Genomic DNA, 119,689 nt, shown 5'->3' on the forward strand with positions numbered 1-119,689 from the left:
CTGCTGAAGGACCAGGAGGTCCATCAGCTGGAGAACGACCTGGCTGTGGTGTACTACCAGCTGGGCACTGCGGTGAGAAAACTCTACGACCTCATAAACACAATTTTATGTGCAAGGTTGTGTAATATAGCTGAATAAATGATGCAAAGTCTAGAAAAGAGACTATATAAGCAAGTATTTCATTAGCAATGGTGATAATTTTTTTATATAATTATTTAATGGGTATGCAGATAAAATGAGCAACTGGAACATCATGCCTCAAGTTCTGGGATGTGAACATTTTATCTTTATTCACTGATCCCATGACAGGCAAATAAATAAATACATTAACATAAAACCATACACAGACTGAATAATCCACAATTAAAATCAAAGAAAATTAAAAAAATGCTAAAAAGAAATCCTGCCTGTGCTCTCCTTTTCTACTCAAAACACTTGTCTTACATACACCTATAGTCTAATATATGTGAAGTTTCCAACCTCTGGACCCTATTCTGACTGGAAGCAGTTTTATTTATCAAAACCTGGGCCAAATTTTCAATTGCTAGCTTCACCTTTAGTTCTCTAAGGTGAAATTAATCCTGGGAAGTATCTTCTTATCAAATTGTCTGAAAACAGGGTGAAGGACTTGGAAGCAGTGGTGGATGTAAAACAGTATTATGGCAATAAATTGACATATATAAAGCCTGAAGAGTAAAAATATTTAAAAGTAAAGCACAAAGACTTTTTTCCCCTAAGCTTACACTGGGACTGCATTTGAATTCATCACTGTGAGTGTATTATGTAAAAATATGTGACCAGATGTATGATTAAAGCATCTGCTCATTTCTACTGACTCGTATTAACAGCATTACGCCTTCTATTTTTCTCTTTAATTATTTCCGCGGCTAAGTGTGGCATTTGGTTATGTCATAAGTTTACAGGTATTTGAATTTGGTGCTGGTGGTGGATACGGTGGCAAGGTGGGGTGGTAACAAAAACACAGGGAGCAAATGAATTCATGGAAACGTTTACCCACTGTCATTTTCTGGGTGGCTGGTTATTTTTGGAGTGAACGGATGAGAGATAATGAGACTCTTCATCAGCTAAAAGCTGCCAAATGCGAGCGCAAACACCTAAATTGATAGAAAAGGTGTCGAGTGTGAGAACCGGAAAAGCTTTATGTGTCCTTGTCCAGATTATTTACTAACATTCTTTCATATTAAAGGAAAATGCCATGTTTTTAATTTGACCTGTAGTAAACTGAAGTATAGAGTTTATTATTGCCCAGAACCACTGGATTTTAGATGCACTCCATCTCCTCTTGTTTTAGGTGAGGGCCCAGTCAGACTTCACCAAGAAGGAGACTGAGGTGTTCCTGCAGTACGTGCAGGATTACCGGCTGGAGAGGCAGCTAACAGCACTCTACAATCGTCTAATGGGAGTGTCGGCACTGACAGACCAGCCCCCGCTGCTGGAGGAGGTCATACTGAGCCGAAAGCCCAAGCGCTGGGAGCTGAGCGAGTTCTGCGTCAAGGTTAGTGGATGTGCAATGCTGATTGTGGAAGGGTGGTGCTTGGTGTGGAGGGGTATTTGTGATTAACTCATTTGGCTGCAGGGAGTCGGGGTCATTAAAGTTTCATTTTTTTTCTTTCATTATGCACAGGCATGCAAGCCTGAGGTGATACAGCAATCTTATGCACAAATGCACACACACTTTTTTTTTGGCACATTTATCTTTGTGAGAACCTTCACTGGCAAAATGCATTATTTGGTCCCCTGATCAAACATAAACTTGCTTCGAACCTCACCCCCAAAATACTTCAAACAGCCCATTGAAGGACAGTCTGGAAAAAAAAAGAACTGGTCACTTTTTCAACACGCCCTCAGTTTCAAGGTCTAAAGCAGTTTGGTATCCTGTAAATACCATCCTCCATTCAAGTACAAACCAAGAGAAAGAAAAAAAAATGGCAGAAAATATAATTAAAAACTGGAACTTCATTATATAAGATCCAAAAATGAAGACTCTATGTTAGATGCAGTCACATAAATAACAGCACAAATATATCCAATCCCACTGAGAACAAGTTATGGAAAAAATGCAGGAGAGGAAAATGCAGTGAGAAGCACAGCTGTACAGGATTAACTATTAGTTTTCATAGCAAAAAAGATAAATGTGACAGAAAGGCACTGAGGTCCCGTGGGGAATGAAGCATGCTGCATCTGTCTTCTTCCTATGAAAATAAACTGAATATTTAATCTGCAGTGCTGTGACCTTCTCTTGTCTTTCTCGTGAGCTGAGTCAGCAAATTCCACCTTTGCCTGTGCTGGGAACAAATGTGTTCTGTCGCTTGTTTCGATGGATGAAGAGCTCAGGCTTTAAAGCTAAAATTAAAAAATCATTAGTTGCTTGTAAAGAAACTGAAAGGTTACTGGTTTTATTACCATAAAAGCATTTTCCTCCTTTATGCACAGAATCAAACAGACTTCTTTTTTTCTATTTCTTACATTTAAAAGTGACCTGATGGTCACTGTGGGTCCTTTAGTCCATCTGTCATTCCCCTTGGCAAGACACACAGAGCCAGTCTGCTACATAATGACTGTCCAATTTTACAGGAAATGAATCTCCCAGAAGTCACAGGCTTGTTTGTTATATAAAAGCAGTTAGATGATTATCTTTAAACCATAATTGGCTGCGTGGGGCCAGCACTGACCTCCTTGTTATAAACAAAATGTAAGACGGTGTTAAAGGAAGTGTGCACACTTTGCGCTGCTTGTCCATTTAGAACAGTTGTTTTCTTCAATCATCACCACAGTGAAGAGAAGAGTTTCCATCCAAGAAACTCAAATCAGTCCAGAGTCCACTTATTAAAGGGCTTAAGTGTGGATTAGCCTTAATGCTGAAGCAGTTATTGCTTGTAAACGGTGCCGAACGAGTGATTTGTTTGCACGTTTCTCTTTTCAAGGACTGATTTGCATAAGTGCACTTATATAAAAGCACGGCGAGCTCACTGATGTGAAATGATAGTTGCAAATTTGCCCTCATGCTGTGGTTTAAATAATAAAGTAACATAAACAATAAAAATGAGAAAACGGAGCTTATTTTGCACACAGTGTATACAGCTGCAGGCTTTACTTTGAGAGAAGGACATTTTGAACCAACTATAGTAATCAAAGTCATGGCTGCAAATCATGTGGTCAAGCCTGAAGAGCTCGACCTTGTTAATCAAAGAAACTACAGCCAAGTTTCTTTAACCTTGAAGAACTTATCATAGATAAACATATTTTAGGTGATAACGTAATCTGCTGTGATTATGCTTCTGCTGCTGAAACAAGAACCAAGGCGATGTCATTTTGTCTTAAACCAGACAAAATCTTACATCTACATAACATAATTACCCAAACCTGAAATAATAATGCTTTGATTATTATTAATAAGAACCCTCTGTGTTGTCACTAAAGGAGCCTGACTAACACTGGATATCCACGTAGTGCTTTTTTGGTGTAGGCCTTACTCATAAAGGTCAGGTTTGTTAAAGCCTTGCGAGCAGTGATTTTAATATGATTTACAGCTGTTACTCAGAAAGGTGACTGGGTCACAGGAGAACAGTCAGTTTGTCATGTGCATTGTCATTTTTTTCAACATACAGGGTTAGGGTGAGGGAAAAGGTGTATTTACACCATTTGAAGGCAAAAAGCATGTTTCTTAAAGAGCTGTTTTGTTCCTGTGGGTCCACTTTCTCAGACTAAAATGCTGGCTAAAGGATTTATGGGTCACAGACACTTTCACATGTTCAAGTTCTTTTTCTCCTCTTTCTTCTGACAGATAAATTTTGTCCTGGGCACCGGTCTGCTCTGCCTCTTCACTCAGGCTTCCCTAACAGGAAGAGACCAGGGTCTGCTTATCAAGAGCTGGTCTGACCGTATGGGCGCCCTGTACAGGAAAATGAAGAACACGGGAGGTCGCTGCTTAGGCTACTTCCTGGAGCAGGCGGAAGAGGATATACGGCAGCAGTTGCAGGAGGCCGTCCACAACCGATTGCCCCCAGACGAGGCGGCAGCGAGCATCCTGAAGACCCTGGAGAAGAATTACGATTGGCTGCGCTGGGCGGTGATGCTCCACCCTGCTGTGGGACCCATGGAGGAGGAGGAGAAGGAGGAAGGAGGAGAAAATGAAGGTGAAGCGACAGAACGACAGCCTGGCAATTTGCTCTCCGTGGCATCTGAAGCGCCTATCCCTCATGTGGTGGCGTGCTACCGGGACACACCCACTACACTGGATAAAAGCCGCATCCACCAGCTCATCGTGGATTTGGAATGGAAGATCCCCAACCCACCACCTGACGTGTACGCTTCCATAGAAGAAGACCCAGGCAGGGCTAGGCGCTACCTGGCTTCCCGCATGCTGAAGAAGCTGCAGGAGGGGTTGGGATCTGGTGTGGCCGTCCATGTTGTGCCGGGCAGGATGGAGATGAAATGCAACTTCCCTCAAGCCTCCTACTACCTCTACGAGTACAAACACCGGCTGGCCTCAGGCACCGTGTGTGTGTTTGGATGAAAGAGAGATCATCTGCTGGTCTCATGCACATGTTTCATAATTCTACTACACTATCAGCTTTAGATTTGTTGGTGGATATCTTGTGTACTATTGCCTCTAAATAAATATTATTTTAGAGAAAAACAACATGCACGAGTATTTGCCTTGCTTTATGGCTAAAGTCCAGTTTATTAAAAGTTGGGTCTTATCTACACAGATGAGCTAAAACATTACAACCAATCACAGATGAAATGATTCTCTGAGCTATATTAGACAATAAGTGATCTCACAGTCATTTTGTTGAATGTGGGAGAAAAGTTGCACGTGTAGACCTGAGAGTCTGTGACTAGGACCAGATTTTTATCATGATGGCCAGACAACTGGGTCGGAACACTTTAGTAACAACTTCCCTCAAACCTATTGTCACCAGGTGACAATAGGTTTGAGGGAACGTTTTTGGATTCACGTTGGCGCCGCCTTGCAACTCACAGGACTTTGAGGATCTGCCACAAAGTGCCAGATAACCACAGGGCAGAGCACAGCATATTAGAGAGGTGATCATAATTTTTTAGCTCATCATTTTAAAACATTTAAAGAAAATCTGAGCTGGACTGCATGAAGATTTTTATTAATATGGTCACCTGAGGAGCACAAGACCAAAATTTCTCTTTGTCTAATAGTTTAAAGCCAAATACCTGAGAAACTCAACATTTCAACAACCAAACATTAGTGTTGTTACTGTGCACAGTGCAGAGCTGTTAACATGGCAATAAATGTAGTTGCTGAGATCTGGGAATAAAAAGTTCAAAAAGGTTAAGAACCCAAGAAATCAGACAGTCACAAGTGCATATTCATGATTAGCCATACTACGACTGTTTTGAGGTAAAACATCCATCATGAACAGGAGCACTCACAGGCAGATCAAAGATAAAACAGTTGGTCTAAACCAGTGGTGGGCATTTCATTTTTCCAAGGGACCACATGAGAAACGGACTGTTCCAGATGGCCGCACTAATTATTATTTGTTATTATTGGTGTAGCCCTCCACAACAGTACGTAACTGTGATAACTATTTGAACAAATTGGCAATAATTTTACTGTATGCCTTTTGCATAAATAAGTTCCTCTTACAGCCAAATTACTGTAAAAGTACTGCTCTCCTTATTGCTTACATTTGACCAAATTTTTATTCTTTTGCCACAAATAATATGCACTGACTGAGTATTTTAGTATGTATGTAAAATCCAGTTTATTTCCATAACCTGTCTAAGAACTTACCCCAGTCTAGAGAAATCCTATAATAGCCGGAGTGCCCAGTCTCTTGTTGCTGCTTACTTATACAGCTGACGTAACAGAAACAATTTGCCTAGCAACAAAAGTGTCTAGTTTATAGCGTAAGTGTTGTCTTTCAAAATGAAAAAGATAGTGGAAGGGTGAAAGGCTAGCAGGCACATGTGCATACAGCCTACAGCAAAGATGAATTAATGATAAGTATTTCTTATGACCATAAGGATGTGAATGGCCAGATTTCTCTGTTTTCCATGTAAACACTAAACCAGGATAAGCTTCATTACTGGGATACGGAGAAGAAGGTGGCTGAGGTCAAATCCTTCACCATGTTTACTGTTGTTTATTACTGATAACTGTTGGATCAGCAGACATAATAATTCCTAGATTGAAAGACTTTAAAACGTTCCATAATGTCCTTGAATAAGAGTCCAACTGGCGTCCATGTGAGTGAGTCTCATGGTCCATGACGCAACTACCTAAAATGCCCAAGAAACGCGTCGTCCTTTTCAGTAATACTGTAATTCCAAGTGCTGTTTTTGTTCTTACACGAGTCCACCATCAGAGTTGAGCAGAGCCATTTTTTCCAAGTCCTTCCTGACATCTGGGAAGCCCTCCAGCGCATCCTGAAAGTCGTCCCAGGACAGAGAGAAACACTGGCAGTCGGTCAGTGCTTTCACTGTGGCCAGATGTTTGCCCTTGTTCAGCACACATGTCTCTGTACACACAGAAGGGTCCGTAAGACTGTGGTTAATGAGCAAATAAAATCTCATGACGGGGATGAGATCTGACAATTAATCCTAAATTAAAGCTGAGCTGTCCGAGGGAGGGCTGCTAAGCTTTAAACGTCGCAGAGATCTGCTGCCAAAAAGATCTGGAAGTGTTCACATGTAATGATGGAGAATTAAAGAAGTCAGCCAAATTGGCAAAAAAAGAGAAGATTTAATCACTTTGATTCAACACTGTTCTTCTAAAACACAAATGGCAACAAAAAAACAAATAATAAATATTCTGCAGAGGAAATAATTTGGAAACTTTTCAAATTAAACACATGACACACGCCTAAAATTGAACCCCTAACCATCACAGTCACTCTGATAAATTAATTCAATGTAGTAGTTTATTTTTTTAATTGTTTTGCAAGGCCTGTCTTAGAGCTCATGAATTATTATTAGACACCGGCAACAACTATATTTGAGTAAATCTAACTCACCTCCAAAGAAGTCTCCATCACACAGTTCCCTTTCATAGGAATCGGTCTCCACAAGGACCTGGCCGTGATCGATGAAGAACATGCGGTCGCCCGGGACATTCTGTCGGACGATGATGTCTCCTTCCTGGAAAACCTCGTACTGCAGTTTGAGGAGGACGGTGTTGATAAAGCTTTGATCTCTGTTCTGAAACATCGGCACGTTTCTCAGCAGCCGGCTGCACATCACTGTCACAATTTGCTGAAAAATACACACAAATGAACAAATACAAAGCTTGGTATGACAAATGAAGATAGACGTGAGCTGAGAAACAACAAATCACACTCAGTTCAGGCAAGATTAAAGAATGAATGAAAAACAGATATTTATGTACACTGAGTGAATGTGACCAAGATACACAAAAGCATAACTGTGAATCTGTATGTATGAGGATGACATCTCATATAGATATCAATATGAGATCAACCAAAACAAATCAATCTCAGCCAGTTTGGAGATTAGCAATAAGCTCATCTATACCTCTTTGAGTGCTGAGGACACGGTGTCCATGACGTCCTTCTCATCAAACCACTTCCCTCCATAGCGAGCCTGGTAGTAGTTGTTGATGCGAAGCTGCAACTCTGGAGGGAGCTTCATGAAGGTCATGTAGTGCTCCAAACGGCTCATCTGTTGAAGATAGATAGAATATATTACATTAGATTACCATGTATAGATTATATCATAAGTTTTAAATATATGACTTGAACAATTGAATTCAGAATAACGATAAGTGATTACTGGTCAATAAAAGTTCAATCTAACTACAAAAATTCTAAATTAATAGGGAAAAAAATTCATTAAAAAAATTACATATATTGAAAGGAACTCATCAATATATTTTCACTACTGCTAATTTCTATTATTTCCGATAGAATTCAGGTAGAATTGACAGAAAGTAGAGGAATGACAAAGGTTTGGTGAGCCAGGAACTAAATCATGGTTTTAGTTGCTTAGGGCATCTTAGCCAAGCAGAAAGTATATACTGTGCAGTGCTTCCCCCCCTGTTTTTAGTCGGTTTAACCTGTTTATTTCTACACTGTACTTGCTGTTTAAGGAGTATAAGTGTCACCCATGAAGACCTTGCTCTTGTACTCCTTGGCCGCTGGGTCAAGGTTGGCGATCATGGCTGTCGCATTGGCCACGAGGACGGTGTACATCAGACATCCGGACACCATGCTGACCATGACGATCCACATTTCAACATAATCTAGAGAACAAAACAAAGACATGCCAGTGCAGTTGAGTGTTCACATCTGAGGGAGAATATAGATCATATTTGCTTTTTAAAGTGGCAGAGAAAGAAAACTTAAACTCCTAACTTGTTGGAGCGTCCATAGAGCCATAAGAGAGAGCAATCATCTGGGAGAGAGCTCGGAAAACACCCCATGAGTACTTAACGATGACCGTGGCATTCTGAAAGGAAAGGTTCAATCATTATTGTCTATTATTTATCATCGTAAGACAGGCTTCTAGGTTAACATTGTTAATTTTTTTTCTCTTTTTCTCATTATTGCATTTTTACAGTCCTTAATTGTCTACATTGTAGACAAAGTGAAAGCTACAAAACACCTCAGTAAGCACTAAAGTGTGAAATGAGCTTCACCATCAGGTTTTCTTTGCGGACCCAGCAATCGTTGGGAAACTCCTCCAGCATAGGCACAAAATACTGGATGCATCCGTTCCAGTGGCACAGCAGGAAAATCATAGTGAAGAGAGACATGATGCGGATGAACAGGCGAACCACCTCCAGGTTTGCATTTGACACCTGTCAGGAAAAGGGTACACGACACTTGGTCAGCAGGTAATACACAGCATTACACTGTACTGATAGAGTGTTTGACCGAGTGGACATCTTTACAGCAGCAAACAGGGTGTACACTTGTTTTAGGGTCAGCCAGCTCTTTCTACTGTATTAAGGATTCATATGAATGTTGTTGTTTTGGGGTGTGGAACAGCCATGATTTAGTTATTTATTGGGCAAGCTTGAAGGATCAATTTGACCTTTTTATCGTTCTGGTTTATTAGAACCCAGGTCTTACTTTAATAGTTTTGCACATTGTTGAAATATACAACATTGCACGATCACTTCAATACAGCAAGGTCAGATGGTACGAGAAACATGAGGAACTAAGCTCCAGCAGTGAGCCAGCAGTTTAGTCAGATTATCTTAACCACCTCATTTGTTAGCCCTGTGATGGGTCTGGCGACCTAACTAAGGTGTACCTTGCTTCTCACCCTATCACAGCTGGCCCCAACCCTACACAAGTGGAGAGTAAAATATATGTAATGGACTTTATTTGCAAGTAAAATAATGGTAATTGCAAAGGAAGGCTGAGAGAACACGACTGCTGTAAGAAGACATGCTCAAAGTTGGAGTGGGACGTTGATGTGTGAACTATGAGGAACATGTGGGCTAATGGTTTAATCATTTTCTTGTGCAAATGTACATGTTTGATCATTCAACTGCTTGTATTTCTAGCTTAATGTGACTTCAGAAAAAAAGATAATGGTTTTTAATAAACTCAAAATATGCTCTAAGGACAGATTTCTTGATCCAAACCTAATTTACCAGTCAGTTAAAAGCACACTACCCACAGATATTTATGCCACAAACTGCCACAACGGACAAGAGAATAGACGAAAAGCTTACTGCAACAAGAACACCTCCAAAATGCGAGCGATGTGTTGATAAAACACTACATTAACCCTCAGCCTGCCATTCTAACATGATCTGATTCCTGAACAGAGACCAGATTTTTGGCTGCAAGATCTGGTAGCAATGAGACAGGCAGCTTTCATCAAAAGAAAAAGACAGCTAAAGGACAGCATAAAGTTTCCAGGATTTATGGGAGCCCCCAACAAAACACACACTACAAACCATTTATTATTGCAACTACCAGTTTATAAACAAACATAGATTAATGCAATAAAAACGCCTTGCCGGAGAGATAAAAGTGTTGTTCTATATGAAACTGTCATTATATTGACCATTTGTTACGTAAACCCATGTTGATTGAGCCCAGTGTTTCTGTATTTACTGTTTACTAAACACCGCTAGGCAAATTCACTTAGAAAATAAGCATATTGCCCATCAGTGCACGAGCATGACATTGCTAAGTGTCAGATTTGTCACTAGAGCCCGGTGTCGTAAAGTATCAGCAGCAGGGAGGAGAAAGGCTGATTGAATTTCAGAGGTGAGCTTTGACGACTATCTGGCATTTAAACTTACTTTCTCCACTTCGTTGAAGAACCGGACCAGCCTGGAGACTCGAGCCAGCCTGATTAAACTGAGGATCCGCACAAACATCAGTATCCTCATCATCTTGTTGGTCTTGGAGGGGTTGTCATCGTTGTGGTAATGTAGTCCCTGACATTGTACATTAAAAATGCTGCAATTAGGATCTTAATCCACCTCATTTGCTCATTTACAACTTTGCTTAATTAATAAGTGTCAGTAAGGCTTTCTTGCTTTCCTATGTGCTAACATGTACAGTACAGAAGAAGTACAGTGTTGGCTTTTCCTGCCTCTTCCTCTTTATTATTACCGCAAACAGCAGTATGTAGCCAATTGGGAAAGCTGCAATAACGTCTGGAATGAACCATGTCCTCAGGTAGCTGACTCGGATCCGCTTGATATCCAGAATTGCTTCCTGTAAAACAGAACAGAGCAGCAGAGTGAGCAGATAGATGAAGACGCCGTTCACCATGTGTTACAATCGCATGTATAATTTAACACTCGAACTAAAACAATATTTGGAGAGGTAATCCAAAACTCAGAGTGAGTGTGATGTCAGACGAGCTTGGCAGGGTTCTGAAAATGTTACAGAGGCACATGCATCAATATTTCAAGCAGACCGAGAGTAAATCTGGCAAAACCAGATGTGCGGTCGAGAATAAACACAGGAAAAACATCACAGATGGGCCATTAGGAAGACAGAAGTCACGAAACACGAGCCAGCGAAAACAAACAGGATATATTGCACATAATACTTAATTTGAAATGTTATACTTCTCATTCATCCACAACATCATAATCCCCGTTATAAAATCAAACAGCAGTTGCCGTTTTCGCCCGTGTCCAGGAGTTAAGGGGGATGCCGTTAATCTAGCCTTTCGTGTATCGAGCAGATTACAGATGGTGCAGAGATGGAATGTATGTGCTCGTCTGCACCCGGATTATAGACTTCCAGATTGTGTCTGAAAATAGAATATAGCCACTCTCACCTCTGCGTCCTCGGTTATGATCCCCGTCCGGAAATTCAGTGCCACATCTATTAGGAACAAAGTGTCTGAAAACACGTTAAAGCCTTCCCATGCCAGCCCGCTGTTTCCGTCCAGAAAGGCTATCTCCATGGGAATCCCAATCAGGTTCAGAAATGTGATGACCATCATGATCAAGATGTAGTAACTCCTAGGGGAGGAATGACCACAAAAACATATGTGTGACTTTCCAGTAACTCTTATTTTCCATGTCACAGTGTAGTGGAAAGTCTCACATCATTTGCTAGAAGAACTCATTAGACAGCCGGTAAGGCAAGCCGATTCATGCACACTAAATACTCTGATAATGTAAGTGTACATCTCCTCAGCCAGGGTACGATTGCCAGGCTCAAATAACTCTGCTCTCTGATCTCAATTGTTTCATTCCCTCTCTAATTTCCCTCCATCTGATCATCTTACAGACTAATATTAGCAATCCTGCATATATAATACAAAACCAGCTCTCTGTGAAAACGCTTTCCTTAAAGAAGTCATTTGATAGGTCCGTATTTTTCTTCTAACTCAGTTATTTCTTATAAACCTTGGATCGTTCTTTTAGGTTTCTTGCGTCACTTCAAAATGTACTTGTTTCCTTTTATCCTAAAAATAATGCATCTTATTGTCGGCTTTATTTCTAAGGCTTTCTCTATTGTGATATCAGAAGAAAATCATTCTCAATGCCAATTAATGACTGGATGAATAAATACTGTTTAGCATTTAAACAACTCTAGTCCTTAAACACACTAGAAAAAAACACTTTAAAAGTTTAAACTAGAGGACCCAAGAGGAATTCCTCTTCTGTCTCATCCAACAATGGTGTGAACGGTGTGATTTATGGAATATGGTAAACTTATGGTACTCAGTAAATCTACTGGATACAGTAAATCTATACGCAGTATCTATATTTGTTTTCATTAATGCACTTATTCTAATGATAGGAACAAGTTAATGCATTGCACCTTTGTATTTCCAGTAAATACTCCAAAAACTGAACTATAAAATGTATAATTATTCATTTAATGTAAGGGAGAAATTAAGTAATCGGTTAACTATAAAAACTTACAGAGACAGACCAAAGAAACAGTGGAAGTGATATGCATGACTGACCTCAATCTATCAGATATATTAAATACCTCATGAGGCTGAAAGGGTGAATGACAAAGACTCCACTCTCCAGCTGTCGGATACACTCCTTCTCCACGGCCACCTCGCTGCCGTACACGTACAGGGACTGTCTGTTCAGTTGCGGGAGAAGCAGGGCTCTCCATCCACAGTTGGCTTTGGTGCATGCTACGTTGGGACCTTTCAATTTCTCCATGGCCAACTTTAGTTCCCTGTGATCAGCCGAATGCCATCCTCCCCTCTGCTACTGCTGCTTCTGCCTCTTCTGAGGATAAGTAGAGCCTGACTCTACCAGCTCTGACCTCTCCTATTGGTCACAAGGTAATATTCTAACAAGGCTCCCAACCTCAGGGCTTATTGAAGCTGTGCGGAGCGAGGCGAGTGGATACCCGCCTTTCTGCTCGATCCCTCCCTCCCTCCCTCCGCACCCTCTCCGTCTGCCTCTCTCTATTTCTGCCCCACTCCACCCCTACACTTCTTTTCTTTTTCACCCAGCTCATCAACTATTCAGTATCTGTGTCTCATCCCCACATAAATCAAGCCGTGTCAAGAGGGCAAGGTCCAGCTCACATTAATACCAAAGACAATGATGGGTGTGTGCATGTACAGGGGATGGGAAGGGATCGCAATTATTGTCATGTGAAATAGACATCTGGCAACATGTACAGGGACAAGTTCAACCTGGGCCACCTCTAACTAGGGATGTAATTAAACCCTGTACTGTGTTACCTGATGCTGTACATATGCACGCAGCTTTGAGCCAGCTCCCATGTTGTTTGTTTGCACATATCACATCAGTAACAGAAAACAAAACAAAGGCTGAAATATTTATTTCCCTGGATGACAAAGTGGAAAATTTGGAGATGATTTACCTGGATCTTTTTTGAACTCTGTTGGGTGGGTGGGATTCATTGCAAACTTGTTACTTTAACAAACGAAAAATAAAATTGATATTAGAGGTTGTGCCAGCACAGTGGGATTAACTTAGAGACCGTGTCAGTAAGGTGAATTACTGGCAGCTTAGGCCATGGGATGTGTCTAATAATGTGAGCTACATTTTATGCGATGAAATCTTTTTTAATAACTTTGTACAACTGTCCCTGTGGAGAAGGGTACAGGAAACAATAAAAGTGGTTGTGTATAAGAAAATTCTCTCTGTTAGAGTCCAGACTTTGCAGATTTGCAAGGGAAATGCTGTTGACGTGATTGATGTGTGTGTGTGTGTGTGTGTGTGTGTGTGTGTGTGTGTGTGTGTGTTAGACCTGTGCCAACCTGTCCAGGTGCACAGTGTCTTTCCCTCAGTGTGTGTCCTAAAATAGGCTTCAGTCCTTTGTGACCTCAAATGTAAAAAAAGACTTTTACGAGATTATTGGATGTCATACTGATGTAGTTTTCACTTTCACTGACATGTAAGTATTAAGCACTAAATTCAGGCTACATGTCTTCAAATAATAAAGCAATGTCTGGCAGAGATCTAGTTGAGTGACGGTGACGTGTAGGTTTGCTGAAATGATTACTGAAACCAAAAACTAATAAATTAATAAAGGTGAGGAAGGAATTTAGTTTTTACGACATTCCAAAAACAACATAAATTGCTTTTCCAGTGATTTTCTATGACTAAGAATGTATTATATTTTTTTCTTGGTGTATTTGGCTATGGTTAATTTAGTAAAGTTAAGTAAAACAATATTAATATAGGATACAAACACGGATTTAACACATTCCACACTCTGTAAGCCAAACCATTTACCTCAACTTCCAGTTCTGGCATTAAAACATACACAACACATTCAGGACATCTGTAGTTCAGGAGGTACATTTGGTTGTCTGCTAATCAGAAACTCGGCCGGTTCATTCTTTTTCAAGATACTGAACCTCAGATTGTCCCCGATGCATGCTTTGGATGACTGCATGGTTGTTAGAAAGCCATGACAAAAACAGCTCAGTGAGTAACCCAACCTGCAGTTTAGTTGCAACTGCCCTTCTTTGTTTTCAGTGTATGTCCCAAGTTCTCTGTTTCAAATACTAATCAAACAATAGTAAAATAGGAGGCCTACATTTGTCTTTCAACAGAAGCTACTGGAAGTTTTCTGCCAAGTGGACATGAAGGCATCGGGCGATCAGGACTCAAACTGTGGCTCTCCACCCGTCTTCCATTTGTGAACACCAAAACAGTATTTGCATCAAATTGAGCATAAATTGCAGACATCATATGCATTTATATATGTGTTATATACACAGTAATACTGTGGAAAGCACAGCAAAGACTGCAGAAAATGGAAGTGCATGTATCACAGTACAGAACAATATGCTTACTTGCTTATTTATCTAGCACACAGCTGGCCCTCAAACTAGAATAAGTGACTCAGTGCCTCTGCTTACGCATTGCTTTGTTGTGCTGACGCACAATAGGCCCAGTAGACATGTTGAAGCACACACATACCTTTCAGTACTGCAAGTCCGAAAATGAACATTTTTCATATTCCAAAACTCCCGAGGCAACATTGTGTATATTGCGCCCACCAGCAGCAACTGCGTCTTACATAACAGAATATCTTACAGAGTTGTGTAGAAAAATAAAATCTGTGCAGTGCTGATGTTAATTTTCTGCGTGTACACGTTCTTGATCATTACTAAAGTGTAAGTTTTATAGGTAAACTAATCAATAAATAATCAGCACATAAGTTAATGCTTGAATATTCAGCACTGAGAATAATTTCAGCATGCATCTAACAAGTTTACCATACATTCACATACTGTACCTGTCTGCCTGGTAGTAATACAGTACTACAGTTTCTATATTTCTCTTCGCCTTTGTTTCTAAGTACTACATTTCCCAAAAGTCTCTAACACCGCACATGACATAATCACGTGACTTTGACACGCGACCACGTGTTTCCCGCATGTTAGTTTCATATTGAAGGTGAAGCGTCTGTGTACCAGCGGCAGTGTCGGCCTCCTCATACAAGTAAGAGAGCGTTACACAGTATAGCTTAGCTACGTTAATAACGAGCAGGCGGCTTAATTGCTACATTACGGCTTGAGTAGGTTTGGGCGAAACGTTTGTCTGCCATGTTGTATGTTGTGTGTATGTTATTAGTTATGTCACCACTGTTAGCCACCGTGAGCTAACTTTGTTAGCTGACAGTAACATTACGCAACAAGGCTTAGATAAAGCTAGTAAACCACAACACTGAGGCAAACAGAGGGTTTGTGGTTTTTTTTTTTTTGTTGTTGTTTGTTTGTTTTAAATTATTATGAGCACCTCTGTGAAGGCTCGGATGCTTCAGAGTCATGTGTTGTGTGTTGCATGTGGTGACTTTGCCGGTTGACCTAATCATAACTACATAACTACCTTATCATTGCATCAGCTCAGCGCCCTTCAGCAGCAGCATAAATGTAATGGTAGGACGTTTCACTAGTTGATTAGCAGTTTTATGAAACGTCATAATGAAGCGACACCAAAAAAATATAAAATAGTGGCTTACTTTGGCGAATCCTCACACTTTTCTTTTATTTAACTGTATTTTGTATCATTATGAGCTTTTTGGTTGGACCGTGAGTGTTTGGAGTATTTTAGTGGCATTGCTTTCCTCATCCTGTGTTCTAGTCCTCAAATATCAATTTGTCCTTTGTCGAATATTAAAACAAAGCTAAAGCAATTCATGGGATCACAGTCGGTTCACACCTCTTTATTTGACATGTGAAGAAAAATTCCTGTTGCATATTCCAGCATCCCTGTGAAAAGTGTTTGTCAGCTGATAAAGACTTGTGTAAATCTAAACGAAGCCTGAGTGAAAATACACGCATATACTCAGTGGTTAAAGTTTGCCAGTCCTCAAACCTCATTTCATTTCCTTGTTTCAGTCAGAAGATGTCAGCCCTGTCTGCTGCCAGCGTCGAGTCTGCAGCTGTGACTGAGAGCACACAGCAGAAGAAGCCACTGAAGCCATGCTGCGCATGTCCAGAAACAAAAAAAGTCAGGGATGCTTGGTGAGGAGCTGGCCAGAGAAATTGAAATGGTCTTCTTGTTTTAAGTGAGAATGTTTATTCATCCATCATGTTTGTTTCCACCAGCATCATTGAAAAGGGAGAGGAAAACTGCAGGGACCTTATTGAGGCACACAAAGACTGCATGAGGGCACTTGGATTCAAGGTCTAACTAGTTCTTCTGTGCGTGCTTGTGTGGTAAGTATTGAATAAAACCACTTCAAACAGTCCCAGTGTTTTAATTTTTCTAGAGAACTAGAGTCATTTGTAGCATTAAATACCACACTAGAACATGAGTGCACCAACTTGCACAATGTTACTGTCAGCTTTAATATAAATATAGAATTGCAAGAACTTTGAGTGACACACATTTATCATTATTATTATTGATACTGTTGAAATGAAACTTGCATGTGATGGGTGCACACTGAGTTTACATGCCACTAGTTGAATGTGCTTTGACAGCCTGAATATATGTTTGAATAGAGTCAGTGTGGCGTGAAAGTGGGCACCTGACCTTTCTGTGAACCATGAAAAAGCCAGACCTTACTGTAGTATCAGCGTTATTTGTTTATACTGGGTTTAACGGCTTTCCCCTTTTGCCAGGGCAGCTCTTTTTAGGGCAGCTCAATTTAAATAAAATATCTTCCAGATTTTCACTTGCATACAGTGTCAGGTGTGATGTAGTAGTCATGTGAATTGCTGATTGTGTGCATTTTGGTCTCTTGCAGTGTGTTGCTGTGTGTGGAAGGTGACCCTGGGTATTTGTTTCTTCGCTCCCCCCCCCCTTGCACTCCTTATTTATACCTTTTGTTGGATTAACTGTGCGAAACTATTTTTTCAAGTCTGCAAAATCTGAGAAATTCTGATGTGAAATTGAATAAAAATCCTATGCAATAAACTTGTTGTGAAGGTTTTTTATTAGTCGTGCACTCATCTTAAGGTTTGCATTGAAGATCTGTTCTGCCAAGGGAAACGGTTGCTTGCCACAGTTGCTGTTCCTGGTATGCACTTACAGTTAAAAATAACTCTTGCCCCTGCAAAGTCAATACTTGGCATATCTGCATTCTTTTTCCACAGTGTGTCACTGTCACTGAAGTGTGCTTGGCTGTAGACGTTATTTTCACACTTTGAAAAAACACTTAAAAGGAATGCGATAGTGTATTGGAAAACACTCCTAATTCACTTCATATTATGCCCACACTGAAGGGAATATATACATACATAATTATGTATATGTATATCATTACATATATAGGACCACTTTAAACATAGTAAATGTCCCTCAGTAGTCATGTAGGAAGTGTTTCTCACATCTCTGTAGGCTGACAAGTGTAAAGTAAAATTATTAATATAAAAGATTCAATACCGTACACAGGCTGTATAAACAAACTTTCCTATTAACATAAGTTATGTTACAATTTACGTTTTCTAATTTAATGTGTTTTATAATTTTGTAGTTTGAAACTATTATGTTATGTATATGTTGCCAGTCAGCAGTTTAAAAGTCACCTCAAATCATGTCAGATTTTTAATTCAGTGCATGCTTATACTAACTTAAAATGAGAGATTATCTGTTCACTTAGCTAACATTCATAATTTTATGTCTGCAACAAATTAGAGAAATCTTACACAGAAGGGTGCTCATGGAGAATGCAAAAACCAAAGCTCTGTTTCTCAAATTAAAAATGAAGCAATTGAGAAATTCGCCTACATTTATTGCTTTCTTCTTTTGCACATGATCCACCTCTCCGTCAGGTTACATGAAATTTGGCCGAGTTCTTTTTATGTTATCTGGCTGACAAACAGACAAATTGCACTGAAAACACACCCTCCACCTTAATGGGAGGAAAAAGCACATCTGGCTGTAACTTTTATTGCACCGAATTTAAAATCCTTTTTTTGATTACACTATCTCTGAACATTTGGTACTGCAAACAGTGTGTCTCCTTATTGCCAATATTGATGTTTGGCTGATATATTGGTTCATCACTTACAGTACCCTAAAGGAAATCATAGACATAAGAAGCCCATCTAGCTTTCATCTGCTTTTATTCACTAGGATTCAGATTACTGTCCTCCTGTCAACCAGAGACAACTGGCAGGGCAACAGCGACACAAACAGCCAAACAGAGAGAAAGAAAAATCTGTCAAAAACTGGAAGCACTGTTCCTGAATATATGGAGTTCTGTATTCTTGTACCTTGAAAATCAACACTTTGCTCATTTTCCATTGCAGTTTTAATTTTAAAATAGCATTCATTCTTATTTTCACTAAGCAATATTCTTATAGACTGATATTTAGTCCCTGTGAGCTGTCCACACACTGAGAGCCGGATATGTGAGGCGATGTTGGTGTGTGTTTATACCTGAAATCTGACCTGAGCTGCCATCCTACTTATTACAGTGTCTCTAAATATGCACCAGTAGAGCCACACTTCCTGCGAGCAAACTGGACTCAGTGAAGCCTGTGTGAAACTCTGAACCCCCTTGGAGGAACTTCTTTGTCGGATAAAAAAAAAGTGGGTGACACTTTGTGAGTCTCTCTGAGATACTACTTGTTATAGTCCCTCTTCTCCCTCCTGTTTCCTGCCTCCCTCTCCCCTCTCTGTCTCTCTTGTGCTCTCTTTCTCTCTTTCTGTTATGTTAAGTAGCAGGCCTGCTTTCTGTCTGCCACTCTGTCCTCCTTGGGTTTCAATTCCAAACATGGTTATCCTTCTAGGGCCCTATCGACTCCCCCCCCCTCGCCTCCCTTATCCCTTTCTCTTCCAGCTGTTGGCTCTACAGTGCAGGCCAGAGGGTGAGAAAAAGAGACAGAAAAGCACAGCAAGAAAGACTACGGGAAAACTTGGAAGGGAAAGACGGGGCGAGAAGCCAGAGGAGAGAGGAAGGGACGCATGATGAGAGGAGAAGAAACAGAGGAAACCCATTCCAGCTGTGTTTCTGCAACAAATAGAGTCGTGATAACATCTTCACGGTGAAGAATTTTCTGCCGCTGCACGCCAAGGGAACAAACAATTACCTCTGACATTTTTGGTCAGTATCAGGCTGTTTATTTTTAATCAAGCTGTAATCCAAACAGATGATCTAGTAATAGGACAGAAACAGCACTGAGTTTGAGTGGAAAACAAGTCTTATTGGTCCCTTCTTAAAAAAACCCCACAAAACAAACAAACTTTGCTTTGTGCACCAAGAGCCTTTCCAGAACTTATTCGAAAAGATTTAAACATGAGTGCAGACAACTCTAGCCTGCTGGACAGCCTGCTCTTTCCCCCTCTCTGCGATGGCTGGAGCAACAACACAGAGGGAGCCATCTACCAGCTGGGCAACACCATCCTGTTTCTGGGCTACATGGGAGGAAGCGGGGCTTATGGGTGCCTCTTCATCTTCGGCTTCCTTTGTCCCGGTTTCCTGTGTCTTCTTCTGTGGGGATTGCTTACAGTGTGTGGCCTGGATGTCTTCACCTGGAACCTGCTTCTACTGCTGGTCTGCTTGCTTCAGCTCTGTCACCTCCTTTACCGGCTGCACCAGGAGGGCATACGAGGTGAGGAGCTGGCCTCCCTCTACCAGGCGGTCTACCTGCCCCTGGGCGTGCCTGTCCAGGTGTTCAAGGAGATTGCAAAGGCTTTTGAGAGCAAGGTGCTGGAGCTGAAAGCAGGAGAGACTTATGCTGTGGAGGGAAAGACCCCCATTGACCAGCTCTCCTTTCTGCTTTCTGGAAGGTGAGTGAGTGGGCAATGTGTTTGTGTGTGTGTGTCTGTGTGCGCAGACGATTACACTTTGACACACATCTCCAAGATGGCACGCACTCTCAAGTGTGGCCATAAAACACATGTAAAACACATGTAGCACTACATTTTATTATATCGTCTTGTGATGCACCACTTTGAGTTGCCAAGATCCCTGCTTTATGACTCCTGGTGGGGGCGTTTTACAGAAAAATCAGGCTAATGAAGTGGCAAACAGCAGGAAAAAGCTAATCAGAGAGCTAATAACAAGAACTGACACAATAATATTCATACATAAAAATACAAACACAACCTATCTCAAAATGTTGTGAATACACACATAGCTACTGCTTTTACTTTTTTTTTGGTGGTATTCATATCTTCGATTTTGGATAGCTGTAGTAGTGTTGTAGAGTGATTGTTATCATGGATTGTATCTTACTGTATCGCATCGAGGGTTCTGTGAATCCCAAAACACCTGCATGATAAAAGAAAAATACTTGTAGGTAAAGCACTTTTTTAAAGTAGAAATAAGCTGCAAACACCAAATCTGTATCACCTTTGAGGGTGTTATAGGGAACATGTTGGAGACTGTGAGTCTTACCAAAACTACCATAGCTGTGTGCAATGAACTTGCAGTCTCATTGTCTTTGAAACGGTTGCTCTAAAGACGGTGGCCACCTGCATTTAGCTGAAACCAGTTGCAAATCAAGCAATATACCAATAAAATGGCAATTGGGCAGTCGTTCTGTGATAATATGGCGATTAAATATGAAGAATCAGCAAAAATCCCAAAATGATATAGGGTCTCAGTGGTCTTTTTTAATATATTGGAACATAATTGCAATATAACCAGTTGGCAACCAGTTGATTCAGCCTTTCTATTTAAAACATTACTGGTGCAAGCTGACTCAGACTAATTGCAAACTGTTGGCAGTTTGTCTGCATTTATAAATTAGAAGGCAACAATTTGCAAACCTTCTCTAATGAATCTGAGTGACTGCAGTCAGTCAGAGCTGGACTGTAGCTGTGTTGAGACAGGTTGCCTTCCACCAGGGTGACCTGTCTATTCACCTTGCAATCAAAAATGGTTGACCATTTGGTCTGTGCAACTACTTGCAATCAGTCTCTTTAGTGTAATCAAAGGGCAGCTACCAATTTCCAGTTGCATTGAGGTTGCTGTTCTATTTTTAATCCAGTGTGACTGAGCCTTTGCCCAGATACAGAGCCACTTGGCATGGAACAACAATAACATTCATTAGAATTCAATTTTCACTATTTTTCAAGCTCTGATTTCTTTTCCTTTTTCTCTGTTTTTTTAATTTGGAATTTATCTGCTTAAAGGTCCTCGCTGGTTAGTAAAAAATGATGAAAATGAGGGCAATGATAATAAAACAATACAGTAGTTTTGTCTGTTAATTAAAAACACAGAGCACCCTAACCAACAGTGATGCTAAAAACAAAAACTTTGCACCTTTATTATTGGGCCTATATGCACATGCAGGCTAACAATTGCAAAGATGCTGTAGTATTCTTTATTTTCGATGTAGAAACTCAAATGCATGCAGACACAATCTGCATGAGTGCTTTGCATTGTTGTGCAGACATTCTGTCCACATACTGCCACAGCTCCTGTGTGTTGAGATATTAATGTCACTTTAGTAGGCAAAGTTAATAAGAGTGCTGTAACAGACCGAATTAATGAAGCAGAAGGTGCTTAAAGTATGTCAATTTATACCGCAGGCTTACATTTTTCCAATACTGGGAAAAAAACCCCCATAACATCACATAAATATTTAAAAGTAAACTTAATTAATGACTCTGAGACTGTTGGCAGTACATAACCGTCAAAGGAACTCTGTCCTCTTCCTCCAAACATCCTCAAAGCAGAGCTGCATTAGATCTCACAGTCCTGGAAGCTACACAAGAGAAATGTTGTAAACAGAGTATTTTTGTCTGTGACTCACCGGTGTGCCGTCCCCCTGCTCACTGCCAGCTGGTTAAATCATATCTTTGTGCTCCCGACAGGAGAGTGACACTGACTGCTCCTCTTACCTTAAATTAAATGTTGGCCACGGTGCTGACAGCTCTGAGTCTACAAGCCAAATTTGGAACTACGAGCAAATGAGCTAAACGTTTCCTTTCTTACGCTGTGACTTCTTGGCAAAGATTTCCGTTTTATTTTTCTATTCATCTGCATCTTCTGATTTGCCAGAAACAGATATTATTACTGTTGTGTTGGAAAGCCTTTCCTTTGCGTGCAATTCATGAGTAATTTTCAAAGCCAGATGCTTGATATGGTTGTATTCCACAGCCAAACACATATGGCTGCATAATTACGGAATTATTGTGACCTCTTATTTAAAAACAGTGGACATTAATCTGCATCTTTTGGGAAGATTTGGAAAGGTTTAGCAAGTTGTAGGAACCTGGTTTTATGTATTTGCTCCCCTTCAGGAACAACAACATTTGTGGAAGTTAATCAAATTAAATCGGGGAAACAGAACTCTGGAGTAAGCCTGTGTCCACAAAATGTGGACCATATAGTACATACGCCAAAGTGCCAGCAGTGCACTGACACTTTTAGAATGGGATTCCCCAATTGAAATACCTTTGGTTGTGCCTTGAGGGTAATTAATGCAACAACACTCTAGCAAATAGCTTGTAATTAACACCTATTGTTTTGAAGTGTCTAAATAAATGCTTCTAGCAGTTTTAGCACACAGTAATAGGCTCTAGAGAGAAATCCATTAATATAATAACAGTGATACAGCTTTTTCCAATACAAATGTCTTTGTAATCTGGGCTTGCCTTAGCTTGCCCTCATCAGGTTGTAGTGACTTTAGATTTGACTTTAGATTTAGTCAGCTGACCGAATATACAAGATAGTCCCATCATTGATATGAACACGTTCAGCCTACAGTGAATGAAGAACAAAACAAACTTTTCAAGTAACACAATAAAGTTGTCGTGCATAGAGAAATAATTGGTCATTGAAATTGTGTTAATTTTTAAAAAAACAAACAAACAAAGTAGTAGTGGTGCCGCAGCACATGTGTGAATGACTTGAATTAAAATCTTTTGCAAGAAACCTCAGGACAAAAAATCCCTGCACACGATTGTTTATTAAAGCTGCTAATTCTAAGTAATAGGTCCCGTTTCTCAACCTATTTGAAAACTTACTTCATTTGATTAGCAATAACATACTTAACCTCTGTCCACTAAAGTCCTGTAGCTTCTCTGCGACAGGTATTTCTGCCCATATCCACCTCCAGCGTCTTAGACCTGCTGTGACCTCCAACTCTCTCTGCTGTCATTATCACTTCTTAATCCCGTTTCCCTTTTTAACCTTGTATCTCTCGCTCTCTGTCTCAGGATCAACGTGTCTTTGGAGGGCCAGTTTCTGCATTACATCCACCGACACCAGTTCCTCGACTCTCCCGAGTGGGAGTCTCTTAGACCAAACGAGGAGGGAAAGTTCCAGGTACGGTGTCTTTATGCATGCTCAATCATCCAGGTAAGGAAATCCCAAAAATCTGATTCTGTTCACCTGGACTTGGCATTTTTTAGCGGGTGAAACGTTTCGTCATTCATCCAGGTGACTTCTTCAGTCTCATCTGACTGCAGGTTTCCCCAGCTGTACATTTGCATAATGACCAACACTAGCATCACTGACCAACAATGGGCTGTGAGGTCAGTTTCTTGATGCTAATTGCACAAATTGTCATGACCATTGATCAACAACCAAATACAGGACACTGATGCAGTTTCTGCTTAATACAGTAAATCTCAGGCGTGGAAGTAAAATCAACTTGAAAAGCTGTCACTGAATGAGCTTGAATGAGGAACCAGAAGTGGATATCAAGTTGTGTTTTGTTGCCAGCTATCACACTCAGCATCTGACTGATAAGCTGAACAGGGAAAAGCAGTTGTCCTCTTGTCTTTCACATATCCTGTTGCATTTGATTGGTTCAGTTAAAGTAGAAACAAGGCCTCGAAATCTTGTTGGACATTTAGGTGGTGCTTTAGTTTTAAGTGGCTTTCAGACAGGGAGGGTGTGCCATCTGATGAGGTGGACTAATACAAGCAGAGATGTATGGGCTGCTTTCATTCTCATTTAATTAGCAGTTTATTTTTATTTATTTATTGTGTTTAAAATGTTACAAAACAGTAAAACATAATAAATGTCACCCTGAGGACATTATTTCATTAGATCAACAGTTTAAAACCAAAAGATATTTAATTTACTATTATATTTAAAAGTATCAGCAAGTACACTGATCATTTTAATCCACCATAAAACAATTATAATGGCACTTGTAATAAATAGTTATATTTTACGAATTACATCTAGTAGCTTTTTTTTTTAAACCTTCAAGGTTACATTACAAACCCAACTGTCAATGAATGAAGTAGAGTGGCAAGGGAGATCTTATTCGCAGCTCATCAGATACAGGAGCTTGGTGAGGAACTCTCAGTGTGACATTTTAACACAATTACCCATTTAGCAGGCTCAGAGTAGTCCATAAACTCAATATAATTCACAAAGTGACCAGCTGTGCAGGCAGTAGTTATTATAAGATAGTCAGTGTGACTGTTGATTTATGCATTAGATTTTGATAAATATTGGCTTGTTTTTTTGTTTCGTTCTTTAAATCACAAGTCATAAGATCGGGGTGGCGCTGACCGAGGAACCCAGGAATACTCACATCCAACGAGTTAGCCACAAATGAAGTATACCTATTAATTATTCTACTTTAAATGTGACATTAGTTTACAAAATGTAGAAAATGTTATACAATAAACAAATGACTGAGACGATTAACCCCTAAAAAAATTGAAGTCACAAAGCTACGGTGACTCTGAAAGATCAAACGCACTGCAATCGAAGAAAACGCCATCAAATATAAAAACACTCCAAATGCACACAAAACACAAAGGAAGCTAGATTAAAAAAAAAAGTTGAATTAATCACAGCATCAGTGACAGAGCAGGCTAACACTAAACGACTAATAGCAAAGATGTTTCTGCAGTATTACTTCTCTTGTGTTTTATGTGCTTTGGTAGCGTTTTTCTGTTTGCTGGTGTTTTCTTAGGTTGCAGTGTGTTTGACCTCTCAGGCCCACCAAACAAATCTGAAACACGTCCATTTTCTTACAGACACCTATGCAACTGGACTCTCTTTGCAACTAGGTGTCGCCCCCTGATGGTCATTAAAAAGAATTGAGTTTTCAGGCACTTACACTTTTTCTTTTCTTTTCTTTCTTTTTCTTTTTTTACATTTATTTTACCCGGAAGCTTTGTGAGTGCTTTGCTTCTAAGCAAATGGCAGTATGTGGTGCTTTGGGAATGAGAATATGTCGGTGAGGCTATTGCTCCAGTGCTTGCAAGCAAAACCAGAGCGAGCTTCTAATAACATTGTTCCATGCTGCTAATAGTGGTCAAAGGTTCTAAAGTGCCTCTTTTATACACTGATAGTATGGTGTGTCATTCATTCTGCCCAGGTGACCCTGACAGCAGAGGAAGATTCCCGTTACATCTCATGGCGTCGCCGCCGTCTCTACATGCTTATATCAAAGGATCGCTACATCGCCCGTCTCTTCTCTGTAATGCTGGGACACGACATTGCTGAAAAGCTCTACAACCTTAACAACAAGCTCTACATCAAAAGTGGCGTGTTGTTGGACATCCGCCTGCCCAGCCTCTACCACGTGCTAGCTCCTGCCTCGCAGGGCAGTGAGGGTGGCAGCGGCAGTGATGGAGGCCCTGCCAGGGAGCAACAAACTGAACAGCAGTGCCAAGACCCAGAGCTCACCTACCAGATGCCTGACAGACCTAAACCTCAGCCTCTCCAGCCCAAACCTCAGGGACCAATGAAGACAGCCGTGGATGAACCCTTGCATGACCCTTATCACCCTTCCTGGGCGTCTGACCCGGAGCTGCCCATTGGTGAGGACTCCACCAGCCTGGTCCTGGAGGACTTTGCTGATGTGGCGGGCTCCTTAACGGATTATGGCAGTGAGAGGGAATATTTGAGGTAGAGAGGGAGGGTGCTGGAGCTAACACACGGGGGCACCACTTAAGCTACATGTAAGTACCGCACCTGGGCGAAGAGTTGCATGGGGTGGTGTGTGTGCATGGAAGGCTTGTGGTGCACATTTCTTACTAACCCGGCTTTGTGTTGCAATATAATCATATTAATCATTATCATAATGATAATGACTGATATGATAATTAATATAATCATTATTTTATTCAACATTAGTGGACCTATTACTCTTACTCCTCATTTTTGTCATATATATGTTGGTAGATGGCGGATGCTCTTATTAAACAAGTTTCAAATGATAAAGTCATCAAGTAATCCTTGTGAGTCAAAAGTTGAGGGCAAGAAGTTTTACCCATCGTGGATCTTTATGATGTCAAAAAGAGAACATATTAATAATATGGTTATTGTAGTCCCACCCATGTGCTGTTTAAACCTTCTGTTTGTGAGGAGTAGCCAGTCAGGCACTAAAACAACTTGTTTCAGAGCGTGGATGAACTCAGGGGCTGCACGAAGGCCCAGTGAAAGATACAAGGATATAGATGTATTTGTATTTTTGTAGGGTCTTTACCTTTCAAGATAAAGCGCCTTGAGATGACTGCTGTTGTGATTTGGTTCCATATAAAAATAAAACGTAACTGAATTCTAAAGTTTATATCCAGGCGTCATGGGCATGGTAATTTTGGGCTTGATTTTTTTTTTTAAAGTTTTCTTTTTCCAGGGTGGAATGATTGTACAGCACACATCTTTAATGACGATAAAAAACGAGAATTGGGTGCACAACTTTGAGTTTTGGACTTTTGGATACATACAACCCATTGACAAGCTTCTGGCACAGTTCTGGTTGGGTATTAGACCACCTTTCTGGCCGACTTTAAATTGCTTAATATCCTGACATGCATCTGACCATTAAGCATAGTTCACAAATTTTCAACAGAGTTGAGGTTGAGAACTTGAGAAACCCATTCCAGAATCTTAATGTTAGCCTGATTTATCCCTTCCAAAAGCTGATTTGAGGTGAAGTTGAAGAATCTGGAGTTACTCTTCCTTGTTCATTATTCCATCCACTTTGTGCAATGTACCCGCAAAACAGCCACGGAACATGATAGTCCAACCATCATGGTTGACAGTTGGTATAGTGTTTTTAGGTTTGAAAACCTTGCGACTCCTGTAAACATACCTCATCATTGTGGAAAAATTGTTCAATCTTTGTCTCGTCTGAATATAAAACTTTGCAGCTTCTCACATAAACAAGCCAAATTTCAGTCAAGCTGATTTTGGAGCAGTGCTTCTTTTTGGTCATGACCCTTACCTTGAGATGAGAGGAAGTTGGTTAACAGTTTGCGGTTTACTTCCAGAGCTTGGCAACATGATGACACATTGAATAAATGGTCTGGTTCTTATATATTGCTTCCACTTTCACTTGAGCACTCAAAGTGCTCTGTAACGTGAAAAAGGGGAACAGCTTGTACTTTGGTACTGTTCTTTGAACTGATGATCCTGGAATCTGCAGTTGTTTAGAAATTGCTCCATTAAGTTTCTGGAATGGCTTTCCCAAAGCCTTGACCTCAACCTTTTTGAAATTTGTTGAATACACTTAAAAACTGGGTCTGTGCCAAGACACCAACCAATTTCAATGAACTCTACCAAGTCTGACAAGAAGAGTGGTCACATATCCACATAGTTATATGCAAGAAGCTTGTTGATGGCTACCAAAAGCATCTGGTTTAGATTAAACTTTTAACATTTAACCAAATATTAGTAAACGGTGCATGTATACTTTTAACCATATGTTGATTAGAGAAAAAAACAAAAACAATCCATCCAATTCTTGTTTTGTAAAGACATTAAAGAGCTATTCTACCCTGGGAAAATAACAGTTCACATCTGCCTCGACATCATGCCCATGTTGAATGTATATAAACTTCTGATCACAACTATAAATATGAATTTTTTTGAAGTGTAAACAAGGAAAATCTACTCTAGTAGAGTCTCAGAATAAAAATATGAGTCCATTTGAGTGTTTGTTTTGGTTGTACATTCATTTTAAGTATATCCATTCCCACTGCATTTAACAAGAATTAATGTGGTTTTAATGTTACCTTATTTACATTATGACAGATCAAAGAACGGCTCAAATGACGCAAAAACATACGTATTAAAAGGTTAATTATATAAAATCTGACAAGTCTCAGCTATCTAATATTCTGCCTAGACGTTCACGGATTAATAACAATAAATTATAATATTATTGTTAATAATTATATCATTAACACACTGAAGGGAAGGGAATATTTAATACTTTCACTTTGAAAGTGCATAAAAGTTTTACATGTAAAGTTATACATATAAGAGTTTGTATTATATATATATTCTTTCGTATTAAAGTACATACGTGAAAAGTATGTGTATATATGACCTAAGAATATCCTAAAAAGAAAATCACATTTATGAGGTTCAAAGTTCATTTTTTTGACCTCAGAAACAGAAGCTTGGAAATTCAAGTGAAGGTGTTTCTACTTAAACTTAAAAAAATCAAATCAAAGGTCTGTAATTCCTTGACAACTGGACAAGTTTTTCTATTATTAAATAGATACATGTGCATTATTAGCAAATGTGCTAAGATTAGGTCAAATTGAAGGCTTATTATTTAGAAAAAAAATTAAATTACAGCTAGCACACAGTTAATAGTTTGGATCACTTAATTTAGCCAACGCACCATCACATCATCCAGCACTAGCAAAACAGGTGATTTAAAAGGTCATTTTGCTCTAAAGTTGACTCTTTTCCCCTTATTTCATTTATCTTGAGAGAAATGCTTTTGCATTTAAAACATACAATAAATCTGACTATATATTGCACTTGTAATTTTTTTGTTAAAAACTTCCTAACTAGTTCAAGCTCATGGTAGATTGCCATTAAATGGTGGCTGGAATTCTTTTCTGCTGGCCTCTTCAGCTTGAGGGTTATCTGGATTATTATCCTATTTTCAAACCATGCTTTAAAATCAGAAATCCCTCCATGCCAGCTGCTCTGCATTAGTGTGCTTTGGCCACGCTGCTCACATGCTTACAGTTATGTTTGGCACAGTTAGCAGAGTTAAACTTGTTCTCTGTAAATAGTGAAAACACTTTAACAAATGAACATAGAGTGGGCCCACTGTGGTTGTAGACAGTCGATCGGGCCCTGTGGGTGTATTTTCTGTGTGTGTGTGTCTGTGGGGAATTGTTTCTTTCCTGCCTCATCTGTCTCATTACATGATGATGAGGCTTTGTTGAGGTTGGGCAGGCACCAGCTGTGTCCTTATCTGACGAGGATTAGAGCTTGTAAATTTAGGGGATGTTCAGAAAATTCAGTGTCATGCTATTAATCCAGTGTCCCCACCCTTTGGCTTTCTGTCTGCTTATCTGTTCACCCCTCCCCTCCATCTCTGTCTGCCCTGCCCAATCACAGGTGGAGGATCACATTTCACAGCTGGACAGTGGAGTCAGTGTCAGGCTTGGGTTGCACAGCAGCTGTGAAGCAGGAGGTCAAATCTCTCATAGCTGCAGCATACCTCTCAGTTCAGATTGGAGTCAATGACTTCAAAGCGGGGTGGACAAGCAATCATATGCTCACAAAATTTCACAAATCAGGACACTACAAGAAAAGAAATCCTCTTCTTGCACGCAAATGTATCATAGTCATCGCATATGTGGGTTTGTGTGTGACTGGATGAGCAACCGTAAACTCTGAAATGGAACTGAAGAAAAACATAAGCAGTCTGCTCCTCTGAATCACAGCAGGCAGTGACCAGCATTCAACACTCACATTCATGACATTAATAATATGAACACAGAACAAGTATACTGCAGATATTTGCCGTGTAGTGTCTGGCTATTTACAGGCAAGCACAGTAGTGGCTTGAGAGTGTCAATGCTAAACATCCACTCAAGTATTCAAGAGGGAAAAGGGTCAACAACCTTTTGAACAGGGGTCTCGAACTCCAGACCTCGAGGGCCGGTGTCCTGCAGGTTTTACATGTGTCCTTGATCAGGCCTCTGGAGAACTTCAAGACATGTTGAGAAGGTAATTTATCCATTTAAATCAGCTGTGATGGATCAAGGACACATCTAAAACCTGCAGGGACACCGGCCCTCGTGGACTGGGATTGGGAACCCCTGGTTTAATGGATGCCCATTATTTTGTTTTATAACCTACATGATAAGGGCATCAAGGCAGCTAGTGCAGTGACCATAGGGTGCACATAGTCAATTCTATATAGTTAAGTTAATAAGCATTTAATGAAATTATGACCAACCTAGGAAATCTCAGTTTGGTTCTTCTGGTATTATTTGCACCCGTGACTTCTTGCAGCAGTGTTAGGGAACTCCAGGCATCAAGGGCCGATGTCCCTGCAGGTTTAAGATATAACCCTGGGTCAACACACCTGAATCAAATGATTAGTTCATTACCAGGCCTCTGGAGAACTTCAAGACATGTTGAGGAGGTAATTTAGCCATTTAATTCAGCTGTGTTGGATCAAGGACACATCTAAAACCTGCAGGACACTGGCCCTTGAGGCCTAGAGTTCCCCACACCTGACTTAGTGCCACAGTGTCTCTTTGTACTGCAAAACTGTAGCACTGGATTGGACGACCTTGGGTATCACAGAAAAGAAACACTTGGGGCATCATTAACAAAGATTGTGATCTGAAAACCTCAATCAAATATTGACAATTTTTCTTGCAATTAATGAGAAAATTTAAAATATAAATTGGAGGTGGGTAAGAGTCAGTGACAAGGAAGCTGTTGAACCTATAAAAAGAAGGGGGGGGGGGGGGGGGGTGTAATTCAATGAATGTGTCATCCTTGATAATCCTTGAAAACTGCACCGGCTGCATTAAAAAAACAAACAAACAACAACAACAACGAAAAAAAAAAACATGGCCAGGACCCAGCACAGAGGGGCCCACCTTGTCTGGACGAAGTTAAACTTGGAAATATGTTCTCATATCCTACAAGTAACAAACTGCTGACTATCAGTAAAACTCCAGTTTAAATGAGTGTTTCCTGAGGACACTATACAAGGAACTACAAAGGTAGCTTTGAGTATTTTGGCACACACTGAGACAGATTTCATCTCATCTGTGCAAGAACTGTTACATCTGTGTAGCTTACATCAAAACGAAGGCCAAAGGTGGCAATTGCTGGGTGTTATTGCCTTTAGAGTTTTATGACAGAAAGGCTTCCTAACAGCTGGTTAACATCATGAAAAGGTCCTAGTGGTTTTGGTGCCTAAATCTAACCACAATTTAACTGAGAAAAAAAAAAAGCCAACCACGTCTAAAATAGAAATAAGACCGACATTTAGTTTCACTAAGGAAACAACACTGCTGCAAAAATCTAGTGCTTGTCAAGGGATCCACTACAACCAAATGCACTCTGTCTACTAGTAAGGCTTTTTTGGCAGTCATCCCTTAAACTTCTCTCAGCAGCCAGTTGGTATCCAAGAACCTGACATCATGCCAGGTGTGATCCTGTTACAAGAGTATCTCTAGTTTGCTACTTATTACTGTTTCACTTTATAGGAGCGCAACATGTTTTCCTCATCTGTAATGCAATCAGGAAGTTGGTGTGGACACGAGTTTGCTGCAAAATCGCATCCATCTTAACTTAATGGAACTAAATTTAAGCTTTGATGTTGGCTTTGCAGGAGGTGATGGGAATCTACCACCTCGATTCCAGAGGGTCAGAGCGCCGCTGGCTCCCACTGAAACCCCTAAACTGTGAGACGTCTCTCCTGGAAACACTATGTTAACACTATGAATGTGTCGCAAGTCACTGTGACACCATCTCCTCTTTCTCTGTTCCTGTTCTTCAGTCCTGAGTATGAAAAATATAAATTCTTAACATTTAACTATTTGAATTAAAATTTAAGTCATACAACAAACCTTACTGACATCTTTTAACAGTTTGACATATTATTTAGGAGTGTTAACATTTTCCTTGTTACCATTTAGTCTTTAGGCCTTTAGGCCATGCTGACAAAATATCCCAAAATACAGTGACCCTGAGAGCGTAAATGACCTACAACCTAAGACAACACTGGCAAATACAAAAATGCTGCAAAAAGCATAGAACCCCCCCACAAAAGTTGAATAAAACGTGAAGGAAGTGAATAAAACTCAACAGATATTAAAGTAGAAAAAAACAAAATCTCACAACATAAGTGTTTTTTGGGAGACAATAATTTGTGAAAGTGACAGAAACCTAAACATGAAGGATTGCACTGAGACTCGTTTAAAAGAAGCGGAAAATTTATTTGTGTTGTGAGGGAGAAAAGTTGGAAGGTAATGGGTTTTTAAACGCATGCTTCATACAGTACTGTAGATACATGTTTGCTATTAGCCATATATCAGCAGAAGTCAGGTTCAGTGTACGCCGGTTATTTTGTTGTAGAATTTTGCAGTGATCCTACGGCCACAGTACACGGTGCATATGGTCAATTGTGTATGTGGAACAGCCAAAATTATGCTTCGCAATTAATATTTTTAAGCTAATTAGCATGTAATGCAATTATAGCTAAGCTAGTGAAGCTCAATTTGGGCCTTCTGGTATTATTTTGCTTGCGATGTTACTGACCCCATTGAAAAATGTTTCAGTGGTAAATCTCTTCAGCGAACAAAAATTTATTTCTGTTGTGAGGGAGAAAATGATCCAGGTAATGTGTGTTTTAATTGCATGATTCATGTAATACTGTAGCGACATGTTTGCTATTAGCCGTTGACTGTTAGCTTGGCACTTTCGCAGCTATTCTGTCACTTTAATGTCTTCCAAAAAACAGTATTTTGTGAGGGTATTTTTTGTTGTTGTTTTGGGAAGCTTTTGCGGTGTTTGTCCACTTTATTTTTTTCTGTTTTGCTAATGCTAATTAGCGCTTCCATTGTGTTTTTTGTGCTTTTGCTACATTTTTCCATTTGCTGGTGTTTTCTTCAGATGCAGTGCATTTGATCTTTCATGGCCTCTCTACCAAGAGTCTGAAATCTGCCTTTAACATTTTAAATACAGTAGACTATAAAATCAAATGTTTAACAAATTAAAAGACTCAGAGAAACATCTCTCCAGTAGACATGCTATCTTGCTGATATTTTATCAACATGTCCTCATCTATGAATTAGGCCCCAAATAAAATCATATTTACACTATCATATTGATTGGCACTGTAGAACTGAGGACAGGCAGCCTTCACTTTGTTACCTACCAGCACATTTAATGTCTAAAATGTCATTTCATATTTTGTGACTAAATTTGCTTACATTTCAGATTGGAACTGTTTTTTATTCAGATTTGATTTTCACGTGATTTAATGTTACATTTCACTTTTGAAATTTGCTTCACAAATAAATAATAGTAATTATTTTAATGAATGTTGATGTAATGTAGGAAGGTTGCTGCACATTTTCTGGGTCTGATTTTAAATAGCTTTGACAAAACATGATTTAAGTTATGAAACAGCTTAACATTGGCAGATGTACATTACAATCAAATCTTCCTTCAAGCTCTGGAAAGCATTTGGCTTTGTATCCTTGATCTTTTCAGACCTGTCTGGAACATTTTATGTACAAAACCTGCCAACTGGTTCTGTTGTCTTCTACCATTTCACTGCAATGTTTTGATGTGTCATGTTTAGATTAGTGATCAGATTACCAAAGTCATCCTTTTACATGTTCTCTGGTGATATATATTAGAAGCCTGATTTTTTAAAAATGTTTTTAAACATTGGTGTGTTTAATACACGGGCATAATGTGAATCACGGTATTTGTGTGTTATTGAATTCAAAAGATGAGTGATGAGACTAAAATGAAGTCTAAGTATTTAGAAAACATTCTTTCATGGGGCCAAAATTTCTCCAGATGATTTAAGTTGTTTATTTTCTGACTGTTAGCTTCCTGTCATATCTGTCCCAACTGCACTATGTAGCACTGTGATAATGCTCAAAATGATTCATGTTCCACCCCAAAAAAGTCAAAGTACACACAGATTCACCTCAGTGCAAAAGGACAAATCCTTTTAGCCCTGAAATCAGGAGAAAAGAAAGACATGGTTAAGAGTTTGTTGCTGCATTTAATGCTAAAAGAACAAAAAACAAGGGATTAGGATGTGAAACCAGACTGTTTGGTTTCATAAACACTTCAACGCTTTAGTGAGTATAGGCAAACTCTGAATGACAAAAAAGAAAGATAATTATAATATTAATAATATTGTACCGGAAATTCTGATAATGTAAATAACCTTTTTTCCCCCCAGTTTTAGTCATGATGTTAGAAAATCTAAGGATTAGCAAAAGTGCCTGAACAGCATTATGTCACTTAGAAGTTCAGGGAAAGGCTGCTTCTTCTGAATTAAATGTGAGTCTTTGGCTCCGCCCCCTGAGGTTGAACTCCAATGATATTTTCTCAAAATTAAACAAGGTATAAAAATGTGAAACCATCTCTGTGTTAGTATCTTCATAGGCCACATTGCTGCACACTATGCACTTTTCAATTGTTGTCGAGGAGATTTTTCTCTTTAGAAGTCACACAACTGCACAAGGTCGTGGGACCACGGAGCTCCCCGTCTGATGTTGATGTTGTTCACACACACAGGATCTTTGCGCCTGAAAGAATAAAAACAAAAACACCCACACTTGTGCAAAACAGACTTTAGTCCGAATGAATATATGTAGCATATTCATTGTAAGAATCCAGTAACTGTTTAGGAATCCCTGACATTTTTATATGCAGTGCCCATTTTCTGAGGCTCAAAAGTAACTGGACAGTTGATAAACTGTTTTTATGGCCAAATGAGCCCTGTTCCCTATAATTCCATGACAAATTAAGCAGATCCTGGAGACTATCCCAGCATACCAGCTGTCACAGGGAGAGAAGTGAGGTGCACCCTGGACAGCTCACCAGTCTAGCATTTGAAAATTTGAAGAAGAAAGAAAACTTTTTAGAAATGACCTTAAACAAATAAAGGAGGACTTTACTGCCCAATCAGCAGTACCAGCAAAAGACCATGGAAGACAGAAGAAGTAGATGACTGGAAAATTATTATCAAGGTAAAGAAAAACATCTGAGTCAAGAACACTCTCAGGGAGTTGGACACATAACCAGGGGTGCACAAAAGTGGTCCGCAGGTGCGCATGCGCTGTCAAAATAAAAGACGCGCACCACATAAGAAGTTGCAACACGCGTTTGCGTACATAAGATTTTCTGGAGGAGGACAGACATTTCCTCCTCTCTTAAACTCTCTTAACTCTTAAAGATGTCGAAGAAGCAAGCTCCTTTAAAGCAGTTACTTTGACGGTCCTCCACCTCCAAAGAAATGTCAGAAGGAGTCCAAACCGCAAAAGAAGCGCGTATTCTCGGAAAAGTGGTTGCAGGAGGTGAGCTGGCTTCAAACAAATGATGAACGCACAGAGATGTGGTGCAGAATATGCCGTGAAAATCCCACTCTAGCGCACAAAAACAGTGCCTTTTATATGTACGCAAACACGCGTTGCAGTTTCTTTTATTTTTTTTTTGACAGCGCATGCGCACCTGCGGACCACTTATGTGCACCCCTGCACATAACTGTCAAAGTCGACCTTCATGAATGGAAATACAAAAAAGGTGCAAACCACTGATTATACTCAGGAACAGTAAGGCCAGATTAGACCGATTAGAAAAACATCTGAAAGAGTCTGCACAGTTCTGTAGACTCTGTAGCATGACCAGATCATGCTTTTCAGTTACTGAAGATAAAACTAAATGCAAAGACACTCACAAAGAAGCAGCATCTGAAGGCAGCTGTAGGCAGGAAAACAGCTTTGGTAATGTCCATGAGTCCTACACTTTAGGCAGTCATTGACTGCAAAGTATTTTCATAGAGTATTAAAACCAGTCCTTATATTTAAAATTATGTTAGTTTGTCCAATTACTTTTCAGCTTCTGAAAATGGCTGTAAGTCTTCAACACTCTGCACTACAATCATATCTTGATTGATTTAAAGTCCCTTGTGGTGGTGTACAGAGGCAAAATTACAAACATGGTGTCAGTGTCCAAATATTGATTTTTAGGATGATTAATGTTGGCCTGTTAGCCTTTTTTGTTCATAGAAAGAGAGGCGAGATAAACAGGAAACACTGGGGCGAGAGACGAGATGGCGCAATCATGAATCATGTGGTCAGCTCTCTACACTCCCCGAAGTGAAATAAAGAACTATTTAAGCAACTTTAAGCACATTTTTGATACTGGCCAAATTCACACTTTCTGCAAAAGGTTAGATTTGATCTGAAGCTCAAGTAACTCAAATTCCAGCTACTGATCACAAAGAGAAGGCCGCCCACTAGTGATCTCTGAGGAACAGTAATGCTCTGTAAACTACTCTAAAAGGGTCATTTCAGGTTTATGCCAACCTAAGGGTGGGACAAAAAGCACAGAATGAATGGATTTTACATTTTGGACAACACTGTGTGTTACTGGCACGGTCTGGTTTCAACTCTCTCTCATATCATGACATAACCTTTCAGCAGACTGCAGGACTGGCACATTAAACAGCTGACAGACCTGATACTATTCTCTAGTATGTCCGTTTACCCTGTTTCTTAATTACCTAAAGAGAGAACACCATCGCTGGCATTTCTGTAGAGCAATTTGCTGTAAGGCTTTGGGTGACAAAACAACAACATGTATTGCTGAAAACTATACCTTCATTGACTCATTGCAGCAACGTTTGCTTCTGTTTGTCCAAAGTACTGTAACAGGAAACTGCAATAACAACAAACTGAAGCTGTGTGTTTACATATTTTGGCAAATTTATCATCCAAAGACAGCAGGGATAGACTCCAGACTCCAATAAGAAGTTAAGAAAATGGAAAGGATGGATGGAATAAGCAATTGTAGCATATATGGAGCATACAGGTGTTTGCCTGTAAATCTTGCCTTGTTAAAATTCATTGGTAAATGTTGTGTTTGACTTTTTATGTGCTACAGAACATATTAAAAAAAGCACTCCAGTATTTGTTTCAATGAGAATAGGACCCGGTGGCTGAACTGAACTGTATTTATGTGCATGTTGTGTCTGCGTCCTACCTGAGAGAGGGAAACTCAGTCACACAGACAGACTTGACGTGGATCTCTGCCTGTCTGTAGAAGCGAGCTCCTGTGTTTGTCAGCCTGATGGAGTTGATTTCACACTGGGGGGTAGAGTGAGCCATCACCGTCCTGTACACTGTTGTATCTGTCTGACTGTAATACACACATGTAGTGCATGTGAAAATAATAAACCACACAAGATGAGACAGGCGCTTTCACACAATCACATTTATCATACTGGGAAGTCACAGCTAAAACAAACGTGGTGCCATTCTTCAGATTTAATAAAAAAAAAAAGACTAAACTCACTAAACTTGTGCTCTGAAAACATGTTTTCCCAAAACTTTTCCCATCTGAACTTTTCTGGCACAGTACTCTGCATCTAGCAGAGCCTTTACACATACAGTACATCTGCTAAAATAAAAACTGAACACTCAACTTTTCTGGTTAAAAAAAAAATACACAAAAATTGCTTACAAAGAATGACTTGTAATACATTCCTATTGAATTTAATTTACCTGCAAACTGGTATGAAAATACTACTAATATTCATCACTGTCTTTTAGTCTCTGTAAACATAGGAACAACTATCTTTATCATGTGGTCTTTTTCCTCATCCTTGCTTTTTTCCCTCTTATTCAGCAGTCACTGAAATCTCAGCTCACCTTCCTTTACTGTATGTCTTCAATCAACTATTTAGGCACTTTGAGCCTCTTGATACCAAATAAGCAGTACTACAACCATAAGCCTACATGTGCATCATCATATAGCCCCAACTTATCATCTTCTAATGGTAGCTTCCAGTAGGATAATGCTAAACATCACAAATCAAAAAGCTGCTTTCTCAAACAGGTCTCATGAAAGTGACGTGCTCATGAAACCATAACCTGCTCTGAATTCAGAAGGACACTTTGGGATGTAACAGAAGTGGAGATCTGCAGCAAGGATGCACAGGTACAAAACCTACATGATGCAGTCACCTCATGTGGGATCCGCAACATCAAGAACAGATGCTTTTTTGGGAACGCCGAAACTGTTGATGTACTTTACCAAATAAAGTGCATGTTCAGGGATTCAGATCCTGAATGCAGACATTTTTAAAGTCAGATTTTTCTGCTAGCGATGAGTTTTGGTCATTCCTAATTTTTTAATTTGTTCTTTTTAGGCATGGAACTGAATACAGTACATCCAACTGTACATATTGTACTATTCATTAACTTTAAAGAGTAAGTTCATTAGGATCTAGGCAATGTGAGATGCATATGATATTTGTGATACTTACAGCCTGAGGATCTGCTTTGTTTCCAGGGTTTCAGCTGTCAGAGTCACTTCAATCTCAGCGCTCTTATCCAGTTTAGAAACTTCCAACTCCACCAAGATGTGGTGAGCTGATCAGGGGAACAGTGGGAAAAATTTCATTTTAAAGTACGGTAAAACAGGAATTGTTAAACCGTGCTAGTTAAGTAGAAAGAGGAAATCTTGCTATTGGTGGGTTGGTAGGGAAGAATCAGAGTGCATAACCGATTAACCAATTTCTTAAGTTAGCTGCCTTCTATGTGTAGTGACGAGAGGTTAAGTCTGATGAACGTCATTCAAACTACTCAGAGTTTTAAATTTTTCTTAACAGGAGATACAAGAAGATAACATTTCTTTTTAAGAAAAAATGAAAAATTCCCCGGTCTCACAAATACACTGCAACACTCACCACAATATGGCTGTGAAGAAGTCGTGAGGAGGAATAGCTTCTGCTCTTTGGGAATGGGAGATATAGATATCCCACTGTTTTCTGATAAACCTGGAACACACATAATCAAAAGGAATGAATCAAAAGTAATTTCACGTGCAAGTATATTAAGCTGAAACAATAAGAAGCTGTCAAAAGCTGACATGTGACGGTGTCGGCTCCACTGGAGGTGGAAGCAAAAAAGAACCTATCCAGTTCACTTTAAGTGAGATGCCATAACAACTTTATAAATACTTAAGATTTACTTTATAGTTAATAGACTGTATTGTTGGAACAAGTGTTTTGCAATAGCATGGAAGAACCACTGACAGCAGCAAGTCTTGTAAAAATAATGAGGCAGCACTATAGGCTGCAGGACTATTAATATAACTTATAACTCAGTGTCATATTAATCTCGAGGTGAGAAACGTTTTTATTGTAGAGAGACAAATGACACTCCCAAAATATGCACTCACAGCTTTTCACAGTAAGACACAGGATAGTTAGAAACTAACAGCTGATAAAAGGGAGCAGCAGCAGTCTGTGTGCTGCAGGTGGTCACCCACGTGTTATTACCTATTACTGGACATTTCCCTCTGAAGTTGTCGCAGTCCATACAGCGTCCCTTCAGGAAGTCCTCATAGTTGGAGCACGGGATCCCCATTAACGGGCACGAGCCGTTCAGCGCGCTCATGTAGACGTCCAGCGCCCTCATGTGGTCACATATCACATAACTGTACACTAAAAAATACAAGAAAACTGACAAAATATAGAACTACTAAGGGAGACAGATGTCCAGAGACTCTCATTAAAGTAATGGGAAAAAATGTCCAGACGAAAAACTGGCTCTGCTCAAAATCTACTCATCTGTAACTGGAATTTCATTTATAACTTCCGAGGGCAAAAAAACAAGGGCGAAAGACACCAATGTGAAAACAACAAAAAAAGAGCTCCTTTCCTTCTAGTTCCCCCCTCTCTTTTTGTTTTTGTTTTAGTGGGTCTTGAACTTACTTGAGTCAAACCTGGAACGTGCACATCCAATCTGGTCCTTCCCTCCATTCAGAAAGAAGTCCACATGGCCAACAGGGATGGAGATGCCAAAATCTGATACAGAAGAAAACTGTCAGCAATTTGTTGCTACATTGCACTGCAAACAAAATTTCAGGTATAAACACAATGTGATTTTATCAGCTGTAATACAAGTGTTAATAAATACAAAAGACTTCCAATGAACTAATAATACAGCTGTTAGCTACTGTTAGTCTCTGTTAGCTGTTATTAGTGAAACTTTCTTTGAAGTGAATGAAACACTGTTGGACATGGACACATGAGCGAACAAAGTCTCATAGGATGCGAGAATGTAATCAAACTGTTTATCAGAGGTAAAGTGTGATTTTTAGGAAACTCAAACCTAGCTTAGCTAGTATACTTAGCTAAACTCAGCTGTTAGCTGGTGTTGTGCCAAAAAGTGATTTCTAACTGTGTGTGTGTGTGTGTGTGTATACATGTTTACACCTAATATCTTTGTTTATATTCATAAATAGTTTGCAGTCAACAGAATTTACAAAAGGGGTTATATATAAAGTAAAGAAATTATCTGTTTTGCAATTATCTTTATGACTGTGTTATTGTACATACTGTGTTGGGGAGTAACGGAATACATGTACCGCCGTTATGTATTTAAAATACAAAATATGAGTAACTGTATTCCGTTACAGTTACCGTTTAAAAAGGTGGTATTTAGAATACAGTTACTTTGTTGAAATAAATGGATTACACGGCGGTACTTTCCTGTTTCATGTTGTGGCGGGTCAGGACTGTTTGGGTTTTGTTTGACAGCTATGTTATGTTGTTCCAGGCGGCAGCGTTACGGTTGCCATGGTTACAGGGTGACGCTCTCTCTCTGCGTGTTTCCTTGGTGAGAGAGCGCCTTTTTGTTGTTGTTGTTGTTGTTGTTGTGCTAAGCTAATTGACTATGTGCACCGCATGTTAGCATATGCTACTTCCGGTGCGGAAACTCCTGTGGGGAGCTTTGTTTCCGGTGTCCTATTCGCGCCCTGTTTACGGTCCAAAACAAGTTAAGTAAATGAATGAATCAAGCAGCGATTTACATTTCTATAGATGTCTTGGGCATTTACCCAATATATCTGTAAATGATGTTCATCGACTTGTCGATATTTTTCCCCCGCGCCTCTCTTTTTCTCAAAAGAGAAAAGGGATTCAAATGTTATATTTCTCAGTATCTGTAAACAGCGGTCCCTCGTTTATCGCGGGTGTTATGTTCTAAAAATAACCAGCGATAGGTGAAATCAAGTAGCCAATTTTATTTTTTGACTGTGCAAAACGTTTCGTGGACATACAGTACTGCACTTCAGAGTCACACTGCTAGCGATCGATGCAGCGATTCTGTACTGTACAGGAGAGACGTCACGGAGGAGATCGTCTGCAGCGATCAGGACGCAGGACACAATGTGATGTAAAAAAAAAAGCATGCAAACTTGCACTAAAAAATCTGCGAAACAGCGAGGTGAAAGGTGAACCGCGTTATAGCGAGGGACCACTGTAATTTTGAAGGTAAGTCACAACATACCCTTCGTAAATACTAATGTATAGAAACCCTTACCAGCAATCATTCATTTTTTGTGTGGCTTTTTTTCACGGTTTGTTAACATGCTGTGTAGGTGTGTACTTGACTAGCTGATATCGACATAACGGGGAAACATCTGGTTTGACTATTGTTCACCTGTAGTTTGAATGCTGAACATTTGCCTGTTTAAATCATAAGACCAGTCACTATACAGAGATGTGCTTCTGAATGTGGACGATGTGTCTTCTGATTCTGTAATGCAGTTCTGCTTGTGTTGAGTGATGTAAACAACCGATGGATCTAAACTCTTTAAACGTCAAAATTGATCATTAGATTTTTTTATGACACAACAGTGGTGAGTGTTGCCACCTTCTGCTCTTTGTAACTTAACGCGATCTTTCCGTTTTCGAGTTTTGGACATGATTTTGGAGTATATCTTCGCAGTAGCGATTGACCGCAAAGTAAAGCTACCGGAAATGTACAACCCCACATCCGGTCTCAAACCAGGAAGTTAGCATTTTCTCGTGCACAGGGTCAATAGGCAGAATGCTACAGCTATAGTTCTAAAGAATGTAGCATCATGGGCAGTGTAGTCCGTGCTGCAGGGAGAATGGACTGCCATACCCGTTATGTGTCTGTGAGCGCGAGGAGGGAGAAAAAGGCGAGTGGAAAAGTACGAGTTGTCATCGGGCAAAAACGGGAGCTGGAAGCATGTAAATATAATAATAACCACTGCAGCCAAGAAGAGTGCCTGACGAGCACAGTTGTAAGTACGCTATTAAGACTCGACTGTACGCTGTGTTCGTGTTTTCCTCCGAAACAATAAGTTCCGTTGGAGCAGCCTTTCAACGCCTCTCTTTGTCTCTCGCAAGCAAAGTTGACCCAGACAACAAAGTAAAGCTATTTTTCGGCTACGAGCCCGACACGGAACCCGCCGTATTAGCCAGAGGTCCCTTTACTATGGTTCGGAGCCGCGGACCTTCAGTAACAGTAATAAATCACAGCAATAGTACATTCACGTAGTTGTAAAAAGCATGATAATATATTAAGTAATCCAAAGTATTCAGAATACGTTACTCTCATTGAGTAACGTAACGGAATACATTACAGAATACATTTTGGGGCATGTATTCTGTAATCTGTAATGGAATACATTTTAAAAGTAACCTTCCCAACACTGCTTATAACCAGTCCAGTCTTTTTTGGCAACTTAAAATATCTTTATAGCTGTTATATTTGTTGCCGTTTCTGCTGCCCTCTTGGCCTGATCTCTCTTGAAAATCATATTTTTAATATCAATGAGAATTTTACATATATTTTATTTATGAATGTTAAAGTTGCTTCACCAAAAACTGACTGTAGCTTCTACCTGATGACAAAATGTTCTTTCTGGCTTAAAATGGCTGTTAATTGAGATCATTCATGAGAGATATGTTTGATATGTTCGATATGTCTGGCAGTAAGTAGTTGCAACAATGCTGGGGATAAATAAGCATGTTTATGCATGCATCTCTGTGTTAAGACCATTACACAACAATGTATATGGTAAATGGTAAATGGCCTGTATTTATATAGCGCTTTACTAGTCCCTAAGGACCCCAAAGCGCTTTACATATCCAGTCATCCACCCATTCACGCACACATTCACACACTGGTGATGGCAAGCTACATTGTAGCCACAGCCACCCTGGGGCGCACTGACAGAGGCGAGGCTGCCGGACACTGGCGCCACCGGGCCCTCTGACCACCACCAGTAGGCAACGGGTGAAGTGTCTTGCTCAAGGACACAACGACCGAGACTGTCCAAGCCGGGGCTCGAACCGGCAACCTTCCGATTACAAGGCGAACTCCCAACTCTTGAGCCACGATCGCCCCTATTGTGAAAAAACAATGTGAAATTCAGATTTTTTTGCGTAATGCACACACACACACACACACACACACACACACACACACACACACACACACACACACACACACACACACAGAGAATGGGTTTTGTTTTTGCAGAAAATCCACCCTTAAAAAAAATCCATTGTGACAAAAAAATAAAGTCAATATCAAGCCATGATGAGACATTCTGGGTTCATCCAGAATCCAGTTCCCAAAGCAGCAGCAGGGTTGGATAGTTTTTGTACATGTTTCATGTTGGCCAGTTTGAATTCGTGCTGGCAGAACTGGGACCACATCTGAGGAGGCAGAGAAATAATCTCAGAGCTGGCAGACCTGGAGCAGTGTCTAGCTGCGTGTCTGAAGTAAAATAGTATTATTTTACTATTTGGATATTCAGTACCAGTGTGCACTTTGAGTTACAGCACACTTGTTGACAAATGCAGTGTTCTGATTGGTCTGATTGATTTTTTTAGAGCTACAAAAAAAAAAAAAAAAAATCAAGCTTGGTTTGAAAAAACTAAATGGCGCAAATTTCATGTATATTTGGACACTGATACAAGTTCTGTTTTTTTTTTTACCTGTTTACTGAAACATGGACATGAATGTAATATGTATACTCTAAGCCTTTATTTGAGGGTATCCGCATTCAAACGGGATTGAGAGTTTCAGCTCCCCCTTGTGTTGTCCTTGGGTCAAAAATGACCCGTAGGTGAATGGCAAACAAGTATATGGGAATCCTGAGGACAACACAAGAGTTAACATGTGGCACTCTCTTTTTAAAGAGACCAAAGTAATTTGAACAATTGACTCAAAGGCTATTTCATGGGCAGGTTTAGGCAGTTCCTTCGTTATGTCATTATCAGTTAAGCAGATAAAACGATAAAAGGCCTGGAGTTGATTTGATGTGTGGTGCTTGCATTTGGAAGATTTTGCTGTGAACAGCAACACAAAGAAAGCACTGGTGACCTCAGCAATTCACCCGGGTAGTGTTAGAACCAGTGGACAGAAATACACACACACACACACACACACACACACACACACACACACACACACACACACACACACACACACACAAATCACATCTTATCTATCATTGTGTGGTTCCTTCTCTGCTGATCCTTTCAAGGCTCCATAGTCTTACCTAGAACATTCTGATACTGGTCCAAAGTTGTCGAGAGAATAATTTAATGCGTATCTCATATTATTTAATTGTAATACCTGTTACAAAAGTGGCGAGCCAGCCAGGAGCCTAGTTAAGTGTCAGCAGTGAAACATATCTCAAACATATCTCGCAGCCAGCAAGTAGTGATCCCACCCGAGTCCAACACATTGGCGGAACTCAAACAGCAGGTGGCATCTCTTCAGAGCCAGCTTACCGCACTGATGTCAAAGAAACCCCAAAAGTCCTCGAAACCCAAGGGGAGCGCTGAGCACCCATCCAGCCGACCAGTACCACCTAAACTTAACCCTAGAGCACCAAGCTGGAAGCCATCCAACCCAAAACAGAATGCTAGGCCAAAAGCCTGGTATTGTTTCAAGTGTGGTCAGGATGGCCATATTTCCTCAACTTGCACTAACGAACCAAACCCCACTCTCGTTGATGAAAAAAGAAGTCAGTTAAGAGAAAAGCAGCGTCTTTGGGATGCAACAGACCATCTAACTCCCAATGAAAATTTTTAGATGTAGCCTCAGTTGTAGGGCAAGCTGAGGCTGAAGCAGCTCACCAGCGCCCTGTTAATAAAGACGCTACACCTAAATTAAGTGCTGCTTTGAACCAGTGTAATGTCAGGAAACACCTTTCGAAGGTTTCCCCAAAACTGATAGGTACAAAGAGTACATGCCAAGTGATGATCCAAGACAAAAACAGTTTAACTGTCTGATTGACACAGGTTCACAAGTGACTACGGTTACCAAGTCCTTCTTTGATCAGCATCTGTTTGAAACACAGATAGAGCCACTGTATGATCTATTGGAAGTTGAAGGTGCCAATGGGTTACCCGTGCCTTATTTGGGCTACATTAAAATCACCATCACCTTCCCAGAACAATTCCTGGGGAAGGAGTGTGATGTCCCAACCTTGGCCTTAGTGGTCCCAGACAGTGGAACATCTGGCTTTCATGTACTGATTGGTACTAACACCCTTGATGTTGCATATAACATGCACAAAGAGAAAGGTCCAGTGATCCACCACACTTCAGCAGATGGCTACAAGACTGTGCTGAAAGTATTACAACTGCGAGATGAACAATGTCACGACAGTAACATTGGAGTGGTGAGGATGCATGGGAAAGAAAAGAAGGTTGTTCCGGCTGGAGAAACTGTTGTTTTAGAGGGAACAGTAGCAGTCAAGGGATTCCAGTCGGAGAAGTGTGTCATCGTGGAGTACCCTACATCATCTCTGCCTGGAGGACTTCTAGTAAAGACCTGCCTCCTCAACATACCGACCAGATCCCCATGCAGGCTACCAGTTGTGATTTCTAATGCGTCTGAGCACGACATAACTATTCCGGCCAAGAGCGTGATTGCTGAGCTCAATGCAATCTAGGCTATTCTACCGCACAAACAGAGTGCGACGGAGGGTCAGGAGCCAATCAAGCTACCTGGATCCAAGTCCCCTGATCAACCTAAGCTGGTCTTTGACTTTGGGGAATCTCAAATTTCTCCAGAGTGGAGAGACAGAATTGTGAAAAGGCTGAATGGCATGCCTGAAGTCTTTGCCATGAATGATATTGACTTTGGGAGGACAGATAAAGTAAAGCATCACATCAAGCTGTCTGACCAAACACCATTCAAGCACAGGGCCCGGCCGATCCACCCAAACGATGTGGAAGCCGTCAGAAAACATCTTCAAGAACTTCTTGATGCTGGAGTGATTCGTGAGAGCGAGTCTCCATTTTCATCTCCCATTGTTGTGGTCAGGAAGAAGAATGGTCCAGTTCGCCTCTGTATTGATTACAGGAAGTTGAACCTGCAGACAGTGAAGGACGCATACGCACTCCCAAGGATGGATGACACTTTCGCAGCACTATCTGGTTCCAGGTGGTTCAGTGTTCTCGACCTCAAGTCTGGTTATTACCAGATTGAGGTTGATGAAGCTGATAAGCCCAAGACTGCCTTTGTCTGCCCGCTTGGTTTCTGGGAGTTTAATCGCATGCCTCAAGGAGTGACGAACGCCCCAAGTACCTTCCAGAGGCTGATGGAAAAGTGCATGGACGACATGAACCTGAAGGAGGTTGTAGTTTTTCTGGATGACCTGATAGTCTTTTCGAGGACTTTAGAAGAACACGAAGCCAGACTCATCAAGGTTCTCAACCAGTTGAAGGAGTACGGGCTGAAGCTGTCTCCAGAAAAATGCAAGTTCTTCCAGTCTTTGGTTCGTTATCTGGGACATGTGGTGTCAGAGCGGGGAGTGGAAGCAGACCCGGAGAAGATAGCAGCGTTAAAGACCTGACCAGTTCCTCAACGCCTAAAAGAGCTGAGAGCCTTCTTGGGATTCTGCGGGTACTATAGGAAGTTCATCAAAGGCTATTCAAACATAGTAAAGCCTCTGAATGATCTGACATCAGGGTACCCACCTGTTCAGAAGCATTCCAAGTCAAGAGACAAGAGTGGGCAGTACTACCACCCAAAAGAACCATTTCTGGACCGTTGGACACCTGCCTGCCAGCAGGCCTTTGAAATGATTATAGACAAACTGACAACATCCCCAGTTCTAGCCTTTGCAGATCCCGCGTTGCCCTACATCCTACACACGGATGCAAGCTCCACTGGCCTCGGAGTGGCCTTGTATCAGGAGCAGGAGGGGCAGCTGCGTGTTGTTGCCTACGCTAGCAGAGGGTTATCACGTAGTGAATCCCGCTACCCTGCTCACAAGCTCGAGTTCCTGGCATTGAAGTGGTCTGTGACGGAGAAGTTCAGTGACTATCTGTATGGCAATCAGTTTACAGTGGTCACTGACAGCAATCCTCTCACTTACATACTTACTTCTGCCAAGCTCGATGCGACCAGCTATAGGTGGCTGGCTGCACTCTCCACCTTCTCTTTTAAGCTCGAGTACCACCCTGGGAAACAAAATGGAGATGCTGACGCATTGTCGCGACGCCCTCACAGCAATCTGCGTGACGACCTACCATCTCAGAAAGAGTGGGACAGGATACATCGTTTCACTCAACATCACCTATCTGACCCAGGAGACATTGAAGTGGTTAATCCAGAGGTCATTCAAGCCATTTGTGAGAGACAACTTATCTATTGTGCCGACAATGCAATGGACTGTGATGGTAGTATCTCCCTGGTTGAGAGCCTGGCCATTTCTGCAGATGCGGTGCCTGACAGCTTTGGTCATGAGGACGGGCTTGGAGGACTACCCATCATCCCAAACCTTTCAGAAGAGGACCTCAGAGACAAGCAACGAGCTGATCAGTGCATTAAGCATGTCATTTCCCAGATTGAGCACGGAGTGAAACCACCACCTAGTCTAAGAACCGAGCTTCCAGATCTGCCTCTCTTGTTGAGAGAATTGAACAAGTTTGAGCTCCGAAATGGCATCCTCTATAGAACACGCCTAGAAGAGGGACACCCACAACATCAGTTAGTCTTGCCTGAGAAACTTCGGGACGTGGTTCTGAGAAGCCTGCACGACGACATGGGTCACACAGGAAAGGAACGCACAGTGGATCTAGTCAGAGCTAGATTCTACTGGCCAAGAATGGCTTCGGACATAGAGAAGAAAATAAGGACGTGTACCAGGTGTGTGTGCAGGAAAACTCTACCAGAGAGAGCTGCACCTCTGGTGAGTATAATGACGACGCGACCACTCGAATTAGTATGCGTGGACTTTTTGTCTGTTGAACCGGACAGAAGCAACACAAAGGACATCCTCGTGATCATTGATCACTTCACCAAGTATGCCGTAGCTGGACCGACACAAAATCAAAAGGCTCGAACAGTTGCAAAGTGGTTGTGGGACAATTTCATCGTCCATTATGGATTCCCAGAGAAACTGCACAGCGACCAAGGTCCTGATTTTGAGTCGTGGTTGATCAAGGAACTCTGTCAGATTGCGGGCATCCGTAAAACGCGAACAACACCATACCACCCAAGGGGCAACCCGGTGGAGCGCTTCAACCGCACTCTATTGGACATGCTTGGCACTCTGGGAAGTCAAGAAAAATCCCACTGGAAGGACTTTGTAAAGCCGTTGGTCCACGCGTACAACTGTACCAGGAGTGAGGTGACTGGGTTCACACCATATGAACTAATGTTTAGACGCCAGCCGAGGTTGCCTGTCGACCTCGCATTTGGCTTACCGGTGAAAGAACAGCAACACAAGTCACATTCCCAATTCATACAGGACCTTAAATCTCGTCTTGAGCAGAGCTATGAAGTTGCCACAAGGACAGCTGCCAAGGTAGCTGAGAGGAATAAGACTCGGTTTGATAAGCGAGTGAGTCCTTCTGCTTTAGGCGTTGCCGATAGAGTACTCGTCAGGAAAGTGCGTATTCGAGGAAAGCACAAGCTCGCTGATAAGTGGGAGTCCACAGTCCATGTGGTAGTAAAGAAAGCTGGAGACCTCCCAGTCTATACAGTTAGACCAGAGAACGGCAAGGGTCCCAAGCGCACGCTGCATCGCGACCTCTTACTCCCATGCGGATTTCTTGCTGCACCGACGGAGGAGCGTGCTCAGCCCAAACGAGCTAAAAAACCTAGGATGCGTCAGAATACTCCAAACAGCAAAACGGAGCTTAACCAGTCTTCAGATGAGGAGGACATTGTTCCCGTTGCCTGGTTCGAAACACAACTAGTCTCTGAGAGGACTGGGTGTGCTGCAACGCAAAATGCCCCAAGAGACCTAGGTTCCAGTCACGCCAAGAATAATCTGACCTCAATCTCTGCCGAGTCGACGGAAGTTCCGGAAGGTGCCAATGTTATGCCTGATGTCACATCAATTTACCATGAAACACTAGATCAATGTGGCGATGAGCAGACTCTAGTTGATGGTCAGACCTCATCTCCTGCTGTGGACGTACCAGCACCTGAATCCCATGAATTTGTGGGAGAAGCAAAGATGATTGATAATGCATCAACTGAATCTGAGGGACAAAGGACGTAGCTGGATGGCAGTTCAGGGGAAGAGGAGTTGCTTAACGAGGTCAAGGACTTAAGTGAGGACCAACCTAAAGAGATTCCAGTCCTCCCAGACAGGTTGGAGAATGTGACGAATAATCCTGGAACTGAAGGACAGGAGGAGAGTGGTGAAGTAGAGGAACGAGCTGACACTGATGTCCATATCAGGAGGTCTGAGCGGGATCGTCAACCACCAATGAGGCTCGACTACACTGAATTGGGGAAACCAATTGTCACCGTGGTAAAGTCTTTCTTCTAAGGGTTGACCGCTGCATGGAATGACATGGTAAATGAAGGTGAAGCACCTGCTTCTTCTCTTGCCTTTCCCCCCAAGAAACATTTGTGTGAACCTTGTCATGCACAGGGACGTGCATGAGTTCAGGAGGGGAGAGTGTAACCCACATCAGGTTTGTGGGTTCTGCTGCTGAATAAGGTTGGAGGTGTAATTTCCCTCCCCGCCACTAGGAGGCGAGTATGCCTTGAGATGACTTTCTGTTAGTCAACATTTCCTGTTGTGAAAGCCATTACTCATGAAGCAACTGCCAAATTAGCTGAAAGATCCTGGATCTGAAATCTGTGAAATGCGGCCGTGGGAAGCTGCGTCAGCCGGGCGAGCTATCTTCACCACGAGCTCCGATTGGTTTTTGACCAGGACTGGATCGTTCAAGATCTGAACCCTGTGGGTTCAGTGGCGAGCCAACCCCAAGCGAGTGACTGTAGACGGACCAGAGTACGGTGTGGCCAGCCGTGGGATCCATCTTCAGCGAACCTCAGGACTATCACTACATCCCTTGACACAGATAAGACTAACACTTTAAAAATCCACCCGGGTAGTGTTAGAACCAGTGGACAGAAACACACACACACACACACACACACACACACACACACACACACACACACACACACACACACACACACAAGGAACTGTAATTTCTCTTTCCAAAGAGAAGTGGACTGAGCAACAGGAGTGGAAGCTCTTTAATTGAAACTCTTTGGAGAATTTCCTTAAAGAGGATGTTTGGTTTTGATTTTATTTTTGGGCCCTTTAATGTGCGTTTGTGCACTGTAGGAAGCCGGCTTTAGACAGGCAGGGTTTGTAAACTTTACAACTTTCAATACGGTTTCTATTCAAATCACATCTTATCCATTATTGTGTGGTTCCTTCTCTGCTGATCCTTTCAAGGCTCCATAGTCTTACCTAGAACTTTCTGATACTGGTCCAAAGTTGCCGAGACAATAATTTAATGCGTATCTCATATTATTTAATTGTAATACCTGTTACACTGGACTTTGCTAAAAAACAAAATCTTAAAAAAGCCAGCACAGTTCTGGAAAAATATTCTTTGGAAAGATGAAACCAAGTTCAACTTCTATTAGAATGATGTCAAGATAAAAGTATGGAGAAGGCGCGGAACAGCTCATGATCCAAAAAACCCACAACATCTGTAAAACACGGCGGCGGCAGTGTGATGACTAGGGCGTGCATGTCTGCCAGTGGCACTGGGACGCTAGTGTTATTTGAAAGAGGAGGTTTGATTGTTCTTGAGAACATTAGTCTTTCAAAGCTTTGATGACTTTAGGCATTTTGAATAATTTGCACATCCAATGTGTTTTATCACACCTCAAACTCAAACAAAAGCACATTTATATCTTTGTGTGCCTTAGTAAAGCGTAATGTTACAGTTCCACAGTTGCTCTTTGTTCATAATTTCCAGTAATGAGAAAAAAACAGAAGTCATCAGCCTGGCTGATCTGTCGATGATGCTTTCTAAGGGGTTTCATGTAGTTACAACAACAGTAAGTGGTCTAAGCCATGTTAGTGATGGAAATAAACTTGCAGGTTAAGTTAACGTTTTCTCACAGTCAGAGTCTGTGTGGATGGCATCCACAAACTGAGCGTCAGAAGGGTCCAACCGGCTATAGGTGTCCGCTCCTTTAAACATGGGTCCAGCAGGGTCCAGGCCTGTTTGAAAGTTAAATATCTTTGAGATTAAGCACATGCCATGCAATTTTATATTACTAGAAACAACAAAAAGAGTCATTTTTCTCCAGTAATCTCATAATGAAAGAACTTCATCTCTAGGGAAACTATGGTCAGTGTAGTACACATTGGTTCATTGTCCTGTTTTGTGTTTAAAATGTCAAACAGTGTCCCCATGCCCTGGGAACACAACTAGTCTTTTTATATGAGGTTTTTAGTTGGATTTTATGGTTGTAGTTTATTCTCTAAATATTCAGTGACCGTTTGTAAGGCAGAGGTTTGGCAGGACTGAAGAGCAAAAAAAATGGGAACAGTAGGAGAGAGGAAGCAAGAGAAAGTACATATTCAATTAAATGTTCAGTAAACAGTGAGTTTAGCTGCAAACAGCATTGCAAAAAAATAAGTAAATAAAAAATGTCCTCACTTTCTCCAGCATAGCTATTTTTTTTTTTTTTTAGAAATCTTGTTGTGTGTCTGCCTTTTGTCTTAACCCAGACACAAAAATCCCCTATCACCTCATCTTAATTTGCCTTTCTTTGTCTGGGGATAAACAAATGTATTGGTTCAAAGCTTTAAAGTTGCTGAACTCTACCAGTCACAAAAACCAATAACAAAATCCAAACAACCGTCCTGATTAACTGACCATCAAACCAACAAGCAAGTCAAACAACCATTGTGCCTGCCAACCAACCAACTAACCAACCAACCTATCCTGTGGACCACCCATTCAATCAACAATAAGCTAAGGGAACATTTAGAGAAAGCTTTTGAATTTCTTTATTCATCAGCTTGGTGTCATTTTCAAATTTTATTCTTGTTGGGATCAGTCAAGCCTCTGATTTAACCCCGCACAAGTCTGTGTCATCAGACAAAAAGACCTGATATTATCAACTGAACAGTGGTGTATTGTGCTGGTGGTGCTCTGCTGAAAGGGACTGAGCCTTGTCAAAAAACTTCACAGTGTCTCTTTTCAATGTACTGTTGTTCTTTGAAGAGCCCTGCTAATTTTTCAGGGTCACACTGAGATCTGTGAGAGCCTGTGCTGTGAAAACCTTCATTGTCTTCACTCCTGTTGTCTCCTCATTTCTGTAAACCTAATACCAGCTACCAGCAACCTAAACTTTATTTCCACCACAAGGAGGATTATTCTGAGGTGGAGCACATGTGCAATGACTTTTTAAGTGTGCAGCTGTGTTTCCAATTCAGTTTTACATTGCAAGAGATAATATGTATGTAAGGTGTCTGAACTCACCTGTGATTCTTCCTATTTTCCCTTCGAACAAAGTTCCCACAAAACCAGCGACATGTGCCCCGAGACTGACCCCGATAAAGTGGAAGGATTCGAGTCTGCAGCCATGATTCTGTTGGAGAAGACAATCGCAAGAATAGACTCTGTATTCAATATAAGCAACCACAAACATATTTTTGTCATTTGTAGAATGAAAAAAAAAAAAAACTCTTGCAGACTTTTTTTCATAGACTACATAATATCTAGAAAATACTTCTGTTAATTGTGCTGAATTACATTTACATTGCTCAGGGTCGTAATGTGGCTAACGAGCATTTGAACAGCTTCGCACCTGCAGCTGATTGATGAGGACAGAAATCTGTATGGCCACCTCTCTGTGGATCTCTACCACCAGGTTGTAGGCAAAGGACGCACTGCGGACCCAGTCCACCACCACCACATTCACATCTTGAGATCTTAAAAGCGCCTGGCCTAACCTCTTCACCCAGGAGGGCTTACTCCCCCGGGCCCTGCAAGGATGGGTTGCGGTCAGAAGGCCATTAATAGCATATTAATATTAAAAGTCTAGTTAATAACTACTAAATTCTCTTTATAAACTACACTAAGCTGGTGAGCGTAAAATGTCAATACTGAACAATTTTGATAAAGTCTAGATAACATTTTTAGTTGGTAATACTTGTGGTTAAGTTAAATGTAAATAAGTTAACACTCTTTTTGTTAATACAACTCAAAATTTATAACTAAAAAACCATTAAATAAGCAGAGAATCTCCATTACTTTTGCCTATTAAATCTTCCAAGGAGACAGTTTTAATGTCTTTTCATATTGAGCAGAACAAGTCATTACGCTTGGCAACACTTCAGTTGAAATAAACCATTTATCACATTCGAGTGACAATGAATGGAAAACATCAACTGTGGCTGTTATTCTAACATAACTGGTGCACAGAATAGCAATAGCACTGATCCGTCCAAAACTATTACATTTGTTTCATTTGAAGATTCAGAGGCTCGTACTCTGAAACTAAATAAGGATCTCACCTGTACCCGTGGATGATAACCTTTGTAGGACGCGAGGGGTTGAAGTAGGAGTTCTCCATGGTGAGGGACGTCTCATTGAATGCTTGTGGACAGTCCATGTTTTTCCTGGTCAGCAGCAGATACTGGACGTTCAGTCTGACTCTTTGCTGCTGGTATTCCCGCCATGTGATGTTGTTGAGATCAGCACAGTGATTATCTTGCTGCCTTTCATCTGAAGCTGGTAGAAGTAGAAGGGCATAATACATACTATGTAGTTGTTGTTTTAGCCTCACTGTATCATGAAATAAAACTTGCGGGTTTTGTATTTGACAGCATTGTGATTACCACTCTTCTACTACAAAGCCATGCTGTTGTAATAGATGCAGTATGTGTTTTACCATTGGCTTGCTAAAATATGCACAGCGTGGATGGGTGTATGTGCTGCTCTAAAACCTATAGACACATTTAAGGATTAATGGCGCTTTTCCAGATGTGTAAGCTGCCAGTTCCACAGACACTAATGCACCCCTCTACCATCAGACTTGCAGGTTTTTGAACTAAACGCTGATGACAAGTTGCATGGTCCTTTTCCTCTTTATGGAAGGAAGAGTCCATGTTTTTTCAAAAGGAATTTCAATTTTTGATTAGTAAATGATTTATCTCAGTTTAAACATTTGATGTTATTGTGAAATGTGGGTTCATGTGATTCACAAATCACTGGATTGTGTTTTTATTTACATGCTGCACAGCATCCTAACCTTTTCAAAACTGGAAAACCAGTAGTCTTCCCCTTTACTTCAAACATCACATAACAATTAGTGTGGCAGTCCTGTGCAGCTTTAAGACTTTGGCTTTACTATATTTGGAAGTAATTATTTAAAAATTTTCTCTACTACGTTTATCTGACCCCTAACGTCACCAGTAATTTACAACACACATTTAACCAACATTTCTCAGTCTTTCAAGCTTGTGACGTTTTACTATGAAGCAGTGCCTAATCGGGACTTCTTGACACGTTTTATAGGTCTATGCATATTTAATGATCAGATGATTAACAATCTAATAATGTCAGCCATAGTACTATATTGGTCACTTCAGGCATTTTTCTGCTAGGACAATAGCTTCACTTTTGACAGCCATCTTTAGGACATTTTACTGGTAATACATTAAGTATTACCAGTAAAATGTGAAATTAGCATTTTCTTCTTTGATTCTTACAAAGACACTTGGAAGGCAGATAGCAGAAAAAAGAATCCCACTTTACTGTGGAGGACAAGTTCCTCGTTTTATATATGGTGCTATGTGTTACGTAATCACTGACTTGCGACAAAAACTCACATAACACGGTCCCTGTTCTGTCTTTCAACCCTCTTTGCATACATATTTGGAATAACTGTATGGAAAAATGATGCAGCAGAGCAAATCTCCTTCATTGGCACAGTACTTACCCACCACCACTGATGTGATGTAGACCGACAAAACACAGAAGAGGAAGGTTTTGCGCTCCCAAAGCATTTCTGTGGTGTCAGTGAAGTGAATGTTGAAAGTAGCTGCCAGGAGCTTGTTAGTTCTTAACGGTGCTCAGCTACTCTCTTTAGCTCCCAGCTTGGTGATCAGCTTTTGGCTTGACTAAATCCCAGCTCTGTGCAGTGCTGTAACACTGAAACAGAAACTCAGAGTTTATCTGGCAAACATCAGGGGTGAAGCAATGCTGGAATCCATATAAAACAGGCCAAATTAGTCCAGAATATAAAGACCCGGGTTCACTGTTTCTTTTCCTCTAACGTTCCACTTTTAAACTGAACGTATCCACAACAAACCTCTCGGTGTCATTTTCTTTTTGTTCATCGGATTCAATTAGGGGGCGAGTTTTCTTTTTTATTCCTTTCCCAGTCAGGGTTTGCTCTAAAAAAGTGGTTGAAAGTCTTTGCCTGGTGGTGAATCCATGACCTCATTTGTATTCAATGGCTGTTTGTTTAAAAGGCTGGACTCTGGCCTGGCTGCCCACTAGTTTGTGTGTGTGTTTGTGTGCGTTTGAGAGAGAGAGAGACCTTCATTGCGTAGGTGGGTTTGTGTGGTTCTGCTTGAGAGAGAGGGCATCTGACAGTGACCGGAGAAATCTGGAAATCAGTAATCAACAGACTGATTTTTGAGTCTTAATTCTTTTTTTTTTTACATAATCAAGCAATTCATGTGAGTCCATCACACACTATTCAGTCTCTATGACAACATTCATTTCCTGGAAACCTAACCTATACTTAATCCAAGTGTTCACCACAAACTGCATGACTTACACCGTGAGGAGTTGCTTTTTGTTGTTAAAAAGAGAGGCAGGTTTCCACAGTCTGACCGTATGTCACACTAGTAACACTGATACGCACATGCATTCATGCACACACAAATGTAATCCTTTGCATTTTATTTGTGTTAATGTGATTTAAAGCCGTATGTGCAACGTGGACTCTCCACTTAAGTATGGTGAGTTTATTTTTTATCAAATGGCAAAGTTTGCAATGTCACTGAAGTTCAAGATGATGAGCTCAGAATAAATGAACATCTAAAAAACATCAGTAAAAATACAATGAGAATGGGAATTTTTTTTCTCACAAAGACTTTATTAGTATGCGTAAGACAGAAACAGCAGGTCATGCAGTAGTTTTTTAATTGAGCACTTATCCTCTGTGTCATTTTGGGATAAATGGCTAGCAGTACAGATTCACAGCTCCTGCTCTAAGACAGTGTGTCTTTAGTGGCTGTGTTGTCAGTCGAACAAAAACATATGACAAAGTTATCATAGTGTACTTTGAAAAACTTTCACAAACATGCCATTTGAAAGAAATGTCAACACTCATGCTCTGTTTTCACATGCTATACATTTCTGCTTACTGTCACAGGAAAACTATAAGTCTATAGGTGTACATGTTGTAGGTATTAAAGCTTGAAGCCAATGTGGAAATGATAAAGCTGTAGTTTCGTTAATGCTCACTTGAGGCTGGCTCTACATGTATGTCAGTCCCCCTAGACTCTCCTTAATATGCTTGCTAGTCTTAGTTCAAAGGTTAGCACTTAACCCTGTTTTCTGTGAATGCAGGTATGTGTAGCACTCTTTATCAAACTTCCCATGTGGGTTAATGACGTTTATTATCTTATCTTAGAAAGTTAAGCCTTAAAAACAGGACTTCACAATTCCATGGTTAATTTCAAATTATGTCTATATGTTTAACAGTTTCACAAAAAATGCTAATGACTTTTGGTCATTTTTCATCTATTTAGACAAGATTCTTTCTCTCTCTGCTGGCAACTGGGAGGCGAGCCATTCAGTGGTGCATTTGCGTGCTTCCTCCCAGCTGTATTTGGGGACATATCCCAGATCCCTCTTGGCTTTCTCATAGGAAAAACTGAATGGCGTGTTCAACATGGTGAGGAGTTGACGGTTCAGTGGTGGGACGATGCGTATGAAAGGCCGTAGGATCCAGGCTACTGTCTCCATAAGGAAAGTTAGTAAGTAGAAGAGGGTGAGTGGCAACATGGGTTTCTCTTGAATACTGAAACCCAGAGGAGACATCACGGTGTGGTTGAAGTCTGAATAACTCACAGGTGGTGTGTCATCAGAAACGAAGTAAAACTTCCCTCCAACAGCATTTCTTTTCTGCGGATCTTTGAGGCTGCGGGCTGCTTGGAGATGAGCGGCAGCCACGTTGCCCACATAGACAGGCTTCACAAGGGCCTCGGGGAGTGACATACGAAGCAGAACATTTCGGTTTTTTATCCCATCGGCCATGTGGCCTAGGAGGAAGCGGCAGCCCTCTCCATAGATATACGCGGGTCTGAGTGCACAGGTGGCTAGCTGGCCTCCGTTCTGGAGCACCTCACCGTGGGCCTTCAGGGTTTTCTCCTCAGCCTCACTTTTGGTCTTGCTGTAGTTGATGTCCAAAGTGATGTCATAGACGGTGTCCTCACTGCCATTGATTATGGGTTCTCCCTTGGAGTTTGGCCCTATAACTTCAATGGTGCTGGTGTATATGAAGGACGCTACGTTCTCCCGAATACATGCCTCCAAAAGCAGCTGGGTTCCTATGAGGCAAAGATGCTGCTGAGTTAATATAACTAACAATAAACACTGCATATCTCAGAGCAGCACAAAACTTTTATGTTATCAGAGCAACAAGAGAATACAAAAAAGACAAAGAGATTAATTCTAATTTGGGCAATTAATTAATGCATTCATGTATTCCTTTACTAGAAAAGTTGCTGCCAAATCATAACAGAAATATTTCTAAGTTTTAAAAAGCCTTTGTGTAACAGCAAGTTGGTCTTCAGTACATGTGCCGAGTGACAAACTGAATAAAGTTCAAATGGAAACATCAAAAGAAATTGCAGTAGCTGGTAGAAACATAAGTTTAAAGTGTAAATAAATATCTGCAATTATATTATGTCATCTCTGATTATGGATTTTCCCTTCATTATTTAACTGCTGTTTGTCTGTTTAGGTTATTCTCATGTCAGGTTGCCAGTTTTGCTATGTATCTGCTTTAAGATACATTATATATAATGAAACCTGGCGCTTGTGCTGTGGTGCTGAACATGGTAAAATCCAAAATGAACACTTGAATCACACACTGGATCTTGATGAATAAAATATTCAGTGGAAAATGTGCTCCCCCTAGTGATCTTCTTCCACTTATTCAAATCAGGGTCACAGGTGGGTGGGTAAGGTACACCCCAAACAGGTCTGTCGCAAGCTAACGCACAGATAAAAACATGTTTGCAACTATTCACACAGTCAGTTGACCTAAAACCCATGCATGTCTTTGGACTGTGGGAGGAAGCTTGAGAACCCACGCAGACACGGGGAGAAAATACAAACTTCAGACAGTACTAACCAGCACACCACCGTACCACCCTGTGAATCACTCAAGTATAAAAAAGGCACCTACAGTTATGGTTAGGAGTTTACATCCACTCATCATGGAGGTGAATATTATGGTAATTTTGAGGTTTTAGTTATTTATTCAAACTCTTCTTTTTTCCACAGAGGAATGATTGTACAGCAAAATCTTTAAAGACTTAAACAAACAAGAACTGGGTACACAAGCTTGTATACACACACACATATATATATATATATATATATATATATATATATATTAGGGGTGCAACGATACTCGTATCGATATTGAACCGTTCGATACAGTGCGTTCGGTTCGGTACGCATGTGTATCGAACAATACAAAATTTTTAATTTATTTTATCAACTTTTCTTCTGACGATGCTGTCTGTGTTGAGAGCTCAGTGGATCTGCGTTCGACTACTCCGCCTAGGCTGCACTGTCAAGCGCAGATCCACTGAGCGCAGCGCAAGCTAGCAAGACAGAAGCTTAGCTCGTTGCAGCATGGCAAATTGAACCTCCCCCACCCTCATTCAGATCTGGCCTTTGGAACTATTTTGGTCTTCATGTGAAGTATGACCCTGAAGGTAAGCGCATCATGGACAAAAGTAAAACAGTATGTCGGATGTGCCACGCAATGCTCAATTACATGGGTGGGAACTAGTGCGTTAGCGCAGTTTGCTCGTTAACGTGTTGACACCGTCCAGCCCCACGCACGGGGCGATCCGCGGTAGCTCGTTAACGGAGATTTGCCGTGTTGTGGCGTTAACGTCATTTCAGATTAACGCTGACAGCACTAGTGGGAACACAACGAATATGACTGCACATTTACTCCGACATCATCCTAGTGCAAAGACAAGTGGAAGCAGACAAAAACAACAAGCACGCATGCTACAAACTTTACCCGTGTCATTTAGACAGCCGTTAGCACATGATTCTCCTTATGGGGACCTGATATGTTTAATATGCTGCTGAGAATATACCCCAGAAGAAGCGTATAGTATAGCTTTTATTTTGGAAAGAGCCATTTCTCTGTAATAAACTCTCTTTTCCAAAGATGAGGGATTTCTCCATCAGATAGATTTATTTTTTATTACTTTGTTGTTTCAGCAACATTAAATTTAAAAACTGTGCTTTTGAGTTAAAATATATTTATAATTTTAATAAATGACAAATTAAAAAAGCATGAACATTTTTTTGTATCGAAAAAATATCGAACCGTGACACCAAAGTATCGAACCGAACCGAACCGTGAATTTTGTGTATCGTTGCACCCCTAATATATATATATACACATATATATGTGTGTGTGTGTGTGTGCGTACATATATACACTCAACTTTAATAACTGGTCCTGAAGGTTTCACAATGACTTTTAACTTGACAAGGCCAAAGCCTATTAACCTCTTGTATGTCAATTTCTGACCACAACTTTAACTCAATTGATGGTTCAGTATTGCATCTAGACATAACACACAACTTAGTAAAGAACCAATTTTAAAATGTGTTTTTAGGCACTTTGTTACTAGCAGTCCTTCACACGTTCCCATTTCTTTCACTGAATCTACAGCAAACACAGTTTGAAAGGAATAATTTATATTATCCAACCAACAAGGTGAGCTTTTTTAAAAGCTATTAGCTATATTTCAGTATGATGTGCGGTTTGGTGAAAGAAGAAGTGTCATGCCTAAAAAAACGACACCACGAACAGGATCTGAAATTCAGGTCCTGAAGGAATATGAAGCATCTTCAGAGTATGGTTTCAATGGATGTATGGCATTTTTAACGCAAGGAAACAGGGAGAGCTTTGCAAATTATTACTAGTAATAAACGACCAAAAATGACAGTGATCTGACACACACCGCTGATGCTGTAAAAGTATACCTATACAGACAAACACACAATTTAATATTATCAGTTGTGGCATTCCCAGAGTTGGACCTCAACATTACTGAAATAGTGTGAAAGAGCTTTGAATGTCCTTCAAGAGGCCTGGAACACTTATCTTGAAGGCTACTTAAAAAAACAAGGAAGCTTGAATTAAAGAGTTCGGGCTGTGTTGAAGAATAAAGGTGGTCATACAAAACAATGACTTTCAAGCTTGTTAGAATTGCACAGGCTGTTTTTGCCTCATATGCTGTAAAGAAATGAGGAACGGCTCAACACTGTTGCACAGTACTTTAGCTGCACTACAGGAAGGAAAACTATGTCATTTGATTTGCTGGTGAACAGTATTTAAAATGCAGTGGACAGTTGTAGGTTTAACTAAAATAAAGCAGCAGGAATATTCATATGACATGCAAGTGCTTTAAGGAGTGTAAAGTAAGTGTGAACTGCAGGAAGTAGAAGTAAGCACTGGGCTGTAATAGTGAAAGCAGATCAAAGGCCAGTTAACACAAGTAATGAAAGTAGTTTTAAATGTCAGTGGTACAAAAACAAAAAACTTTCAACTGTAAATAATTCTGCTTCTTTGTTTTATGTATGTGATTTGATAAATGTATCTGTTAATAAATTAATCTATACTTAAGTCACATGAATTAGGTAAGCCTTCGGTGGATTTGTGACAGCCTTACCTTTGACATTCACTCCGTAAATCTCACTGTACTCCACTGAATCTTTGATGTCAATGATGGATGCGATGTGGAAGACGATCGATGCCCCACGGCAGCATTTGATCAGGAAATCACTGTCCCTCATGTCCCCTTCGAAAGCTCGCAGCTTTGTCTCACCTTTGCAGTCTGACACAAAACAAACCAGTCACCGGGACAAAGCAGCAAGACACAAGTTATTTAGTTTAAGCTAAAGCAAATATTTGGTTTTCAATCTACTGTACTGGAGACATTAAAAACACTCCTGCCCATTTCATATCAATTCATGAATTTTAATCTGGAAAAGGGGATGTTTTGTAGAAAAGAACGGTTTACCCTCCAAACTCTGCAAATACTGCAGCTGTATCTGTTTGTCCAGAAGTCGAATCTCAGCCATTTTCTCTTCTTCCAGCAGCAGCCTCACCAGCCTCTTTCCCAAGAATCCACAGGCCCCCGTCACCACGCACACATCACCTCGCAGAGACATTGCAGGTCTCTTTGTATAAAATAAAGGCCCGTTAACAGTCAAAAACAGTTGTTTTCTCTCTGATGCAGAGCCTTCTCAAAAACAGCGGCTAAAAATGAAGAAAAACACGAATACAGAATTGGTGTTGGATGTTTCGTGATCTGTCTGTGAGGGACGGACAACACCCTCTGTTCTCTCCACCTCAGCCCTTTTTGTAAGCCCAGAAAGTTACTAGAAAAAAAAAAAAACTTCTTTTCTCCAAGGCAGTATTGAAAAAGGGGATGGGCTCAGCTACTCCAGGATGGAATGTGATGCTTTCTGGGGCTGGACAAAAAAGCGGCTGGAAGGGCTTACGCCGTATGCCAAGGACATTTGCTTTTGGAAAATGTAATCTTTTGCTTAATTAGAAAGAGTATTTCATTAGAAGAGGCAGGGAGACTCAGCATGTGACATGGAGGGAAACAAAGCAGGAGCTGAGGGTTCTTTGCTGCTTTTGGCTTTCACAAAATGAACAATTCTACACGGAAAGGCACGTACCCCGGCCTAAGAAGCACTCAACAAACACAGAATCAGAATAAAAAATCTATTACAAGTAAAGTGTTTAAAATCCCATTAAAGTACAGAAGAACTACTGCTGAGTAGTCTAATGTGTAACAATAAACCTACATATATAAAACATAAGCAGGTTTTTCCCACTGAAATGTACTAGTTAAATAAAAGATCATGAAGTGAGACTTCCTCTGTCAAATAACCTATTTACCTGCCGCAAAGCACTTCAATATCTTTTACTTTGTTACATTCCACTGTGGCTTTTCAGCTCTTTGGTAATGCATTTTGTGTGTCTTTTATTGTATTTAAGGGTGCGCCTACAATACTCATACACCTTTTAATCACACTGTACTACGGAGGAGCATACACACAAAGGCATCCGATAGCATGGTAAATATTAAATTCATGGCAGTGCAATTACAGAAAAACACTGAACTGGTATTGTTCAGTCTTTAATAGCACTGTGATGACAAGTCACACATGATAAGATCCCCACCTCACCACTAGTTTGCTTTACTTTAGTTTACTTTGCAGTCAATACTTTAAATATATTTTACTTATTGTCCAATATATTGTTTCTTTATTAAAATTAGTTTACTTTTTCCATCACACCTTACAATGTTTAAATTTCTGTTTTATGATATATTAATACATCTTTCTTGTTTGAGTCTACCCGGGGGTTTGGATTCTCCTTCCTGGTTGGCAAAAGGTGTGGCAAAGGGCTGGGGGTCTGAAGTACTGCTGACAGCCTTATTGGACTAAACCACACGCTACATTGCCTGGGGGGGTGTTTGGAGTTTAATTGTCTTGTGTTAGTTGGTTATATGGCATGCATTTTGTTTTCCCCTTGTGTCTGAGGTTTTGCTAGTTGCTATTTTGAGTTTCGTTTATTGAGGTGACCTTTTTATTGGCCAAGTTTTTGGTTTTGTTAATTATCTTTCATATTTTTGTGTCAATCAAACCCCATTTTTTTTTATTAAACACTTGTGCCCTCTATGCCTTACTGCTTGGTCCCTGACAAGCACAAACACCTCATACCAACTGAAGCACGGTGGTGGTGGCGTGATGATTGTGCTTGTTTTGCAACCACGGGGCTGTGTACCACTGTATTCTAGAGTCAAATGCGGGGCCATCTGTGTGACAGCTAAAGCTTGACTGAAATTAGGTCATGCAATCCCCAGCACAACAGCAAATAACTGAAACAGAATTACTTAAAAATAAATAACCAAGGGGCTGTAATGGTCCAATGAAAGTCACGTTTTCAAGCTGAAATACTGTGATTGGACCTTAAGAGAGCTGTGCAAGAAAGATCTGACTGGGAAACCACACACTTACTAGGAAACAACCTGTAACTGAGAAGTTAGTTACTGAGAACCATGGCTAACCATGCTTTCTGACCATAAGAATGACTATGATTTTCTGCTCAGTATGACCTGAATCTAGCTGTCAAGGCTAGAAAGTCATCAGATAAGTGTTTGCTGAGATCACAGAGAGAGCAAACCGAGGTCGATTTTCCTGGACTTCAATACAACTTCTATGCTTGCTTCACTTTTCAGACTTGGAAGCTACATCTATCTTTTATACTGTCTATGTTCAGCACTGACCTCACAGTTTAATTCTGCAGGATGTCAATTTGGATTAAGTCACTTTTAGCTAACTTCTAGTGGCCATTTTAAGAAATGCAGTTTTAGGCACTTCCACATTGGCTTTACTGCTTGATTGGCTGCTAGCTAACATTTTTCTCTAACTATTTATGCCTGCAGACTATGGAGTACTTCTTCAACTACTATGTAAAACTCAGTTAGATTACTATGGTTGAATATTAGAAAAAAACCTTTTTAATGTTACCGTCCAGGCATACCGATATAAACAAGTCTACTTCAGACTTGTTTTTCTGCTTTGAGATTTTCAAAGGAGAGGTTTTATAGGGATTTTTTAAGGGGAAACACGAGTAGATGAGATGTGCACTCTACTAACAATGATTAAGTATCAAAGTTTGTCTAGAAAGGTGCAAGGCTACATGAGCCAAACAAAACAACAGTCGACATTTCAAGGTAACATATGTCTGCCAGATGGGCAACTTTGTTTTTACATATACATGGATTAAATAAAGTCGGCCATTGTTTATTCAGCAGTGGGTACACTGGATCACTGGGGTGGAAACTCCTGGGTGTTACAGGGTTTTAATGGTTGCACCACAATCAACATATATAGAGCTGATACTTTCCTTGGAACTGACCTATAACTGACAATGACACTGTTTCCGGCATCATATCCTATTACACATAGGCTAATTGTGTATTCTGATGTAGAATCTTTATTGTTTTTTACACTAAGTTCGCAACAGTTTAATAAAATTAGGTCAATATACTGAAAACGAGTGCTAACAGTGAAGTGCAGCGCTAGCTCTCGCTTAGAGCAACTTTGGCTGACTTTTTAAACACACACGCACATAAAAAGGAACTGCAACAGTTCATCCACGCACACTCCTGCACTGCATGGTACCGTCTCTATTTGGAAGACCTTGGCAAAGCAGCCGATAAGACAGCTGTGTGCTGAGGAGGTGAAGGATAAAATCTCAAGGGCAGTTTCATCGTCATTTGCTGACATCAAACACCAGAGAGTGAATGTGTGTGAGCTATTTTGTATCTATGGAACAACAGTCTGATGTGTTAATGGCTGAGAGGACTGTGTGTACAGCGAATAATGTGATTCTGTGTTGCAGCATGAAGATAAACCTTTTATTTGATGTTTAAACAATGCACATTAGACACACATGAAATGTGAACTGCAATGACTTTTCCATGTCTTTTTAGGTTTTTTGCTTAAATTTAATGGAAAGCATTAACAGATATCTTTGCTCATTACATTGTGTTTAAAAGTGTTTTATAAGCAGAAACAAACCTCGTGAAAGCATGACTGTCTGTGTTGGATACAGGCTTGGTTAATAGGAAGTTCCACACCCAAAATGTTGTCTTTGTAGCTACAGTCTAGCTGAAATCTTATGACTCTGTGCCATAAAAACTTCTTTATTTTCCAATGTTTGCCCAAAACCCTGTGGTGTTTTAATCACCAAATCCATCAAGCGTCATCATGATACAAATGATTCAGCTAATTCCTTTTGGTTTAGAGATGGAAAAAAATAAATAGATCAAAAAAGCCTACAGAATTACAAACTATACAAAAGTAGCATTCGAAATAATGTCGATTTTCTCTCTTAATTCAATTTTTCAGTGTAATTTATATGAATAGATGATTTTGCCTCTAATTCTGACTTGCTTGCCTTCAGTGTCCAGTGAATCAATGTCCAGTCAAACTGATCAGGAAGGTGAGTTTGAGCTTTCATTTAGGCATTATGTACATTATGCATATTCATTACATAATCAACAGATTAGCTGGGGTGCCACATAGCTGGCAGTAAATGAAAGGACAGGAAACGATACTAACAAGAGCACAGTGTTTGTAAGTACGAGTAAAGTCTTCAAACTAGCGAATGCTAATGTAAGCTAGCCTGCTTTGCTTGCACATGCAACTTGTGTTTGCAACCCACACTACTTCCTGTTTTGCCTTCTTTTCGCCACAGCGTGCAGGTAAATTTCATCATGTCAGTTGTGGTCTCACAGCAGCAACAGCCGGAAACCCCCTCGTCTGCGGCTATGAGCTCTTAGCTGTGGGAAGTGGGCAATCTTGTATCTGAGCCTCATCTACTGACCCCTCTGGCAGATGAACTGTCATTGTGCAGGCACGGATCCCCCCCAGAGGCTCCAGCACGTTGAACACCCTGTCCCACACGTCCTTGTCTGGGTCATATCGCTGCACGATGTCGACCATGCATCTGCTGTTCCAGGAATATCCTCCCACCACGTAGATCTGTCCATTGAACACAGTCACACCTACGTCGCTCTGGCCCCGAGGCATTGGTGACACCACCGTCCACTGGTCTGTGTCAGGGCTGTAGTATTCACAGCCCAGGACGTCGTCATAGTCGCTGCAGCCTCGGAAATGATTTCCGCCCATGACATAGAGTCTGTCTTCCACAGTGCACATGCAGTGCAGGCCACGGAGCTCCGTCATGTCGGCCCGTCGACTCCACGTGTCAGCGACTGGGTCGTAACACCAAAGCTCCTTCTGGAAGGTGTCACGGGTGATGCCGCCTGTTTGGCACAAGAACAGGATTGGTATACAGATATTTAATTCAAGTAAAAGCATAAATACCACTGCTTCAAAATACTCCAATAAAAATCCTACTTATTCATTGTCCAGTAAGATGTTCCCTTTGACTGATATGATGTGACTCCAGATATTATTTGTACTAATACAAGTTGGTACAGTCATGCTAAAAAAATCTTTTCCGCAGAACTGTATGAAATCCTGTGAAAAAGTACCTAAACTTCATGATTTAACAGCATTTAGAACCATCTTTAGTTTAGCCTAATTTTTTTCTGTAAGCCTATCAGTCTCTGATAACATTTAGAGACAACATTTGCTTCAGTTCACTGAGGTTTGTCTGTATTTGTTAACGTACAGTTTTTTTTAAGTGCTGTGCATAGTCTGGACTTTGACAGAGCCATTGCAAAACCTTGATTCTTCTCTTTTTTAGCCATTCTGCTGTAGATTTGCAGGGTGATTGGGATCATTTTCTTGTTAAATGACCCAACGTGGTGCAAGCTTTAGCTGCAAATAAATTGCCTCACATTTGACTCTAGAATACTTTGATATACAGAGGAGGTCATGGTCTAGTTAGTGCAAGTTACCCAGGTCCTGTGGCTGCAAAACAAACCCAGATCATGCTATTTATTTATTTTGTTATATGTATAAAAAGTAAATATTATAAATCCATGTTTGTCATTGCTTAACTTTCAAATAAATGTTGTAAGCTATTATATGTCGTATAATATTGCACTGTGAAATTTAGTATGGTTAAAGAATAACGTAAATACTAGAGTAAACTGCAAGAATTTTTATGCTTTATTGAGTACTGAAGTAAAGTGACCTAGTTACTTTCTATCTCTAATTACTTCTAATTTCTAGTATTTCTAGATATATTTTTAATGAAAATTTTACATGTACTAAAATGTGTTCATCAAAAAGAATACAGAGTTGGTGAAATAGCAGATGTTGTTTATAAGATCGATAGGTATGTGAATGTCTGCAGGAGAGTATGAGATAATGGACACATTGCTTCCTGTGGCCGAACATTAAAAACAGATGTGAGTAACATCCTTCCTTTCACACCATGAATGCAATGCCAGTGTTCTTTCTTAGATCGTTTTCTTATTATTTATAAATGCCAAGGTGTTTGTCATCCAGAGCAACGGCTGTTTTGTCATTAGGTGAAGGTTTGTCTTGTTTATTTTAGAGTTCAAATTATCCATTAGTTATTCATTTATCGGAGTCAGAAAATTAACACTTGCCCTCTTGAAAAGGGAAAATAACCCTATGTCCTTGTACACCTAACGACTAATTCAATAATTGAGAAATCAGGTTATTTTAATTACAACAAGCGAACAACTGAACTACAGTGAACAGTGAAAGTTTATGTTTTACTATAAGAAATGGTGAATGCTTTGTTTAGCGTTTACAAGTTTAATACTTCGGTAACCTTTTGTTGAAGCAGTGGTTTGTAATCGTACACCAAATTACATGCATTACCACTGTGGGCTTCTTGATGACATGCATACTGTCTAACTCAAAGAACCTCAGGTAAAAAGAGATGTAAGTACGATGTGGTGTGTCCAAGTAAAGTATGTGCTGTTGTCTTCAAACTGCTATAATGCAGATGTATGTTGTAACTTCAGAAGACTGTGGGTTTGAACTTTGTTGCAAAGCGATGTGGTCCACTTCAACTACAGGTTTCCTGATTCACGAGTGAAACTCGTGTTTCTGCTCTCAACTCTAAAAGCCGTTTTCCTGTCCAAGGTTGCTAAGAAACAGGCCTGAGAACTGGGTGAGAGCCGCTCATGAGACTGTGCATCTCAACAGGAAGTGGTTTCAAATAGGTCAGCCGTGAAGCATTATCTAATGCATCTTGTCAGGGTGGGTTTTCTTGTTCTCTCCAGACAGCCCTTTTAAAACTTTGACAAAACATCTCGACGTGCAAAAAATAAAAATATATTAAAACAGATAATAATCGTCGTTGTGCGGTCATTATTCTGCTCAGCTGCTAATTTGAACCTGAAGAAGAACCAATTCAAAGCGCATGGTTCAAACACAAATTTGACCTGTTACTGATGACTCTCAGTAAAAAAGGGAGAAGTCAAGTATCATTGTTATACAACTGTAGACAGTCACTCTATAAAGCTTTCTTGCTAACTGTTTCATTTGCAACCTCTTGCCTAAGTGTCAGTTCCTCATTTTTTCTTTAACGACAAGAGGAATCTTCCTCTAACTCTGACCATGGCATTGATCGCTCTCTCTTATAGAAAATCTATAATTGAAATGAAACTGAAACAACAGTTCTCGAAATGGTTATGTGGTCATTTGTCATTTGCATTGCAAACATAATGACAAATAGACTCCATTCAGTGGTATTTAACACTCTTCTGTGCAGCAGTGTTTAACCTTTTGAAATCTGCTTTGAATTGTTACATTTTACTTTTTAGTTTGCTAGCATGCTCTCATATATCTACATTTTAACAACAGAAGTGAACTAAACAGTAACATTTATGATATAAAAAGTCAGTCAGATGTTCAAATCGTACAAACTGAGAAAATCAAACATTCACAAGAGCTGAAAATGTAACAGGATGAGAAAAAATGCTTTTACTCACCCAATTTATAGATATGAAGATAATTTGAATCAAATAATAATAATAATAATAGGTGAATACAGTTAAATAATAAAGGGAGCGCAAATAAACAAAGTTTCGCAAACCTTTTCACTAGCTGGGATTCTGAAAACATGGTGAAATATTAAATATATGTAAAAAGTTTTGGCAATTTCCTGTTAAAATACACAAAGCTTACCTTTACACTATAAGTACTATCAAATCTTGCTGTAAGACATGAGCTTTAATTGGCAGGAGAGTGCTGTTAGTACCAAGTTTTGACTAAAAGTCTGATTGGGGCCTGTGTTTTTCCTCAACAGGTGAAGTGAACACACCTGTATTTGAAGCTCCTTTAAGATTTTAAATTAGATTTAAGACAGATTTCATAAGCTTTGCTTCTGCTACAGTAGAACTCCTCCAGCGTGACCACTTGGCCTTTCATAATTTTACAAAATTATAAATGAATCTATGTAAAATTAAATAAGTTCATTTTTTCAGTGAAGCTGGAAAAATCTGTAAATGCTAGGAATTACTTTATAATCCTATACTGCAGGATTTGTTTTAACAGGGTTAATTATTGCTGTCTTACCCGAAATGTACATGAGGCCTTCATGGACTGTTCCAGCATGTCCATAGTGGGGCTCCACCATACTGTTCACAAAGGTCCACTCATTTTTCTTCAGATTGTAGCACTCCACCGTATCTGAGCAAAATCACAGAGGGATGTTTATGCAATTTATTCAGCATATACTTTTTTAAATGGCAGTAAAGAATCCTAATAGGGAGAGCTATAACAGATCAGTGATAGCAGCAGTGTCCAAAAACATCTTTTGAACAATTCAAACGTTACTTTTTAGTAGAAAAAGAACTGAATGGTAAAAAGGAAGAGGTTATCAGCTCACACTGGAAAAGAAATTTGTTACAGCTCACCAATTTCTCCTGAGGCATTCCTTCCTCCCACTGCAAACAGCTTCCCATTCAGGGCACTGAGATGGAAGAAAGTCCTCTTCTCATTGAGTGAAGCAATCTGTAACCACTTGTCAAATCGTGGATCATAGCGGTAGGCGCTGTCTATGGCTGTCTTGCCCTTTGTGTCATAAGTACTCTGACCTGAGAAGTCAAGAAGATTCAGTGTTACCTTGGTGATTGCAACAAAAGGTCAATTACAACGTAGATCATTTAGTCATGCTTAGTTTTGATGATGCTTGAACTAAAAATGCTGGCTTATTCAAAATTAAATACTCATGTTAGAGTAACACATGGCTTGAATTGGCTGTTTGAATGTTTATGTGTGTCCTCTGCTCTGACCTCCAACAATGAAGAGAAAGCCGCCTAGAAGAGCCACACCATGCTGATAGCGTGGCACCTCCATGGGCTTCAGGGCCCTCCAGTGGCCGGTCTTCTCATCATACAGCCTTAACTCCCGGCTCACCACCAGCTGTTGTCGCATTACACCACCCAGGACCAGAATATGAGTTGCGTCTGACCGTATCTGTGTCCTCTCTGTTTGCAGGGCTGGCTGCATGTAAGGCATCATCTGGTAGTTACTGGCCTCCAGCAGGAGGTTCACACAGGCTGTCTCAGAGCGCATCAGAGAGTCGCCTTCTTCTTCATCATCCTGAGAGATCTGAATCAGCTCACTGGGGCTCATCAGTGGGAAGCGAATGTGCCGCATCAAGGCATAAACAGAAGTTCGGCGTTTGGCAGGCTCGTGGTCCAGCCATCCTCTTGCGATATGATAGAGCTCCAGTTCCGAGAAACCTTTCAGCGAATTGCTGGCAAGAGCGTTGGCCATGCTGGTCTCAGAGAGCTCAAGGTAGCGGCCACACTCCACTAACTCTGAGAGGTTCTGACTCACAAACTCACCTGATGTGATACAGATAATCAACAATCAATGAAAATTACCAAGTTTATTAGAGTTTTAGATATAGTTTTCTATTGATCAATGAGGGGCCACATACAATGAGGATGATATAAGGATAGATATGCTTATTTCAGGTAGTGCTGATGACTGGAAACATTTAATAACCATTAAATAATAACCACTGATAATCAAAGATCTGTGGTAATCACACATAAGTACTTAGTATCCACAGACATATCATATCACTTACCTATATTCTGCTGAACATCCTCTAGAAGCAAGTCTGTGGCTATGCGCTCAACTTCCACACAGTTATCAATAGTGATCTGCAATGAACAACACAGAAAATAGAGTCATCAAACAGATAGAGTAAATACTCTTTGCTCTATACTGCATTGTCATTCATTGCCATGGCTCCCTTCCAATGTCATATTATGTTCTGATCCTGAGAAAGAGTGGATGTGAAGGACAAAGAAGCAATCAGAGGGATTTGGCAGCTTATAAGCTAGGCCTCCAGTGTACTTGAATATAATTAGCAGAATCCTGAACGAATGTGACCTTAAACTGAAAGAAGAAGTGCTCACCTCACTGCTCAGAAGCTGATTGCAAAACCGCAGGACTGGCATGACCTGCAAGAAGTTTGCGGCCTCCAGTGTGTCCTGAAGATTGCCCATGTCGAGGCTCACTTTGGATGTGTAAATGAAGTCTATAATGTTCTTTAAGCCCAACTTAGTGACCCCATGCAGCTTGATCTCTCTCATCTCCTGCTCCCTCATGCCTCCTGAACAAGAATAAGCAAGGACCAAAAAGAGACAGAAAGCATGTATTTGCATTGCTTTAGAAGATTTGTCTTGTGTAGGCATGATGCACAGTCAGCAAGATGCAAAGATGTAACAACGCACAACATGAAATTTATGTAAATAGTTAATTATGTATTCAGATGTAAATATCTTCTGTGAAAATCTCATCTCAAAGGAAGCTGTGAGCAAAGAGGAGCCAGAATCTCTAAACAGACTTCCTTTTGGGGTTTTTTAAGATGCTTGCTAATGTTTATCCATCTAAAGAGTAAGTTTGAGTTAAGCAGAAAACCTTTTCTGTCTGCTGCACTGCGTTACAAACATACATACTTCCTTCCTACAAAACTGCACTTGTATGATGACTACAATGTCACTGTTACCTTTCTTTCTCAATGCAGTGCCTCAACGATAGAAAGGGGGCCACAAACCTGTGAACATCGCTTTAAAGTAGTCGCTGGATGAAGCCATGATGACTCTGTGGACGGGAAACTTTTCCTTGCTATCTCCAGGAACTAAGACAACATCACAGAGCGTCTCATCTCCCCGAAAACTATCAAAGCCCTTTGGGGAAAATAATTCGATGGGTTAGTTGTTAAAATTAACCCTCAAAATAATTTCATAACAAAAAGCTGTTCAGACAGTAATAAAGACCTTTAACACATCCTCTCCATGTTCAGTGCTACTGAACACCTTGGACAGGGGCCGGGGAGGAAGCTTGGGCTTTGTTGATTTGTCGGGGCGTTTAGGTGGTATTTCCATGGGTGGTGGGAGAACAAAAACTGGTGCTGGAGCTGGAGCAGGAGCAGGAGGCACAACAAGTGCTGGTGGAGCTGGCCTGTCATCTATGGAGGGGAAACGAATTTCACCGAATTTGAGAGGTGAGAGAAGCCGATACTCCTGCTGATGCTGCAGGTACGCTGAGCTACAGCTAAGAACAAATAATGGATTTCTGCTGCAGTGGAAACATGAAAGATTTAGCATCAAAATCTACTCAGAAAAGCCAAAGTAAGCACATATTAAGCAGAAAAAGCCCACTGTAAAAGATAAGATTTAACATTATTAAACACAAAATGTTGACATTTGATAGTTCTGTGTCACCATGGACACTCACCTTGTTGAACAGGAGGAGGAGGAGCTCTTTCTGGCTGAGCCGGGTGTCTCTGATCCCTGGATTGATGCCTGCTGCCTAGACGAGACAGTCTGCGGCTCAGCCTACCTGCCCCGCTGTCGTCTCCATTCGCCCTGCACAGGAAGGATTCACAGTAAAAGAACAGGTCTGTCATTCGCTGTCGAAGTGATGTTCAGATTCAAACAAAGTTGCAGAATTACGGATTTGGTTTTTTTAAACTTATCATGTGCACTAGTGCAAACAAGGTCACAAATTAAACATCTGGTGAGTTTATTTTAGGTTTCAGCTACGCTGTTTTTAATTGGTAGAAATATTCATTGTGTTTTGCCTCTTGGCACTTCCTCTTAGAAGCGTGTAAAAATGCTGCTTTCTTCAGCGGACTCTCTCTACCGCTCAAAGCATCTCAGATCTGAAACATTTGATTAATGATGCTTTTTTCTTGGGAGAAGGCCTAATTTGCAAAAGTCCCTTATCTGTTTTGTAGTGCGTGTCCTGTGGCCTGAAAAAGAGGAAGCAGTGGACTGTTTTTTTAAAAGTGCACTATGTCTCCTCTTAAAACGGTTTCCTGCTGTGGGTCTTACACTCAGGTGAAAAGGCATCTACATGACATGTTAGTTCCGTCGACAAGAGGAAGACATGGCCTCACATATAGAATAAAATCCAAATCTACGACCCATCAACAATCTACAGAGCACTGCTCAAAAACATGTTCCCATGTTTTTCCAGTGTGACTATAGACAAGCAGATAATTACACGTGTGATGAGATGCAATATGTTACAAGTTATGAGTAATCTTTCAGTGAAACTGCACTACAAGTGACTTCTCAGAACACACTCATCTTTTAAACTCAACCTCCACTCTGCAGCTTTGTGATTGCAACTCTCTCAGCTGTTGACAAAATCTGTCTTCATACAGATATAAACATGAAAACACCTGCAGAAGAGCTCAAAACTACTTTTTTGGGTGGGTGTTCCTGCTGCAGCAGGTGTCTCCACAACCACATTTTCCCATAAGACACACAAACACACACTGAGTGAAAACGTCAGCCTCGCTGTTGTGGCTGGTAAAAACATCTCTAAAGAATTTTCTTCTGCTCCTTCTTCTGAAACCTTCACCTAAAAAAAATATATCCTGAACTCATTTCTATTGTATGTTTCACAAAAGTGTTGAATATTGATTAACCAGATGAGAAATGATGAAATCTAATGTAATGATGAAAACCTTCCTTACCCCATGTCATTGGCCTCTTGGGGTTGAGGACTGTTGTTTCGCTGATGAGACTTCCTACATGAAGAAATAAAAAAAAAAGTAACAATGTATTTGTGTTGCATACAATGCTTTTCTAAGTTAGGCAAAGATTTGTACTTGTGTGAGTATGGATTTGACTTAGACACAGAAATAACACTTCTCTGTTAGACTGTTTTGTTGGTGCGTCTCGCACGATAATTTAGTCAGATGTGCTTCAAAGTTTCCTTTTGCAGCATTCTTGTTTTTTCACAGCATATTTGATGTGGCCTCACATGATGGCAGACAACACAACCTTCACTGAACTTCACTTCAAATGTTCTCGTCATCATTCCCATCACAACTCTCGCATTTCCTCGTGAAGAAAACCTCAAATGTGCATGCTGAAACTGATGTACAGTCTGTGAAAAATTCTGCAATATTTTATCTTGTTATACACAAAACCCAATCCAACATCACGGCTCCCGTTCAGCAATCTGAAAATATGGTTAGCATGCTCGTCAGCAGATAAGATCAGCTGTGTGACAAACGCTTTGGTTTTGCTTTTTGAAAGGTTGATACTGTTGCGTTCGACCTTTATTGACCTCGTACATAAAGCTCATTGTCAACGATTGTGCGCACACTTGCACTTTACCTCGACTCTTAATAATAATGAGAAGACAAATCACTTTAATACCAATAATATCTAGGTAACTGGTTATAAATAAGTGAAACGCTACACTTCTGTAGTATCCTTGTACAGCTGAAATATACACACATGACTTGGTGGCACTTTGCTGTGTGCTGTGCAGCTGCCTTACCTGCACTTGTGTAAAAGTACAAAAAAGGGACATTTGTGGGTGACCTACCTGGAAGAAGAAAGCTTCCTCAGCAGACTGGACCCGAGCCCTCCCTCCAGCCTGGCAGTTGATCCAAAACAAACTCTAAAAAGAAAGACTGAGCAGAAAATGTCTGCTCCACTGTGCCAGCTGGTTGAAGAGTTGAAGCGTCTGAGTGAGCTTCACCGTTTTAGCTTAACCAAGACCTCAGTTACTTCCTGTGCTACTTCTCTTTCTCACTTTAGGTTTCTTTCCGCATTTTGATACTCTCCACCCGACAGTGTCACACTTGAGATCATGTCAGCGAAATAAGAAAAGTTGTTTCAGAAGCTGTTTTTGTTTTTTAGGTTTTTAATGAAACATGTTGACACACACAGGGCCTTTAGTGACCTTGTGTGCTTGCATGATTTTGCAAATGGAGGAACTGCACTGTTCAAATTAGGGTTTTAACTTGATGGCATTTTAAAGTCTATAGTTAAAAGATGAATGGAAGCCAGAAATATGCAATGTACTGAAGAAGACATAACACAGTGACAACAGACAACATGAACTTTTCAATTTAGAACTTCACTGGTTCTGATGAGAACCTGACCTGCAGCTAATCCACTTTCGAAGAAGTTCAAACATTAATTTTCATATAGATCAGATACTACACTTCAGTTATCACATGAAATTAATAAATCCAGAAAAGAGCAACAGATATTTGCCACATGCTAGAGTTTATTCAGCCATAAGAACTGGCAGCATTTCAAACCAAAGTGCACTCATGTTGATTCGTTACAGCAGAATAGAAAAAAAAAGGTTCCATGGTAAGTGCCTCCATCCTTTCCTTTCCTCCCTTCACGAGCTAAAACAGCTTGATAAACCTTGAACTGACTCTCAGCTTTCTAAAACACTCACTCATGTAGTCTGGCATGAATATATATCAGAAGTCCCACAATTTATTCCTGACCTATGAAAGTTGTTTGCATGTACTGCGTGAGGTAAATTTGTTTCTGTTTTTTGTTTTTTTGTTATAATGAATTCTCAGGCTCTTTGTTTAAGTCTCAGTCTGGTTTAGTGGGATAATTGTCCTCAGTGCTGCCCTCTGCTGGCGGTCACAGCTTGGAAAACTGAATGAGGTTCCTGTTGATTTCAGCTACATTCCTGCAACCTGGATAAGTAAATATATATAATATATAAATATAAAACAGTAATAAAAATAATGCTGAAATGTTCCCTAAAGCCTGTTTATATATTAGCATGATTACAGCCATGTCCTTCAAGTTTGCATCAGACTCACCTGATAGAGCCATAGACAGACGGAACTCATCGTTTAAGATTTGCAGTACTTCCCTCACTCCTTCTTCTCCCTAAAAGATCACACAGGGCATATTTAAATTAAAAGCAAATTGAATTCTGTAATCTGAAATGCGTACTTGGTGTTAACTAAATAATTACTACATTCAACGAAAACAAACACCTCAATGTGTTGTCATAATCGTACCTTGTATGCAAGGCCCCACACTGCTGGACGGCCAATGAAAACACACTTGGCCCCCAAGGCCAGCGCTTTCAGTACATCACTTCCTGTTCTGATTCCTCCGTCAACATAGACCTCAATTCTGCCTTGTACAGTGTCCACAATCTCTGGCAGTGCATCAATCTGTTATAACAGAGACAGAGATAACCTTACTGCACCATTAAACAGTCTGATATGTATCTGAGTAAGCTACTATAGGTCAATAAGCAAGCAAACAAAAAGAAAAAACGTGCTGAAATTAGATTATAGCAACCCCGTACTTTCTGCAGCTCAAGGTTATTGCTATGAAATGTTACTGCTGTGAAGCGGTAACATAATTAAGCTTAATTAGTGATGAAAAATGCTGTGAAATAGACTGAAAATCTGTTTTGTGAAGAGATAAACAAAAAGACTAATAATCCCAGACATTCACTGGTTATCTATTGTACATCTGAATGAATGTGGACAGCGAGTACCGAGGCTGGGCCTCCGTCCAGCTGTCTGCCCCCGTGGTTTGACACGATGATGCCCTGGACACCATGTTCCACGGCCAGCTCAGCATCCTCCTTGGTCAGGATACCCTTGATGATGATAGGGAGGCGTGTGATGGACTGCAGCCAGTAGACGTCCTTCCAGCTGATTGAGGGGTCCAGGGTGTTAGCTGGTATCCCATACTCCTCTGGGCCTGCTGTCTCCTGCTTACAGTGCATGTTTGTGATTGTACAACTCTTCTTAAGTGTCCACTTTGGTTTACAAATGTGCTGTTGTTTACTGAAAACGCAATAATGGGACAACTCTGACACTGCTGGTGCATTTAAGTAACATTAGAATTTGAATATCTTGTACATATAAGTTGAAGTCCACCTTCCTGATGGACAAATACTGTACTCCAGACTGTAAGGTAATAGATTCTTAGAAATTAGCATTGAAATTATTGCCAGGGGGCAACGATTGCATCTGTGCCATTTATGACGGTATAAAATAAACATCAAAAACACAGTTGAATATGAGTACAGTCTTTGTCTTAGCTCATTTTGTGTTCTTAGCTAAGTACTTGCATTTTTTGGAGTACAATGAATATAGAGATAACTGTTGGCTGTTACCTGAAATACTCCATCAAAGTTCTTTACTTTGAGATGTGGTGGAAGTTTGAACTGGTTGCGAATGTCATTGCGGCGCTTTCCAGTATAGGGGACGTCGACAGTGAGGACCAATGCCTTGTACCCGAGCGCCTCTACGCGGTGCACCATTTGTTCCGACAGCTTCCTGTCTCGGTACACATACAGCTGGAACCAGCGGTAACCGTTGGGTGCTGCCGCCACGATCTCCTCCACTGAACATGTGGAATATGTGCTGGTGATGTAGCAGGTGTTGAGCGCCTCGGTGGCTGTGAGATGAAGGCTGGGGTGTTACTATGACTCCCGCATTTAAATGCCCAACTTTACAGCAAAAACATACTTACAGCCTCATGTAAAAAGTGTTTTTGGTGTCCACAGCAGATGTGGGTGAGATTCTCAATAACACATCTCAAGGTTTAAGGTTATGAAATATTAGGCTTGAAGCCTCATAATATTTTTTTAGTGTTTAGTGTGTTTAATTCAAACTCTCGTTCATTTTCCCCCTTAGTGTGTTTACCTTGTGCAGGTGTCAACACGGTAATCATACTCAGGTGTGGACCAAAACAACTCCAACAACCACACCAAGAGCTTTTCGAGGATTTTGTCTCAGTCGGGTTCCAAACGAACTCCAGAGCGGTTAGTTTATGGTGTGAACGAGAGCCAACCAAAGTCTAACTCTGATCCAACGCAACTACCAGAAGCACATTCCAAGTTTGGGCTAAACACCTTTCACTAGCCATGTATGCTTTGCATGCTAGGATGTAGCAGGGTACCATAGATGCCAACTAGCAGTGAAATTAATATAACTTCTCCACAGTCTCCAATAGTCCATAACATGGCACTTTTTCTCTTGTATTCACTTTTGTTGCTCTTGATCCAGACACATCTAGCCTATAAGCTCAGTGAATGTTCTCACTTTGTGTATAATGATGCATTTTAGTTCGCTTGGAGTTCACTTGAATTTTTCTCTGTGTAACAATCTAACCATGGGAAAAAGCTACAAATTTACAAAGCGAGCAACTGATTCAGACCACAGGAAACAAACTACAGGTGTAAAAACGCCCTTAGACAGTTAATTTGCCAATGAAATTCTCTGACAAATAACGGCTTGTTCTAAGGCTCACGCCATCTGCACTCCAGCTTTAGTCAATTAAATTCTACTATTTTATTAGCTGCTACTAAGCACTAATTAGCAAGGACTTAACTCTGTGTGAAACACTCTTAGACTTTAAAATACACAGACAAACAGAAAGATTGATTCATATAGATATGAAAACCATTCACCGACCCACATAATCTTGACACAAAAGTCCTTACCCCGAGCTGTGGCCACCTCTCCTTCATGCCAGGCCAGGCAGTGAAAGGCAGTAGGTGCGATACCGACAGGAAAGCTGATTTCCGTCCCCTGCACAGTGGTCCGTGTGTCGCTCATTGACACGTCCCGCAGGATACGAGGCCTCAGACGGATCCTGAGCGTGAAGCACAGTCGAACATGTAACTAATAAGATCACATGCTACGAGACAATCTTTGTGCTATTTTACTGTATTGTGTATATTCATTCAGCAGAAGCTTCACTTTAAAAACAATGTGTGTCAGGATCATAACCGTATCATGATAACACATCAGTAAGTTAATGTATACAGTGTACAATTTAAATTATGGGATTAAACCAAGATAGAAGCATGGTGTACGGCTTTACTAATGAAGCAACTGGACTTCTTTAAGTTTCCTGAAGACGTTTTAACGCTCATCCGAGAAGCTTCTTCAGTTCTAAGACCAAATGGTGGAGGGTCCCAGGTATTTAAAGCTCTAGTGGGAGTTGTCCCTAAGACGGTTGCTGACCCACTACTGATCATGTGCCTCATTACATGAGCCAAGGTGTGAAAAAGGGAAAGTGAAAAGTGAAAAATGACACAAACCCTTTTTTACACCTTGGCTCATGTGATAAGTCTAGCTTAGCTGCTTTTCTTTCCAAGTTCCTTGGATTATTATGACCTGGATGATTGAGAACCTACACAGACACTTTCCTAATGAAGTTATATTCCTCTGAATGTGAAGAGGCAGAAGACTTGGGGATTCTGTTTTCCCCAAAGCTATTACTGGTGATATATTAAAGAAACAATCCAATGTGATCATTTCTCAAAGGGACAAAAGTTATCAGCAAAATGGTAACAGACTCGTGGCAAAAACATACACTGTGACTTTACAAAAAAGGCACTTTATCAGTCTTCATGGAGACATTAGGAAAGCTGAGAGGAATGCAGAAGGAGACACGGGAGAAAACATCCTCACAAAAAAAATCTTTATCCCAGCAGTAGTGCAACTTTCCAAACTGTTCACCACAGGAGGTTGGAGGAACGGTGCAGCGTCAACACTGAGTAAAACCTAAAACAGCCTGTTACTGATTATTTGGTATCACAGCAACAAAAACTGTACTACAGAAATCAGTTACAGCCATCCAAAGTCCACAGAAACAGGCCTGTGCCCTCTCATGATCTTTGGCTCGGTAGCGAAAGTGTTTTTCAGTTGTGTTTGCTCCTATTCCATTCATAATGTAGAGATTATTTCTTTAGTGTGTTGAAGCTGCGCCACTGCAGTGCTGCCTGCATGTCTGTGGTCACAATGAACGTCAAAAAAAATGTTTCTCCTTTGTGCTGCCTTTAGATAGACGGTCTGACAAACATTGTAAAAAAAAAAAAAAAAAAGAAAAAAATCACTATGGAAACACGTGCATTATGCTAGTGCAATAATGTCTGGATCAACTTTATTTTGCTCACTGTACCTTTTGTAAGCCAGCAGATTGTCGTCCCTGGTGCAGCATTCATCTGCTCCAGCTGCATAATAATCCCAGGTGGCCTTTGAGAGATGCTCCTTAGCATACTCCTCAAAGTCTGTCAGGCATACCATCTGCATCTCTCCACAACAAACTCCCTCTCTGTGTAGGAGCAGAATTTTTCAGGTTTCAGTGTAATCTTGGCAACAAAGCAGCAGAAAATACAATCAACCATTGATATGTGTACTCTTAGATCTGTGCATATCATTTTAAATGAAAGCATTTCAACATGCTATATAACCAGTGACTGACTGAAAATAAAGATTTCTAGTATTTAAAATTACTGCTGGTCAATGCCAAGCACTGCTGACTTTATCACAGCTTAATCTTATCTGTTCACTCAACCGGCTAAACAGAATTTTCTGCATTGCATGCGAGACAAACAGCCCCAGTCACTCTGCATGTGTAAAGTTACAGCTTCAAGACTTACCACAAGTTACTGATATTCCAACAACAAAATTCCCCTACTCTAAAAGGACACAGCCTCTGAAGCACTAACTATTGCGACATCGCTGCTCAAACTGAAATGCCCCTCCTATCAGTGAATGCCGTGCAATCGATGACCCGCCAGTTAAAGTTCTGCACATCTGAGTGAGAAACATAAACTGGTTTAGTTTTCCTTTTTCCTCTAGTTTGTGTCCCAGTTCTTGTTTTCCTACCTTTGCTTTTGTCTCAATCAGAATCAAACTTTCATTGCGGCATTATGAGAGCCGCTGACAGTGTAAGTGACCAGCGGGTGACCCCTGGCCTTATTGTGTTTACACAAGCTGGAAATGTGCTGATGATGACTGGGACTATAGTGAGGACGAGAGGCATCTGACAGTGTCGTGTGGTCCAGATAGAACATACAGCATATGGGCATACATATTTACTCACTGTTTACCCAGGATCCTACATGCTAATGTATATACAACAGGGCCTTTTGTCAGGTGGGAGCTCGTTTTGTTACATGTTCTTAATAGTCAGCATGAAATTATGAGGGTATGCTCAATATACTTATGCTGAAAAAAAGTTTAGATGCGCCTGTCCAACTGCTTCTTGATGAAAATGTCTTTAATCAGTCAATCACATAGCAGCAACTCGTTTAGACATGTAGACATGAGATGACCTGCTCAACCTGAGCGTCAGAATGGAGAAGAAAGGTGATTTTAAACATGGCAGGCTTGTTAGTGCTACATGGGTTGGTGTGAGTATTTCAGAGACTACTGATCTACTGGGATTTTCCAGCACCACCATCTCTTATTTTTACAGGGAATTGGCTAAAAAAAATAAAATATCCCGCAAGCAGCAGTTCTCTGGAAGAAAATGCCTTGTTGATACCAGAGGTCAGAGGTGAATAACCAGAATCTTTTGTCCTGACAGGTATACAATTGTAACTCAAATAACTACCCATTACAACTAAGATATCTAGAAGAGCAGCTGTGAATACATGAATTCATCTTGGAATATTTTCTTAGAACACTTTGGGCACCTTAGTACCAATTGAGCATTGATTAAATGCCTCGGCCTATCTGTTAATAACCATGTCTGTCCATTTATGACCACAGGATAGACCCTTTGAGTCTTCACGTGAATGTCGCTTAAATTTAGCCAATATGAAGGCTAAGCTGTAATTGTGACATGATCATGGGCCTACCAGGTACAGGTGCCCGTTTTCCCCCTTTCTCGGTGTGCTGATACAAGCATGTTAGCAGGTGGGACAGTTGTGAAAGAAGCGCTGAATGACGTTGTTAGCTCTTAGCATTAAACCCGAACCCAACCTGTGACTCATCTCAAAATATTGGGGCGTGCCTATTGAATTTTAGGCTCCCTTAAAAACAAATTTTATCGACATTTTTAGCAACTTTAAAATATTTTTTTAATAATTAAAGTGTGTTTGAATGTTTTAATTGGGTCAAACATACAAATTAAAAACCAAAGACACTTCTCTGTATGTTTATATTTGTCTTGAAGTCTGACTGGTACAGACTAGTGATGTGCGGATCGATACTGAAATATCGATTCCTTCTATACCAGTCATTTATGTTCTAGAATCAATTCTCACATTAAAATATCGATATTTTAGTAATTTAGGGTAAATTTGTAGTTTATCATTAACTGGAACACAGTGGAAAGAAACTATATCATTCGGATTGTCTACATTGGAAGGAACTAGTTCCTCTTCCGCCTTTCATAGTCATGTGCGAAATACGGCTGTATAAATGTGTTGCAGCCCCTTGGCGTGCGCACTCACAACAATGGCTGAGCGTAATTGGAGTTATGTGCGGACGTATTTTACCTCCACAAACAGCCAAGACGTGGTTTGCGATACATGTGGCAAAAAAAGTGAGGTGTTGTGGCAACACCACTAACCTTGTCAAACACCTCAGAGTAAATCATATCACAGAATATGATGAGTGTATGTTCAGGCGAACTGAAGAGGAGGAGTGGAGAGGGACAGGTGCTGCTAGGGCCAGACAGACGTCTCTCACAGAGCCCTTTAGTGCTGCAGGCAGGCAAGGTGTTCAAATAGCGTACAACTTCAGTTTTTTTTTATTTCTCTATGATGAATTCTGCATTATTAAGTGGTAAGAACAAGTAATCTGATGTCCTGTAATCGTTATGATGCTATAATTTGAGATACAATAAAAGATACAATAAATAAAATAAGTTTTTGTACAAAGTATCGGCATCGGATCAGTATCGTCGATACCACCCTGAATTTTACTTGGTATCGGATCGGAAAGGAAATCAGTGGTATCACACATCACTAATACAGACAGAACCCCCCCACACACTATTTGTTTTTGGTTCGTTCCAGCTGGAGAGGTGTTGCTAATTGAACATAAATATAAGTAAAAGTATAGGTTAATTAAGTAAATAAATAAACAAATGTCATCCTCAACTCACGGTATGAAATATGTTTTATCTTAATAAATGTATAAAATATAAAGAATTTCCCTGTTTAAAGTGACAGCACTGAAAAAATATCTGACAAAACAGGACGACAAGCTAGCTGATAAATTGTTATAAGAAAAGCAACAAAATGTTTTGAAAATGAACTAATTACCTCTTTTACCCATGACAGTGATTAACACTATACCTAAATTTTAGATATAGAAAACCTGCATGCTCTGTCTTTATTAACTTATTAACGTGACCATAAAAATTTAATCAACGTTAAAACTGTTTTCTTATGTTACTTTTTATGAAAACACCATGGAGTTGTAAAACTGCTAAGAAAGCCTTGATGACATTCAAGACCATTTCACTATCCAAAGCTTGAACAAAACTGGAATCCAGAGGCTGTTTGCTGAATGGCCGACATGTGCAGAAAACTAATGTTTTTACAATCCCTGCTCATTTATATTCTCAGCCCTGTCAAGACTTGACAAAAACTTTCTGGCAGTGCATTCAATGAATCAGGAGACAGAAAGCATAAAACGGATGTTAAATTTGTATCGATTACTCACCGATTACAATTGTTCATTCTGTTAGCAGAGCTTCTTTCCTGACACATTCATAACCTGTAAACAGACCACAACCAAAATGTGAACACAACATGGTTATTGGCAATACTGCTACTACAACTACTACTGCTACCATTACTGCCAATTATGTGACCCACATTGCTTTTAGTTCCACAGCACTACTAACACTAGTACTATGCCAGTGGTGCTTTTAATACTGCTTCTTTTGCTACATTTTAGTAGTATTACAAGTATTACAACTACAACCACCAGAAAACTGACATTGCAGCTCTTTCTTACTCATAATACTGCTACGATTACAGCTAATAGTACTGATACTTTTTCTGACTTCTGCTCATGTACTAGCACTTCAAGTCCATACATATAAAATAACAACACTGCTTTTATTCTTTTTATGCCAGTTACAACAATTGATCTGTAATTACTAGTTAAGGAGTTCACCTAATCAGTTAATTTAAGTGTTATTTCCCATGTCTGTTGGGAAATAACACTTTCTGACATCCGCTGTCAGAAAAAAAGGTGCATTAAAAAGTATTATTGCTGTTTGCTATATAGTAACTGTGCCGTTATACTTACGTCTACTAGCATTTGAGATATAAAAGCTGTGCCTACTTTTTAAAGAATTGGTTGTTTTAGATTTTCCACCAAAGTTAAGACAAAGTTTGTGAATTTAAATTGTATCCAGAGATAAGGCGGCATCTGTTTTTAGTTAATCCACTGATCTTCTGTGTTAAGTATTATTTAATAGTAACCTACAAAAAACCTTTTAGAACAGAAAACCTTTCAGAATAGCTTTCAGCTATGAACACTTGAGGGCAGTCTAATACTGAATGAAGGTCCTTTCTTAAAGCTCCAGTCAACATCTGCAAACCAGGTAAAGAGCTTGTATTTAATGTCTGTCATCCGTGAACACTAAACATCTAGAACTACAACACAACACGGCATAAACCTTGTTCAACCCTGCGCTCAGAGGTCTGTTAAACTTGTATGTATTAATATGAATTATGTATTATTTTAACCCTTGTAATAAAAATACTTGAATACAAATGGGATAATTTCCTCAGTTAGATTTTTCTTATCTCCTTTGTAAAAAAAATGTTCACTAAAAATTTTGTAAAACAGAAAAATAAGTTGCTTTTACTGCACTGTTTATTTTACAGCTCGGCAGGACTGCTATGATTTATTACTCTTTTTACTGAGATATTATGTTTATTTTTAGGTTCAGTTTTTTAAGTGTGGCTGAATGTTTGTGATGAATGTGAGTCTCTGTCCTGTGTAGACTGTGAAAGGTGTCAGTTATTTAGCTCCATTGAATGGCGGCTGTGAGCACATTGTCCAGGTAGATTTCTAGAATACCTGGTGTTTGGTTTGTAAGATACAAAACAATTTGAAGGTTTAATGAGCTACTGTTATACAGCAGGTTGGTGTATGGTACACTGGCTTTAGTAATGCTGCTCACCAGCAAGTAGAACCAACACAACCTGACACTTTGCTGTTTTTAATTTATTTGGCGGATAAATCCTGAGATTCTACATTTAGATGACTCACCTACAAAGCAGAATCCAATAACGGGAAGGCAGTGTAAGTAGATAGTTGCTGAAGTGTATAATTCAGTGTCTTACCTTAACCTGTGCTCTTTGGCAGGCCTACAGTAGGTGTTGGTTCCCTTCTCATGTGACAAGGTCGTGTCAAAGGGCAGTGCAGCCCTCAAATCCTACCTCCCCCACCACAAGCCCTCTCGCAGTGTGAGGCTCCGCCCACAGTGGGTCAACAACAGCTAAGCCTCTCGTCAGCACTCTTTTTCCTGGTCTTTCTTTGTGCCAAAACCCACCAAAAGCTTGATGAGGTCAGTTCTATTGATCCATCACTCATAAATATACCAAACTCACAATACTGATTAGACATCTGTGTTTTACATGTAGAAATACTTAGAACACTTGGAGCAACAAACACACACACTGAGTGAAAACGTCAGCCTCGCTGTTGTGGCTGGTAAAAACATCTCTAAAGAATTTTCTTCTGCTCCTTCTTCTGAAACCTTCACCTAAAAAAAATATCCTGAACTCATTTCTATTGTATGTTTCACAAAAGTGTTGAATATTGATTAACCAGATGAGAAATGATGAAATCTAATGTAATGATGAAAACCTTCCTTACCCCATGTCATTGGCCTCTTGGGGTTGAGGACTGTTGTTTCGCTGATGAGACTTCCTACATGAAGAAATAAAAAAAAAGTAACAATGTATTTGTGTTGCATACAATGCTTTTCTAAGTTAGGCAAAGATTTGTACTTGTGTGAGTATGGATTTGACTTAGACACAGAAATAACACTTCTCTGTTAGACTGTTTTGTTGGTGCGTCTCGCACGATAATTTAGTCAGATGTGCTTCAAAGTTTCCTTTTGCAGCATTCTTGTTTTTTCACAGCATATTTGATGTGGCCTCACATGATGGCAGACAACACAACCTTCACTGAACTTCACTTCAAATGTTCTCGTCATCATTCCCATCACAACTCTCGCATTTCCTCGTGAAGAAAACCTCAAATGTGCATGCTGAAACTGATGTACAGTCTGTGAAAAATTCTGTAATATTTGATCTTGTTATGCACAAAACCCAATCCAACTTCACGGCTCCCGTTCAGCAATCTGAAAATATGGTTAGCATGCTCGTCAGCAGATAAGATCAGCTGTGTGACAAACGCTTTGGTTTTGCTTTTTGAAAGGTTGATATTGTTGCGTTCGACCTTTATTGACCTCGTACATAAAGCTCATTGTCAACGATTGTGCGCACACTTGCACTTTACCTCGACTCTTAATAATAATGAGAAGACAAATCACTTTAATACCAATAATATCTAGGTAACTGGTTATAAATAAGTGAAACGCTACACTTCTGTAGTATCCTTGTACAGCTGAAATATACACACATGACTTGGTGGCACTTTGCTGTGTGCTGTGCAGCTGCCTTACCTGCACTTGTGTAAAAGTACAAAAAAGGGACATTTGTGGGTGACCTACCTGGAAGAAGAAAGCTTCCTCAGCAGACTGGACCCGAGCCCTCCCTCCAGCCTGGCAGTTGATCCAAAACAAACTCTAAAAAGAAAGACTGAGCAGAAAATGTCTGCTCCACTGTGCCAGCTGGTTGAAGAGTTGAAGCGTCTGAGTGAGCTTCACCGTTTTAGCTTAACCAAGACCTCAGTGTCATGGTCCCTGTGCCTCACCAGCTGATCCTGTTTTAGGCAACGTGTGTTTTTTTTTTTTTTTTCTCTCTCTCTCTCTCTCACCTGCCGGGGCGGTGCTCATTATGGGCTCCCGCCCCTGGCCCATGCACCTGCTGCCTATCGGGGTGATCGCAAGGCTTATTTAAGACGGCAGCGCTGTGCCACTCGTCGCTGGATTGTTGAGCTATCAGCGTCAGTCACTCTACCTTTTGTGAGTTAGACTCTGAAAAGTTATTTCCGTCTGTTCGCCGTTAACTCTAGTTTCTGTGTACAGATCTTCCCCGGACCTTTCCCTGCCTGCCTGTTATCGTGTGGACGAGTGAGTGGATTTGTGTTGCCCCGTTGTGGAGAGAGAAGAGAGAGCCATTGGAGTGTGCCTGATTCCCGTCCTTCCCCTCACGTGCCCCGGAGCCCTGGACCCCCCTCCCCTCCTTCCAGCACGTTGTAAATAGTATCACCTGGTGTCGTTTGTACTAATAAACTGTCAACTCTGCTAGGATTCCTGGTCTGCGCCTGAGTCCATTAACTAAAATGTGACACTTAGTTACTTCCTGTGCTACTTCTCTTTCTCACTTTAGGTTTCTTTCCGCATTTTGATACTCTCCACCCGACAGTGTCACACTTGAGATCATGTCAGCGAAATAAGAAAAGTTGTTTCAGAAGCTGTTTTTGTTTTTTAGGTTTTTAATGAAACATGTTGACACACACAGGGCCTTTAGTGACCTTGTGTGCTTGCATGATTTTGCAAATGGAGGAACTGCACTGTTCAAATTACAGTTTTAACTTGATGACATTTTAAAGTCTATAGTTAAAAGATGAATGGAAGCCAGAAATATGCAATGTACTGAAGAAGACATAACGCGGTGACAACAGACAACATGAACTTTTCAATTTAGAACTTCACTGGTTCTGATGAGAACCTGACCTGCAGCTAATCCACTTTCGAAGAAGTTCAAACATTAATTTTCATATAGATCAGATACTACACTTCAGTTATCACAGGAAAATTAATAAATCCAGAAAAGAGCAACAGATATTTGCCACATGCTAGAGTTTATTCAGCCATAAGAACTGGCAGCATTTCAAACCAAAGTGCACTCATGTTGATTCGTTACAGCAGAATAGAAAAAAAAAGGTTCCATGGTAAGTGCCTCCATCCTTTCCTTTCCTCCCTTCACGAGCTAAAACAGCTTGATAAACCTTGAACTGACTCTCAGCTTTCTAAAACACTCACTCATGTAGTCTGGCATGAATATATATCAGAAGTCCCGCAATTTATTCCTGACCTATGAAAGTTGTTTGCATGTACTGCGTGAGGTAAATTTGTTTCTGTTTTTTGTTTTTTTGTTATAATGAATTCTCAGGCTCTTTGTTTAAGTCTCAGTCTGGTTTAGTGGGATAATTGTCCTCAGTGCTGCCCTCTGCTGGCGGTCACAGCTTGGAAAACTGAATGAGGTTCCTGTTGATTTCAGCTACATTCCTGCAACCTGGATAAGTAAATATATATAATATATAAATATAAAACAGTAATAAAAATAATGCTGAAATGTTCCCTAAAGCCTGTTTATATATTAGCATGATTACAGCCATGTCCTTCAAGTTTGCATCAGACTCACCTGATAGAGCCATAGACAGACGGAACTCATCGTTTAAGATTTGCAGTACTTCCCTCACTCCTTCTTCTCCCTAAAAGATCACACAGGGCATATTTAAATTAAAAGCAAATTGAATTCTGTAATCTGAAATGCGTACTTGGTGTTAACTAAATAATTACTACATTCAACGAAAACAAACACCTCAATGTGCTGTCATAATCGTACCTTGTATGCAAGGCCCCACACTGCTGGACGGCCAATGAAAACACACTTGGCCCCCAAGGCCAGCGCTTTCAGTACATCACTTCCTGTTCTGATTCCTCCGTCAACATAGACCTCAATTCTGCCTTGTACAGTGTCCACAATCTCTGGCAGTGCATCAATCTGTTATAACAGAGACAGAGATAACCTTACTGCACCATTAAACAGTCTGATATGTATCTGAGTAAGCTACTATAGGTCAATAAGCAAGCAAACAAAAAGAAAAAATGTGCTGAAATTAGATTATAGCAACCCCGTACTTTCTGCAGCTCAAGGTTATTGCTATGAAATTTTACTGCTGTGAAGCGGTAACATAATTAATCTTAATTAGTGATGAAAAATGCTGTGAAATAGACTGAAAATCTGTTTTGTGAAGAGATAAACAAAAAAGACTAATAATCCCAGACATTCACTGGTTATCTATCATATATTTTATGAATATGATCTTAAATGAAAAGAATGTAGCGATGAATGGGGACAGCGAGTACCGAGGCTGGGCCTCCGTCCAGCTGTCTGCCCCCGTGGTTTGACACGATGATGCCCTGGACGCCATGCTCCACGGCCAGCTCAGCATCCTCCTTGGTCAGGATACCCTTGATGATGATAGGGAGGCGTGTGATGGACTGTAGCCAGTAGACGTCCTTCCAGCTGATTGAGGGGTCCAGGGTGTTAGCTGGTATCCCATACTCCTCTGGGCCTGCTGTCTCCTGCTTACAGTGCATGTTTGTGATTGTACAACTCTTCTTAAGTGTCCACTTTGGTTTACAAATGTGCTGTTGTTTACTGAAAACGCAATAATGGGACAACTCTGACACTGCTGGTGCATTTAAGTAACATTAGAATTTGAATATCTTGTACATATAAGTTGAAGTCCACCTTCCTGATGGACAAATACTGTACTCCAGACTGTAAGGTAATAGATTCTTAGAAATTAGCATTGAAATTATTGCCAGGGGGCAACGATTACATCTGTGCCATTTATGACGGTATAAAATAAACATCAAAAACACAGTTGAATATGAGTACAGTCTTTGTCTTAGCTCATTTTGTGTTCTTAGCTAAGTACTTGCATTTTTTGGAGTACAATGAATATAGAGATAACTGTTGGCTGTTACCTGAAATACTCCATCAAAGTTCTTTACTTTGAGATGTGGTGGAAGTTTGAACTGGTTGCGAATGTCATTGCGGCGCTTTCCAGTATAGGGGTCGTCGACAGTGAGGACCAATGCCTTGTACCCGAGCGCCTCTACGCGGTGCACCATTTGTTCCGACAGCTTCCTGTCTCGGTACACATACAGCTGGAACCAGCGGTAACCGTTGGGTGCTGCCGCCACGATCTCCTCCACTGAACATGTGGAAAATGTGCTGGTGATGTAGCAGGTGTTGAGCGCCTCGGTGGCTGTGAGATAAAGGCTGGGGTGTTACTATGACTCCCGCATTTAAATGCCCAACTTTACAGCAAAAACATACTTACAGCCTCATGTAAAAAGTGTTTTTGGTGTCCACAGCAGATGTGGGTGAGATTCTCAATAACACATCTCAAGGTTTAAGGTTATGAAATATTAGGCTCACCGCTCCGAGCTGGCAGCCAGTATCAGCAGCTCCGACCTGACTGAGTCCCTTTTTCTCTTTAATATATGTTTCTCTGTTGTTTTTGTGTTTTTTGTTTTTGTTTTTCTATTGTGGAGTGCTGTCCCCCACAATGGAGCTCAGAATTCTATGGACAATGGTGTTCTTTATCACATTTTTTACGGCATCTTTGTCCGGAGAGCGCGTGGAGGTCCGACCTCCCATTGTTTACAGCAGGGATCAGCTGTTAGCCCTCGGAGCCTCCGCTGCCATGCCTACCGCCGAGCAAGCTAACATCCCCCGCGAAGTGAGGAGGAAGAGACGCGGTACTCGGGCCGGGATCGGGCGTCGCAGTAAAGTTAGGAGGTACCGGCCAGCGATTCCATCTATTATTATGGGGAATGTGAGATCTCTCCCCAATAAAGTAGACGAACTGGCAGCCCTTACCCGACATCAGAGGAGCTACAGGGAGTGCAGCCTGATGTGCTTCACAGAGTCGTGGCTAACTGCGCTAACTCCGGACTCACACGTAAACATGGATGGTTTTCATCTGATCCGGGCCGACAGAACAACGGAGAGTGGTAAGAAGAGAGGAGGGGGTCTGGCTGTGTTTGTGAACGATAGATGGTGTAACTCTGGACATTTATCTATCAAAGAGACGCTATGCTGTAAGGACATTGAGCTGCTAGCGGTTAGCATGAGACCGTACTATCTACCGCGAGAGTTTAAACACGTGATTATGATAGCTGTGTATGTCCCGCCCTCTGCTAGCGCTGCAGCAGCCTGTGAGGTCCTGCACACTGTAACCAGCAGACTCCAAACACAGCACCCTCAGGCCCTTTTCCTGATCTCTGGGGACTTTAATCACATCTCCCTGTCCTCCACTCTCCCCACCTTCACCCAGTATGTTACCTGCCACACCAGAGACAATAAAACATTGGACTTATTGTATGCCAACACCAAGGAGGCATACAGCTCATCACCTCTCCCTCCCCTGGGGGGCTCAGATCACAATCTGGTTCATCTCCAGCCTGTGTATAAACCTCTAGTACACAGAGAACCAGTAGTGAAACGCACAGTAAGGAAATGGTCGGCAGAGACTGAAGAGGTCCTGAGGGACTGTTTCCGTTCTGCTGTGTGGGACAACCTCTGCAGCCCCCTGGAGGATGACCTCAACAGCATCACAGACTGCATTACGGATTACATGAACTTCTGTGTGGACAACACCGTACCCATCAAAAAGGTACGGTGTTTTTCTAACAACAAGCCATGGATAAATCCTGAAATTAAGGCTCTCCTCAAGGAGAAGAAGAGAGTCTTTAGATCTGGAGACAAACAGAAGCTGAGAGTTGTTCAGAAGAAGCTGAAATGGTAGATAAGGCAAGGAAAGGAAAACTACAGGAGGAAGACGGAAGAGCAGCTGCAACAAGACAACATCAGAGGGGTTTGGAACAGCCTGAAGACAATCTCAGGACAAAAACCAACCCCCCAGGCTGCAGGAGACTTGGGGTGGGTGAATGACCTAAATAAATATTTTAATAGGTTTGATCAACCACCCACCCCTCCCACAGCATCGTCCCCCCTGCTGCAATCTCCTTCATCTTCAGGGACTGCCTGTCCTTCATCTCAGGACTTCACACCTCTCAGCTTCACACCTCCCAGCTCCCAGTCATTACACCCACCCCCGGCTTCTGTGGACTCCAACATACACACCCCTCCCCCAAAACCCCCTCTCTCCATCTCAGCACTTCAAGTGAGGAACGAGCTTCGCAAGATCAAGGTGCGTAAGGCTGCAGGTCCAGATGGCGTCAGCTCCAGACTCCTGAGGTGCTGCGCAGATGAACTGTGTGGCATCCTAGGTTATCTGTTCAACCTGAGCCTGTCACTGGGGAAAGTACCACAGCTGTGGAAGACCTCCTGTGTGGTACCGGTACCAAAGACCTCCCATCCCAAGGACCTCAGCAGCTACAGGCCGGTAGCCCTGACATCGCATCTGATGAAGACCCTCGAGAGGTTGGTTCTAAACCATCTGCGCCCCCTGGTGAGGTCTTCATTGGATCCGCTGCAGTTTGCTTACCAGCCTGGCATTGGGGTGGAGGACGCCATCATCTACCTCCTGCACCGAGCTCTGACTCACCTGGAGAAGCCTGGAAGCACTGTGAGGATCATGTTCTTTGATTTCTCCAGTGCTTTCAACACCATCCAGCCACGACTTCTGAGGGACAAGCTGGAGCTATCGGGAGTGGACCACCACATGTCCCAGTGGATACTGGACTACCTCACAGAACGTCCACAGTATGTGAGGTCACAGGGCTGTGTCTCTGACACGCTGATCTGCAGTACGGGGGCCCCACAGGGAACTGTGCTGGCACCGTTCCTCTTCACCCTCTACACTGCAGACTTCTCCATCAACTCCCCACGCTGCCACCTACAGAAGTTCTCTGACGACTCTGCCATAGTCGGCCTCATCACAGGTGAGGACGACTCAGAGAACAGACAGAGGACTCTGGACTTTGTGGACTGGTGTCAGCAGAACCACCTGCTGATCAACGCCGGAAAAACCAAGGAGTTGGTGGTGGACTTCTGGAGACACAGACCCACCACACTGACACCGGTGAACATCCAGGGAGTGGACATTGAGATAGTGGACTCTTATAGGTACCTGGGTGTTCACCTGAATAATAAACTGGACTGGAGCCACAACACTGATGCTCTTTACAGGAAGGGTCAGAGCAGACTCTACCTGCTGAGGCGGCTGAGGTCATTTGGAGTACAGGGAGCGCTTTTAAAGACCTTCTATGACTCTGTGGTGGCATCCGTCATTTTTTACAGTGTGGTATGTTGGAGCAGCGGTTTATCGGCAGCTGAGAGGAAGAGGTTGGATAAACTCATCAGGAAGGCCAGCTCTGTTCTGGGATGCACCCTGGACCCAGTGCAGGTGGTGGGAGACAGAAGGACTCTGGCCAAAATAACATCTCTGATGGACAGAGTCTCCCACCCCATGCATGTAAATGTTGCTGAACTGCAGAGCTGCTTCAGTGACAGACTGCTGCATCCTAGATGCATGAAGGAGCGTTTCCGCCGGTCCTTCCTCCCTGCAGCTGTCAGACTGTACAATCAGAACTGCTCCCAACAAACACAGATGTCTACATCAGCGCTGTAACAACTTCTACTGTTATAACTTGCACATTACTTTTCTCAGCTTATATATACACTAACTTATTGGAAGTTACATGTCTACTTTTTAATGCACAGGTACAATAAACAATCTGCACTTTTCTAATTATTCTATATATTCTTAACTATTTAAACATCTTTCAGTATCCTGCTCCGTTTGCACACTATGTGTACGCTAATTTAAACAACTGTACAGTACTCTGCTCTGGTAACTATTGTCCATGATGTAAATATGTAAAAATTGTGCTTCTGTTCTGTGTCCTGCTCTGTTTGTATATGTGTGTTTTTGCTGCTGATACAACCAAATTTCCCCTTGTGGGACAATTAAAGGATTATTCTATTCTATTCTATTCTATTCTATTCTATCTAAGCCTCATAATGTTTTTTTTAGTGTTTAGTGTGTTTAATTCAAACTCTCGTTCATTTCCCCCCTTAGTGTGTTTACCTTGTGCAGGTGTCAACACGGTAATCATACTCAGGTGTGGACCAAAACAACTCCAACAACCACACCAAGAGCTTTTCAAGGAGTTTGTCTCAGTCGGGTTCCAAACAAACTCCAGAGCGGTTAGTTTATGGTGTGAACGAGAGCCAACCAAAGTCTAACTCTGATCCAACGCAACTACCAGAAGCACATTCCAAGTTTGGGCTAAACACCTTTCACTAGCCATGTATGCTTTGCATGCTAGGATGTAGCAGGGTACCATAGATGCCAACTAGCAGTGAAATTAATATAACTTCTCCACAGTCTCCAATAGTCCATAACATGGCACTTTTTCTCTTGTATTCACTTTTGTTGCTCTTGATCCAGACACATCTAGCCTATAAGCTCAGTGAATGTTCTCACTTTGTGTATAATGATGCATTTTAGTTCGCTTGGAGTTCACTTGAATTTTTCTCAGTGTAACAATCTAACCATGGGAAAAAGCTACAAATTTACAAAGCGAGCAACTGATTCAGACCACAGGAAACAAACTACAGGTGTAAAAAAGCCCTTAGACAGTTAATTTGCCAATGAAATTCTCTGACAAATAACGGCTTGTTCTAAGGCTCACGCCATCTGCACTCCAGCTTTAGTCAATTAAATTCTACTATTTTATTAGCTGCTACTAAGCACTAATTAGCAAGGATTTAACTCTGTGTGAAACACTCTTAGACTTTAAAATAATCTAGTAAGTAAAAAAAGCACACAGACAAACAGAAAGACTGATTCATATAGATATGAAAACTAGGGCTGCCACGATTAGTCGACTAGTCACGATTACGTCGACTATCAAAATCGTCGACGACTGATTTAATAGTCGACGCGTCGTTTGAAGCTTTGTAAGATCCCAAAAGACGCAGAAATAAGTAGTAGGATTTAAGAGTGTAATAACGGACTGAAACAGAAGATGGCAGCACTGCATGTACAAGGATGCCAGCTGCCGTTAAACCCCGAAGAAGAAGTAGCTCTGTCCCAGAATTCATAGCGCAGCCCAGCTCAGTTTCCAACAATGGCGGCAGCTAGTTAGTTTTAATATTACTCTTATTATTCTTTCTGGGTCATAAAATAAACGTTTAACATATTTTCAGGCGAGAATGTAGCTGTGCAAACCTCAAATATCTGCTCAGTTTATCAAGACACCACATATTTTCAAAAGCGCTCCGACGTTTTCGGAGACGTCTGTTACCCACTAGCTCGATAGCTAGCCGGGGGCAAGGCTCACTAGAGCCCGTGAGAACACCGGACTCCCGGCAAATCGTTTTCAAACCCACCACCGTCTTTCGCTACTCAGGTTAAACATATATAAGTCACTTAGATAACTTAAAATGTTCTTGTTTGGCTTTTTTTAGTATTTTATTTGTTCCTGAGTAAATCGGTTTGGCTGAGATTAAAGTTATAGTTTTTACACAGCTGAATAAACATCATGCAGACAACTGATTATCAGAAGTGTGAGATGCTCGAGAATATACTCCGATGTCCCGTTATATTTTAGATAGCAAGGAGCAGACGGCTGAGTTTATTAAACTTCACCGAAACAATCTGCAAATTTCATTAAAATTTAATAAACTATCATCTTGTTTTTATTTTTAGTTAGCACATACCTTAAACACTTGTAAGCTAATGATAGTTATATAAGAGCAGATGCTGCTGGTGCAATAAGCTGTACGTTTTACGTCCAATGGATGCATGATCTGATTAGTTGACTAATCGCAAAAATAATCGGTGACTAGTCGACTATCAAAATAATCGTTTGTGGCAGCCCTAATGAAAACCATTCACCGACCCACATAATCTTGACACAAAAGTCCTTACCCCGAGCTGTGGCCACCTCTCCTTCATGCCAGGCCAGGCAGTGAAAGGCAGTAGGTGCAATACCGACAGGAAAGCTGATTTCCGTCCCCTGCACAGTGGTCCGTGTGTCGCTCACTGACACGTCCCGCAGGATACGAGGCCTCAGACGGATCCTGAGCGTGAAGCACAGTCGAACATGTAACTAATAAGATCACATGCTACGAGACAATCTTTGTGTTATTTTACTGTATTGTGTATATTCATTCAGCAGAAGCTTCACTTTAAAAAGAATGTGTCTCAGGGTCAAAACCCTGTCATGATAACACATCAGTAAGGAAGCAACTGGACTTCTTTAAGTTTCCTGAAGACGTTTAAACGCTCATCCGAGAAGCTTCTTCAGTTCTAAGACCAAATGGTGGAGGGTCCCAGGTATTTAAAGCTCTAGTGGGAGTTGTCCCTAAGACGGTTGCTGACCCACTACTGATCATGTGCCTCATTACATGAGCCAAGGTGTGAAAAAGGGAAAGTGAAAAGTGAAAAATGACACAAACCCTTTTTTACACCTTGGCTCATGTGATAAGTCTAGCTTAGCTGCTTTTCTTTCCAAGTTCCTTGGATTATTATGACCTGGATGATTGAGAACCTACACAGACACTTTCCTAATGAAGTTATATTCCTCTGAATGTGAAGAGGCAGAAGACTTGGGGATTCTGTTTTCCCCAAAGCTATTACTGGTGATATATTAAAGAAACAATCCAATGTGATCATTTCTCAAAGGGACAAAAGTTATCAGCAAAATGGTAACAGACTCGTGGCAAAAACATACACTGTGACTTTACAAAAAAGGCACTTTATCAGTCTTCATGGAGACATTAGGAAAGCTGAGAGGAATGCAGAAGGAGACACGGGAGAAAACATCCTCACAAAAAAAATCTTTATCCCAGCAGTAGTGCAACTTTCCAAACTGTTCACCACAGGAGGTTGGAGGAACGGTGCAGCGTCAACACTGAGTAAAACCTAAAACAGCCTGTTACTGATTATTTGGTATCACAGCAACAAAAACTGTACTACAGAAATCAGTTACAGCCATCCAAAGTCCACAGAAACAGGCCTGTGCCCTCTCATGATCTTTGGCTCGGTAGCGAAAGTGTTTTTCAGTTGTGTTTGCTCCTATTCCATTCATAATGTAGAGATTATTTCTTTAGTGTGTTGAAGCTGCGCCACTGCAGTGCTGCCTGCATGTCTGTGGTCACAATGAACGTCAAAAAAATGTTTCTCCTTTGTGCTGCCTTTAGATAGATGGTCTGGTAAACATTGCAAAAAAAAAAATCACTATGGAAACACGTGCATTATGCTAGTGCAATAATGTCTGGATCAACTTTATTTTGCTCACTGTACCTTTTGTAAGCCAGCAGATTGCCGTCCCTGGTGCAGCATTCATCTGCTCCAGCTGCATAATAATCCCAGGTGGCCTTTGAGAGATGCTCCTTAGCATACTCCTCAAAGTCTGTCAGGCATACCATCTGCATCTCTCCACAACAAACTCCCTCTCTGTGTAGGAGCAGAATTTTTCAGGTTTCAGTGTAATCTTGGCAACAAAGCAGCAGAAAATACAATCAACCATTGATATGTGTACTCTTAGATCTGTGCATATCATTTTAAATGAAAGCATGCTATATAACCAGTGACTGACTGAAAATAAAGATTTCTAGTATTTAAAATTACTGCTGGTCAATGCCAAGCACTGCTGACTTTATCACAGCTTAATCTTATCTGTTCACTCAACCAGCTAAACAGAATTTTCTGCATTGCATGCGAGACAAACAGCCCCAGTCACTGCATGTGTAAAGTTACAGCTTCAAGACTTACCACAAGTTACTGATATTCCAACAACAAAATTCCCCTACTCTAAAAGGACACAGCCTCTGTGAAGCACTAACTATTGCGACATCGCTGCTCAAACTGAAATGCCCCTCCTATCAGTGAATGCCGTGCAATCGATGACCCGCCAGTTAAAGTTCTGCACATCTGAGTGAGAAACATAAACTGGTTTAGTTTTCCTTTTTCCTCTAGTTTGTGTCCCAGTTCTTGTTTTCCTACCTTTGCTTTTGTCTCAATCAGAATCAAACTTTCATTGCGGCATTATGAGAGCCGCTGACAGTGTAAGTGACCAGCGGGTGACCCCTGGCCTTATTGTGTTTACACAAGCTGGAAATGTGCTGATGATGACTGGGACTACAGGTCCTTCTCAAAAAATTAGCACATTGTGATAAAGTTCATTATTTCCTGTAATGTACTGATAAACATTAGACTTTCCTATATTTTAGATTCATTACACACAACTGAAGTAGTTCAAGCCTTTCGTTGTTTTAATATTGATGATTTTGGCATACATAACTCATGAAAACCCAAAATTCCTATCTCAAAAAATTAGCATATCATGAAAAGGTTCTCTAAACGAGCTATTAACCTAACCATCTGAATCAACGAATTAACTCTAAACACCTGCAAAAGATTCCTGAGGCTTTTAAAAACTCCCAGCCTGGTTGATTACTCAAAACCGCAATCATGGGTAAGACTGCCAACCTGACTGCTGTCCAGAAGACCATCATTGACACCCTCAAGCAAGAGGGTAAGACACAGAAAGAAATTTCTGAATGAATAGGCTGTTCCCAGAGTGCTGTATCAAGGCACCTCAGTGGGAAGTCTGTGGGAAGGAAAAAGTGTGGCAGAAAATGCTGCACAACGAGAAGAGGTGACTGGACCCTGAGGAAGATTGTGGAGAAGAACCGATTCCAGACCTTGGGGGACCTGCGGAAGAAGTGGACTGAGTTTGGAGTAGAAACATCCAGAGCCACCGTGTACAGGCGTGTGCAGGAAATGGGCTACAGGTGCCGCATTCCCCAGGTCAAGCCACTTTTGAACCACAAACAGCGGCAGAAGCGCCTGACCTGGGCTACAGAGAAGCAGCACTGGACTGTTGCTCAGTGGTCCAAAGTACTTTTTTCGGATGAAAGCAACTTTTGCATGTCATTCGGAAATCAAGGTGCCAGAGTCTGGAGGAAGACTGGGGAGAGGGAAATGCCAAAATGCCTGAAGTCCAGTGTCAAGTACCCACAGTCAGTGATGGTCTGGGGTGCCATGTCAGCTGCCGGTGTTGGTCCACTGCGTTTTATCAAGGGCAGGGTCAATGCAGCTAGCTATCAGGAGATTTTGGAGCACTTCATGCTGCCATCTGCTGAAAAGCTTTATGGAGATGAAGATTTCATTTTTCAGCACGACCTGGCACCTGCTCACAGTGCCAAAACCACTGGTAAATGGTTTACTGACCATGGTATTACTGTGCTCAATTGGCCTGCCAACTCTCCTGACCTGAACCCCATAGAGAATCTGTGGGATATTGTGAAGAGAAAGTTCAGAGACACAAGACCCAACACTCTGGATGAGCTTAAGGCCGCTATCGAAGCATCCTGGGCCTCCATAACACCTCAGCAGTAGGGCTGGGTATCGTCACTGATTTCTAGAATCGATTCGTTTCCGATTCACAAGGTCCCGAATCGATTCGATCCACGATTCGATTCGATTTCATTCGATTCGATTCAATTCGATTCAATTCGATTTGAATCTGGGAAATTTTGACAGTCAGAAATATTATAATTCAGATCAGTACATTTACATATTTTTGTATCTATAAAAAGGAAGCTGACACACGCAAGACTTTATCAAAGGTGTGAGCGTCACAGCAGATGCCTTTGTGTCAAAGTAGCTGAAGATAAAACACAGAAAAACATGAAGGTGGTTTTCCTGGCCTGGGATTTTATAAAAATATTCTGCAGTACATCAAAAACGAAAGAAAACCATTAATCAACATATGAACGTTACCTCTGAAGTTACAGTGGTTTTATTAGAGACACGGCTAAGCTTTTTGCATCATTTTAAAAAGTTTAAATTTGTTCAGTATTGAACGGCAGAAATTAGGTTTTCTTTTCGGAAGTATGTAAAACGAAAAAAAAAAACAGCAGCCGACAGCGCTGTAAACAACGGTAGACTTGTGCGTAATAGGCAAGCGAATAGTGCAGAAAACAGATTTTTAGACGGGAAACTGTTCTTGAAGTACAGAGAGAGAGAGAGAGAGAGAGCTGTGCATGAAGTGTGATTTTATCGTGGTGGAAGCAAAGCATCAAAAGTCAGAGAGAATTCATGATGATGTTTATGTGAAGAGTAGTTTGGATCTTCTTTTGCTGCTGGTTCGGTCAATATTGTTTGGAGAGAGATAAAACTAACAGCTTTAGAATCAGCGCAAAAAGGGCGTGAACACAAAGCACGGACCCGCCGACAGATCAGAATCAGCGAGCTGTCGGCTTTCAGCCCCGACGGTGTCCGTGCCGTCGGGTGAGAAAGGCGACATCTCACTGATTCTGATCCGCAGGTCTGCGCTTTGTGTTTACGTCTCTGTGCAGAATCCGTGTTCCTGCTCTCATTTACTGTCTTAGCTGTTTGGTGGTTGTTGAAATTTTGTGAGGTTTCACCTGAGATTCTGGCATTTCGGGCAAAATAAATTTATATTAAAAAAATCGATTCAGGATTTTAATGAATCGATTTCACGTTATCCAAGCCAGAATCGATTTTAATCGATAAATCGATTATAAAAACCCACCCCTACTCAGCAGTGCCACAGGCTGATTGCCTCCATGCCACGCCGCATTGAAGCAGTCATTTCTGCAAAAGGATTCCCTACCAAGTATTGAGTGCATAACTGAACATAATTATTTGAAGGTTGACTTTTTTTTTGTAATAAAAACACTTTTCTTTAATTGGTCGGATGAAATATGCTAATTTTTTGAGATAGGAATTTTGGGTTTTCATGAGTTATGTATGCCAAAATCATCGATATTAAAACAATGAAAGGCTTGAACTACTTCAGTTGTGTGTAATGAATCTAAAATATATGAAAGTCTAATGTTTATCAGTACATTACAGGAAATAATGAACTTTATCACAATATGCTAATTTTTTGAGAAGGACCTGTATAGTGAGGATGAGAGGCATCTGACAGTGTCGTGTGGTCCAGATGGAACATACAGCATATGGGCATACATATTTACTCACTGTTTACCCAGGATCCTACATGCTAATGTATATACAACAGGGCCTTTTGTCAGGTGGGAGCTCGTTTTGTTACATGTTCTTAATAGTCAGCATGAAATTATGAGGGTATGCTCAATATACTTATGCTGAAAAAAGGTTTAGGTGCGCCTGTCCAACTGCTTCTTGATGAAAATGTCTTTAATCAGTCAATCACATAGCAGCAACTCGTTTAGACATGTAGACATGAGATGACCTGCTCAACCTGAGCGTCAGAATGGAGAAGAAAGGTGATTTTAAACATGGCAGGCTTGTTAGTGCTACATGGGTTGGTGTGAGTATTTCAGAGACTACTGATCTACTGGGATTTTCCAGCACCACCATCTCTTATTTTTACAGGGAATTGGCTAAAAAAAATAAAATATCCCGCAAGCAGCAGTTCTCTGGAAGAAAATGCCTTGTTGATACCAGAGGTCAGAGGTGAATAACCAGAATCTTTTATCCTGACAGGAATGCAATTGTAACTCAAATAACTACCCATTACAACTAAGATATCTAGAAGAGCAGCTGTGAATACATGAATTCATCTTGGAATATTTTCTTAGAACACTTTGGGCACCTTAGTACCAATTGAGCATTGATTAAATGCCTCGGCCTATCTGTTAATAACCATGTCTGTCCATTTATGACCACAGGATAGACCCTTTGAGTCTTCACGTGAATGTCGCTTAAATTTAGCCAATATGAAGGCTAAGCTGTAATTGTGACATGAACATGGGCCTACCAGGTACAGGTGCCCGTTTTCCCCCTTTCTCGGTGTGCTGATACAAGCATGTTAGCAGGTGGGACAGTTGTGAAAGAAGCGCTGAATGACGTTGTTAGCTCTTAGCATTAAACCCGAACCCAACCTGTGACTCATCTCAAAATATTGGGGCGTGCCTATTGAATTTTAGGCTCTCTTAAAAAAATGTTTATCGACATTTTTAGCAACTTTAAAATATTTTCTTTAATAATTAAAGTGTGTTTGACTGTTTTAATTGGGTCTAAAATACAAATTAAAAACCAAAGACACTTCTCTGTATGTTTATATTTGTCTTGAAGTCTGACTGGTACAGACAGAACCCCCCCACACACTATTTGTTTTTGGTTCGTTCCAGCTGGAGAGGCGTTACTAATGAACATAAATGTAAGTAAAAGTTAATTAAGTAAATAAATAAACAAATGTCATTCTCAACTCACGCTACGAAATATGTTTTATCTTAATAAATGTATAAAATATAAAGAATTTCTCTGTTTAAAGTGACAGCACCGAAAAAAGGTCTGTAGTAACAGGACGACAAGCTAGCTGATAAATTGTTATAAGAAAAGCAACAAAATGTTTTGAAAATGAACTAATTACCTCTTTTACCCATGACAGTGATTAACACTATACCTAAATTTTAGATATAGAAAACCTGCATGCTCTGTCTTTATTAACTTATTAACGTGACCATAAAAATTTAATCAACGTTAAAACTGTTTTCTTATGTTACTTTTTATGAAAACACCATGGAGTTGTAAAACTGCTAAGAAAGCCTTGATGACATTCAAGACCATTTCACTATCCAAAGCTTGAACAAAACTGGAATCCAGAGGCTGTTTGCTGAATGGCCGACATGTGCAGAAAACTAATGTGTTTACAATACCTGCTCATTTATATTCTCAGCCCTGTCAAGACTTGACAAAAACTTTCTGGCAGTGCATTCAATGAATCAGGAGACAGAAAGCATAAAACGGATGTTAAATTTGTATCGATTACTCACCGATTACAATTGTTCATTCTGTTAGCAGAGCTTCTTTCCTGACACATTCATAACCTGTAAACAGACCACAACCAAAATGTGAACACATTTTAGTAGTATTACAAGTATTACAACTACAACCACCAGAAAACTGACATTGCAGCTCTTTCTTACTCATAATACTGCTACGATTACAGCTAATAGTACTGATACTTTTTCTGACTTCTGCTCATGTACTAGCACTTCAAGTCCATACATATAAAATAACAACACTGCTTTTATTCTTTTTATGCCAGTTACAACAATTGATCTGTAATTACTAGTTAAGGAGTTCACCTAATCAGTTAATTTAAGTGTTATTTCCCATGTCTGTTGGGAAATAACACTTTCTGACATCCGCTGTCAGAAAAAAAGGTGCATTAAAAAAGTATTATTGCTGTGTTTGCTATATAGTAACTATGCTGTTATACTTACGTCTACTAGCATTTGAGATATAAAAGCTGTGCCTACTATTTTTTAAAGAATTGGTTGTTTTAGATTTTCCACCAAAGTTAAGACAAAGTTTGTGAATTTAAATTGTATCCAGAGATAAGGCGGCATCTGTTTTTAGTTAATCCACTGATCTTCTGTGTTAAGTATTATTTAATAGTAACCTACAAAAAACCTTTTAGAACAGAAAACCTTTCAGAATAGCTTTCAGCTATGAACACTTGAGGGCAGTCTAATACTGAATGAAGGTCCTTTCTTAAAGCTCCAGTCAACATCTGCAAACCAGGTAAAGAGCTTGTATTTAATGTCTGTCATCCGTGAACACTATACATCTAGAACTACAACACAACACGGCATAAACCTTGTTCAACCCTGCGCTCAGAGGTCTGTTAAACTTGTATGTATTAATATGAATTATGTATTATTTTAACCCTTGTAATAAAAATACTTGAATACAAATGGGATAATTTCCTCAGTTAGATTTTTCTTATCTCCTTTGTAAAAAAAATGTTCACTAAAAATTTTGTAAAACAGAAAAATAAGTTGCTTTTACTGCACTGTTTATTTTACAGCTCGGCAGGACTGCTATGATTTATTACTCTTTTTACTGAGATATTATGTTTATTTTTAGGTTCAGTTTTTTAAGTGTGGCTGAATGTTTGTGATGAATGTGAGCCTCTGTCCTGTGTAGACTGTGAAAGGTGTCAGTTATTTAGCTCCATTGAATGGCGGCTGTGAGCACATTGTCCAGGTAGATTTCTAGAATACCTGGTGTTTGGTTTGTAAGATACAAAACAATTTGAAGGTTTAATGAGCTACTGTTATACAGCAGGTTGGTGTATGGTACACTGGCTTTAGTAATGCTGCTCACCAGCAAGTAGAACCAACACAACCTGACACTTTGCTGTTTTTAATTTATTTGGCGGATAAATCCTGAGATTCTACATTTAAATGACTCGCCTACAAAGCAGAATCCAATAACGGGAAGGCAGTGTAAGTAGATAGTTGCTGAAGTGTATAATTCAGTGTCTTACCTTAACCTGTGCTCTTTGGCAGGCCTACAGTAGGTGTTGGTTCCCTTCTCATGTGACAAGGTCGTGTCAAAGGGCAGTGCAGCCCTCAAATCCTACCTCCCCCACCACAAGCCCTCTCGCAGTGTGAGGCTCCGCCCACAGTGGGTCAACAACAGCTAAGCCTCTCGTCAGCACTCTTTTTCCTGGTCTTTCTTTGTGCCAAAACCCACCAAAAGCTTGGTGAGGTCAGTTCTATTGATCCATCACTCATAAATATACCAAACTCACAATATCGATTAGACATCTGTGTTTTACATGTAGAAATACTTAGAACACTTGGAGCAACAAACATCTCCTCTTCTTCTTTTGTTTTTAAGCTGTGGCAAATAAGTCTCAGCAAGTTTTCATGTTTAACGGTTCATTAACAGAGAAACGTGGGCACAGCAGAAGAATATGACTAGTTGCACAATGAGACAGAATCTCTTTATACTTGTATGAAAGCTTCCTTCTATCTTTGAAAAATCCCCAGAATCACTGCTGCATGAAAAATCCCTTAACTGTCTATGCCATTTAGCCATCCTGTCTCTTCAGCAATGGCATGACTATTCTCAGACATCCCTCAAAAATCCGAAAATAAAAAACAAATAGAAAAATGAATAAAAACACAGTCATACTTAAATCACATGATTGCACATCTAATGTATTGAGTTAAATCACATAAGCAAGTTGTAAGGGTAAAAAAGGTTATACCACTTGTATATTGTGAATTACTCACACTTTATTATTTTTGATTTTTATTTGAAGCTTATTTCATCCTCCGTAACGCCCTTACAACTTTCCTACTTTTCTCCCTCACATGCGCTCTTTAACCCTCCTTCCTATCTTCATATCTCCTTCCATTCCTTCCTTTCGTTTTTCCTCCCCATAAACACTCCTTCCTTTTCTTTTGCCTTTAAAGCATTTCCTCTTTCCTTCTATTCCTCCAGTTTCCCCTTTCTTGCTTATTTTCTCCTCTTGAGGACCATTCCTTCTTGTGTTTTGAATATTTTGTGAGAGTCAACAATTATGTGACTGTGTGTGTGTGTGTGCCTCTGAAAAGCTGTTAAGCAAAGTTAAACGATGACCCTTCCATATTGAATCTTCATTGCACAAGAAAGGAGAATAGCTTTGTAATAGCTAGTTGCATTGTTAAACAAGAGTGTATAGTAATAGATTTGATCCAAATAACATCAAATTTAAGAAAAAAAAGCATTGTGAGATAAGAGACTCTTCCTGGAACTGTCAAACTGTTGAGTAGAGTGGGGACACTATGACAGGTGTTTTAAGAATCTTTATATATAAAACACAGATGTCCCAACCTTTGACATAATAAGCTTGTTATGTTTAGGTCCCCACCCGTGAGTGATGGCTTGATGGAAAGATATGAAAGAAAATTGTATGAATGCCACAGTGTCTCAGCTCATTCAGGACGTAACAAAATGCCTCAAAAAGTTGTTCAAGCATTTTAAAACAGCAGTGGGGTGCAGCAATGCTAAATTAGATTCTCTCGCTCCAATTACGCTTCAGCATTTGAATTGAATTTGCTCTTTGTAAATACAATATCTTCAGTAACAAGACCTGGCTTCCTGAGAGAAGTCTGTCTTTCTGTGTATGGTATGTCCCTGAAATGTTCTCTTTTTAAAATTTCATTTTAGCTTTAACATAAAGACCATGAAGGTAAACCCAAGGGCTAAATCTGACGAGTTGGACCTGCACGGGGAGGTGTGGCTGTGCACCGAGAGGAGGTGCAAATTGTGTTAATCCACAGCTGGCTTCGATGCTTAATACCACAGAGTTAGGTCTGGCTCCAGGGCCTGCGTATTGGAGGTACTGGACGTTCAGCTGAGTGGAAAACCTCTTCCACATGCTGGTTGAGGCTCTGCCCCAAGGCTGTGGCCCAGCATGCTGCGGCACATGTGTGTTGAATTGCCAAGGTGTTATCATGCCCTGGCGAGGCTCCGAGTTCCTCCACCTCTGTCTCTCTCAGGTTTATTATCAGACTAAATACAGTCCACAAATAGGCCTGCAAATCCATGCAGCCCTTCATTTGTCTCTGCAGCAAAACTGTGCATCATGGTTTTAAGATCTGACACACATGCTAGCTAGGGAGACAATCAAGACCACTTTTAAAAGAAAAAAGTTTAAAAAAAAAAGAGGCATTTTTATGTGCAAAAATGACTTGAAATGGCTGAAATGTAATTATGAATGTTTAAAAGTATAGTTATAATTTTGAGTCAAATTGCAAAAGAGTTATTTTTTTATATTGCAGTTCATTTTTAAATATAAAATTTGTCCCTTTTCTGTATTTTTTGGGATAACTTTTGTGTCTCTTTGTTTCAGTGGAAAGTATTGTTTTGAGTATCAAAGTAAAGGCAGAGTAGCGAACACATCAGTGGCTATAAATGTCATGTAGCGGCTGAGTGACGGATGTCCAGAGCATTTGATGTCTAGGAGAGATCTGAGTATAACTCACAGTGTGCAGTCATGCCATTTCAGACTTATGATTTAATCCATACACACTGGCAGCAGATTTGTTCACTTTTATCAAGGGGCAGTAGTGTTTTGTGTTAAACTTGGGTGCTCAGTTTTCCCCTTAAAGGAGAGAAGCACATGGCTTGATTTGTTTGAAAGACTCATTCAAGCGGGCTTTAAGTTATAAAAAGTCGAATGAGATGACCATGAATTCTTCTGTGGGTTTTAGCTAAAGCATTAACATCCACTTAGGTTTGCCATGCTGCTAATAAACATCATTTTTCTTATCCAGTTCTTTTTGTAGTCTCTTTAAGTTTTACTTTTTGTGGTAAATGCCACATGCTAATGTTTGACATTATTTATAAGGTATATGACGTCTTGAAATGTAAATGCATGCTTAATGCACAAGTCAGAGTTCGAGTCTGTCTTCAGGAGAGGGTTCGTTTGACATGACATTAAAACTGGAAGTTAACTGGTTTTTGAAAGCTAAGCATGAGGAAAACGTGATGACAGGAGAGTTTTAACTTTTGTTTTTGCGACTTTTATTTAATGTTAATTTCTTGACAAGTTGTTCCTCTTTAACCACAGTCAGAAACCAGTTGTTGACTTTAGTTGTTACCATCCATAACACAGTTGCCGTTACTGTTTGCTCCTCATGTGTTTATGGTAAAATGTGATCCTGGAGACACAATAACGGGATCTACCGCAAACCTGATTTGGCATGTGTGTCTTTAGACAGAGTTTGTGTTAGAGTCACAGCAGACATGAACCTTCAGCTGTAAGAATAAATTGAATGCACAGTTACAGGTTACAAGGACAGGTGTGGTCTAGTGCTTGACCAGTGAGTATGATGAGCATGTTGTTCCCTGTCCTAAAGTCAGTTTAATTTTTCATGTATTAATAACTCCCGAATTTGACATACTTGACATATATATTTGTCGTATAAGTATAAATGTAGTACTACTTACTGTCTGCAAAAGTTAGTAATGCCAGAAGATGATAATCCGCATGTCTGATTTGTCCTTGTGGGATTGTTGGGTTTAAACAGGCAGAGCAACTAATGTGCATTTTGAAATACCACACATATTTTTTAGTGTTACAAAAGGACGAATTTAATATTTGTCAATAAAAGCTTGTCTATGCACTTCTCATTAAGTTTTAGGTAAACTACATGACCAAGACCACATTTCTTGACGTCGTACATTGAGTCATACTATCATACTTATACTTATCATACTGAAGCATGATAAGGCATTTTATCTAACAACCTATCATACCACATATCAGTTAATAAGGATCCTCATTCTGCATTCCTTTAATTTCCTTTATTCTGTGTTATATCACACAGTTTAATTACATAGTTTTAATTGACAGCAGGCGTGTAATGGTGTAGGTTCAGGAGTCTGTATGAATGTGTCTTTTGTTTAGAGGTCAGCATTGCTTTGTAGGATTTTTTTTTACAACAAAGAAAAAAAAGCATGACATTACTTTCTTGTAGTTTATATTGAAAATTGTAAACCTCAACCTTGACTCACTAATCAAAATAGAATTATTTCTGTAACGTTTAAACCACTTTGTTTCAAGTAAATTACAGATAAGGGGAAAAAAAAGACAAAAATATGCAACATATTAAATTTCTTAAAAGAGCAATGAAAGATTCCAGTACAATTACAACTCTAGATCTATAAATGGTAATCCAGCCTTTCTCTTTTTAGCCAGTACTGAAAACACTGCCATCTTCTTTGAATAGACTTTCCTGCAGCAAAACTGACAAGAAGATTGATGCTTACTCTCACAGAGAGGCTTGTAAGGTGACCATTATAGGGCAGAAGTTGCAGGTACTGGTTGTGCAAAATAGGAAGAAAAATGTATTGTAAGCCTACGCATTTTATGAAATGAATACAAATTGCAGTCTCTTCCAACATTTAGAGCCCTAAATTACTACCATGCAATAGCAAATAAACTGGGGTACTGCAAAAAACTCTATTGGCCTAGATGTCGAATAAGGCTACGTTCACACTGCAGGTCTTAATGCTCAATTCCGATTTTTTGATCAAATCCAATTTTTTTGTCTGCTTGTTCACACTACAAATAAAATGTGACAGCAAACGCGCTCTAGTGTGAACCCTCAAAGCGGCCTGCATGCGCAAAAGAAGACGTCACACATAACACGCTCTGTTTAGACCCAGACCAAACAGTATTGTTTGACTGAGGGCCCTTAAAATAAAGACTTGTTTTGGACTTTACGTTTCCCAATTTTGCTTTAAGTTGTAAAGTTATTTTGTTATTTACATATGGCCCAATAATTATCCTTATTGCTGTTTTAGAGAGGAGCGGTGCTTCAAAGGATAGTTGCAGATATCGGTCAGAATCTGCAGATTATACAGTACAAATGAAATGTTCACGTTTCTCCAACGTTGTCTTCCCAGCAGTTTCACTGACATCTACACCGGATGGCCAGGAAGGGTTCACGATGTCTTCTGGTTTGTCTTCTCCAGCGATGATAATTGGCGTCTGTCTTGTGTCAGTGACGTAAAAGACGGATTTAATGCGACATGACCATTCAAACAGCAGTCGCTTTCTAAAACATCAGATATGTATCAGATTCAGTACCATATACAAAAGTGACCCAGGTCGGATTTGAATATCGGATTTGTGCTGTTCATACTATCATACCATGATCGGATATGGGTCGCATAGGGTCAAAAAAGTCGGATTTGATGCGCTTTCGCCTGCAGTGTGAACGTAGCCTATGTCGTGGCTGTGTGCAGGCAGGCAGGGAAAAAGGACCCAAAATGCAGGACTCATGGAGGCAAAGGTAAACACGGATGCGAATTGGCTGGCTGGCAGGCAAACGGAACACACCGGAGAGTATGAGGGTACGACGCGACGCTGAACACTGGAGGACACACACTATAAATACACATGAGGGAACGAGGAATAGGTGGGAACACAGTGGGGAGAAATTAGACCTAACAAGACAGAGGAAGCAAAACTACAAACACTGACATAAGACATAAACCTTCAAAATAAAACAGGGAACAATTCCCAAAGACACAGACTTGACACTGAACTAAACCTATACTAAACACGAGGGCACAAGAACAAAACCTAAGAACTAAACCCTTAACCAGAATAAACTGAAACATAGATTTATAATAATAATGAAAAGAGCACAACAAGGGAATCCGAATGTAACCCATAATACAAAATTAAACCAAAACATAAGAACTCAAAATGCTGGGTCAAAATTACCCAGAACTGTGACTGAATAAATGGATTATTTTGCGTCATTGTTTGAATCACAGAATGAACCGTACCAAGGAATTGGTATTACTGAACTGAACGTCTTGTACCAAACGGTTTGACACGATTGCACACATTGTTACATTTGCGGTTTGAAGAGGAGCAGAGTTTTGACAGGCTTGACATCGAGTTTGGGAATCTTTGTCGAGAGGCAGCCATGACAGTTGGCAGTTCTTTATGTTGTTTTAGCTCAGCCCTGTGTTTTTATAGTTTACTGTCATCTCTCATAACAATAGATTGCATCACATTTGTCATCTATTGCTACTCTGTATATTGCATCAAAACATTCTGAAATGGTTCGAGGCAGAGTGTGTGCTCACCACAGCCACAGCTGGTTGTATTGAGCAGCTCCACCACATCTTCAGTGTCTTGCTTGACTCACATGATATGGGAACATTTTCTCACCATTTTTGCTTCAGTACTTTAATTAAGTGTCTCCATTGCTATGTTGTCTAGAACACTAATACAACAGAAAAATTTTCATAATCGTACAACCGGAACATATCCGCTACATTACATAAACAGTCATGAAAAAGAAGGTTAAAGGACATAAACACATTTTTCTAACAACTATGGCAATATGCTAATAATCTGAGTGAAAGAACTATAAATTCTAAAATAATGAGGTCTGGCTGGCTGATACATGTTAGCCACTTTTTTAATGGCCGAGCCTTTGTAATAATCAAAATGGTTTTGCTATACAGACATTGACAGATCATTGCTGTTCCTTTCCTTGGACAGGATTTTCTAAGCAAAAAAGTCTAGATTCACATTTAAGTAATAATTGCTAACAATATTGTTATATGAGATATAGATGCAAAAAACTCTAAATGTTTAGAAAAGGTGAATGCATGGATATAGGTGAATTTAAAGTAAACTAAGAATTGCCAACCCACATTCTTCTATTAGTGCTACTATAAAAAAGAAGTTTAAAGGTCTTTTGTAACCACCGTCATATTGCAGTAATCATCTGCCATCCTTCAAAAAAAAGAACAAAAATTGAATTTTCTGCCAATATAGTGAAGAGTCAGATAAACCATCATATTACTTTTGAAAGTGAACAATAAGTTGGTTTTGTGGTGCTTGTAGTATGAGTGCAGATGAGAAAAGTGCCTGTCAGCTTCAGGGATTGTTAGCATGTGTGTGCTGTTGTCATTCTGTTTTTCTTCTGCTTTTTTTTTCTAAAAGGAAACAATGTTCCACAATAAAAAAAGAAGCTCTTTGAAGTCGAGGGGCAAAAAGCTGGACTTGTCTAATAACTCGCTTAAAACTGTGTCTTAATGCCTTTCTGTATGAACCCTTTTATTGGGGTGAATACTTGCCGTGGGAACATAAAGACTTTATGAAAATGAAAAAGACACATGAAGAACACATAAAACTCATGGTGCGCAGCCCTCGTGTTTCATAATATGTAATAAATGCTCTGCAATGAGTCTTTCTGATCATTGAAATTCCGCTAAAGCTTTGAGCTTTTAGTGCCTCTATGAAGTACGAATAGGATAAGAACACTCTCTCGCTTGACCCCGTCTTCTTTCTTTTCTTCTTGCTCATCATCTGAAGATGTTTCGTGTGTCCTTGAGGCTCATTTGAAAACCTTCACATCCAATTGCTTGTTGCTGAAATGTGAATCTACTGTGACATTTTCTGTAATCAGCTCTCTGCAAGACTTTCCATCCTCTGACACATTATGCAGATTGCAGAGAAATAATGTGGCCAATTAGAATCAAACCAAAATCTTTTGGTTTGCCTCTTGAGAGTAGGAGAAGGATACAGCCTGTATTTGTCCCAGAGCTGTACATAAAACGTGGACATAATCACAGTGGTTTTAACCCGTGGGTTTCTGGACCGCACGTTTTGACTCAGCGATAGCATTTTGACCATTGCCATGCTAGTTCTTTGGAATCAGACATGACTATAATTAGACAAGAGGAGGGCTAAACCAACGTTATTTAAGTCAGAGATGTCTAAAAATTGCATGAGAGCAAAGCATAGACATATCTGCTAATTAGTGCTAAGTAAAAGATTAATAAAATACTAGAATTTCACTTACCGTAACTGTAGCATAGACTTGTGACAGGTTATGCCCCAGCTTATCTTTGCTGTTTGTCAGATAATGCTGCTCCAAAAGGCATCAGCACCACAAACACAGTCGATATGTCCTTTTCACTGATTTGAACATTTGAGCTGGCTGTAAACCAGTTATATTTATGGCTTTAGTTGGGCATTTTAACAGGGCGGTCTAGAGGAATTGACTCACTTGTGGAGCCAACCTCAAGTTAGTGGGGTTGTGTTTTTTGGCCCATCTGCATTGTGTTCATTTTTCAACCCTGGTGGGTGCTGCTTGATCTGTACACAAGTCGGGGATATAGCAAGATGCCATGTTCTTAATATTAAAACTGACTGCTATTGTACAGCCTCTATCCATGACTTCTCATTAAATCTGGATGGCGTCCAGTAGGAACAGGCAAGTATGCTGATTTGTAGATAGTCAAATGCACACATGGCAACATGCATACTCACATATCTGATACCTGTACACTTGCAGATGCTGGTCATTCAGGCTGATTCCTTAGTCTTTGTTTTACTGTCTACCTCAGACAAAACAAAGATCAGTAACCGTCTAACATTTAAGGTCTGGTTTTTCTCATGCGTTGTGCTGCTGTTTTTGATTATATGCTTTATATCAGTGGTGTTATTAAATATGGTGTAATATGAAAAAAATACGTTTTCAAAATGGACCTAGAAGCTTTTGGATATGTAGATATTTGAATGTATGAACAAGTTTGAGCTTTCGTAGGAACATCTGAAAATGTTTTAAACCACATTTTACTCGAGTGCTGAGTCTCAAACACTTTTTATACGAGATGGTTTCTGGATTCCCTGTTTTGATGCCTGGAGCTTTGGCATTTTTGCCATAATTTTGGAGGCACAAGTAACCATATTTTGTTGGGAGGGGGTGCCTAAGAGTGTACTGAAATATAGTATCTATCTAATCATCCATCCATCCAGCTGTGCCTAATGATTCAAACTTCAATAAAATAGCTGGAGATGTACTTGTAGTGATAACAACCATCTTTTGCACCAGGGTGCAACCATGTTCATTTCTTTTCTAAAGTTCTATATTTTAACTTGAGGTCTTATAGGAATGGTTCACACTTGGATCTGGAAATGGCATTTTTCTCACACCAGCTCTCCAGCAGAACGACACCAGTCCATGCCCACAGCCAGCTGCTGTACAGCACTAGTCTGTCACAGGATGGACTTGGCTGATGAAAATCAGACACCTGATTTGTGACAGCTGCACATAAAGAAAGACCATTACCATTTCTAAGAACGCTATCAGTCTGATGACTGATATATATTTATATATATTTAGCTCAAAGAGCGAGGTGGGAAGTAAATATTTTTACTGGCTTTTTCCATTTAATGATATGCAGCAGATGTGGAATGAGAAAAAGACGAGAGGGAACACTTTACTGATTGTGCCAGTGCCAATATGAAATGACTGAGCGACAAGTTAGCATTATAGAGGTTAAAGGCTGCATATCCTTTACTGGGACTCTTGTATGTATGAACTCTTAAACCTCAAATAACAGGGTTTTACAACAAAAAGCCTGCAGTTGTTTTAGTCAAATCTGAGCCTTTGATTGTATGGTTTGGCTGAGGGAACTGAGGATTTGTTATTCATTAAAGACATTATGCTAAAATCTCATTTTTCAACTCTGATGAAAACTGGACAAATTGTGCGCTCTTCTTAGGATCGGTTGGCTTTGGCGGGGTATGTGTGTGCATAAATGTGCCTTTGTGCCTATGCATGCGTGTGTGTGAATCAGTCAAAATAAGGCCTCTGAATTTCCCCTGCAGCCATCACTGAAAGTTGTCAATCACCTCCTCTTTTAATTCCAAAAAGATGAGCGCTCACATGCTAAAGCTACACCCTCCTCGCTACAGGCTTTGGCACTGCCTCTGAAGCCTGTTGGTCTGCTCTTAACCCAAAATATGGTTCCAGGATGACGGGCACAAAAGACATATTTATCAAATGAATAGTGGCGCCACATTAACATTACACATTTTTGTTTGATTCAACAAAGCATTAAATCCACAAAAATAAGGCATATCGGATAGCAAATGGAAAGCATGACTGTTTGTGTATTTCAGTTTGTGTGTGTGTGTGTTAGTATCCCCCGGAAAGATGAAGTGAGACGTGTTGTACTTGTCTTAGCGGAGGGGTGTTTCATTAAAGTGCTGTATATATGCATAAAAAATATCATTATAAAAAAGTAGGAGTATAATAGAAAACAGAGTTCTGCAGTCTGACTTTAGCCTATAAATAAAGAATAATACAAAACAAATATTGCTTTGCTGGGATTGATGAGTCATCGATGAGTCGAACAAATCTTCTTGGCCTTTAACAAATTCCTAAAACAGGTAAAACTGCTCAACTAAAGTGGAATTGTCTCATATCATAATCAAATAAGTAGTCTAATCATTTTTTTTCATAGGAAATGCATAAAATACTGACTTGGTTTAGCTATTGAAGCCGAAATGCCACCACTGCTCCTGTCATGGAATCAGCAAGGATAAAAAAAAATAGACTTGGAGTATCATCCTAGGAAGACTTTATAGTCAGACAAACACCCTAAATTTACTCTGATGGTGTTTGAGCTGAGTGTTTGCTTTCATTTCAGCCTGACCTTTAAATACATCTGCATATCTGTGTAATGACATGTTTAGAATATGAATGTTATGATTTGAAGTTGTGCTCCTTCTCATTTGCATTTTCTCTCATACCTCCCTTCTAAATCTGATAACAATACACAAAAACAGCGAGAAGAGTCACCTTTACAGATCCACTTAGATCTCAGGTTGTGAAATACTTTTACAGGAGGAGATTGATAGTGAGAACAGGTCGGTGTTGACAGATATTGTGCTTAGAAAGGGTAGTGCAGGCTCCTCTCCTTGAGCATTACATTCCGTAAATGCATCTCAGTCCTTAGTTTCCACCTGCCATCTACAGTAGGACGCCCCCACCTGGCCACCCTTCGTCTTCACTGACAGGTGAGGACAAAGATCCTGCAGAGTGCAAGGCTTTGCACATGGCATCAGGTTTAACTAGCTGTCACCAGGCTTTAAGGGAATGGAGAAATGATGGAGAGTTTGAATGTGCATGCACGTGTGTGAGTGTACTTGAATGTACTGTACACTCAAGCATATGTACACGTGTGTGCATATGTGTGTGTGTGGGACACCACAGAAACAGGGAACCTGTTTCTAGTTAAAAGCAGAAGCCCCCACAACAAAGGCCCTGGCCGGGGGAGTCATAACGAGGAGAATATCATTTTTCTTTGGCCTCTGTGATCTGCCATTCTTACGTTTCACTTTCAAAGCTCTGCTTGCTGGCAGAAGTCCTCCGCTCCGCATCTCTGATAGACGGAAAGGCGGAATACTGCCCTCTGCCTCTCCTCACCTCCTTTCTCTTCTTCCAAAAAAAGGAAAGAGAATGAAAAGAAAAATGCCTGCTTTACTTACCATGGCTGATAAAAGAGGCAGTGGGAGCCTGGCTCTGAGGAGATCCTGGTTACAGCAGTGTGTTTGAGATTTGTGACTTCCTGATAAAAACCTATTTAGGAATTGCCTTCAATTTTCCCACAAAGAAAACAAATCACTAGATTTCTCATCATTCATCCCCTTTTTAAAATACTGAAGATTAAGGAAGTTGATGATGTTATACTGCTTTGATGAAGACTGTATTTCACTGGAGCACTGACTGTAAAATAACTGTTGTTGTAACAGGAAACATTTTACCTTTTAGTAGCTTATTAGAAGGAACTCTCAAGAGTTTCATTTAAAGCCTTATTCCAGCTGAATAAAGCTTGCAGACTTTCAAAAGACATTAAAAAGAAACTATGCCAGTAGAAGTCATTTGCCCACAGCCATGACCTACAATTCAATTATATAAATTTTTGCACACTTAAATCATTTAGGGGCTATAATCCTAGCTCATTTGTTCAGTCTTTTGTTGTTGCTTGTACACTACACAGTCCATGTTTTAAAAGCAGGATTTCTTGCATTTCTTTTCCTCGAACTCAACCGTAGGCTGGAACCTGGCCACTCACCACTCCTTACCCACAAAAGCCCCTTATAGTTGCTTTAAAAAATTCACAAATCATCACAACCTTACCACAGCAAAAGCTCTGATCAGTGCACTTGTCAACAACCAAATCATTCCAGTTTGACCTGCAATTTTTGTGAAACTTTTATTTTACCACATATACAGAAATCAAAACGATCTGTCTGGATTCAGAGTTCTTCCGATCACAGCACTTCATCACTCACCTGTTATAAGACATATAGCAATAAAAAAATGATTGATTTGTTTATTTTTAGACATAAATAGAATGTTTTTCAATTAAAAGGCAATAAGATTGATATGTGCAGATCATTATTACTACATATTCTAAAGAAATCACCTTAAAAGTAGATGCAGGAATTCAAAAACAATTGTGATGCTTAAAATATATAAAAATCTGACCTTTTTAAAAAAAATTAAAAATTAATGCTTATTTTGAATTCAGTGCTAGTAACTATTTAAAAAAGGTTCATTTTCTTATCATTGCATTCTGTTTTTGTTTACATTGTACATAATGTTTTAACTTTTTGGGGGAAAAACTTCTGCTTCACATAGCCGCTCACAGCCAGTAAGAATATTTCTCATATTCAGTGTTTATATTTTATGTTTGTAATAAAAACTTTTTTTAGGAGACAAACTGTGTATTTGCAATTTGTAATGCCAGCGCGGCTCCCATTAGAAAATGACTTAATGCAGGCTTCTGTTTAAATACTGAAATCGGTCATTGTATGGTTTAGAGTTTTTAAAATACTGAGGCTGGATTATTGCAGGTGTCGAAGGGAGTTTTCAGTTCTATCTCCTGGCTATCAGGTCACTTTGGTGTAGAAACACAGCAGCCTCTGCAGCATCAGTTGTACAATGCATATTGCACGGACTGTTGCGTATTCCTTGAAGTCATGATGGGTCCGCTCATATGTTGAGCAGATCTAGGATTCTGACTTGATTCCTGCAGTGTAGCAGGGATATTATTCACTCTACTGGTATTTATAGGCGGAAGGAAAGCGGCTTTGATAGAGCCTCTCTTGAGCATACTCCAAGAAGAGATGTACTCATGTCCTCAACCTCTTGCCTCTTCCCCTTTTCATCTCACTTTAATTCCTATCAGACAGTAAGGAAAACTTCTGAAGCTATAAATAAATATATATATATATATATATATATATATATATATATATATATATATATATATATATATATATATGTGTATATATGGACTGATGTGAGAAGAGAGATGGAAAGATCTGAAAAACTCAGCTCCATTAAAATACTAAGCAGCAAAAGATTTCCATTGAACTGCCTTGTAAAACGCTTAACGGATATTCAAATTTTAGACATCCAAGAGGTGTAAATTGGATGTTTGCTCAGAGGGGATCACTCTGTCAACCTTAATGTCACACACAGATAACACTCTTTTTCTTAATTTTCAGATGTGCCCTCAATGCATTTCATTACTGTCCACATTTTTTGGACAGGGTTTTGATGTGGAGTTCAGGGTTTGAAAAGGATTCAACCATATGTTGCAATTGTTGTTATTGTTGTAACTGCTGAACTCACACACACTTTTACCACTGAGAGGCCAGACGAAGGGCCGATGCTGCCTGTGTGCCAGTTGTTGACTGAGATACAGAACTCTGCAGGGTTCCTGCTCACTGGATCCAGGCTAGGAGGCCTCAAGGGGAAATAATGAAGCTGTATATATAGGTATAGATATATAGATGTATGTATATACATATGTGTGTGTGTGTGTGTGTGTGTGTGTGTGTGTGTGTGTGTGTGTGTGTGTGTGTGTAGAACCTATTTATGTCTTAAAAATTATTTAGATCTATTTAATGTAGATATACTAGCTTGGTGAGCTAATCAGTATCTAGCAGAACCTCTTCATGGCAAACATTTCCACTTGCAGCAGGAATGTATTTATTCAGAGATGAATCTGCTTCATGGAGCCAGCAAGAAAACTTGTGCTGCAGAGCACATTTTCTTTTACATTTCATTCATTACCTATAACATGACAAAATTAGAAAGAAAAGAAAACTAATTGGCACTATAGGGTTCAAAGCAATGCTAAACAGCTGCATATGAATCTAACTCAGATGGGATACTTCTATTATAAAGGCTTATTACTGAATTTATGAGTAGACTGTCTGATATTTGTTACACCAAATCTTTCCTCACATCTTCTCCTTATCAATTTCTCTATCTGAATTCGAGTGAAAGCTCACAAAAGTGTCAGATACTGCAGCAAAGGTAAAGAAAAACGCATCTGGACTTGTCTGCACTGCGCTCTGTTGTTCTGAAATACTGCTCCTGCTGCTCCCTGCTTCAAACTCACCCAGTATTTAAGTTGCACAGACACACCACCATCCATACATCTGTACTGCAGGTTGAGAGTCACAGTGCTCTGCCACAGCTGCCTTAGAAATGTGCTCCCCATGTGTCAGAGATGTATTGGTATTGAGTGGTGTGGTTGTTATATGTGTGTGTATATATATATGTATGTATGTATGTATGTGTGTATATATATATGTATGTATGTATGTATGTATGTATGTGTGTATATATATATATATATATATATATATATATATATATATATATATATATATATATATATATATATATATATGTGTATGTATGCTCTTCTGGACAGAGATCTCCGATGTTGTTCCTGGGATCTGCTGGAGCCACTCGTCTAGTAGATCCCTGCTATCAACACCTACGCCCTGCCCGTGATCAGGTACTCTCCTGGGATAATAAGCTGGCCGAAGGAGGAGATAGAAGCCACTGACATAACGACGAGGAAGCTCCTGACCATGCATGGAGGGTTTCACCCCAAGTCCAGCACCCTGAGACTGTACACTAAGCAGAAGGAAGGAGGCCGGGGACTGGTGAGTGTCAGTACCACAGTCCAGGATGAGACAACGAACATCCACGAATGCATCAGGAAGATGGCCACAACCAAATGTGTGCTCAGTGGATACCTCAAGCAACAAAAACCCAAGAAAGAGGAGGAAGAGAAGGAACCAACATGGAAGGACAGGCCCCTGCACAGTATGTACCACCGGCAGATAGAGGAAGTGGCTGACATCCAGAAATCCTACCATTGGCTGGACAAAGCTGGACGGAAAGAGGCACAGAGACACTAACTCATGGCAGCACAGATCTATAGAGTCTGGGGTCTATCACACCAGGCAAGACCCCAGGTGCAGGCTGTGTAAAGATGCCCCTGAGACAATCCAGCACATAACAGCAGGGTGCACGATGCTAGCAGGCAGGGCATACATGGAACACCATAACCAAGTGGCCGGTATACAGAAACATCTGTGCCGAGTATGGCCTGGAAGTTCTGAGGTCAAAATGGGAG

The 119,689-nt window shown here is 40.4% G+C and overlaps 9 protein-coding genes across 13 annotated transcripts; 3 read left to right on the forward strand and 6 right to left on the reverse strand.

Moving 5' to 3' along the window:
* Positions 1-310: 310 nt before the first annotated feature.
* On the forward strand, positions 311-4,559 carry LOC134644797 (uncharacterized). The gene is made up of 2 exons (XM_063497870.1): positions 311-1,516; positions 3,806-4,559. Exons 1-2 carry the CDS (start codon positions 1,418-1,420, stop codon positions 4,535-4,537), a joined length of 831 nt encoding a protein of 276 aa, XP_063353940.1. The 5' UTR covers positions 311-1,417; the 3' UTR covers positions 4,538-4,559.
* A 153-nt stretch (positions 4,560-4,712) lies between these two features.
* On the reverse strand, positions 4,713-12,781 carry hcn5 (hyperpolarization activated cyclic nucleotide-gated potassium channel 5). The gene is made up of 10 exons (XM_063497867.1): positions 12,447-12,781; positions 11,278-11,464; positions 10,599-10,703; positions 10,283-10,420; positions 8,657-8,818; positions 8,373-8,466; positions 8,133-8,260; positions 7,534-7,680; positions 7,017-7,254; positions 4,713-6,521 (listed from the first exon to the last, which is right to left on the reverse strand). Exons 1-10 carry the CDS (start codon positions 12,629-12,631, stop codon positions 6,349-6,351), a joined length of 1,557 nt encoding a protein of 518 aa, XP_063353937.1. The 5' UTR covers positions 12,632-12,781; the 3' UTR covers positions 4,713-6,348.
* Positions 12,782-15,306: 2,525 nt separating this feature from the next.
* On the forward strand, positions 15,307-17,326 carry LOC134645662 (cytochrome c oxidase copper chaperone). Its single transcript, XM_063499193.1, has 4 exons — positions 15,307-15,403; positions 16,303-16,428; positions 16,513-16,623; positions 17,157-17,326. Exons 2-3 carry the CDS (start codon positions 16,310-16,312, stop codon positions 16,595-16,597), a joined length of 204 nt encoding a protein of 67 aa, XP_063355263.1. The 5' UTR covers positions 15,307-15,403; positions 16,303-16,309; the 3' UTR covers positions 16,598-16,623; positions 17,157-17,326.
* Positions 17,327-19,226: 1,900 nt separating this feature from the next.
* Positions 19,227-32,055, forward strand: popdc2 (popeye domain containing 2). Of its 2 annotated transcripts, none has more exons than XM_063499053.1 (4): positions 19,227-20,146; positions 23,528-23,636; positions 25,657-26,101; positions 31,894-32,055. In XM_063499053.1, exons 1-4 carry the CDS (start codon positions 19,653-19,655, stop codon positions 31,968-31,970), a joined length of 1,125 nt encoding a protein of 374 aa, XP_063355123.1. In that variant the 5' UTR covers positions 19,227-19,652; the 3' UTR covers positions 31,971-32,055. The 2 variants fall into 2 exon arrangements, with proteins under 2 accessions (XP_063355123.1, XP_063355122.1); XM_063499052.1 differs by having other exon boundaries at positions 25,657-26,242; positions 31,894-32,000.
* Positions 32,056-32,094: 39 nt separating this feature from the next.
* Positions 32,095-55,837, reverse strand: pla1a (phospholipase A1 member A). The gene is made up of 11 exons (XM_063499051.1): positions 55,331-55,837; positions 53,904-54,120; positions 53,195-53,372; positions 52,867-52,975; positions 51,495-51,596; positions 40,033-40,125; positions 39,598-39,762; positions 39,004-39,093; positions 38,581-38,686; positions 37,296-37,451; positions 32,095-34,837 (listed from the first exon to the last, which is right to left on the reverse strand). Exons 1-11 carry the CDS (start codon positions 55,395-55,397, stop codon positions 34,750-34,752), a joined length of 1,371 nt encoding a protein of 456 aa, XP_063355121.1. The 5' UTR covers positions 55,398-55,837; the 3' UTR covers positions 32,095-34,749.
* A 662-nt stretch (positions 55,838-56,499) lies between these two features.
* hsd3b1 (hydroxy-delta-5-steroid dehydrogenase, 3 beta- and steroid delta-isomerase 1) lies at positions 56,500-62,019 on the reverse strand. The gene is made up of 3 exons (XM_063498489.1): positions 61,695-62,019; positions 61,344-61,508; positions 56,500-57,956 (listed from the first exon to the last, which is right to left on the reverse strand). Exons 1-3 carry the CDS (start codon positions 61,843-61,845, stop codon positions 57,148-57,150), a joined length of 1,125 nt encoding a protein of 374 aa, XP_063354559.1. The 5' UTR covers positions 61,846-62,019; the 3' UTR covers positions 56,500-57,147.
* A 3,110-nt stretch (positions 62,020-65,129) lies between these two features.
* Positions 65,130-75,075, reverse strand: si:rp71-68n21.9 (kelch-like protein 9). The gene is made up of 11 exons (XM_063497582.2): positions 75,025-75,075; positions 74,162-74,215; positions 72,913-73,043; positions 72,453-72,643; positions 72,230-72,362; positions 71,589-71,785; positions 71,255-71,330; positions 70,449-71,006; positions 70,071-70,250; positions 69,730-69,843; positions 65,130-66,527 (listed from the first exon to the last, which is right to left on the reverse strand). The coding sequence occupies exons 2-11, from the start codon at positions 74,164-74,166 to the stop codon at positions 66,028-66,030; spliced, it is 2,085 nt and encodes a 694-aa protein (XP_063353652.2). The 5' UTR covers positions 74,167-74,215; positions 75,025-75,075; the 3' UTR covers positions 65,130-66,027.
* Positions 75,076-75,705: 630 nt separating this feature from the next.
* On the reverse strand, positions 75,706-85,635 carry LOC134646020 (2-Hydroxyacid oxidase 2-like). Of its 4 annotated transcripts, XM_063499685.1 has the most exons (9): positions 85,540-85,635; positions 83,900-83,953; positions 80,397-80,549; positions 78,931-79,082; positions 77,599-77,882; positions 76,972-77,193; positions 76,481-76,639; positions 76,277-76,346; positions 75,706-76,147 (listed from the first exon to the last, which is right to left on the reverse strand). In XM_063499685.1, exons 2-9 carry the CDS (start codon positions 83,944-83,946, stop codon positions 76,092-76,094), a joined length of 1,143 nt encoding a protein of 380 aa, XP_063355755.1. In that variant the 5' UTR covers positions 83,947-83,953; positions 85,540-85,635; the 3' UTR covers positions 75,706-76,091. The 4 variants fall into 4 exon arrangements, with proteins under 4 accessions (XP_063355755.1, XP_063355756.1, XP_063355754.1 ...); XM_063499686.1 differs by lacking the exon at positions 85,540-85,635 and having other exon boundaries at positions 76,972-77,190; positions 83,900-84,197; XM_063499684.1 differs by lacking the exon at positions 85,540-85,635 and having other exon boundaries at positions 83,900-84,197.
* A 2,549-nt stretch (positions 85,636-88,184) lies between these two features.
* Positions 88,185-104,498, reverse strand: LOC134645384 (2-Hydroxyacid oxidase 2-like). The gene is made up of 9 exons (XM_063498806.1): positions 104,403-104,498; positions 102,901-102,954; positions 97,412-97,564; positions 96,035-96,186; positions 90,138-90,394; positions 89,484-89,738; positions 88,960-89,118; positions 88,756-88,825; positions 88,185-88,626 (listed from the first exon to the last, which is right to left on the reverse strand). The coding sequence occupies exons 2-9, from the start codon at positions 102,945-102,947 to the stop codon at positions 88,571-88,573; spliced, it is 1,149 nt and encodes a 382-aa protein (XP_063354876.1). The 5' UTR covers positions 102,948-102,954; positions 104,403-104,498; the 3' UTR covers positions 88,185-88,570.
* Between the last annotated feature and the right edge of the window lie 15,191 nt (positions 104,499-119,689).

This window comes from Pelmatolapia mariae, linkage group LG16_19 (assembly GCF_036321145.2).
Source record: "Pelmatolapia mariae isolate MD_Pm_ZW linkage group LG16_19, Pm_UMD_F_2, whole genome shotgun sequence".
Classification (NCBI taxonomy): Eukaryota; Metazoa; Chordata; class Actinopteri; order Cichliformes; family Cichlidae; genus Pelmatolapia; species Pelmatolapia mariae.

Coding starts and splice junctions, on each gene's coding strand:
- LOC134644797 (XM_063497870.1), top strand. CDS start 1,418: ATGGGAGTGTCGGCACTGACAGACCAGCCCCCGCTGCTGGAGGAGGTC. Junction 1,517..3,805: donor TGAGCGAGTTCTGCGTCAAG/GTTAGTGGATGT, acceptor TTCTTCTGACAG/ATAAATTTTGTCCTGGGCAC.
- hcn5 (XM_063497867.1), bottom strand. CDS start 12,631: ATGGAGAAATTGAAAGGTCCCAACGTAGCATGCACCAAAGCCAACTGT. Junction 8,819..10,282: donor TCTTCAACGAAGTGGAGAAA/GTAAGTTTAAAT, acceptor TTTTCCTGACAG/GTGTCAAATGCAAACCTGGA. Junction 8,261..8,372: donor CTCTATGGACGCTCCAACAA/GTTAGGAGTTTA, acceptor TTTGTTCTCTAG/ATTATGTTGAAATGTGGATC.
- LOC134645662 (XM_063499193.1), top strand. CDS start 16,310: ATGTCAGCCCTGTCTGCTGCCAGCGTCGAGTCTGCAGCTGTGACTGAG. Junction 16,429..16,512: donor AAAAAAGTCAGGGATGCTTG/GTGAGGAGCTGG, acceptor TGTTTCCACCAG/CATCATTGAAAAGGGAGAGG.
- popdc2 (XM_063499052.1), top strand. CDS start 19,653: ATGAGTGCAGACAACTCTAGCCTGCTGGACAGCCTGCTCTTTCCCCCT. Junction 20,147..23,527: donor TCCTTTCTGCTTTCTGGAAG/GTGAGTGAGTGG, acceptor TCTCTGTCTCAG/GATCAACGTGTCTTTGGAGG. Junction 23,637..25,656: donor ACGAGGAGGGAAAGTTCCAG/GTACGGTGTCTT, acceptor CATTCTGCCCAG/GTGACCCTGACAGCAGAGGA.
- pla1a (XM_063499051.1), bottom strand. CDS start 55,397: ATGCTTTGGGAGCGCAAAACCTTCCTCTTCTGTGTTTTGTCGGTCTAC. Junction 38,687..39,003: donor TTCTTCACAGCCATATTGTG/GTGAGTGTTGCA, acceptor TCCCCTGATCAG/CTCACCACATCTTGGTGGAG. Junction 37,452..38,580: donor ACAAAGCAGATCCTCAGGCT/GTAAGTATCACA, acceptor TGTGTATTACAG/TCAGACAGATACAACAGTGT.
- hsd3b1 (XM_063498489.1), bottom strand. CDS start 61,845: ATGTCTCTGCGAGGTGATGTGTGCGTGGTGACGGGGGCCTGTGGATTC. Junction 61,509..61,694: donor GTATTTGCAGAGTTTGGAGG/GTAAACCGTTCT, acceptor GTTTTGTGTCAG/ACTGCAAAGGTGAGACAAAG. Junction 57,957..61,343: donor TTACGGAGTGAATGTCAAAG/GTAAGGCTGTCA, acceptor TTTGCCTCATAG/GAACCCAGCTGCTTTTGGAG.
- si:rp71-68n21.9 (XM_063497582.2), bottom strand. Junction 71,331..71,588: donor ATCAGCTTCTGAGCAGTGAG/GTGAGCACTTCT, acceptor TGTTCATTGCAG/ATCACTATTGATAACTGTGT. Junction 70,251..70,448: donor CTTTCTCTTCATTGTTGGAG/GTCAGAGCAGAG, acceptor TTGACTTCTCAG/GTCAGAGTACTTATGACACA.
- LOC134646020 (XM_063499685.1), bottom strand. CDS start 83,946: ATGTGTCAGGAAAGAAGCTCTGCTAACAGAATGAACAATTGTAATCG. Junction 79,083..80,396: donor AATCTGCTGGCTTACAAAAG/GTACAGTGAGCA, acceptor CTTCACGCTCAG/GATCCGTCTGAGGCCTCGTA. Junction 76,347..76,480: donor TGTGGGGCCTTGCATACAAG/GTACGATTATGA, acceptor GTGATCTTTTAG/GGAGAAGAAGGAGTGAGGGA.
- LOC134645384 (XM_063498806.1), bottom strand. CDS start 102,947: ATGTGTCAGGAAAGAAGCTCTGCTAACAGAATGAACAATTGTAATCG. Junction 88,826..88,959: donor TGTGGGGCCTTGCATACAAG/GTACGATTATGA, acceptor GTGATCTTTTAG/GGAGAAGAAGGAGTGAGGGA. Junction 88,627..88,755: donor TCTGTCTATGGCTCTATCAG/GTGAGTCTGATG, acceptor TTACTTATCCAG/GTTGCAGGAATGTAGCTGAA.